Raw genomic sequence first — 134,884 nt, forward strand, 5'->3', positions numbered from 1 at the left:
GCACAAAGTTTTGGTAGATCCTCCCCCCCAAATGTGAGATGCCTCCTATTTCGAAGAAGATGGAAATAATAATAAGAGATCACATCTGGTCTTTCTTGTCCTAGGTGCATATTAGCAGCTTTAGTAAGTCAAGGCAAAGGCTGTTTGGAACAGAGTCAGGGGCAGCGAGAAGAGGGTCGCATCCAGGCGCCCAAGGTAACAAAAGCAGGAGGCAGGGGGATCCCTGGGTGGCGCAGCGGTTTGGCGCCTGCCTTTGGCCCAGGGCGCGATCCTGGAGACCCGGGATGGAGTCCCACGTCAGGCTCCCGGTGCATGAAGCCTGCTTCTCCCTCTGCCTGTGTCTCTGCCTCTCTCTCTCTCTCTCTCTCTCTCTGTGACTATCATAAAAAAAAAAAAAAAAGCAGGAGGCAGAGGCCCTTAGCGAGGTCACGCCCGGAGCCCCAGGGACTTCCTGACACCCCGCACCCCTGGTGGTCTCATCACACCCTAGCAGCCTTTGATTTGTTCTCTCCTCCACCCAGAGCCCCTGAAAGTCCGGGGAAGCTCGGGTAGTGCTTCTAAAGGCTCTTTTATCCCCCACCTTTACCCCTAAAGCCCTTAACGAAACCACCTGAGCGCCACTTCCCGGAGCGCGGGACACCAGCCCCAGCCCGGGAAGCCAGGCCAGGCCACACACCCAACGCCACACCCCGACCGCGGACCTGCTGGAGCCGCCGGGGACGCCTGACACTGGTTTCCGATTGGTCGGCCGCGCACGAGGGCCCGCCTCCCGGAGGTGGCAGGGCGGCCTCCGGGAGAAGCCGGGTCACCGCCTCCGCTGGGGGCCGGGGGCCGGGGGCCGGGCCCGAACCCCGACCCGGGGCTCCGGCAGGTTCTCGGCAGGCGAGGCCCGGCGTGGGAGTACCCTCCGCCAGCGAGACGAGTCCCGGAGACCTGATTAGGAGAGTCGCGAGTCCCTTGGTCGGCCCTCCGCAGCGACGCAAGAGACGGGGTGGGGGCGGGGCGGGAGCGCCGGTTCCCGCCCCGGAAGCGGAAGTGCGGGCGAGGCGGGGTCCTGTCCAGTGCGAGCCCGGCCGGTGCGCCAGCCGTTCCGCCCGCCGGTCCTTTCGCGCCCTCTCCGCTGCCCGTGTCCTCCTTCACCGGCCGCGCCATGCTGTCTCTAGATTTTTTGGACGATGTGCGGCGAATGAACAAGCGGCAGGTGAGGTTGGCCGCGCCCTGCCTCCCGGGGCCCCCGGGCTCCCTTTGACGTCGCGGCGGCGGGGCCCGGCGGACCTGCGGCCGCCTGGGCGAGGGCTTGACGCCCGCGTTGTTCCCCGGCTTTGTGGAGCGTGTGGCCCGAGATCTCTTTGTTCGCCCCCTACGTGCGGCCCCTGGCTGCGTCCGGGCCTGCCAGGGCCGCTGCGGAAAGCCGGCTCTTCACCTTCCAGTCCTCCTCACGAGGCAGGAGGGCAAATGGAAACCGCAGGGCGCTTTCTCAGCGGGACTTGGGGTTGCTTAGCCTTTGAGACTCGGGGTGGCGGCAAACTCGCGTGTTCTGCCATCGCGGCGACTCCAGACTGATTCCGGCGACTCGGTTTAGCAGATCAGTCAGTGCTACCCTGGCTTCTGGGATGCTCGGGAAGGCGAGTGTAGGCCCCATGGAAGCCGCTGTGCCGCTCCCAGCCCACAGCAACCCTTCGAGTGCAGCTGGGCCCCCGCAGGCCGCAGTGCCTTTCCCGGGACCACCTCCGTGTTCAGACTTGGAAGAGTAGTCATACTTACCCCTGAGTCCGCTTAGCGGGAAGGTGGCAGTCCTCGGAGTCTTCGGATTTCCTGCCCAGTGTTAGTGGCACAGGGATCTTGAGATTCCGATCCTGGGATTTGGTCCTTAAACCTTACTCCATCCTGAACTTGTAGACCACATGCCAGATGGTACTGCAACACTGTTGTAATTATTCAGTCATTAGAAAAGGTAGCTCCTCCGCATGAAGTGGGTGTGTGTAGAGCCTAGTTTTGCTTGCCTCCTTGGGCCTGTTTATAGTATTTCACCGTTAATGATTTAACATGTCACTATTGAAGATGTTTCTCTTGGCCTTGTATTTTACAGTATTTACAATTACCATGCAGGGAGGTGGATGTGCACCTTTCCCTAACTCCCCTTCAGACTTGGCCTAGCTCAATGTCACCTCTTAGACGTGTTTTGTAATTCTTCAGTCATAACTGATCATTCTTTTCAAATGGCACGAAACGTTTGTGTCTTTATGGTAACACTTCAGATTCTTGTTGTATGATGTCTTCTTCATATCTGAATTTCTGGGTGCTACAGACATTTCTCTGAAGAAATACTTATTTTGGGCGTACTATTCATTGTAACTTATGTTAGGTACAGTGAGAGAAATGCAGAGATAAATGAGACAGACTCGGCCTCAGCATAAGTGTAGAAAATGACTAAGACAAATAACTACTTTGAGTTCTTGTGTGTGTGAATTGTTTTAAATACCTATGAGGTAGGTAATGTTACTCCCATGATACAGGTGAAGAAAATGAGCAACCTTCCAGAGGTTGCTAGGAACGGACGGGAGGAATTAGGTAGCATGGCCATGGAATGAGGGAAAGTTATGAAATGAGATTTTACCTGTACATGACATCTGGGGAAAGAATTGGCAGTGACTGTAGATACTGAGGGCTGATCAGAGGAAAGAAGGAAACTAGAAGTTTGGTTCTGCTCTTCTAAAACTGCTGTTATGGGGGATCCCTGGGTGGCGCAGCGGTTTGGCGCCTGCCTTTGGCCCAGGGCGTGATCCTGGAGACCCGGGATCGAATCCCACGTCGGGCTCCCGGTGCATGGAGCCTGCTTCTCCCTCTGCCTGTGTCTCTGCCTCTCTCTCTCTCTCTCTCTCTCTCTCTCTGTGTGTGTGTGTGTGTGTGTGTGTGACTATCATAAATGAATAAAAATTAAAAAAAATAAAACTGCTGTTATTTGCATAACTTTGCCATTTATGCTGAAATAACATCAAACGTCTGATTAAGTTGTTTGAGTTGTAATTCTTTTTTCTTATCAAGTTGAAGGGGAATACTTGAGTACAATGAGCTTCATCCATTTAAAGTGTACCATCTAATAAGTTTCCATAGTTCTATCCAACCATCTCAAGATAACAGCACATTTTGGGGCACGTGAGTGGCTCAGTAGGTTAAATGTCTGCCTTTCACTCAGGTCATGATCTCAGGGTCCTGGGATCCAGCCCTGCATCAGGCTCCCTGCTCAGTGGGGAGTCTCCTTCTCCCTCTACCCCTAACCCCCACTCATGTACACATATGGGCATTCTCTCTCTCTCTCTCTCTCTCTCTCTCTCTAATTTTTTTTAAAGGTAACATTTCTATCACCTACAAGAGCCCTTGTGCTCCTTTGTAGCTCATCTCTTCTCTGACACCTGGCAACCACTGATTTACTTTTTGTCAGTATAGACGGACTTGCGTTCTATATACGTGGAATCACAGAGCTTGTATTCTATGGAGCTTTGAGTTTCAGTTGATTTTTTAACACCAAACTCAAGACTTTTGTTGATTATATGTAATGCAATTTCTTTGGTCAGCCTCATGGTTTCGAAAAATAAAGTGTTTAACTACCTTTACTGAATTCTATGCATTGTTGCCATATTAAAGTCCTCTTTCCTGCCTTCAAACCTTCAGTAGCTCCTTATTACGTTAGAGGTAATGGCCCATACCTTTAGAATGGCATTTGTAGTAAGTCCCAGTCATTTTACAGTCTGCCATTTCTCACTATTTCAGTCTTGTCTCAGTTTACTTTACCTGTCTCATGTCACTGTCTCTGTGAGCATTGTTCAATTCAAAGATCATGTGCTTAACTGTCTTTAGAACTCCCCTTGTATTCTTTCTGAGTCTTTGTGGACTATCCTAGGATATTAGGTGATCTCTACAGTCCTTTTAGCCCTTATACTATTTTATTTGTCTTTTCCCCTTTGGAGTATGGCTCCTTTACTGGAATATCCGATTCACTGTTTTCCTGAGGCTTTTTTAACCCCCAAAGCCCTGATTGATCTAGTTTGCCTATTTCTGTGGTACAACTACACCCAACATGGCTGATTTCACACTACTAACATGACATCATGGAATATAGCATTAGGAAGAGAGGTGGTAACGTGCAACTTTAATTTCTACCTTATAGATAAAATAGAAAAAAATCCTTGAGCATAGATGATGATAAATTGTAGTAAAATAGGAACTGATGAGTTTAGGTTATTTATTACCTTTGTTTTAAATGTAATTATACTAATTTTTAATAACATTGTTTAACAACCAGCTTGCAAAACTCCTGAAAATTTAGCAAATTGACTCCAGCACACCACTAGTTATAGGTTAGTTTCTGTTTGTTTTGTTTTTGTTTTTAAAGTTTTATTTTTAAGTAATCTCTACTCTCAATGTGGAGCTCTAACTTACAACCCCAAGATCAAGAGTCAAATGCTCTCCTGACTGAGCCAGCCAGGCACTCCCAGTTATTGGCTAGTTTTTTGATGCCCATTGTGGTGACCTGTGTGTTCAGAAAAGCCTGTATTTAGAGTTATCTTTCATTTTAAAAAATGTTTGGGTGCATAGGTGGCTCAGTCAGTTAAGCATCTGGCTTTGGCTCAGATCATGATCTCAGGGTCCTGCTCTGCAGGGAGCCTGCTTCTCCCTCTGCCTGCTGCTCCCCCTGCTTGTGTGTGTATCTCTGTCAAATAAATAAGTAAAATCTCTTAAAGAATAAGGTTCGATTTGTAAAAGCTAAAATTTTAGAACTGAGTTCTTAAGCTTTTCAGAATCAGTTTACAAATCTTATCCTATGTAAAGGCTAGGAAATTAAAAAAAAATTAATCACTTTTAAGGGCCTTTGAATATTTGGGCTAATTTACAAACAAATGGGTATGTACAGCACAGGGAACAGATATGTCCAGATTTTTGAAAACTAATATTCTTGTTTAGGACCTGGAAAATGTTACAGACAGGATGTCTGCATTCAGTAATTAATTGCCAAGTTTCAGTGTAGAAATACTAACCTCAGTCTCCAATATATAAACAAGGAAATCAAAAGTAAAATTTTATTATAAACTGCACCTTAACCTCCATGAGCATATTCTCAAGCATCCAGAAATCATTCTTTGTTCTGTGTAAGTTTGAGCAAAATCTAGAATACAGCACCATAATAAGGATTAAGGCATTTATTTGCAGTAGTTCCTAAATACTTCATATTTCTTAGTTTTGGGGGGGTTCTTTTTCAAAATATTCTCTCCATGAACATGTATGATTATTCATTCCCATGGCCAAATGGCACAAGCCTACAACGATAAAGATGAGCTCTACTTATACAGAAATTGTGATTATGCCTCTTTAAAGAGTTGTCTTTTCTGACTTCAAGGAACGAGATGAGGTGTGGTATGTAAATATACATTGTGCACAGAGACAGCTTTATCTGAAAAACATAGTTTATCGGTCAGAGTTTAGCAGAACCACTATGAATATTGTAGAATTAAGGATTTATTGTAGGAATTGGATCTTACACAATTGTGGGAGAAGCTGGAGAACAGCCTAAAACTGAGAGATGGAGGATCAGAGAAATGTTATTAACCAGCTCTTCTGAAGCACTGTTATGGGTGAACAGATCCAAGCTTGCCATGGCATCTGGGGCTGGATTCTGTGTCTGGTTGGTGGAGTGGGACCACACCAAAAGAGAGTAGTTGAAGTCTGTGGATGGCTGTTGCTTCTACTAGGTTCTGTTACTCAGCCAGAAGAGCTAGGTATGGGCAGGAGAAAGCAAGGGCACACTGGGTTATAGCCAGGCCCTTCATGGCTATTGCTCACCACCTCTAATCACAGTGACCTTCAACATAGTAGCAGCTGCTTCCCTTTCACCTTCCAGATCTTGGGCACATTTCCTTTTTTGGCCAACTTTAACCCAGAACCCTACAGAGAGGGGGACTTGGGGACACTTAGTTCTAGCTTAGCCAAGTTGGCAAAGTACAAAACTGCTGTAGTCTACCCTTTGTCAACTTGGCAACTATACACGCTTCCTCTAATTTTTCAAACCAAATTAAAGGCAAAATTATGCTTTTGTCTAATATATAGCTATGCTTTGTTTCTGTAATTGGTCATGTGTTAGAGCTGTATTCTTTCTTCCATTAACCATTCCATATTTCTTCTGCTTTCAGCAAGAACCTAAGTTGGTCGTAGTTTCTTGTCTGGTGTAGCGACCCAGACCTTCATTACTAAAGGGTTAATGTCTAGAGTAGTCCTGCCTGAATTGGATTGTTTCATTTTTCACTAACTTCTATCACAGGGTATGAGAGCACTGAGAGGCCTCAGAGAATTCTCTGTAGTCCAGTTATACTCATTTCCCTCATTATGTTAGAAACAACCCTGTTTTTTTCTGAAATCAGTCACCCTTGCCAATAAATAACCCCCTATTCTTTGCATTTTGGTTCACCGGAGCCCATAGTAGTCTTAACTTCAGTTTAATGGAACCATTGTGTCCCCCTGGTGGAAGGATATCTCCTTTGGGAATGAAAACTTCTAAGCCAGCAACATCGATCCAAAGTTGTTAAAATAGAAAGCAGAAGTTTCACTAGCAGATTATTAGGGGTAATAGTGAGAGGGGTGACTGCCATTCTCACCCTTTAATTCCAGACTGGTGAATCCTACCTATACAAGAAATAATCCCATATATTCATTGCTGATTCAGAGCATATACTACATACTGGAAGGCATTATATATTATTATCCCCACCCCCAAAAGTAATTTTTTTTAAAGATTTTATTTATTTATTCATGAGAGACATACATACACACACACACACACACAGAGAGAGAGAGAGAGAGAGAGAGAGAGGCAGAGACATAGGCAGAGAGAGAAGCAGGTTCCATGCAGGGAGCCCAATGTGGAACTCAATCCTGGGACTCAAGGATCATGCCCTGGGTCAAAGGCAGGTGCTCAACCACTGAGCCACCCAAGTGTCCCTCCACCCCCAAAAGTATTACTGGTGCCTAACTGATGCTATAACTATCCTCAAAAGGCCATCCGTATCACTCAGAAGATAGAAGCCATACCAGTAATTGAAGAGGGAAAAGTTTAATATAAATAAATTGTTAACTAGGGGCACGTGGGAGGCTCAGTGGTTGAGCGTCTTCCTTTGGGTCAAGTCCTGATCCCCAGGCCCTGGGATTGAGTCCCATATTGGGCTCCTTGTAGGGAGCCTGCTTCTCCCTCTGCCTATGTTTCTGCTTCTCTCTGTGTCTCTCATGAATAGATAAATAAAATCTTAAAAAAAAAAACCTGTTAACTAGCAAAAGATGCTTAACTACTAAAAATGGGTAAAAGAGCACTCATAAGGGGTTCAGAAATAGCATATGCAGAAAACCGCTACTATCCTCTAGGATGAGAGTGAACAAGCAAAGATAATAGAAAATACCTTTTTCCAACCCCCTTCCCAAGCCTGAAATTCAGACCTCTTTGGAGAGAGTGTGGTTCCAGGAACACGTAATCTGCCATAGCAATGACTTTTGCATGGCAGTATGCTGGAGCTGGAGCTGGTCCATAGCAATGGCCTGTTGGGAGCTGAGAAACTTGCCAGAGATCATGTGGGCAGGAACCAGGCTGTGGTGGTCACTGAAGTGAGCACTACCAGACCCTCACACTGATCCATTTGCTACTGTGTGAAATAAAAACATGGAACTCGGAAGAGAATCCCCTTCATCACTTTGTAGTGGCCCTCCCATGCCTTTTATTAATAAAACTTAATATCATTGAGGTGGTTGGAAAAGGAGAATTTGTTTGGGTAACACAAGGATGGATTTGGAGCTCAGAGACAGTAGATTGGTAACTAGCCTGCTGTTCCACTATTCTTTCCGGCCAGCCGCGTCAAGATAATGGGAGACATGGTAAGACCAGTTGATTCATGATCCAAATACCCATTGCTAAGCTTTAATTATCCATAAAAAAGGTTCCCTGATCACAGCCAATGTTGTATGGAATACCATGATGAGAAAATAAGGCATTCTGTAAGTTCACTGATGGTGGTTTTGACAGAAATATCAAGGACAAGGAAGACAGATCCATATCTGGAACATATTCTAGTAGGGAGAAATTACTGCCCCTCTCACGATGGAAATGAACCAGTATCAGGAATGGTTTCATTGTCGATTTTTTTATAGTTGGAGGCTAGGTACTCATCTTTGGCTAGAACCTAATTGATGAGTAAAAATCTATGTTGCTAACCTTCAGCTTGGCTGCTACAGCTACTGAGATCATGAGTCCATTGGGTAAGACAAGGGTAGCTAGGGAAAGAGTCCAACATCCAAAGAATAGGAAATTTTACCTAAGTATCAAAATACTCCTCTGCTGGGGTAATTCTTTGGCGAACGTTTATATGGAACACAGATATCTTTACGTTCTAAATACCTACTTGGAAAGCTCATTCAGCATACCTCTTCCCCAAGCCTCTGGTCTACAGCTTTCCAATTATGTCCCTTCCAAGTCCTTGGCTGTCCAGCCAAACTGCTAATCATTCTTGAATCAGTGTAAATCCATACCTGTGGCCATCTCGCCTTCCAGGCAAAGTGAATGACTGTTACATCACTCAAAGTTCTGCCCATTTTGGGGGGTTTCCTTATCAAAGTCTCTCAAGATCAACCCTGAATGGGAATGTGGTGCTTTGCTGTCCATTTGCAGTTGGTGCTAGATGGTTCATGTAGAACCACCTAAAAATGGGGATCCCTGGGTGGCTCAGCAGTTTGGCGCGTGCCTTCAGCCCAGGGCATGATCCTGGAGTCCCGGGATCGAGTCCCACGTTGGACTCCTTGCATGAAGTCTGCTTCTCCCTCTGCCTGTGTCTCTGCCTCTCTCTCTCTCTCTCTCTCTCTCTCCTCTCTCCTCTCTCCTCTCTCCTCTCTCCTCTCTCTCTCTTTGTGTCTCTCATGAACAAATGAATAAAATCTTTAAAAAAAAAAAAAAACACCTAAAAACAAGGCCCAAAGTCTTCCTTAATCAGTTGGTCAAAGGGATCTCCCCATGAGGCAATAGGTGTAAGATGAAGGAGATGAAGCAATATGTGAGCAGGAGCCAATAATTTCATGAGTGTCTGAGTCACTTGCTTATACATTTTACTTGTGTCTTAGGACCTGCTCGAGCCCAGTCTTGTATAGACTGTTCCCACTTGAGGGTGGAGTACTATGTGAATGCCCAACTTTATGATTTGGTGTACCTGGTAACATCCATTTCAAGCCAAGGAGTTCAGGTCACATGGTAATTTGGTGACCCATGGTCAAGTGTTTGGTCTCTACTAGAACTCAGTAACAAGCTAGAAACTATTAACTCAAGACAATAGTTCTTCAGAGCATAGCATAGCTTTGCCCCTAATCCAAAGATCTGTGCTGTCTATTCACCTATGGATAATGGCCAGAGGCTCCCTATCTGTCAAAAATGCTTCAGTCACCATGGGATCTTCTGAGTCAGATGGCCCAAGTGCTAGAACAGCTTTCATGGCAGCTTGGACCTGTTGTGGAGCTCTCCTCAAAACTGGCTCAAAATGGGTTTGCTAGATAAAAGGTTGGAGTAGCTCACCCAAATGAGGTATATGTTGCCTCCCAAATCCAAAGAGGCCCACAAGGCTTTAAGTTTCATAGTGGTAGCAGGAACCAGATGCAACAACTTATCTTTCATCTTAGAAGGGTTATATTAGTAGGACTCTTGGACCCCAAGAATTTTCATTGGGAGGGGAGTTTTTGTGGGATTTCTTTCCCCCACACTCTGGCCACATATGTATTTTACCAAGGAGTCTAAGTCATGAGGTTCAACTACCAAGTCCAGTCAGCACGGTATCATCAATATAACAAACAAGTTTACTCTGGAATGGAGGGCCATCAAGGTCCCCATAGACCAGATTATGAAAGAAAGCTCTGGATTTGATATAGCTCTCAAGTAGGCCCTATTACCAGAATCAAACCTGGTGAGACCTGGTGGTCTCATTCCTTTTGCTGCAGGGGTCCTCAGAGATAGGAACTTGTCAGAAAAACATGGAATGAGTCTTTTTAAGTTGGTGTTGCTAGAAGCTGATGATTGCCTCACTAAGACTTATTATTAGTCTTATTTTCATCATTGAGTTATTAAGAATATATACTGGAGTGCCTGGGTGTCTCAGCCATTTGAGCATCCAGACTCTTGATCTCAGCTCAGGTCTTGATCTCAGGGTCATGAATTTGTGCCCCACATTGGCCTCCACGCTGGGCATGGAGCCTACTTAAAAAAAAAAAAATTATGTCCTTTTAGTTCTGATTAAACTACAGGTAGTAGCTTTGTTAGGGAACTGTGATATATTGCATTATATGTTAGATTATGTTTATGGTTACGAACTGGGACTATCACTTGTAGCAAGAAATAAGGTTGGAGAAGGTAGCAGGGGCCAAATCACAGAAGGCCTTGGAGGAGTTCAGACTTTATAAATAGTTGAAAAAAAATTTGGAGCAGACAATACAATAATTTCATTTTCACCTTATAAAAGTAATATATAGGCAGATGAGTTACATGGATGCAAGTATAGAGGTAGAACTGTCAGATTATTTTAATAGTCCTGATGAGAAGAAACGTGACCTGATAAAGCAGTAGCCATAGGATTAAAGCCCATGGGCTAAATGTGAGAAATGTTGGGGAGGTAAAATCCAGAGGCCTTGAGCAGATGATCGTACCAGTTACTGTGCTAGAGAGTGTGGAAAGAAGAAGAGATCCGAAGGAAAGAATTGAGTTCAGCTTTGAACCTGCTGAATTTAAGGTGTGTGTAACATTGGGGTAATTGTCAGTAAGTCACTGAATATATTTACCTAGGGGATATATGTGGTATGATATGAAAGTAGAGATTTGGGTGTCATCAGCATATATGTTGTAACTGAAGCCATGAAGAGAAAAGATTTCATGCAGGATGGGAAGAGAAAAGGACAAAGATGAGTGAGTTACAAGCAAGTTAATCTAGTGCCAAGTGCCTCAGAAAGACAAGGTGTAGTGGAAATAAGTTTGTGGGCTCACCCTTGCCCCCCTCCCTTTGTAATGACTAGTTTAAGTAGATATATTTACAGTGTTCAAAAATTTAAAAAGTGAAAGTGACTTTTTCCTATAGCTTTACCAGCATGGTATATTTTCAGACTTTAAGTTTCTGTCATCCTAGTAAGTGAAGAATGGTACCTCAGGATATTTTTACTTTTACTTACCTCCCCTTATTCGGAGTTTGGTTGAGCGTATTTTCATATGGTTTTAGAGTCATTTTTACTTCATTTTCCATGAACTAGCAGTTCATAATCCATTGCTTGTTTTCCTTAATGGATTATTTTCTTATTGATTTCTCAGTGCTGCTTGTAGGAAGGTTAGACTGTTTCTGCATATGGTAAATATTTTCTCAGAATTTGTCATCTTTTGACTTACAGTATGATTCACCATGGATGGTTGTGGGACTTTTTGGTGGTTGTTTGCTTTTTTATTTTGATAGTCACATTTACCTATATTTTCTTCATGGCTTCTGGATTTCAGGTCAATTTAAAAGACTTCTTTCACTCAGGCCTTTCCTACTCTATTTGCTTCTATTTTGTATGTGTGTGTGCGTCTTAAAAAAAAAAAGCTTTATTGACATATAATTCATAAAATTCACCCATCTTAAGTGTGTAATTCATGTTTTTCAGTAAATTTATAGTAGAGTCGTGCAACCATCACTACAATCCAGTTTTAGAACATTTCCATCATCCCAGAAAGATCTTTTGTGTACTTTTACAGTTGATGCCTGTTCCCATTCCCAGCCCCGGGCATCTGCTAATCTGCTTTCTGTCTCTTAGGATTTGCCTTAGCTATGTAGTTTATATAAATGGAATCATACAAAATGTAGTCTTTTGCAGCTGGCTACTTTCATTTAGCATGATTTTTTAAATTGTGGTAAAATACACATAAAATTTATTGTCTTAACGTTTTTGTTTTTTTTTTTTAAGATTTTATTTATGAGAGACATAGAGAGGCAGAGACAAAGGCAGAGACAAAGGCAGAGGGAGGAGCAGGCTCCATGCAGGAAGCCCGACGCGGGACTCAATCCGGGTCTCCAGGATCACACCCTGGGCTGAAGGCACGCTCCAAACTGCTGAGCCACACAGGGATCCCCTCTTAACCAGTTTTTAAGTGTGGAGTTCAGTAGTGTCAAGTACATTAACATTGTTGTACAACCCATCTCCAGGACTCTTCATCTTGCAAAATTAAAACTCTGCACCCATAAAAAACTCCCCACTCTCCCGTCACCCTGCCCCCTGACAATCACCCTTCTGCTTTCCATGTCTATGAATTTGACTTCTATTGATTTTTTTTCTCTATTTTTCATTGTTTTCTATTTTGCTGATTTATGCTCTAAAGTATATTTCCTTCCCTGGTTGCTTTATTTAGTTTGCTATTTTTCTAGTTTCTTAAAGTGGAATCTTGGGTTATTGATTTAAGATCTTTTCTAATATATGTATTTAAAGCTACACATTTCCCTTCAAGCAGTGCTTTAGCTACATTCCGTAAATTTTAAGATGTTGTGTTTTTGTTTACATTCAGTTCTCAACATATTTTATGATTTCCCTTGTGATTTCTTTTTCACCCACGGATTATCTAGAAAAATGTTTAATTTCCAAATATCTGTGGATTTTCCTAAATTTCTTTTCAATGCTGATTTCTAATATAATTGCATTGTGGACGGAGAACATAGTTTATATGATTAGTCTTAAAATTTGAGGCTCTTTTTTATTTGCCAAGGCCTTGATCTCTGGAGAATGTTTCATGTGTGTTTGAAAAGGATGTATATTCTGTTGTGTTGGGTGGAGTGTTCTCTACATATTTGGTTGGTGGTATTCAAGTTTTCTTTATCCTTGCTGATTTTCTGTGTCATTTTATCAACTTGAGAAAGGGATATTGAAGTCTCTAACTTCTTATCTTGGAATAAATCCTACTTGGTTATGCAGTATATATTGTTGGATCTGATTTGCTAAAATGTTGCACATAATTATTTTATCAATATCCATGATGTGTTCTGTAGTTTTAACATCTTTAGTCTGGTTTGATAATGCTGGCTTCATGGAATGAATTGGGAAGTATTCTGTCTTCTGTGATTTTCTGAAAAAGTTGATGTAAAATTGTTATGATTTTTTAAGTGCTTGGTAGAATTCACCAGTGAATGCCATTTAAGCCTGAAATTTTTCTTTATAGGAAAGTTTTTAAATCATAAATTCAATTTCTTTAATAGATATTAATCCATTCAAGGTATCTGATTCTTCAGTGAGCCTTGATAACTTGTCTTTCAAAGCATTGGAAATATATTAGCATAAAGGTATTCATAATACTTGCTTAATATTCCTATTAATGTTTATATTGTTAACCAAAGGAATATATATTATTCTTGTGATGTTGGTCATCTCTCTCATTCCTTTCTGATACTAATAATTCATATCTTTTCTCTCTCTTTTTTCCCTGATTAGTCTGGCTAGTTGATCTTGAAGAACCAATTTTTGGTTTGTTTTTCCTTACTATTTTCCTGTCTTCTGTTTCATTTATTTCTCCTCTTATTTTTAATATTTACTTTCAGTGAGTTACGTTGGGTTTCATTTGCTTTTTCTAGTGTTTTAAGGTAGAAGTCTCATTTAGGAAATTTACAAATATTTGGAAATTAAACTGTTTCTCTTTTTTTGTAGGGAAATTAAACAATTTCTAAATAACCATGGGTCAAAGGAGAATCACAAGAGAAATTACAAAATATTTTGAATTGAGTGTAAACAAAAATACAACATATGAGACTTTTCTATTTTTCTTAATATAGGCCTTTATTGCTATAAAATTCCTTCTGTTTAGCATTTTAGGTGCATCCCACAGATTTTGATGTATTTTCATTTTTTTTCAGGTCAAAATACTTTCTACTTTTGTGAGTTCTTCTTTTACCATCGATTATTTAGAAGTCTGTTGCTTGATTTCTAAACACTGGGATTTTTCAGATAGCTTTCCGATACTGATTTCTATTTTCATTCCATTGTGATTGGAGAAAACACTTGGCATAATTCAAATCCTTTTTATTTATTTATTTAAAAAGCTTTTGTTATTTATTTGAGGGAGAGAGTGCAAGTGAGAGAAGAGAGTAAGAGTGAAGGGGCAAAAGGAGAGGGAGAAGCCGACTCCCCGCTGAGCAGGGAGCCCTAGGCGCAGGGGTCCATCCCAGGACCCCCGATCAGTGTGAGCCGAAGGCAGACACCAGACTGACTGAGCTACTCAGGTGCCCCTCCTTTTCTATTTATTAAGACTTGGTAAATGTTTTATATATACTTAAAAGGAATGTGTATCTACTGTTGTTGGGTAAATATCAATTAGGTCAAATTGGATGGAAGTGATACTCAAATTTTCTCTATCCTTAATGATTTTCTGTCTTCTTGCTGTATCAATTACTGGTAGAGAGGTTTGGAAATTTCTAACTATTAACTGTGGATTTGTCTGTTTCTCTTTATAGTTCTGTCAGTATTTGTTCCCTGTGGTTTTTTAAAAAAAATTTTAAGATTTAAAAAAAGATTTTATTTATTCATTTATTTGAGAAAGAGAAAGAGCGCGAGTGGAGGGAGGAACAGAGAGAGAGAGGGACAGGCAGACTCCAGGAGCTGAGTGGGGAGCCTGACACGGGACTCAATCCCACGACCCTGACCATGACCTTAGCGGGAGGGAACTTAATGGACTCAGCTATCCAGGCACTCCTTTTTTTAAAGACTTTATTTATTTATCTGAGAGAGAGAGCACGCAAGTGCATGCAAGTAGGGGGAGAGGCAGAGGGAGAAGGAGAAGCAAACTCCCTGCTGAGCCGGGACCCCTATGCTGAACTGAATCCCAGGACCCTGGGATCATGACCTGAGCAGCAGAAGGCAGACTTGTAACCACCTGAGCCACCCAGATACCCTGCTTCCTGTGTTTTGAAGTTATTAGTTGCATAAATTCTAGGGGGATGGGTGGGCAGAGAGAGTCCCAAGCAGGGCCACACAGGGCTCCATCTCACAGCCTGCACCCAAACCAAGAGTCAGATGCTTAATTGACTGTGCCACCCAGGCACCCCATCATGCGTTTTGTTTTGTTTTGTTTTGTTTTAACTTCGTAAGTATGGTATGGGGATTTGTGTGTGCTATTTTGGCTATCTTCAACCTATATGACTTCATGTATACTATGAGAGCATTATAGTTAATTTATTTGTTTCCCCTCCTCTGGCCTTTGTGCTGTTGTATATTTTACTTCTGTACATGTTGCTACAATACCTTATTGTTATTTTGCTTTTTTTAAGATGTATATGTTTATTTGAGAGAGAGTGCATGGGTGAGCTGGGGAGGGACAGAAGGAGAGGGAAAGAGAATCCCAAGAGAGGCTGAACCCTGAGACCACAACTTAAACCAAAACCAAGAGTTGGATGCCCAACCCACTGCACCACCCAGCGCTCCTATTTTTGCTTTAAATAGTCAATTATCGATAAAATTTTTTTTAAAAGATTTTATTTAATCATGAGAGATACAGAGCAGGAGAGAGAGAGTCAGAGACACAGGCAGAGGGAGAAGCAGGCTCCATGCAGGGAGCCCGATGTGGGACTCCATCCGGGATCTCCAGGATCACGCCCTGGGCTGCAGGCGGCGCTAAACCGCTGCGCCACCCGGGCTGCCCTGATAAAAAGAATTTTTAAAGGAAAAAGCATATTATTTACTGACATCTGCTGTTTCCAGTGCCCTTACTCCTTTGTGTAGATCTAGATTTTATTTGGTATTTTCTTTTTGCCTGGAGGACTTTTTAAAAAGTTGTTTTGTAATGTAGGGCTGCTCATGATGAATTACTTTAATTTTTGTGTGTTGAAAAGGTTTTATTTTGCCTTCATTTTTGAAAGAAATTTCTCAGATATAGAATTTTATATTGATAGCTTTTCTTTTAGTACTTTTAAGATGTTGTTTCAGTGTCTTCTGGCAAGTGTTGTTTTCTTTTTTTTTTTTTTTTTTAAGATTTATTTATTTATTCAGAGGGGGGCTCCTGCATGGAGCCTGACATGGGACTTGATCCCAGGTCTCCACGATCACACCCCGGGCTGCAGGCGGTGCTAAACCACTGCGCCACTGGGGCTGCCCAAGTGTTGTTTTCAAAGAGAAATCTGCTGTAATTTTTGTTTCTCTTTACATAATGTCTTTTTTTTAATCTGACTGGTTTTACAGTTTTCTCTGTATCATTGATTTTAAGCAGTTTGATAATTATGTTGAATTTTGTTGTAGTTTTCTTCAAGTTTCTTTTGTTTGGGATTTGCTCTGGTTCTTGGATATATGAGCTTATAGTCTCAATCAAATTTGAAAAAAAAATTAGCCATTATTTCTTAGTTTTTTCCTGTCTTCCCTTCCTCCTGATCAATCCAATTACATATATGTTAGATTACTTGACATTCCTCTTCTGCAATTTTCTGGAAGATTTGGCATAGAATTGTTATGATTCTGATTTATTAAATGCTTGGTAAAATTCACCAGTGAATGCCCTTTTAGATTGGAGTTTTTCCTTGTTGGAAGACTTTTATATTTTTATTTTTTACTTTTAAAAGATTTTACTTATTTGAGAGCAAGAGTGTGTGTGCATGTGCACTTTTTAAAAAGTTTTATTTGGGATCCCTGGGTGGCTCCGCGGTTTAAGCACCTGCCTTTGGCCCAGGGTGCGATCCTGGAATCCTGGGGTCAAGTCCCACATCGGGCTCCTGACATGGAGCCTGCTTCTCCTTCCTCCTGTATCTCTGCCTCTCTCTCTCTCTCTCTCTCTCTCTCTCTCTCTCTCTATCATAAACAAACAAATAAATAAATAAATCTTTAAAAAAATAAAAAGTTTTATTTACTTAAGTAATCTTTATACCCAACATGGAACTTGAACTCAATGACCCCAAAGATCAAGAAGCGCTCACTCTTGCAACTGAGTCAGGCAGGTGCCCATGTGTCAGATTTTTAAAAGATTTAACAGATTTTTTAAAATGAAACTTGTCTTAATATTATTAGACTATTGAGGATTTTTCATTTTGTTATTATCATTTAAGATCACTGGGACTGTCAGTGACTTTATTGGGCCATAATTACAGCAGATATTCTGAACATGCTTCAATTTTTCCAACACTATCTGTTTTATTTCTAGCTGCTGTGAGGGTATCCATCTCTAATACCCCAGCTTCTAATTGCTTCATCTTTTGTGAATTAAGAGCAGGAGAGTTGTGGTCATAGATTGATAAGCCTCCTAGTTTGAGGTCTTAAGATAAGAGGAGTTGAAAATTTAGGCCAAATGCAATTTTTAGCTCTGAGACACATTTTTGCTTCAATGATTATTTGTGTATTTTCTTGAGATTGCTGGAAGTATGATTTCTGTGAAAATACCCTAAGTGTTGAATTTCAAATATCTCTTGCAAGAATGGGAAATATGATGGTGTATTTGATAACTATAATAGATAAATGCATAGTGCATAACTTCCAGATTATGGCTGTTAAATTTATCGGCTTTTATATTGCTGAATTTTATGTCCTTTTTTTTTAAACTCTTGTTATGTATTACTTACAGTGTTATATATTACTTAATTGTCATGTGGATTATTCTAGTCACAGGATTTGTAGGGGAGGGTTCTACTTCCTAAAACTGCAAAAGTAAAATAGCACACACAAATCCCCATACCATACCTATGAAGAGGTTTTGTTTTGTTTTGTTTTTTAAGATTTTATTTGAGAGAGTGCATGAGCAGGGGACGGGCAGAGGCAGAGGGAGAAGCACACTTCCCACTGAGCAGGGAGCCTCACAAGGGGCTCGATCCCAGGACCCAAAGATGATGACCTGAGCCAAAAGCAGACACTCAACTGACTGAGCCACCCAGGCACCCTGCTTTTTATTGGCTTTAATAACATTCTTTTCTAGTTTCACCTTGAGCATTGAAGAGCATATTGTTCTAGTCACTTCTCAGAAAAAATAATAGGGCTATTCACTTCTGTATTTGTTATTCTACATATGTCACAATGTCTTAATAGTATGCTGTTGCCAAATCATATGAGGTTGGGTAGCTGCCACCTTATTTCTGCTAATATCAGAAAGAGCCCTTTTTGTGATCATGTATATTCATAAGTATTCAGATGTAGTGGTAAAGAAAGCAGGAGCTCGGAAGGCAATGTGGGTTTTTTTTTGTTGTTATTGTTGTTGTCTTTTGAGTAAAGACTACTGGTAGGAAAAAGAGCAGAGAAAAGAAAGGGAGAAGAATATGACATTTCTCAGACTTTTGCTCAGAGAGAATATTTGTTTCACCAAATAGTGTCCTTCTGTCTAGGTTTTGGCTCACAGACTGATTTAGGATTATGCAAGTAGGTGCCTTTTAAGGAACATACCAGTTATACACAGTGAGGGACTTTCAACCTCTTTCTCACTAGTAAGAATGATGAGGGCGATTTGGGTGATTAAGATAAATTTTACAATAATGACTTTGTAGTGAAAGGTAGTATTCCAGGTCTGAGGAAAAAGAGAAGGCTAATTATGGGTAGAATAGTGATCTTCTTGCAGGGACCTAACAAGTTGTAATTTTTGTCTTTCATTTTTCTTTTAAAGAGTAGTTATTAGATATCCCACATCTGTTAGACAGTGCTACATCGATGCCCTTCTGAAAATGGAAATATTTTCATCAACAAAACAGAGTTGAACTGATTAACATGGGGCTAGTTTTAGATTTTATTTATTTTGGTGTGAACTTTTAAAGTTTTCCTGCAGAAATATTAACATGGTTGGTTATGGGATATTGCCATAGACCCTGCTAAGGATGTTATATAAATATGTAGAAATAAATAAATAAATAAATAAATAATAATAAATAGGTAGTACATCCAAGGTTACCTTTTCAAAATCTGGCTACTTTTGAAATATGAAACTTATGTGACCCCCAGGTAGGGGATCGTGGAGCTGTATTTTATATTTGGTGGTGTATGTGGAATCTCACAACACTTCCCTCAGAGATTCGGGATTGGGGTGCAGATTCTACTGTTGTAACCAGTACTGTAAGTGATTTTTCAGCATTGAAAGTTTGGAAAGTAGAGCCTGTAGCCGAATTCCTGACTGCTTATCCACTGGTTGACCAGAATTACCTCTTAGAAATTAGTTTTCCTACTTCTGGCCTCTCCCACTCCACTTCCTCAGTTCCTTCTTCTGAGGAAGAGGACCATTTTTTTTTTTTTAATTTTTAAGAAAGCTACCATCTTGAAGAGGTAGAGTTTAGGAGACCTGAGTTCTAGTTAGTAGTTACTGTTCTGCATGCCAGTAGCTGTGCAGCTGTGAGCGCATCACTTAGCCTCTCTGTGCCTCCGTTTCCTCACCTGTAAACGGGAGGAAGGGTCCCCAGATGGAAACGTCAAACTACGTATCAGATTATACCTGTATGCTCATAATACTCCATTACTCAAAGAGTAGCAAATACTTGTGTCTGTTAGAAAATATTCATATTTCCATCCTTTGAGGATGACATTAATTATATTGATAGAGTATGTCATACTTCATTGGAGGCCAAAAAAATAATGTTCTAGCCATTAACATGGACTTAAGAAAATAAACCTAAACAACTTACTTTTGAATAGATGATACTTAGTAAAAACTTAAAAAACGTGAAGTGTATATACTGGAAAGTATTTTCATCCTGCCTAACTTCCACTTCCTCTTCCAGAGGCAACCACTGTCCCCAGTTTCTTGTGTATCCTTCCAGAGCTAAAAGTCTTACCGTAATAGGTAGTTAATAAGTAATGTTCCAAATTTATAAAAATTGGAGGAACAATTAGTTTTTAGAAGCATGAGGGTAAATAGCACAAGAAATAGCTAAAAGAGACAAAAATGATTGAAGTGGCCTACCATGACCAGGATAATTGCTTGTTTTTAAATTATATATATATGTGGGATCCCTGGGTGGCGCAGCGGTTTGCCGCCTGCCTTTGGCCCGGGGCGCGATCCTGGAGACCCGGGGTCGAATCCCACGTCAGGCTCCCTGCATGGAGCCTGCTTCTCCCTCTGCCTGTGTCTCTGCCTCTCTGTCTCTCTCTGTGTGACTATAATGAATAAATAAATAAAATCTTTAAAAATAAATAAATAAATTATATATATATGTATTTTGAAATTTTTGTATATACATTCATGAGAGACAGAGAGAGGCAGAGACATAGGCAGGGAGAAGCAGGCTTCTCTCAGGGAGCCTGATGTGGGACTCAATCCCAGGACCCTGGTATCACAACCTGGGACAAAGGCAGATGCTCAACCACTGAGTCACCTAGGTGCCCCATTACCCAGGTGCCCCATTAAATTATATTTCGATAGAAATGAAAATTAATTTTAAAGGCAGAAAATATAGATAAAAATGACACAAAATTGGCTAGTATTATAGCTCTAGATGTAACCAGTTACATATTTAGTTTATGTATACCTTTGTTTCAAGAAAAATCAAAATACCTTGGGGTGCCTGAGTGACTCATTCAATTAAGCATCTGCCTTCGGCCCGTGTAGTGATCCCAGGGTTCTGGGATCAAGTTCCTCATTAGGCTCCTCATTAGGATCCCTGCTTAGCAGGGAGCCTGCTTCTCCCTCTCCCACTCCCCTTGCTTCCCTGCTTGTACTCCTCTCTCTCCCTCCCCTCCCTCCCTCTCTCTCTCTCTCTCAAATAAATAAATAAATAAATAAATAAATAAATAAATAAATAAATAAAAATTTTTTTTTTTAAATTGAAAGACCTAACCTCCCCCCACCTCAAAAGGAGCAGTTATGTGAGGTGTTGGATGTCTCTCTCTCTCTCTTTTTTTTTTTTTTTTGGTGTTGATGTCTTAATGAATTCTGTGGGGGAACCCTTTTACAGGGTATACATATATTAAATCCTCATGACATACATTTTTTTTTTAAGATCCACTTACTTATTTGAGACAGAGAGAGGGGCTAGGGAAGGGGCAAAGGGAAAGGAAGAGAGGGAATCCCAAGCAGGCTCCAGGCCCAGGGCAGAGGCTGGCTTGGAGCTCAGTCCCACAACCCTGAGATCATGACATGAGCCAAAATCAAGAGGCAGATGCTTAACCAACTGAGCCATCCAGATGCCGCCTCATGTTGTACACTTTAAATATCTTACACTTTGGGGGTACCTGGCTGGTTTAGTTGGTAGAGCATGTGACTCTTGATCAGAGGATTTTGAATTCAGGCTGCACATTGGGCATGGATCCTACTTAAAATATATATTACTTTTTTTTTCTAAAAATTTTATTTATTTATTTGAAAGAGCTAGAGAGTAAGAGAGAACACAAGCCATGGGGAGGGGCAGAGGGAGAGGGAGAAGCAGACTTTACGCTAAGTAGGGAGCCCAACACAGGGCTCGATTCCAGGACCCTGGGACCATGACCTGAGCTGAAGGCAGACGTTTAACCAACTGAGCCACCTAGGTGCCTCAAAAATCTGACATTTTTATTTGTCAGTTATACCTCAGTAAAGCTGAAAAAAAAATTGAAAGAATAGTACATAAACACTTGTAAGCTACCATATAGATGTTAACATTTTGCCATACTCTATGTGTATTTTTGTGTACATAGAATTTTTTTTTCTGAATCATTTGAAATGGGTTGCAGATAAGACAGTTTACCCCTAACTACTATTGGCTAACCACTAGTAGTGTGCAATATCCTGCATAACCATAATACTATTATCACACCTAAGAAAATTAACACTAATTTCCTAGTATCATTTCATATTTGAGTTTCCCCAATTGACCCCAAAACATCTTTTTTTTTTTTTTAAGTAATCTCTACGCCCAGTGTGGGGCTTGAACTCTAAACCCTGAGATCAAGAGTTGCATGCTCTACTGACTAAGCCAGGCAGGTACCCCTTAAAATGTCTTTTGTAATTGGGATTTTTTTTCTTATATGTATTTTGTTCTTTTGAGCCAAGATCCAGTTAATTATGCATTACATTTGTTTATGTCTATCTAGTCCTTTTTGATCTAGAATAGTCTTCCACCTTTATTTTCATGACATTGAAATTTTGAAGACTAGAACAGTTGTCTTGCAGAGTGTCCATATGCATGTATATTTTTTAAAATAACAAAAATGAGTCAGTCAACTTCTTATCCAGCCTTGTCCAGCACAGTTAGTTCACATATTTCCCTCATTTGAAATGCCTTTCTGGTATCGTATCTGCTTATTGAAGTAGAATTCTACAATTTGTTGAGTAGTGGAAATTCAGTAAGATAGAAAAGGCTGGTCTTCAAGTCCTAATTATGTGACTGACAAGCTGTATGACTTTGGCAAAATTATTTCCTCTGAGAGTTAAATGCCATCAAATAGCCCATCATTATTAGATATTGTAGGAAAGTAAGTCTGGGAGGAGTATAGAAGCAGTGATTTGTATCAGGAATGTGATTGAACTTCAGGTGAATTGTGGTGAAGCGTAAATGAAATAACAACTACAAAAAGTTTTGAACATAAGCTATTATGTAAGGGTAACACACTGAGTGACCAAACAGGAGGAAGATGTTTGGGGGATGGGAGGCTATGCTGGAATACTGCTAGTGTAATTATTACAGTTTTAAGGAATGTTTCAGAACTTCAGGTGGCCTAATAGTACTACTTGAAACTCTTTTGGGGGAAATTTTTTTTTAAAGATTTTATTTATTTATTCATTCATGAAAGACACACAGAGAGAGGCAGAGACACAGGCAGAGGGAGAAGCAGGCTCCAGGCTGGGAGCCCTATATGGGACTCGATCCCAGGTCTCCAGGATCTCGCCCTGGGCCAAAGGCAGGCACTAAACCGCTGAGCCACGCAGGGATCCCTTGGGGGAAATTTTTTAAATGATACTACTCTCAGTTGCTTTCTGGAGTGGGGATAATTATGGATCTCGTTTCTTCTCTTGTTCTTACAGCTGTATTATCAAGTCCTAAATTTTGGAATGATTGTCTCCTCGGCACTAATGATCTGGAAGGGGCTGATGGTCATAACTGGAAGTGAAAGTCCAATTGTAGTGGTGCTCAGGTAACAATTTTTCTTTTCAAGGCATAGAATTGCATGGTATTACTTAAGAGAAAAACTGAGAAATTAAATAACTATTGTATTATTCCTCTAGAAACTATGGTTTCCCAGAAAAGGACCTGAAAGAAAATTAGTTACTATTCTTCAACTGTGAGAAAATGTGCAGCCTCATTAGGCACTTAGAATTCAGACCCCCAAGGGCTCATGACTTCTCTATAAAACGTTTACAATGTGAGTTTTATTTTTGGCACATCTCTTAAGAAAAGTGTTTCAATGTGTACTGTATTTTCCTGAAATTCTTATGTCTTCTTCCTTTTCATACATCAGGGCTGCTCTTTAGTTGTCAGTTTGCTGGATTAGGTATCCTCTCCACGAATTAACAGTTTTTCTGCAGCATGTTCTCAGTGTCAGTACAGAAGCATCACTAATTATTTCCATGTTTCCTGCTGACCTTTAAATATCACTTCTAAACAGACTTCAGAAATTTTGAAGATATTAGCTGCCTCTTAAAGTGGCAGTACTGAATCTTTTCCCACTGCTTCCTTCTCTGTCCTTGAATCATACTCTAATGATTTTAAAATCCTAAACTAGTAACTAACTCCATTTTGGAGAATTACCACTTCCTTGTTTAAGTGAATCGTTATAGTTCTGTCTTATTTGGGACTTAATTATGTAAGCTATTTCAAGTCTTTTCAAGAGATAATGGTATATAAATATAAAAGAAATCATTAACATTATCTAGAGTCTATTAAGTACTGTTACTTAAATAGTACATTACTCTTAAGATCAATTTGATTCTGGGATGCCTGGGTGGCTCAGTGGTTGAGCATCTGCCTTCGGCTCAGGGTGTGATCCTGGGATCTGGGATTGAGTCCTGCACCAGGCTCCCTGTGGGGAGCCTGCTTCTCCCTCTATGTCTCTGCCTCTCTCTCACTCTGTCTTGCTCATGAATAAATAAATAAATCTTAAAAAAAATCAATTTGATTCCTTCATTGTCATATTTGGATATACAGGCTTTAGCAACAAGTGGTTCCAAGACCCACTGTTTTGCTCTTACCTCATTCCTACTCTTACTCATACCTTTGTTCTATGTTTATTAATGAACACATCCAGCTGTAATTTTGGAGATCCAAAGGCACGTATGTATTTTATTAGCTGGGAAAGCATTTAATGTACTACTCTGGGAGTACAGAGACAGGGCCCCAAGTTCCCAGACAGTTTTAAATTCAGTGGAGAGCTTCAGTTTCAAACACTGACAGAAGGAGAAGCCACACTAATTGGCCTTGTGGGAATAGGGTATAGTGAGAGAGCCCAGGGAGGCTTCTTTTAGAGATTCTTCTGGGATTATTTCATATTGAGCTTCCTTCAGTGGAGATGCTTAAGGACAATCTAATGACCTTTAAATTGGGGATGTTGGCGTGAAGAGGGGATTCCACTGAGGACCTGCTCAACACAGTGGTGGTCCTGGAAATAGTTCATTTCTGCTACAGCTGGAAATTTGATAGTATCAGTTGGGGCTTAAAAGTGGTGTTTGGACAAGTTATTTCGCAGGAAGGTTTATTTATATACTAGGCTTTTCTGATTACCAATGTGAAATAAAGAAAGGAAATTAAGAGAGACCAGGTCCTATTGGAACAAAATCTGGTCAAGACTAGAAGAAGCAGTCATTAGAGAAAAGTAATGTATGTGGTTCGGTGGCCAAGAAAAACCATGTATTATAATAATTATCTGGCACCAAATATGCCTCAGAGGATTCAAGGTAACTGAGAATCCACTTTTAGGACTGGGTGAGGTCATTGGGGATAAAGACAAATAACTTTTTTAAATAAAAATACTTACTTTAGGGCACCTGGGTGACTTAGTCGATTAAGTGTCTGACTTCAGCTCAGGTCATGATTCTGGAGTCCTGGGATCGAGCCCCAAGTCAGACTCCCTACTCAGCAGAGAGCCTGCTTCTCCCTCTCCCTAGGCGCCTCCACCATGCTCTCTGTATCTCAAATGAATAAATAAAATCTTTTTTAAAAATTATTTTTTAAATTCCAATATTTAACACACAGTGTTATGTTAGTTTCAGGTGAGGATAAATACTTTCTTATTATTTTTTTAATTAGAGTTTCAGGGAACGATCAAAACTTTTTTTTCCCATTTATAGATAGAGCTGAAGTCAGTTTAAAAATATTTAAGTGGTTTATATTTAACTTTTTTTTTAAAGATTTTATTTATTTATTCATGAAAGACAGAGAGAAAGAGAGAGAGAGAGAGAGAGAGAGAGAGAGAGGCGGAGACACAGACAGAAGCAGGCTCCACGCAGGGAGCCTGATGTGGGACTTGATCCCGGGACTCTAGGATCATGCCTTGGGCCGAAGGCAGGCGCTAAATCACTGAGCCACCCAGGGTTCCTCTATATTAAACTTCTTATAAAATTTACAATTGATGTATTAAATTTAAAAGTATACTTTAATCAGGTAATGGTAAGAAGTTTACTAATATATTTAATGTTTAAAAGGTTTCCCCTAGTTTATTTCTTCAATGGTCCTCTCACTGCACACTGTTTTTAAGATTTATTCATTTATTTGAGAGAGAGGTGGGGGCGGGGGGCAGAAGGAAAGAGAATCCTAAGCAGAAAGCTGAGTGTGGAACCCAGTGCAGGGCTGGATCCCATGATTCTGAGATCTGGACCTGAGCTGAAATCAACAATCAGAAACTCAACCGACTAAGCCACTCAGGTGCCCCACTACGCCTGTTTTTAATGCCACCTGTATCTGAATTTTTAAATCTTTTTATTTTTCATCCAACTTTCTTCCCTAAAATCTAGACTCTTGTTTTCATCCTGCACTGGACATCTCCATCTGAACATTGACCAGGCACTTGAAACTTCTTGTAATAAAAGTAAAATTCGTCTCCTTTTTCCACACACTTGTTCTTTTTCCTCTTATTTCTGTGACTATCACTGACATCTGCTCCATTGCCATTGTTAAAAACCCAGGTGTCAGGGCAGCCCCGGTGGGTTAGCGGTTTAGCGCCGCCTTCAGCCCAGGGCGTGATCCTGGGGACCCGGGATCAAGTCCCACATCAGGTTCCCTGCATGGAGCCTGCTTCCCCCTCTGCCTGTGTCTCTACCCCTCACCCCCGTGTCCCTAATAAATAAATAAAATCTTAAAAAAAGAAAAAGAAACCCAGGTGTCATCCTCCTCACCCCATTATATCAGGTTGGCCATCAAATTTGTTATTTTTCCTCCTCTTTCTTAGACTCTTTTATAGTTGTCTTCCCTGCTGCTGTTCTGTTTCAGGCCCTCCTCATTTCCTGCCTGGGCTGTTGTAGTGACCTCTAAAAATACGCTTTTAGAATCAGCAAGAGTTTATATATTTTCATTATATGAAATGTTGAAAACACAAAAAGTCTACCCATAGTTCTGGGATATAATCACTATTAACATTTTAGTTTCTTTTTTCTTTTCTTTTTTTTTTCTTTTTTCATGTATATTCTTTTTTCTTTCTTGAGCCCGACGTGGGACTCGATCCCGGGACTCCAGGATCGCGCCCTGGGCCAAAGGCAGGCGCCAAACCGCTGAACCACCCCAGGGATCCCCTTTTTTCATGTATATTCTTATGTAATTGAAGTAATTCTATATGTGCATCCTTTATGTGTCCCCTTATGATTCTCCTGTGTCCATATTTTTAATAACACTTTTAATGATTGCCAAGAATTCATTTATAAGTATTGGCCTGGACACCTGGTCTGCCAGTCTACCTTTTGGCCTTTTCTAGTTACTCATTAATTCAATAAATATTTAAATGTGCTCTGCATATTCTGTACCTTCTGAAATGATGACTTTTAAATGTAAACGTGATTATGATACTCCCCGCTGAAAATTCTAGAGTGGCTCAGAGGCAGGTTAGCACAGTGAGAGTGGATTCTGTTGGACTCCCTGTTCAAATTTCACCTTTATCATTTTTTTTTAATTTTTTTTTTAATTTTTTTTTTTTTTTTTTATTTATGATAGTCACACAGGGAGAGAGAGAGAGAGGCAGAGACACAGGCAGAGGGAGAAGCAGGCTCCGCGCACCGGGAGCCTGACGTGGGATTCGATCCCGGGTCTCCAGGATCGCGCCCTGGGCCAAAGGCAGGCGCCAAACCGCTGCGCCACCCAGGGATCCCATTTTTTTTTAATTTATAACTATACCTTTCTAAGCCTCAATTTCCTTGTTTGTAAAGTTAGGATAATAAGAGTATCTACATCATAGAGTTGCTCTGAAGATTGCTTAAAAAGAAACAACTTAGAATGGCACTTTGTATACAGTAAGTGCTTAATAAAAATGAGCCATTACACTATAGCAGCTCAACTTTTATCTGTTTTATTTTTTAAAAGATTTTATTTATTTATTAGAGAGACGGAGAACACAAGTGGGATGGGAGGCACAGAGAGAAGCAGACTCCCCACTGAGCAGGGAGCCCAATGGAGTCTCAATCCTGGGACTCTGATCCTACTGTCCCGGGATCAATTCCCACATCCAGTCCCACATCAGGCTCCCTGCATGGAGCCTGCTTCTTTCTCAGCCTCTGTCTCTGTGTCTCTCATGAATAAATAAATAAAATCTTAAAAAAAAAAAAAAAGAAAGAAAGAAAGAAAGGAAACTGGAGCTTGAGTTTTGAAAATTATACTTATGGGCTGCTTTTTTTTTTTTTTAATGTATTCATGAGAGAGACCCACAGAGAGGCAGAGACCTAGGCAGAAGGAGAAGCAGACTCCTTACAGGGAGCCCCATGAGGGACTTGATCCTGGACTCCTGGATCATGCCCTGAGCCAAAGGCAGACACAACTGCTGAACCACCCGGGCATCCCTAGGCTACTTCTAAACAGCAAGAAAAGGTTAAATTGCTGCAGATATCTTAGGACCTTGAAGAACTTGGTATAGTATAGGACAGGGGAGAGGTGAGAAGGCATTCTAGAAGTTTGTCCTCACTAATTACCACAGAATTGAAGCCTTTCCTTGTTTCTGAAATTCTTAAAAAATCTCTGCTATTATTCTTAGTTTTCTTTCTTGTTTCTCTTTTTAAAATAAATAAGTTGATAACAGAAGCATTATCTTGGTAGCTGACTGTTCTTTGACTTGATGGGCTGTTTTCCCTTCTTAATGGGTCAAAACTGTAAGGTCATCTTAGTCTCTATAAATGGCAGAAGATGATCCAGTTCTCATTTGAATATTTGAATGTATTTAGCATTTTCAGATGAGGTGAGGATAAGGGCAGTGATTATAAAGTTCATTCTTTTATATTTTATATTTGTCACTTGAAATTTTAAAAGGTTAAGGAATTAGTAACATTGCCCTTTTCAAGACTGAAGCTCCTTTGAATAGTAATGCTTGAAACAAATCTAGTCAGTAAAGGCTAATAACTATAGTAACTTTTGTGTAACTTGTTAGTTTGTGGAAACCATATTTTGAGAACAACACACATGGATGCTGATATATTTGTTAAAGTATCAAATATACTCCAGGGATGATACTTGTGATTGGTTAACTTTTGAAAGTGAATTGAATCTTACACTTTTTGTTTTCTATATATTCTTCTCTCTCTCCTAGTGGCAGCATGGAGCCAGCATTTCATAGAGGAGATCTTCTCTTTTTAACAAATCGAGTTGAAGATCCCATCCGAGTGGGAGAAATTGTTGTTTTTAGGATAGAGGGAAGAGAGATTCCTATAGTTCACCGAGTCTTGAAGATTCATGAAAAGTATGTGCAAACTGTATCTTCTCTGTTTTAAGATATTTTCATATTTTATGTTTGCAGTATTTAATTTTGATAACCTGAAGGCTAAGAAGAGTGGGAAATGCCTCGGTTCTTCTTCCAATCCATTTTTTATCAATGTCTGAAGGCTTGGTGAACATTTAGAAAATTATTTATTAATTTATTTATTTATTTTCTAGAAGTTTTTCTTGGTTTTCTTTTTACTTCCCAACCAGATCCCCCTTTGTATCACCCCCCCAAAAAAATGACATAAAGGTTGATCCCAAATAGAATCTTCCAATGTAATTGATGAGGTAGCCCTCCCTAATCTTTCCAAAACAAAACAAAACAAAACCTTTATGGCAATCTAACAGCCATGTCAAATAACAATAACTTTTTTAAATTCCAAAGAAAATGTCTTTTTTTTTTTTTTTGAGATTTTATTTTTAAGTAATCTGTATACCCAACATGGGGCTCAAACTCACATCTCCAAGATCAAGGGTCACCAGTTGAGCCAGCCAGGTGCCCCTAAATTCCAAAGAAAATTTCTAAAATTAAGTTCCTCTTTTAAACGTAGACTCTTGCATTTTAGAATTAGAAAGAACATATGCAAAATCTTTAGTATCACCTGGACATGGATGTAGGCCATAACAATGAGCAAAAAATTTCACCTCTCTGGGTCTGTTTCCTTACCTGTAATATTAAGAGGTTTAGGAAGATGAATTACAAGATCTGTGAGTTCTGAGCCTATGCTTCCTTGTCCAGCTCCACATTCCTCACCCCCTCCCTTCCAAATACAGAGTATTCTAGTTATGGAAAGCATTCAGGAAGGAAGGAAAGAAAGAAATGAAGGAAAAGATAGGTATCCCGGAGGACACACAGAGGGGAATAAAAACAATGAGACAGTGATTTAGGTTCTTGAGAATGAGAGAGACTTAAATAAATATTATGTTATTCTTGCCCTACCCTCTAGAGTAATTTATTTTCTCCACTTAACCAAGAGGGGACTGCCAGCTGTTGCTTTTTGAAAATCCACATAACCACTTTAGTTTAAAAGAGTTCTTTCTTCATTGGTGAAATAAAGATCAGACTACTCTTTTTTTTTTTCAAACTTCAGTATATATTTTGAAAGATTATAAATTTTTTTATAGATTTTTGGAATTTTCCTTTCTTACTTGTAGTCCTTGTGGTTTAAAGATTATAATTTTAAAATGGCATTCTAGGGAACCCTGGGTGGCGCAGCGGTTTGGCGCCTGCCTTTGGCCCAGGGCGCGATCCTGGAGACCCGGAATCGAATCCCACATCGGGCTCCCGGTGCATGGAGCCTGCTTCTCCCTCTGCCTGTGTCTCTGCCTCTCTCTCTCTCTCTCTGTGTGTGTCTCTCATGAGTAAATACATAAAAAAATCTTAAAAAAGAAAAAAAAGTTTAAAAATAAAATAAAATAAAATGGCATTCTACCATTGACTAGGAAGGAATAACTAAACTCTTTTTAGAAATTTAGAAGTTTAGAATTGTGTAGGTTTATCCAGTACAGGTTCTCAAAGTGGATTTGCGTTATATTCTTAGCACTGCCTGTTGTTAGCAAAGCAGAGCCAACTTTTCCCTGAACTTATCAGGGAAAATCAAATGACACTCAGACCCTGCTTTGGGTTAGAGCAGAAGCATTTTTATATGCAATCCTTTGGAATTGAATGAATTTTTTTATTTTAAACAGTTTGATCTTGTTCTAGGGCAGGCTCACTGACAGATACTATAAAATAAAAAATAACAGAATTATGAATATTGTAAGATGTACGGTCCTACTAATCCCAGGTTTTTGGTGATTCATTTTAGACTCCTGAGATGTGTTCAACTTGAAGACCTGTTTATTTTATTTTATTTTTTAAGGATTTTATTTATTTATTCATGAGAAACACAGAGAGGCAGAGATGTAGGCAGAGGGAGAAGCAGGCTCCCTGTGGGGAGCCCGATGTGGGACTCGATCCTGGGATCCCGACCTGAGCCAAAGGCAAGTGCTCAACCACAGAGCCACCCAGGTGCCCAAAGACCTGTTTAGATAACAGGTCCAATTAATATTGTGAAGCTTCCAATTTCCTTTTTTCTTTTGGGGAGACTAAAATAACTGATTGTGATAATCATTTGATTTCATAGTGCTAACAATGTTCTTAAATATGGGACTAAATGACAGCCAGAATGGATGAAATGTTTATAATAAATGTGCCCTGAATGTTTTCAGGCTGAATTTTACACTGTTATTCATCTGAATGTTGTTTTAGGAAATAAAATCCTGAACTTTATGGGCAGCCCGGGTGGCTCAGCGTTTAGCGCCGCCTTCAGCCCAGGGTGTGATCCTGGAGACCCAGGATCGAGTCCCACGTCAGGCTCCCTACATCGAGCCTGCTTCTCTCTGCCTGTGTCTCTGCCTCTCTCTCTTTCTGTATCTCTCTCATGAATAAATAAATAAAATCTTAAAAAAAAAATCCTGAACTTTAGGAAGAATAGAAATAGGATTCATTCAGCTGACCTCTCTCTTTGGTCTCATTCCTCCTTTTTCTCTCCACCTACTGCTTACGTACCATGCCTTCTTTTTTCATATATTGACTCTCCATCTTGTGAACATTCTTATTATATAGCATAGAATAAGATACTGTATAAAATTGGGAAATAACAGCAAATAACACCATATGCAACCTTAACACCCAGAGAGAATGTTAAATTTTGGGTAATTCTCTCTGTTTCATAAATAGACATTTTCTTTCCTGTACAACACTGGGATCTACTCAATACAATTTTGGTAACATGTGTATCTCATGAACATATGGTAGAGGGTACCTGGTATTGCCACATATGCAAAGAATCCCTGAACTAAAAGATCAGCTTGCCAGGCACTGCTTAAAAATATATTGATAATAGGCCCATGAATCTGAATCTGCTCTTTCTGCCTAGTATGGTCATGACCTCTTACTACCTGTTCTCTAGAGGACACTAACGCCACACACTGAACTGTCTGACCAGGCAGTGGGAAAGCAGACGTAATCCAGGATGTAGCTCTAGTGCACTGTTGAGCTCAGGCAAAATGCTCTTGTAAGGGACATTAAGAAACTTCCAGTATTTGTAATAGGTCATTTGGAGGAGTATATAGTACATGGGGAAAAAGTGATCGGTAGTGTTTTCAAAAGACTCAACCTTCTCCCACATTTATTGAAGTTACTGTGTTTTTAAGTGAGTAAAAAATGGGGAATTCTTGCTCCTGGCTCATACAATAGGGCTGTGAGACATGTCCGCAGTCAGGGTTACCCATGCTCTGGCAGGTGGCGAAACATCTTCTTTGTGTCCTCTCCCCCCACCTACTCTCATTTTCCATTTTCTTCCAACAAAAATGAGTCAGGAAAGAACTAGCATATAGCGTTGTCTGTGTTTTCATTTGAGAGACATCATTTTGAATATTATCAGTTGACTTGATTCTCTTGGGTAGTTCTGCATATTAGCCTGCTAGTCATCTGCTCTTCATGCTTACGTTTTCCCCCACATATACATTTATTTTATTTTATTTTATTTTATTTTATTTTATTTTATTTTATTTTATTTTATTATTTTATTTTATTTATTTTATTTTATTTTATTTTATTATTTTATTTTATTTATTTTATTTTATTTTATTTTATTTTATTTATGAGAGACACAGAGAGAGGCAGAGACATAGGCTGAGGGAGAAGCAGGCTCCCTGCAGGAAGCCCGATGTGGGACTCAATCCTAGGACCCTGGGATCATGACCTGAGCCAAAGGCAGACTCTCCACCACTGAGCCACTCAGGTCCCCCCCCCCACACACACACACACTCATATAAATTTGTACTTTGTCTTATTTTATAGCCTACTCTGATACACATTTTCCAAGTTGAGCTTAGTATATAAGGTATTATAGTTTGATGCTGATGAATACTGGCACATGGTCAATTGTTTGGAAGGAGAAATTTTGCCATTGGGATGACTTAATCCTTAGCTTTGCTTTTTCTGTGCAGAGAGATAGATTGTTTTGTGCCCACTTGGCTTTTTAGGGTCTTACTTTTTCTTATATAGAAAGTGATTAATTCTTCCCGCCTAATATCACAGTATTATGATGGTTGAATTAAGCTGCAAGCACGTCGAGCTCCTTGGAGATTGATCATATTAAATATTTGGTCCATATGGCATCCAGGGAAGGCCCTGTGTAAGTGTGTCACCAGTTAGCCTTTGGGGCCTCTGGAGTGGGGAGTGCTGGGATGGATCTGGACAGTGGGTTGAGCAGGAGCCACTGCCACCATTGCCTCTGGGTGGATAGAGACCTACCTGCACTTTCTACCACAGCTCTAGCAGTCTCTCCCAGTACCATCCCAGGGCAGGGAACTCGGGTATGCTGGTGTGTTTTGTCTGCAAATGGAGTCTTTGAGGAGAGTCCCAGTCTCCTGTAGTGTCCCTGTCCTGTCCTGGGGAACGTTTCTGTTCCCCCATTTCCCTTTCCTCAAATTTGATGTTACTTTTCTGGGCTTGCTGTTGTTTTCATGGCTGAGTAGACTCTCCGTGCCTGTGCCCCTGACTTGCACTCTTGCAGCTGGCTCCCCTTGGCACCTGCCCTCTTTCACTCCAGAACTTTTTAGACACTTCCTCACTGAGTCGTCAGCTAAGGATTATTTTTCTCTGTATATATTTGCATTTTTTCTAACTGGAATCTCATTTTTAATGTGACTGTTTGCACTTAAGTGTTTTTAGTGTTTGCAACACCTTCCAATTTAGTTTCATCTGCACATTTAGTGTTTGGTGAGCCAGTTTCTGGCTTAGGATCTAAGAAGATATTAGTCAGTAGGAGTCAGAGGCTAATTTTCTTCTGATATGGTAGTTAACCCACACTCAACTTGAATCAGTTTTAAGATAGTCTTTATCAAACTGTAAAAAACTATACTTTGCCTTCAGTTAAATTTTAAAATTCCTAGAAACCTCCTGTTCTTTAGCAGAATTAAACTAATAATTTCCTGATCATGTAAAATGCTTTTCCTATAAACCCTGGCTCATAAAAGCAATGTATATTTTTTGGAGAAAAAAATTAGAAGCTGAAGAAAGCTGTAGATAGCTACTGTTATACCTTGGTCTATCACTTCAGATCTTTTTTACTCTTATTTTTTCTTTCATTTTAGTTTTTAAATATGGAGAATTTCTGAGGCACTTGGCTGGCTTATTAGCTAGTGGAGCCTGCAACTCATAATCTCAGGGTCATGTCAAGCCCCATGTTGGCCTACTTAAAAATAAAATATAAATAAATAAATAAACATGGAGAATTTCTAACATGCTCAGAAGTATACAAAACTGTATGATGAAATCCCATGTACTGTCATCCAGTCCCAATAATTATTAATCTATGGCCAGTTCTGCCCCACTTATATTACCACCTCTTTCCACTCTCCTTCCTGTATTATATGGATCAAATCCTAGATATCATGTCATGTCCTATGTAAAAATTTTAGTAAATATCTGTATAGCATAAGCAATGAGCTTTTAAAAAACATAACTACATTTAGCATGGTTATACCCCCCAAAGAACAACCATACCTTTGTATCATTATGTTTCCAATGTTTCCAATCTTTGTTCAAATTCCCAATTGTATCATAAGCTTTTTTTTTTCTCTTTTTAACAGTTTGTTTGAATCTAGATTCACATAAGGTCCTTGGTTGCAGTTGGTTGATAAGGCTTTTATAGTCTCTTTTATTTAACCTGTAAATTCTTTCTCCAACTTTCTTTGTTCCTCACAACTTGTTGGTTGAAAAAAGTAGGTTATTCTCTAATTTCCCTAGTATTTGTTGCAGATTATATCCTGTGGGGTTAGTTTAATATATTCCTTTCCTTTTTGTATTTATAGAAAATTGGTGGTTTGTGTTTAACTTAATATAAAAATGAGATTATACTGTATATACTATTCTGTAATCTTTTCTTCACTTAATAAAATGTTTATCATCTTCCAGTGTCATTAACTATTCTATTATAACATTGTCTTCAGTGCTTACATATTTAGACTTTCAGCATGTTTCCAGTTTTTCCCTAGTTACAAACACAGCTATGAACATCCTTTTAGCTAAATAGATAATTATTTTGATAGTAGGAATGATGATAAAATATTACAGTTCCACAGCATTTTTGGTTAAGAAAACCAAATTTTGTGCTTGCAGATGGCATGAAGATATTTGATAACTTGACTGTCTCTTACTCTTTTTTTCCCCTTACCCTTTTAAGGCAAAATGGACATATCAAGTTTTTGACCAAAGGAGATAATAATGCCGTTGATGACCGAGGCCTCTATAAACAAGGACAACACTGGCTAGAGAAGAAGGATGTCGTGGGGAGAGCAAGGGGGTAAGCATAAAGGGGAGCATTTACTGAGCTTTCCGTGTCACCTGAAACGTGGCCCTCTGTCATATCATCTGATCACATGCAATTGAATAGAATGTGTTGGTCATGGTTCTACCAAATCACCTTGTGTCCTTTGAAAAAAGTATGCTTCTTAAAAGGCATCTAAAACTTGAGGTCTACTGCTCCAGAGGGGAAGTAATGGGGTGCAGGAAAAGAGTAGCATATTAGTGATGAGATGATGAATTGGAGTGACAATTTTAAAAATTCGTTTATTTAATTCAAGAAATGTCATTGGGCACCTTCTTGTAAACCTTGCTAGTTTCGGGGTGGAGGGTGAGGGTCCAGAGCAGTATTGATCCTGCTTCCTGAAATCATATTTCTTAGGTAGTTACTGAGTCAGCAACTTAAAGTATTCATCTAAATTAATTTTATCATGTTTATTTCATACTGCTTTATTTCTAGTCTTAAAATCATTGAGGTCAAATGAAATTTAAAAGTTATATTAAGCCTATTTATTTCAGATTTTATCAGGAGAACAGATCAGTGGAGGACAGGAATTGTAAGTTACTGATATGAGGATGTATGGAATTGTTACTACCTTTTTGTTATTAATAGTATTAACAATAACTCACATTTATCAGGGCTTACTATGTGCCAGAGACTCATTCTAAATTCTTTACAAGTATTACTTCATTTTAACCACAGAACAACCCTAATATTTCCATTCTACAGATGAGGAAACACAGACAGGTTAGGTTCCTTATCTAAGGCCACGCTGATGATGATAAGTGGCTGGCTGACCCCGGAGCCTACCTCTTAACAGCCATCACACCAGAATTATTGGTGTAACACTTCTGAAAGTGGATAGGTTCTGGTTCTTGCTATTTAGAAGCCACATGGGGCTTTTTACCCTATCAGAACATCTGCTCCTTCTGTAAACACTGGATTCAGAGTGATTCTACTAGAGATCAGGCCACCACACTGAAGCATTCTCTTTCCACAGATAAGTCAGTGTGAGGTACTAAGTGAAAGCTGCCTCAGTTATAGCATAAGAGATGCTGTTTTGGGGTCAGAGAGATTGGAGCAGAGAAAGCCCCAGTGTGTTTTGTCTCTTTTAAAGCTGTTTGTGTGCATGCCTCCAGTTCAGAGGAACTTCATTTCCTGTGTTGGAGGTAAACATACTTTTTTTTTTCCTTAAGATTTTTATTTATTTTTAAGTAATCTCAACACCCAACATGGGGCTTGAACTCAGAACCCTGAGATCAAGAGTCACATGCTCCACCAACTGAGCCAGCCAGGCGCCTGAAACATACTGTTATAATACAAACTAGATCATCAGTGCTTCTGAGAAATCACACTCCCATCTCCCACAGCTCCTAAGATACTGCTAATGTGTTATTCAGACTTGTCAGTCTCCTTGAGTCTTTTTGTTCAAAGTCAGACTATACCCAGACCTTTAGAATAGCTTTTGTGTCTTTACACAATAAAAACAAAATTTTTTTCCAGATAGTTGCACACTAAAAAATTTTGCACTGAAGCCTAAGGCCCTAAATAAAAACAAGTTAAATAATTTTATTGAAATATCATTCATATATGCTAGGAGATACAATTCACCATTTAGAAGTATACAATTCAGTGGGTTTTATTATATCCACAAGGTTACATAGCCGTCAGCACTAATTTCAGAACATGTCCACACCCCAGAAAGAAAACTCCATTCTCATTTGCAGTCACTCCCCATCCCCTTTTCCCTGCAGCTCCTGGCAACCACTCATCTACTTTCTGTCTCTATGGGTTGCCTGTTCTGGACATTTTATATAAACCGAATCTTACAATACGTAGTCTTAATTTATGTCTGGTTTCTTTCACCTAGCATCATGTTTTCATGTTACAGCATATAATAAAAACAATTTTAGAAAATGAAACTAATACTGAACCAACTAAGTATTTAATATGGGAGATTCTTTCTCATTTGAGGAGGTTGAAAACAGAGGAGAAGCTGTTAGTGAAAGAAGAGCAGGAGCAAGAGGAGGAAAGGGTGAGAGACAGGCTGGAGGTCGGGAATGGAGAATATCGACAATGGAAAGAGATGTAAAGGAGAAGGAAGAAGCAGAGTAATTGAGCTCTCTGTCGACTGAAACCAGTTTTAAGGATGAGGCTTTTATTATTTATCCTTTTTTTTTTTTTTTTTTTTAAGATTTTACTTCTTTATTTGACAGAGAAAGCACAAGCCGGGGGAGCAGCAGGGAGAAGCAGGCTCCTCGCTGAGCAGGAAGCCCGACATGGGGGGCTTAATCCCAGGTGCCTGGGATCATGACCTGAGCAAAAGGCAGACACTTACCCCACTGAACCACCCAGGCGCCCCTGGGATGAGGCTTTTGAAATGTACCTTTTACTTAACTTGAAACAGATCATTCTGGAGTAGAAACAATGACCCCTTTTTTCAGTTAGCTGCCATGTTCTAGACTCCCAGATAGAGGCTCCTTTGACATCTGACAAAATTATTTTCTACAAATATCAGCAAGTAGTTTTTCCATCTGAGGGTCCTTCCTCACCAGTGCCTCCCAGGGGCATGTATTTCTCCATATTCTACCTTCTAGATGTTAACTTGGCACAGGCTGCTGTCAGAGATGACTTTGTGGGTGGCATGTTTTACTTCTTTGCAGCCTTCTTCTGCTTATTATCAACTCTGCGCTAGCAAAGTCTCTCCAAGCAGAGCAGGAAAGAGTGCACTGATAAGAATTTAAGATAACTGATGGCAGCAGCATTATGTACTTGCCTAGCAGCCCTTTCCTGCTCTGTCCATGGAGGGAAGCAATGACAAGCAATCAAATCTTTTCTTTGACTTCGGACTGCCTGTCATATTTTTTGCTTACATTACTCCTAAAGACCAAGTTGCTTCCATTTCTCTCATGGTGGGGCGAGGAAAAACCAACCGTAGAGGGAAAAATGTTTCCATGGAGAACTCATAGGCAGGCTGTGTGATCTGGGAGCTAAAGGTTCTCTGAGCATAGAAACTGCGTGGAGGGAACGGCAAAAGTCTCTATGACAATGGCTGCTGGTTGATCATCAGACCAGAATCAGCAGCCTGATACTGTTTTAGTAGAAATCACAGATGCTTTTATAGCTTTTAGTCTGCATGTTACTGTGAGGCATCTGCCTCCACCTTCTTAAATTAGATGAGTTCATTGAAAGCCATTGTTCTGATGAAGATCTTATGAGACAGCAGTTATAACCGTTACTGCATTACAAAGAAAAAAATACATATTAAAAACACAGAAAACCGGGGCAGCCCCGGTGGCCCAGTGGTTTAACGCCGCCTTCGGCCTAGGGCGTGGTCCTGGAGACCCGGGATCGAGTCCATAGTCTGGCTCCCTGCATGGAGCCCGCTTCTCCTTCTGCCTGTGTCTCTGCCTCTCTGTGTGTGTGTGTCTCTCATGAATAAACAAATAAAATCTTAAAAAAAAAAAAACCACATACACAGAAAACCTTTGTCTACCCTCCTAGAGCTTAGCTATGCCATTTTGCAGGGACTGTTACTTTTCAGCTCTTAGAGGTTCCAGGGGTTTAAACTAAAACATGGGCCTTAGGAGGGGATATTATTCGCCACCACATGCCTATTCCAGGCATCTCACTAGCTAGAGCTGAGCTTCTGGTGCTGTAGTGTGCAGAAGCATTATTTGGGCCCCACTTCCACAGATCCTCTGACTCAGTAAATCTGGGGAAGACACAGTAGTCTGCATTTTTAACAGGCTATCCAAGTGTTTCTGACAAAGGAGGCTTGGTTTTAGGAAACATCAACTTACAGAATGGAAGTTTGAAGATGAGGAGAGAGAGGGGTCCAGTAATGCCACCAGAAGGGAGAGGGGCAGGATGGGGTGAGGACAGGAGACAGGAAGTAAGAGAAGTTCTTCAAAGGAAGGAAGTACACCAAAGACAAAATTTCTGTTTTTCAAGCTTGCCTGAGCTTCAATGGTGGGGGTGTTATGTGGGAGGTGATTTCTGTTTGTTCACCTTTGGCACGTTGCACAGGTTGAAGATGCCCTGAATAGAAACATCTGGGCTATTTTAAAGTATGCAAAGTTCAGTCTCCACCTTAGCCCAACCTCCGTTCTCCAGGACAAACTCTAGGTCAGTATCATTGGGCCTGGCCTGCTCTAGAGTCAGCAGTAAAAGAGGAGGAGAAAGAACAAAGTTGTGAGTTTGCTAACTACCATTTCCTCCCACAGTGACGGGACCCGGCTAACCTTTCCTTTCACCCCTGAATTCTTAGGCGGTTGAGGAGTATTTTCTCTTGAGGGAAGAAGCAAAGTCCTGGGGCAAATGAGATCTCCAAGGGAAAGGAAAAGAAAGAGGCCTGGACATTCAGACATTCACTCAGGCAGTGTTTACTAGATGCCTACTGTGTCCAGGAGTTACATTTGGCCTTGACAATACAGTGGAGAACGAGACTGGCATCATCTTTGCCCTTATACATCTTAAGAGTCGAGTAGGAGAGACAGACACATACAGCTGGTTGTGCAACTAATTATGTAAATTTAAAATGTGCCCAAGGCTCCACAGGAAATATATCGGGTCTATGAGAGTATTTAACAGGTGGTTTTAATAGTTTAAGGGGATAAATTTTAGGGCAGCCCTGGTGGCTCAGCGGTTTAGCGCCGACTTCGGCTTGGGGTGTGATCCTGGAGACCTGGGATCACGTCCCACATTGGCGCTCCCTGCATGTATGGAGCCTGCTTCTCCCTCTGCCTGTGTCTCTGCCTCTCTGTCTCTCTGTCTCTCTCTGTCTGTCATGAATAAATAAATAAAATCTTTTAAAAGGGGGAAGGTTTAAATTTTAGGGGCAAGGAGAAAGAAAGAGCTAGTGAAAAAACACAAAGGGATAGCAGCCAAGAGGTGTAGGTGGAGAAATAGATTTGTTGTGTGTTGAAACCAAAGAGGAAGGGATTTCAAGGGAAGCTTGTGGTCCTCAAAGTCAAATTCTGCAGAGATGAAAAGGAAGACGGGAGGTGAGCCTAGTCTACTGCATAAAGCAATTTAAACTGTTCTGGAAGAGTTTTTGGGATTAGGAGCGCAAGCTAGATTACAAGTGGTTAACAAATGAGAGGGTGGTGAAATCTTAAGTACTGTAATGAGCTGTTACACTCACTTTTTGGACACTTAACATGAAGTACCTTGTAATGATGTGGCCTTGTTTGCCTTGTTGCCCCAGCCAGGCTGACCGCTCCGGGAAGGTTATGACAACAAACCCCTCCCCTAGCACTGAGTCCACAATTTAGAGTCCCCCACCTGGAAGCCCGAGACCTTGGGTCCAGTCCTGGTTCTCCTGCAACGCAGCCACACACCTCAGGCAGAGGCCTCTGTTTCCTCATCTGTAAAATGGTGCTTTTCCTAACTTCCCTGTCACATGACTTGTTGAAAGGATCCAATGGGACAGTCTGTACAAATGGACTCTGTGAACTGAACATGAGTTTTTCTGTGGAAGATACCAAGAGCATTCGGTAAATGAGACCGGCTACCGAGGAAGTTCTGTGATGACCAGTTTTCTGTTTGCTCATTTGTTTAGATTTGTTCCTTATATTGGAATTGTGACGATCCTCATGAATGACTATCCGAAATTTAAGGTAAGAGCCTCTACGATACATTTCCTTAAACATGTCTTCTTTGGCTTACGTCTGGAAACTATTAAATGGATTACAGACTAATGGGATGGTTTAGTGATTTGTCATGGTCACAAAGGCCAGCTCATGACCGAACTCTGAAGACGTGGAGACTTCTAAAAGCTTCCCTGACTTGTGTTCTGTGTTTATCTTCTAGTATGCCGTCCTCTTCTTGCTGGGTTTATTCGTGCTGGTCCATCGTGAGTAAGAAGTCTACCTTGCCGTTCCTGGAAGATGCCGTACTTTTCGTTCCTGACTGTTTGGAGTAGATATTGGTCTATGATTGGTGGAGTGCAGAACGTACATGTTGGCGCTTCTTGGTAGCAATGGTTTGCATTAGTTTCTCTTTCCACGCCAGGGTCTGTGTGGGCGGGTGCACCAAGGCGCGCACCCGAGGGGACTCTCAATCACAGGATTTCATATGTTGTCATTGTCACACTTTCACATTTTTGTACATCAGTGAATTTTTTATATTAAAAGGTTGAGCCAAAGCCCCCAGTGTTTGTATTTTGAAGCCAAGCTTCACTTCTAAAGTGCCTACAGAGTTCTGTAAATGAAAATGCAGCTCTGCACGAGTTTGAAACCGTCATTCCTCTTTATAAAATGGGAATGGCATATGCTGAGGTGGTCGTAAGTCTTAACTTTTCAAATTTTAAATAAAAGACTTTGCACATTGAACCCCTTATCCCTGACTTGTGTTTGTCGGGAAAGCTTTGCCTTCCTCCGCTGGCTCTTAGCACCCTTTGGGGAGATAAAGGCTTTAATGTGAGCCATCCTTCAGCTAAGAAGGTTGTCCTAACACTAACAAGTGGTGTTTGTTTATTTGTTTTTGTAGAGCAAAAGTAGCCATTGGCATTCATAGGAAATCTCTTAGCTATAAAATTGATTCTTCATTAGGGTGTGACTCAGATGTGTAGAAACGAGTTAATGTTGCTGAAAGGTTCAGAAAATCTGGCTGTGCTGTAAAGGCTCCATTCTTTTCTGCACCTGAGACACTCTCAGCCCTTTCTACACTGCAGTGTGTTTCAGCATCTGGAGGAAGCAGGAGGAAGGTGCTGGAGGGCTAGGGTGCTACTTGTTTTTTAAAAACCCTTATTTGCCTGAGGCTGTTCTCTTAAGTGCCTGACTTCACTTTTCTCTCATACAGACTTAAAGAAGGCTTAAAGTAGTGAATGCAGAGCCCAGTTGTGTCTCTCTTCCTCTAATTTGAGGCAGTTAGGAAAATGGCCAGTGTAGGGTAAGCCACTGTGTTTTAAGTACAGAATATTCTTAATTCTTTTGTTCTCTTCTTGTATTGTGAAATCTGAAAGTAAGCAAATTTTCTGTGTTGGACTAGATGAGCAGTTTCTATTATTTGTTCAGCTGAGGTAGATCAGCTGAGGTGGAGATCAATCCATGCTTTAATGGTAATAGAATCAGCATTAAACGATGGAGACAATTTACAATTAAGAACAGTTAATCTTCTGAAGCGCTCCCTTATAGAGAATAGTGCCATCCAAAATTCATTAACTAGGCTTTAGCCTTTAAATTTTGGATCGGGCTCTTAATGATCTCAACTGAGTATGAAACTTGGCACATCAGTGCTAACAAGTGCTTCTTTGAACCTGCCCGGGAGGCTTGTATTATACTTATGTTTCCTCATGAGCCATGGAGAGCATGGAAGCAGTCCCCCATTCGTAAAATGGCAGAAAATTGCTACCCTCTCCATGTTTTCCCTCCTTATCACCTGCAGAGGATGGGGTTAACTGCTTGGCCTAACTGTCCTGGCTCTGTTTTGGTAGCAACCTTTCTAGGACTACTCTGGAGAAGTAGTGTGCTTTGCTGCTCAAGGCTGGGATCCTGGGCTTCTTTGTCATCCTCACTTGCCTGAGTTATACTTGTATCCTCAGCCATCCAGATTTCTCCTCTGTATATACTGACACAGTTAAACCATTAAGTATTTTCCTCATTTGCATATTTTCACACCCCGTTTTGTTTTTTCTCCTTTGCTGGATGCTCTCAATTGGAAGAAACAGCTAAATTTTAGAAGTAATCAAATCTTCAAAAGTATTCAAATTATTCTACTAGTCAAATAAAGATTATTTTGGGAGAAAGGTTTTATGTTGTTAGTTTTTCTATTGTCTGGTTTAGTGCTAAAACCAGACTTAAAGCTGGGCAGTTTTTTACCAGTAAATGTGTTTTATTTTATTTTTTTAGTAAATGTGTTTTAAAAGCTCATAGAGAATGCAAGGCATCCCAGAGATGTTCAGTTTAGTGTTTTAATGAAATTGTAAGCTCTTTGAAATTTGGCTGGGCTACTGGGAAGTTGGGATGGCTTGCCCATTGTGAGTGCTGGGGATTGAAGAGTATGAGGATTGATAAAACTTCAAGTAAGAACTTGATCATGGGATTGTCTCTTGACTGTGACTCCACCATTATCACTCCCAACCAGGAAGTCTCTACAGGTTATTGGCAAATGCCCATCCTCACTCCCAGTTCCTGTCTCTCTGTTCCCTCCGGACATTTCCACTTGATTGTCCCCTCTTTAAATTTAAGCTCAGAGCAATTCCTGCAAACTAACCCTCCAGATTTCACCGTTTCTTTGAAGGAGTATTCACCTAGATTCTTTCATATTCCCACCATATGTAGTCAGTCACAAACTCGACATGTACCCCTGTCATTCCATCTCATTGTCATTGTCTGACTCCAGAAACAGTCAGTGGTTCCCTTTGCTTGGGTACTTCTATGTCTCAGCTTCCCTGCAGCTTGCCAGTCTGTGTCTGAGATCATTTCCACTCATTAATCAATTGTAGTACCCCGTTTACTTTAAGAAGCATCTTTTGGGCCATCTTGTATTACCTACATGGGAAGTTTGGACTTTGAATTCAACCAACATTAAGCACCCTGTGGTATACTGCTGTGGTATACCCTGTATCTTCATTTTATATCCCACTTGTCTGGGTCTCATTTTTTGCACAGAGTAACTGTCCATCTTTCAGCGTTTGGAACCTATGCTATTTGTGTAAGTTTGTGGATATGGCCTCAAGTTCCCCCATCAAATGGCAAGCTTCTCCTAGGCAGGGGCCCTGTTTTATAGGCAGTGTACTCTGTTGTCCCAGTAGCATCTAACAGCATGTACTAAATGTTCTGTATGATGATGCTTGGAACCAGAAGCAGTTACTTAGGGTATCATTATTCTTTTTTAAAAGATTTTATTTATTTGAAAGAGAGAGAGGGAGGGAGGGAGGGAGAATGAATTGGGGGGAGGGGCAGAGAGAGAAGGAGAAGCAAACTCCATACTGACCAGGTAGCCCAACACAGGGCTCAATCCCAGGACCCTCAGATCATGACCTGAGCTGAAGTCAAGACACTTAACCAACTGAGCCACCCAGGCGCCCCAGTAACTTCAGTAGAATTATTGTTAAGCTGTTATTCTGAGGCAGAGCATATGAATCATTAAACTCATTTGCCCTTTCCTGGTATTTACTAAGTACATTATCTTGGTCTTGCCAAATTTGAATCTGAAAACTTTTTCTCCCGTGATTTCATTTTAATAGCATGTTCCATTTTTAGAATTTTTTATGTTAATCCTGTTTTCTGGGGTGCCTGGGTGGCTCAGTTGATTAAGCATCTGCCTTTGACTCAAGTCATGATCTCAGGGTCCTGGGATCAAGCCCTGCGTCAGGCTCCATGCTCAACCAGGAGTCTGCTTCTCCCTCTCCCTCTACCCCTCCCTCCCCTCAGGTTTTCTCTCACTCTATCAAATAAATAAATAAAATCTTTTTTTAAAAAACCTGTTTCTGCCTTTTTATGTGTGTCCTCAGGCTTTTCCTGGATTCTCTTAATGGGAAAAGTATTGGTGTTTGTCTCTTTTCTTAGAGTGCCCCAGGCTTCTCAGAGAACCTAGGCTTAAAATAAAGGTACCTGGGTAGCTCAGTCGGGTAAGCATCTGACTCTTGATTTTGGCTCAGGTTGTGATCTCAGGGTCATGAGATAGAGCCCCACATTGGACTCTGCACTCAATAAGGAGTCTGCTGGAGATTCTTTCTCTCTCTCTCTCTCTCTCTCTCTCTCTCTCTCTCTCTCTCTCTCTCATAAATAAATCTTTAAAAGAAGAAAAAGGAATAAAGGCTCTGTGATCCTTAAATGCATTGCTTGGTCATTTGCTTTAGTGTGTTACCAAGTCCATACAGCACCTAAGAACAATGTGTGGGATTATCTCAGCATCTGAGGACACCTTTCTTATAACATTTATCATTTTATTGAGCTTCTAGAATGATCCAGCTGATTGTAGCTGACTCAGTAGATTGTCTACCTTCCTCAAGATGCTCCATCAGTTGGGACAGCCTATTCAGACTGTTTCCTGGCAAGGTATATTTTTGTTACAATTCTCCCTTACTAGAACTAAGTAATATCAGATAGACTTTTAGAAATAAACAACAAATATGACCCTTTGCACGCAAGTATTGGTGAGCCTGGGTGTAGAAGGAATTCTGTGTAACCAAGAAATATTAAAGACTAGAATATGTAGGAGTTAGGGGAAAAAAAAAAAAAGGACAATGCCTTCTAGATGTCGTGTAGCATTCTGGGTCCTTAGAATTTTTTCCAGCCTCAGCTCTCAGCAGAATCCATATTCTTGTACCCTTGACATTGGTCACACTGTACAGACACCTAATCTTCACTTATGCTGGTCACTTTGTCCAGAGTGCCCGCTCACTCCTATACCTGCTGAAAACTTATTCAGCAGACGCTTTTACTGAGCATCTACTCTGTGCCAGATTTTGGGCTAGCCCCTGGGGATACAAAGATACAAGGAACTGCTAGGAACTCAGTGCCTTAACCAGGGCAACATGTAAGTAGTTTTCTTCCGCATAGAACCATAAGTGGAGTGATAGATACACAGAGAGCTAGAAAAAGGACTGTTTCTTAATTCTCAGCTAAACTCTTGAGTGTATAGGGCTTCCCACACAGTGTTGTCTGGACTTTGTGTCCTCTTTAACAGTGCCCTCAGAGTGATCTGTCTTATGTGTGTCCCATACCCTGACCAGCTCCTTGAAGGCGGTAAGACAAAGCCAACCTCTGGTTCATCCTTGTGTATCTTCTAGTCCTTTTACAGGGCTTTGCCCATTTTAGATTTATTTATTAATAAATTGTTCCAAAAGGATTTGTTCCAAAAAGGATTTGGAGCAGCTCACAAAGATAACATCTAGTACTATATGATAATATACAAAATAATTGAAGAATCTAGGGTTGAAGTCAGTGTGGGAAGAAAAAAGGATGAAATCAGAGACGAGGTTAGTGCCCACAAGACACATCAAACAATTCTGCTGTCTGCTGGAGGAGATCCATGGTGTTAATTCTCACCTCCTTAGGCGCTAATGTAAAGAGGGAAACCGTGATTTCTGTGCCATATGGAATGGGCATAAAATGGAATTAACAACAAAAAACCTTATAATGATACCCAAGGACCAAGAAATTTCTCTCCTGGGACCTCACTGCAAGGGCACTGTATGATGTCATGCAATAATCTCTATATTAAGTAGCCTAATGGTCTTCATAGAACTGTTTCAGGGAATGTTCCTTTAGTGTAAGTATGGTTCATCAGCTTCTGCAGAGAGCCACCTCACAAAACACCAGTTACTCATCTAATCAAGAACCTCCAAGCACCTTTCGTGTAGAACAGTTTCCTTGATCTTTCAAAATTCATTACTTCTTTTTAAGAAACCTAATCTCATACCTCTTCTCCATTCTCACAAACTCTCTCTCAGGTCTATTTTATCCAACCTCCATCTTCACCAGCTAAGAATGTTTTATCTTGCTGTTTCTCAAGTTTGTACTATAAAAACAAGTTATTTCTTTCTCATATACAATTATATTATTATATTGAATGTGACTTTCAAACTATAAATCCCTATTCCACCAATCTTGGGAGTTTCTGGACTGGTACCCACTCTTGGTTAAGAATCATTTCTCTGGAACCCTTACTTTAATTGGCCAGTTTATTTAGATTGGTAAGATGTATTCCAGCTTTACATTAAGGAGTCTAGTTAATAGAATTTATACTCAGGATTTATGTCAGGCAACTAAGAAAATCTCTAGCATGAGGCTTGATCAAAGGGGTCAGCCTGACAACCTAAGTGGAAAAAGACTGCTATAGAACTTGTTTCTGGGAATTGGTCAAAAGTTGAGGTAGATATGCTGGCCTTTTAGTTTATCAAACAACTCACAGTGTAATAGGCATTTTGTTTACTGTTGAGTCAACACCCCAGCTTTAGTGACTGTCCAGGGAATCTTTTCTTTCCCCTGTAGTGGGCTTCAGATTTAAAGCAGGCTTCTGCTTTTCCCAGGACCCAGGTAATAATTTTGAGTACTTAGAATTTGTCATGTGATCTGCTAATTGCTTTTGAAATTATGACATATTTTTATTTTCTCTTTAGTCTTCAAAATAAACTCTATTTTCGGGATCCCTGGGTGGCGCAGAGGTTTGGCGCCTGCCTTTGGCCCAGGGCACGATCCTGGAGACCTGGGATCGAATCCCACATCGGGCTCCTGGTGCATGGAGCCTGCTTCTCCCTCTGCCTGTGTCTCTGCCTCTCTCTCTCTCTCTCTCTCTCTCTGTGTGTGTGACTATCATAAATAAATAAGTTGAAAAAAATTAAAAATATAAAATAAAATAAAATAAAATAAACTCTATTTTCAAAAGAGAAACCAGAAGTTAAGAAATTTGTCCAGGGTCTCCTGGCCTGTGAATGGATGGCACAACCACACCTCGAAGTCTGTTGCTCTTCTCATGTCACAATGTTGGGTGTCAAAACCCAGTCCTTGTATCTTTATGATATCTAATGAGACTCTTTCATTTGACATAAATCCCACAACTGCAGGGTCCTTGGGAATTTTTTAGAGACTCTAGATATTTCTGTGGACTTGCTCAGATTAGCAAATCTGTTAGAAATAGTGAAATTCTCAGGCAGATTTCCAAGCATTTAAGCCTCTTTAGAGTTTAAAGAGTATTAATTTCAGTTACTGAATGTCCCCTGAAATACATGACTATCCCACCCAAATAATTGTGAATGCTGGGTCCGGGGCTCATCACTCTCTAAGGTTTTTATAAGTTCCCTGAACATCTGTGCCATTTAGCTGAGGAGCAGCTGCTTAGCTTCCTTACCCACTAGTGGGATTGTCATCACTTTCTTGATAGATGTAGGGATTTTCTCTCTCTCTCTCTCTCTTTTTTTTTTTTCCCAAATATTGCCTTAAAAAATATTTTGTGTTTTGGCAATTTCAGTTTCTGGTACATTTCTTTATTAATGGTGAATGTTCTGGTTTTCTAGCTAACTCTTATGTGTTCCCTCTGACTTTGGGAAATTGCATCCTATATCCCCAACTCTCCTCTTGAAGATTGAGCTATTTCTCTGATTGTCCAGTCCTTTCCCAAACTAAAGAGCAGGAGTGAGATATCTCAGGACGTTTCTCTTCATCTCATCCTCCCAGCCCACACAGATGGAGATCTGGGCTCAAAGGTTTGCCAGGAGAGTAATTTTACACCATTCGTTTTTGAGCAGCTCTGCATTTGTTATTCCTTTTCACCAGACGTATGTCTAATTTAAATTTCTGCTTTTGAATTCCTCTGTTGTCCTCTGCACTTTTCATGTGTGTGAAGTCCACTCTGGTTTTCTCCATTTGTGTGGTTTCTCTGCAACTAACTTGCTTTGTACTTGAGTTAACTCACCTATAAAATGGGCATACTACTAGTCTTTACTACATCAAAATAGTGTTGATGATCAAAGGAGCATGCCCTAAGTACTTTTGGAAAAAACAACAAAGATTCAGTTGTGAAAAGATGTTACTTATAATTGATTTCAATTTAATGAAAATAGAGCGAACAGTAACATGTGTCCTTTATTTCAAGCAATATGTGATTAAAAACCATGGTGCAGCTTAAATGTTTTGTTGCTGTTGGTTATAACAGGATTTGCCATGTATCTTTTGGGGGGGGGCATGTATCTTTCACCTCTTAATCATCTTTAGTATTGACTTGTGAATCTTATGTAGATTTCCTGTGGATATCCTTGAGACACCTGAGAAGGGCCCAGTGTAAGCACTGGAGAACTTCCCTGGGGGCCTCCACATGATTCACTGCCAGTCTTCCCAGTGGGATGGAGGCCCTTAGAATTCCCTCGCCATCACAGTACACTTGGGAAACAGGCAGTGGGCAGCTGAGCTCCTCGCTCTAAACTCAGAGCCTGGCACACTCTCTGGGACGTCCAGCTTGGACATCCAGCTGCTACCCTGCTTCTTCAAGGTCTTCAGAGGCCCCTCACTTGTGCTAGCCTAACAGATAAAATCCCACTGGGGGCTCCTGAGGTCAGTTCTGGAACTGTGGTTGGAGCTGTGAATCCAGCCTGTGACAGAGGAGACTTGGCTGGAGTATAAATGAACTGGTCAGAGCAGAACCCAGAGACCCAGGGTACCCTGCAGAAGTGAGGACAAATTCTAAATTCACTGCCTTCTCCCTTTCTCCCCTGAGAAATCTAAACCAACTTGATGTTAACACTTGAGATGGTTGGTAAATTGGGAGTGGGTATGTTTTAGGGAAATAGCATCTGATTTTGGGGGCCTGACAGAGTAGTCCAAACAGACCCGAAGTCTGATTCTAGTGTCAGTCTGAGCAAGTGACTCAACCTCTGAGCCTGTTCCCAGTTATAAAATGAGGGTTAAACCTACCAAATAACATTTCTTCAAGCATTTAAGTGAAGCAACACTCAATATCAGCTCCTGTGTGTTGCCATTAATTTCTACATCTGTGAGCCAGAGGACAGGGAGACAGGGAGGGGGTCACAAAGGGAACGATTATTATGGGAAGGTGATAAGAGCTATATTTGTACACCATGGCTGAGCAGTGAGAATGCAGAGGTGTAAATGCCGCGGTGGGGGATGAGAAGCTAGGAGACTGGGGAAAAGCCAGGGCCAGAAATGGAGTGTCCCTCTCCTGTGTGTCATGCTCCTAGGAACTCAACATGATAACCAGCCTCTCCTAATTCACTTTCCCTTTTAGAGTGGTGATCCACAGTTAGCAGGCCTTGCTGAGCTAGATACATGAAAGGGTAATAATACCAAGTACCATTATTGAGCCAGACTGGGAAGTAGGTTCAGTCACAGCTACACCATGCAGTGTTGCAAGGAAGAGCCCAAAATCCCAGGGTTGGTCTGCACCCCACTCCTTCATCATTCATTCCTTTGGCACTGTTTCCCCAGCGAGATGGTAAACTCCCTTGAATTATCTTGTTTCCTCTCCTGTGCCTACCATGGTGCTCCTGAAGGTTGGTGTTTAGTGAACATTTAAGCCAAACATTTAGGCAAAAATAAATGTATTATTCTGGAGCACAGCGTTTTACTCATTAAGTGATGGCAGTGACCCAATAGTTCTTTCCAAAACAAGTCTGGACTTGGGAGGAGGAGAATGCTGGGTGTGAGAGGGCAGTCCTATAGGACTGCTCCTTCCTGCCACAAAATAATTGTGCTAAATGTAAAATTATTACAAATAGGGTAACAGTTATTACTATTTTACAGTTGAAACTGAGGTTGAGGGGAATCGCACAATTTGTATATGAACTCCTGGTCTGGTCCCCAGAAAGCTGCCTCCTGCCCAAGTGGTATACAGCGTTCATTCCTGGGGTTGGGGGTACTCACTATCTCACCATCCATCATTCTGGATGGAGCACCTGCTGTGGTTTCTACACCACCTGGGGAGTGCTGGCGGTGAAAGGGCAGAGAGCAGAGGGAACATGGGTCACATTCCCTAAGAGGGAGGGGCTGGCAGGCATTTTTATGGCTCTCCTGGTGCTTGGCACTTTGCGGGGCACTGTAGCGCGAGGGTCCTCACCCCTACTCTTATAGAGGTTCCAAAGCGAAGTAACCACTCGTGGGCCGAAAGCCAGTGGGAGCAGCGAGGCGGCCACCGAGGGAACGGGCTTTGCCCGGGGTCAGGGTCCTCCGCCGGAGGGTAGTGGGCGTGAGCGCCAACGCCCAGCAGTGGAAGCAGTGCCAGAGCGGGCGTGAGAGCGCAAGCGCGCGGCGCGGGGGGGGGGGGGTCCTGCGGGGCGGGGCGTTCTGGGGGCAGGGCTGGGGCTGCTGCGAGCGCGGGGGGGCGGGCTCCTCCGGACAGGCTCCGCCCCACCCCCGGGGCGCGGGTTTAAAAGGAGGAAAGGAGGGCGCCGCGGCTTCGGCGGCTGCGAAGTGCACAGGGGCGGAGGAGCGTCAAGGCTGCAGCCATGACCCTGCGGGCGGGGGGCGCTCGGCTGCTCAGCGGGCTGCTGCTCTTCGCTCTGCTCGCTGCAGCTGCCGGGGCCGCGCCGCTCAGCTGGGGTCCCCCAGAGCATCGCAGCCGGGCCATCAAGATCCGAGTGCACCCGCGGGGCAACCTCTGGGCCACCGGTAAGTCTTCGGGACCCGGGCAAGCGCCCCTCACCCTGCTCTGATTCCATTTTCTTTCTCAGGCCGTTTCTCGGCCGCGGACACTCGTGTCTGCGCTGGTGAGGACCCTGGAACTTGTCTAATAGATGGAAAACTTGACACCCAGACACATCACTCAGCCAGTTAAAGCAGAGCTGGGTCTGGATCCTAGATCTGCCTGCCAGCCAGTGCCCCTTGCCTTAGGCAAGTCTACTGAGTCTTCCAACCTCTGGTGTGTCTTCTTTTTGCACCTCGCCTTCCAGACAATTCTTCACTCTCCACTTTCCTCCTTGCCCTTGCCTTTTCCCTCTTGTAAGCAGGCAGCACAATTGGCAGAGCTTCCCACTGGCCCTTTGCCATCTAACCTCCTTCCAGCTGTACCATCCTCTCCATCATCTCTTCCTGTTCAGGAGAAGCGGCGGTACAGGCTTTGCCACCACCCAGGGGTGTTTGTGTCTCCTTGAGGAGGAGGAGGAAGATTGATCGGGGATCTTCCCAGCATGAGAACTGAAAGTTGGGAGAGGTGGGGAGCTTTCCCACTGGGATAGAATCCTTGCTCCCCAACTTCTTTGTGCGTTGGCACCACCTTTCTAGGTCACTTCATGGGCAAGAAGAGTCTGGAAACCCCCAGCCCATTCCTCTTGGGGACAGCTTCCCACGTGTCCCTGAGGGACCAGAGACTGCAGCTGAGTCATGATCTGCCCAGGATCCTCCGTCTAAAGAAAGTTCTGGGCATGAGCCTCAGCCGGCCAGCACCTCAGCCCCAGGTGAGCCAAGCTCCGACCTCAGACTCAGGAGAGGCCCAGCCAGGGCTGCTCCTGGTTCCAGCATTGGGCATAACGTGTCACAGCCCCCCAGGGTGTGATGGGCCTCAGAAAGCCAGGGATTCCAGGCTCTCTGTGTGATCCAGAGTCAAAGGGAAAAGACTTCAAAGAAAAGAAGCTGACCTTCCCAGCAAACCTCACAGAGCAAGAAGTAGGGAGGAAGTTCCCCCTCACCCAGACCCCAGTCTAAAGTCACAGCCTAGGATTAATTAGCCAGCCTCTTGCAACAGGACCTTCTCCACACCCTCCCCGACTTGCCCGACCCCAGCTTCCACCTTTGCTGTACCTTGTTTGTACTTGTGGCTACAGCTGGGATCCTGAGGCCCAGAAAGGAGAAGAGTCAGCATCAGAGACAGAGTCAGACCTTGTTCACCTTGACCAGCACTCTTCTCAGTCACTCATCTGCCTCAGTGACCCTCACTGCAGGGTTTCTCAACCTCAGGACTCTTGACATTCAGGGCTGGAGAATTCTTTCTTGTGGGGGCTGCCCTGTGCATTGGTGGAAGTTTTATTTTTTATTTTTAAAGACTTTATTCATGAAAAAGAGAGAGAGAGAGGCAGAGACACAGGCAGAGGGAGAAGCAGGCTCCTGGCAGGGAGCCTGATGCAGGACTCTATCCCTGGACCCCAGGATCATGCCCTGAGCCAAAGATAGACACTGAACCACTGAGCCGCCCAGGTGCCCTGGAGGTATAGTGTTATCCCTTGTCTCTACCCACTAGAGCATCCTCCCCACCACCACCCCATTTGTGACAATCACAAAAAACCCCAAAAGAACACCAAAAAAAAAGGCCTCCAGACTTTGCCAGAGCTCTTTTCGTGAGAGGGAAGGGGAGGGAGCCCAAATTACCCCTGGTTGAAACCACTGACCTATGACATTCAAGACCTGAAAGCTAGAGCTAAGCCAGCTTTAGTGTCTAGCCTGGTGGAAGGGCAGTTCCTCCATGCCCTGCTCCTGATGCTGTCCCCATCCCACACCACCTTCCCTCGTACTTTGTTACTGTGCCCAGAAGGCAGGGTAGTGTGGTAGAATGTGGGTTCTGGTGACAGCATGCTAGGCTCATAACCTAGCTGTTTAGTAGTTGTGCGACTTTAAAGGCCTATCTTCCTCATGTATAAAATGGGGATGATAGCACCCATCTTGTATTAAATGAGACCATTTGTGTCATGTCTTCAGCATAATGCCTGGCACGTAGAAACCACTTAGTAAATAGGAGCTGTTGCCGGTCTGGGAGCTCTCTGGGAGCACCTGTCACAGACTCACCTTCATATCCCCCACTGTGCCCAGCATATAGTGCATGTATTTTCAAAGAAGGGAGGGGCATTTCCTAGAGACGGTCCAACGCCAGCCCCAGTCAACCTCCCGGGCCCTCCCTGTGCACAAAACCACCAGCACCTGGGGACCTCAGATATAGGGACCAGGAGCTTCAGCTAGCTGAGTCTGAAGGGAGGTGGGGTTACCCTGGAGCTGTTGGTCATGCAGACCAACTAGTGAACCTCAGAGGAAGCAGTATGTACCTAGCCCTGGGGGGTGGGGCTTCACAAGTGAGATCTGGGGCAGAGCTGGGGGTGAAGGAGTGAAAACGCTGACACTGGGCTAGATCCAGGCACATATGTGGACTTTACTTCCACGATTTCATTGACTGTCATGACCACTCTGAAGTTGGGGCTGTCACTCTGAGAAAATCGGTGCCCTGACCCTTCCCAGGCTCTTCTTCAGAGAGAAAAGTGCTGGGGTAGCCTGCCTAAGCTAAGAGCCTGCCCCTGCCTACCTCCGTGGATGCCTAGCATTCAGGAACAACGGGACACCCCTATCATTTGCCCCCTCTGCCCAGGTCATTTCTTCCATCTGTTCCCCTTCAGGACAGGAGGCTGCTGGTGCAAATGCTGCAGAAGGGAGGCTGGTAATGAGGAAGAGATGCCCACGTGACTTAGACTGTGCCCATCCAGGGAAGGTGCTGAATGGGACCCTGGCGGTGGCCCCATCTGGAAGTAAAACCTGAGCTCAAATGTCTGTTACTATGTTACTCTGATTTCGGTTGTGTCGCCAGGAATATTGCCGATGCAGACACAAATTATGTCCCTGCTGTATTTCTTGCTTCCCTGTTGAAGTTGTGAATAAAACCCTTGCTCTTATGTAGAATGTCTGGTCCTCTCCTTCCTGCCACGTTTGAGAGCATGGGAGGGAAGGGGCACTGAAGGACAGGATGTCCAGTGAGATGGGGCTGGCTCCAGAAAGCCAAGACAACTTCATGACACCAGCCTACCCAGGACTCCTGTTCAGTCGCTCATTCAGCAGGCAGGTACTCAGCACCTGTGCTATGCACCAGGTCCTGTGCCAGGCGCTGCGCTCTTACTCTCACCTCTGCCACGTAATGCGTACTGGCCTGTATGAGGAAGCTGCCTCCACTACATGATGGGGTTTTGCTCACCCCATTCCGTTTCATCCCCACGCCACGCTTTGAGGGGAGTTCCCCAAGCCTACAAGGGAGTGAGCCGAGCTAAGTAAGATTCAGACCTCACTGCTTTCTCTCTTCTCTGGCCCTGGGTAGATTTGCCACATTTAGCAAATAAAAATACAGGACACAGTTAAATTCTCATTTCATAGAACAAATTTTTCATGTGAGATATCCTAAGTATTGCATGGACATATTTGTACGAAAAAATCCATTAGTTTATCTAGAATTCGAATTTAACCCAGCACCAATGGCCTTGACCCCACTGATCTGCAAATATTTGGTCGCGAAACGGGCGCGTATTCGGTTCCTGATGAGGCCCCGCCCAGAACTGAAAGACAGGGAACCCCTGGTTTTACGTCACTGCCCCGCCGGGAGGTTTTGCCAGGAGAATCCCAGACCCGCCCGGCGGGGGCACTGCGCGCTGATGGTGGCTCACAGGCTAGCGCGCCCCCAGCCAGAGTCGGCCGCTCCCACTCCTCGCGAGAGGACCGTGCCTAGCGTCTCGGCGGCGGAAGTGAGGTACCGGAAGCGGCGTTGCCATGGAGGCCGCGGAGGACTGGCTGGTGGAATCCTTGCGCTTGTAAATCCTATGGACCTGCGGCTTGGGCCTGGGGCTGGCCGCGCGGGCAGATGGGCGCGGGGTGGAGCGCTCACGGGGTCCCCGTGTGGGCTGGGCCAGCTTGGCCGTGGGGCGGGGCCGACACCGGGGACTCCGCCCGGAGGTGGGCTCGGGCATCTGGGAAGCGGCACCGCCCCGTGCGCGGTGCTAGTAAGAGCGGCGCTCCTCAAGGATAATAATCACCCTAGTGACCCTTTTTCGCCAGCTTGAGTGAAACCCTGAGCAGATCGTTCCAGTGGTTCCTCACATCAACCTTGGGAAGTCCGGGTCCTCTAGGAGTTCCATTTTACCGATGAGGACCGAGGTCCCGGGATACAGGGACCAGCGTGGTCCCAGTCACACAGGGGCTAACAGGTGCAACAAGACCGGCTCCCCGGTCTGCCTTGCTCCGGAGCCTGGGCCCCCACCCACCGAACCATGCTGCCATTCCAGAGTTTTAACAGCTCTGGAGTGCTGTGCACCGTGTGACATTGTGTCTTTATCATGCAGGTACCAAGATTTCCATGCATTCGACCTTTCGGGAGCCACTCGGGTCCTTGAGTGGATTGGTGACAAAGGTGATCTGCCCTGCCTGGCCCTGAAGGAGATGGAATCTTACTCCTCAGGCTGGACCTCTTACTGCTAGCTCAGCCAGGAGAGACCCAGCCCACACTTCTGGGAGTCTGAGGCCTCCTCCTTGGACTTGGAGCAATCCCCCTGCCCCCCCATCAACGCTTACATTCCTCTTAGTAAGATCTAGATCCTTTCCATTCCTCCATACAAAGATGCATACCAATGGAAGAGAAATTTATCATTGCTTTGGAGGATCTGGTGAAATTTCTAGACCCAGCCATGGTCCAGGATCTTTCTAGCAGTTTGTCACAGCTACTTCTGCCTCTTTTTTCCAGGAGTCTTTGTTGCTGAGTATGAAAGCCTGAAAAAAAATGAGATTCTTCATCTGATATTACCTCTGAGACTTTCTGTAAAAGAAAACCAGGTAACTTGAAATATAGTCACTGAGTGTATATGTCTTTTACTCCTTTATTAAACCTTTAGAGAGTTCCTCTTGTCTACTACGTATTGTCCTGTATACTAGAAGGGGGGACTAGCACTGCTCCTGCCCTGCTTGTCTTACCAGGGAGGCAGAGATGCACAGAGATAAATGCTACAGAATGAGATTTACAGAGGGCTCCTAGAGAAAGAAGTCAATTTTACTTTATCAAAAAATACATTTAGGGAGTTATTAGGGTTTAGAGGGTGGCTGAAGCCCTTAGAATGGTAAAGATCACCTAGAATGACAGTGTCATGTATAAGGAATAAAAGTAAATGTCTAAAGATGAAATCTAGGGACTACATTGAAGAAATGGTTAGCGGAAGGTGAACCCACAACAAATACTAAGAAGGAATCGTCTTTGAAGTAGAAATATCAGAAAAGATCAGTGTTTCAGAAGCCAAGAGAAGAGCATATGTGAAGAAGAAAAGAGCTGGTAGCTGCGTGCTGTTGCTGTAAAATCGCCCAGACTCATCTGAGGACAGCCTGGCCTTTGTTCTGGGGGAAATTTCCCACCCAGTGCTCTTGATATCTGGCTTGCGCCAGGCTTGAGCCAAGAGCTCACTCACCCAGACTGAGCCTTGAGGAGAGACCTTAATTTACCACCTACCTCACCCCTGGCTTTTTCTCTTTTTTCTTATGGCAACCTTCTTTCCCTCTGCTTCCAGTTCCTCATGTGGCAAGAGTGGAGTCCAGTGGCTAAGAGCATATACTTTGGACAGACTGGGGTTCAGATTCACAGCATAATCCCTGTGTGACCTTAGAAATGTCGCTGAAGTTGCCTGTGCTTCCGTTTTGTTAGTTTTGAATAAGGGTAATTCAGTGTGGTAAAGTAGATATAGGGATCCCTGGGTGGCGCAGTGGTTTGGCGCCTGCCTTTGGCCCCAGGGCGCGATCCTGGAGACCCGGGATCGAATCCCACGTCAGGCTCCCGGTGCATGGAGCCTGCTTCTCCCTCTGCCTGTGTCTCTGCCTCTCTCTCTCTCTGTGACTGTCATAAATAAATAAAAAAAAAATTAAAAAAAAATAAAGTAGATATAGTACTAAACATAGTGCCTGATGCAGTGAGCACTGGATAATTGGTGGTTGTTACCTTTTTTTTTTTTTTAGAAGAACCCACCTGACTTCCAGTGGGAGGTGGGGGAGGAATGGCGATGGGTTAGTTGACTGATACATTCCAGCTACCTTGTATGAAACTGTGAAGCTTCTGTAACTCTAACAAGAGTATAACACTCCTGCTCTAATGAAAGGGCCCAGGTACAGGTTAGGAGAAGGGTTTTGGATGTGCAGGAAAGAAGGGAAGCTGTCTGTGTAGGCAGCTGAGACCAGTTTTTCCAAGTAGCAGCACCCTCAGGCATGCAGGGAGAGCAATGCAGCTGGTGGGCTTCCATGGCTTCCATCCAGGTTGAGATCTGGCATCTTACCTAAAGCTCATCTGGAATGTTCCTTTGGAAAGCAGGCTCTCTGATTAGCCCCCTCCTCTGATTAGCCCCCTCCTCTCTGCTTTGTATTTTAGGGCTTATTCCCAGAAAGAGATTTCAAGGTATGCCATGGAGGATTTTCAGACACCTCTGTCTTTGATCTGAAGCATGTGCCAGACACCAGGTATGGTCAACTCTGTGACCCAGACCTTTCATTCAGGATGGAGTGTCTGGAAATTGTCAGGGGTATCCTGCCTCTTTATCACCACCTCTACCCCTGCCCTCCTCAGCACACAGGCATACACACACACCCAGATTTGGAATATTAAAAAAACCATGGTTCAGTAGCTCGATGGTCCCTCAGACCACAGACCTTTGGACTAATGTAACCCACAGATCGTTGGAGTTGTTCCAAGGAATATAGAGTAAAAGGATACCCTGAGTGTCTCAACTGGTGGTAGGTAGTTGGGACTAACAACCCCAGTTTGCAGAGGCTGAGAGTCTCCGGGTTAGGGTTGTGTGTTCAGTGCTCCATGCTGGTGTCCTCTCTAGGATACATCATGCCATGTGGAAGCTCTGGGTCTGTCTCTCAAGTGGAGTGAGCCTGCTCCTCATCTGTTAAATGAGGGTGACTGGTCTTGAGGATCTCTTCTGCAGTAAGCTTCCCGGATATGGGGAATGTAGGGATCCCAAGCTGAGTGGGCTGGGAAGGGAAAAGACTGGAGTGTGTGTGTGTGGGGGGGGGGGGAGACCTGTATGTGGGTGAGCTCCTCACTCTCTGGACTGATATTTCCTATCTGTTGAATAGGTTGCTGGTGACCACTGGTCTTCCGGGTTCTTACCTGCATGTGTGGCAGATCACAGAGGACAGTGGTGAGTGAATTTGACTTGGTAGGGCTGGGTTGTAGGAAAGCCTGATACCCATACACCCCTGCCCCCTAATTTAAGCCAGTTAAGAAGTAGTATTAGAGCCAGGTGGGAATTAAAAGGCAGTATCTACATTAATGTGGGCAAAGATGAATTAGCAACCACAGCATTGCATACAACTCCCGAATGGAGCTTCCTGTAGCTTGCTTCAGGAATTCAGTTTACCTGCCCAGTTGTAGGCAGAGCACCCCCAGACAGGGGTAGAGGCAAGGGCAGAGCTAGGGTCACTCAGGTGAGCTCACCTCTGGGAGGAGGAAGTGGCAGCGGTGGCAAGGAGGTCACCTCTCTTTGTTAGGCATGCTAGTCTCAGGGATGAGAAACAATGAGGGAACATGTCTCCCTCTTCATGAAGTCAGTCCCTAACAGGGGATCAGAAAAGGAGCAGGAAACGTAAATCCTGTTCCTTCCTAGAAGGGAAGAAGTTCGCTCATGAGGAATAGTATTTCCCTCCTGCAGTGGGTTTGTGGGTTCCCCTGTGAGGCAGACACCGAGAGTGGGCAGCCCTGATGCAGCCCCGTCCATCCCTCCTGTTAGAACCTTGTTGGCCAGAATGGAAGTGTGCCTCCGAAGTACAGGCAGCCACTATTGGAACTGCCCTTCTGCCCCTGGGCCCCGCACCACCTCACTTGGATGCTTCCCAGAAACTGGCTGGCAGCTGGTGGCTTCTCCTCCAGCTTCACTGGCACAGAAAGGCAGTTCTTGTGCTCATTCGCTTTTCGAGATCACTGATTTAAAGGGCTTTCCTTTGTTTTTTCTTTGTCAGCTAATACTCTACAGTCTAGTTTGCCTCATTTACTTGGTCATTACAATTGTTTGTTTTTTTATAATGTTACTGAACTTCACACATTTTAAATGTACAATCCAGTGACTTCTAGTACATTTAACAAGTTGTGTGACGAGCACTGTAAGTCAAGTTTTAGAACATTGTCATAACCCCAATAAGACCTGTTGTGCAATTTATTGTTAATCACCACGCCCACACCTTGCCCTAGCCAACCACTACTATCTGTCTCTGTAATAGATTTACCTTTTCCAAACATTTCATATCAATGGAATCCTACAATATGTGGTCTCTTGTATGTGGGTTCTTTCGCTTAGCACAATGCTTTGAGGTCTGCTACATCGTACCATGATACGGCATCTAGTACCCCAGGCATCTAGTACCCCAGGCGCATGGTTAGGACAAAAGGCAGTGGTAGAGTGTGCGTCAGTAGTTCCTTGTTGTGGATGAAAGGTATTCATTCCACTGCATTCGGCTGTCCCTTCACCAGTTGATGGATCTGATTTTTGGCTATTATCATTTACAAGTCTCAGTGTGAACATATGTTTTCATTTCTTTGGATAGACTTAGGAGTGAAATTCCTAGGTCATATGGTAAATTGATGTTGATTTTTTTTTTTTTTTAGGAAACTTCCAAACTGTTTTCCAGAATGGCTTAATTATTTACATTCCCACCACCAATGTATGAGGGTTTCTATTTTCCCGTGTCCTCATCAACATTTGTTAAAGCATCCTAATGAGCATGAAATTGTTTCTCATTCTGCCTTTCACTTACATCTTTTTAACGACTAAGAATATTGAGCATCTTTTCATGTGCTTTATTAGCCATTCCTGTATCTACTTTGGTGAAATGCCTCTGCAGATCTTCGTGAGAGAGTTTTGTTGTTTCCTCCCCACCTCCAGCAGGCTGAGACAGCAAGCATGCCATCAGGGGCCCTTTGATGTTTTGGTTTCACTGTACTTTTAATAGATATTTGTTCAGATTAATCAATAATCTGTATAAGGTAATAGTAATATTAAGAAACATATTACACTCCAGGCACTATACTGAGTATTTTCCATGCCTGATCTCATTAAATTCTCAGGAATCTGAGAACAGGCTGTCCCAGAGATGCTAAGTTGTTGAAAGACACAAAGACAGTAGCATGACCTAGACTTGGGTCTGGTCTGACTTCAGGGTATGCACAGAACCACATCTGGTGGTAACTATATTTAGATAATAATAATTGATCTCACTACAGGTGTAGGGGCTCCAAAAAAAATGTGGTAGGGTATTTACTGAGCAGCAGCATGATCTGTACTTCCATTTTGCTTAGAGCTGGTTTCTGGAAGCAGATCTGTCAGAGAACATTTATGGGCTCCCCAGGTGGCTTAGTTAGTAGAGTGTGTAGCTCTTGATCTTGGGGTTGTGAATTCAAGCCCCATGTTGGGTGTGGAGCCTACTTTAAAAAAAGAAAATGTTTTTGATAATTATTATTACTGTGATTTGTAACGGCAGCTAACATCATTCAGTCACAAATACTGTATACTTCTGATGTGTCAGGCAATGGGCAAGATTCTGGGGATTATAGTAGCCAGCAAAAACCATGGATGCTCCTTTTTTCTCGGTGCTTATATTTGATCACATATTTTGCCCATTTTTTGATTGACTTTTTTTGTCTTTATCCAGTTGTAAGGGTCCTCTGTACCTTCTAGATTTGTTCTATATGTGTTTTTGTTTTAATTTTACTTTATTTAAATTCAATGAATTAACATATATTATTAGTTTCAGAGATAGAGTTCAGTTCAGTGATTCATCGGTTGCATATAACACCCAGCGCTCATTACACTGTGTGCCTTTTTTTTTTTTTTTTAAGATTTTATTTATGGGACGCCTAGGTGGCTCAGGGGTTGAGCATCTGCCTTTGGCTCAGGGTGTGATCCCAGGGTCCTGAGATCGAGTCCCACATGGAGCCTGCTTTTCCCCTTGCTTGTGTCTCTGCCTCTCTCTCTCATGAATAATAAATAAAATCCTAGAAGGAAGGAAGGAAGAGAGGGGGGGGGGGAGGAGGAAGGAAGGAAGGAAGGAGGAGGAAGGAAGGAAGGAAGGAAGGAAGGAAGGAAGGAAGGAAGGAAGGAAGGAGAATTTTATTTATTCATTTGAGAGACAAGAGAGCACAAGTATGGAGAAAGGCAGAGAGAGAGGGAGAAGCAAACTCCCCGCTGAGCAGGGAGTCGGGGGCTCCATCTCAGGACCCTAGGATCATGACCCAAGCTGAAAGCAGATGCTTGATTACCTGACTGAGCCACTCAGGTGCCCCAGTAGTGTCTTTTAAAGCATAAAAAAGTCCTACATTTTGGCGAAGTCCAGTTCTTCAGTGTTTTAAGGACTGTACTTTTGGTGTCATATTTAAGAAATCTTTGTCTACCCCACAGTTTTTCCCTATGCTTTATTTTTCCCCTAAATTTTTATTGTTTTAGTGCCAGCACTTAAGCCTACGATCTCTTTAGAGTTACCTTTATGTACAGTGTGAAATAAGGGTCTAAGTTCACCTTTTTGCATGTAAGCATCCAGTTGTCTCAGCACCATTTGTCAAAAAGCCTAACCTCTCTCCAGTGATTGGCCTTGTGCCTTTGTTGAAAGATGGTTGCTTAACCATAAATATAAGGATTTATTTATGGACTCTGAATTCTGCTCCACTGATCTTTGTGTCTGTCCTTATACCAGTAACTTGTAATTGTTTTTTATCTTTGCCTAAAAATAGGCCGCGTGGCACAGCAGTCGTTTAAAAACAAGAGGGAAAGGAGTCTTGCTAACCATTTGGAGGCACCTGGAGCTGCCTTTTGTCCTGAAGGGGCCTGGGCTACCAGGTGCCATACAGAACCTATAGCCCCAGCCCCAGGGAAGCTGATGGCCCAAAGGGACCAGCTTGTTTTGACACTCCCATGGGAAGAAGAAATCAGAGTTCTCCTAGATACTAGTGCAGAATATTCCAGAGTCTGGGGAAGGTTGCAGCTGTTTTCCTAGAAATCGAAAAGCATAGTGTTATCTAAGGTGAATTTTCCAAGGTCCAGGTTTTGACCACAGCCTTGATGTCTCTAAAACCTGATTTTGTTAGCACATCCTAAATGAATTGTTTCTAGAGACAGATGTACTCACCAGACTCTCAAGACTGCTGCAGAAACCAGAATGCAGTTTCCTTAGTTCATAAATGAAAGAAGAGGTATCCCTGAACGTGGAATATTCCAGGTCCTGATTCTTTCCCTGTAGAAGACCTTACTTAATCAAAGATTAATAAACAAAACTATAGGGCAACCCCGGTGACTCAGCGGTGTAGTGCTGCCTTCCACCCAGGGTATGATCCTGGAGACTAGGGATCGAGTCCCATGTCAGCCTCCCTGCATGGAGGCTGCTTCTCCCTCTGCTTGTGTTTCTGCCTTCTCTCTCTCTCTGTGTGTCTCATGAATTTGAAAAAAAAAAAAATCTTTAACAAAACTATAACAAGAGGAATCAGCTCAAAGTTTTCCAAATTGTGGAAGTGGTGTTTGGCACAAAGTATCCAACTTGTGAAAGCATTGCTGCCTGGGCCCTCATGCCATCCAGGGCCCTGGAGTGGTGTCTCAGGCCTCTTCTCTCATCACTGGGGCCATGGAAACCTTTGAGTTGGATGAATACATATCTAATGGCTTCAGCTGAATGTCACCTGCTTTATCCACTTTGAAGTTCAGTGTTCAGTCTGGTGTGGCTCCCTCTTCCCTGGACAGGCCCCAAGTATTTTCTTTGCCTCTGTGGCTGAACAGCCCCTCTCAGGAACACCACCATCCTCTAGATGTGTTCATAAATTTGCTCACTACTGCAGGTGTGGGTGCCATTCTGACTCCTTAAGTAGTGTGCCTGCCTCTGCTCTGACCTGTTCTGTGTCAGGTGAATCCTCAGACACGACCTTCCATTCTGGCCACATTCATGGAGGTGCCTCATCGTATCTTTTGTTATCCTACTCGTTCCTCTTTTCTCTTTGCGGCTGTTTTTTTGTGGCTTCTCTGGAGGAGGGCATTTTCCACTGACCAGAGAGGGAAGGTAGAGGAAACCTGCATTTCTTTCCTATTTTAATTACAGAGTACCTTTCCAGTCTGAAATTTTCCACTGCAAATAGGTCTTTGAAGGCTTTCTCCTGGCCGCCTTCTTTCTCCCGTCAGAGGACAGATCACATCTGAGGCTCCATTACCCTGGTTCAGGGCACTAGGTCCTAGCTGTTCCAGGTTCCTCAGAGTGTGCGCAAAGGGAAGTGGCCCAGGAGATGCAGGGAAGCTCTGCCAGAGTGAGTTTGAGTCACAGCCTCATCGTCACTCCCTGGAGACAAAGCCTGGTCCTGAGGCTGAACTGTCCTGCCTGTGCCAAACCTCTAGTTCAGCAGGTCTAGATCAGGGGCACTGAAGATCCATGGGTCTTAGGAGCAGCACTCAAGGGCCGTTTGCATTCCCGCCCAGCCATGGCCCCCATGCCTTCTTTGTATGGGAACGATCTCAAGGGGATTCGCTGCCTTATGCTTGCTTGGCAGGCCATGCTAGTATTCCTTCTCGTCCATTCCTTCCTCATTCTGACTTCTGCCTACACTTTGGAATTTAAAAAATAGATGTCCGTTTTCCTCAAAGAACATGGAGACCCAGTAATGAGCCTCTCTTGGAGTGAGAAAATGTAAAATGGAAATAATGTGTCTCCTACAAAGTAGTTTGTACAGCAGACTCCTTGCTCTGAGCTATGTTCAGAGAAGCCTCCAGTGTAGATGCAGAGGCGAGGACCAAGCAGGCTAAGACACACACTGAAACAATCCACCTTGAGGCCTGCATGTCTTTCCTCCATTTGGTGCAACAACGACATGGACCCTCCTGCCCATTCACGTTTGGAGATGAATGGCATGGTGACCTTTACCTGCTAGGCATCTGCAGGTTGCTTGAACATGTTTTTGAAGAAATACTGTTTGTTCATGAACTCTGCCTGTGACTTTCACTTGAGGTGTGACATCCTCAGGGTGCTCTTTGTTTTTTTTCTATCTTCATTTGTTCTTTGTGAAACTATAAAAAAGCCAAAGTGCTTTAGGGGTTTTGAGATGGCTGCTCTGATTCATTATCTCCTGTTTGCAAAACTGTTTGTAAGACAAATGATAAAGGAATTAAACTGCTTCTGACAGTTTCAGAGACATGAATGTAATCCAGAGCATTTATGTCTCACATCCTCTCTTGCCAACTGTCAGGCACCTTTTTTCCTTGACCTTCTGAATGTATAAGGGAAGACTGCTGGCTGGCCTTCACCTTTTACTGTTTTTTTTTTTTCTTTAAAGATCTTATTTATTTATTCATAAGAGACACAGAGAATGAGAGGCAGAGACACAGGCAGAGGGAGAAGCAGGCTCCGTGCAGGGAGCCCGACATGGGACTCGATCCTGGGTCTCCATGATCACACCCTAGGCCAAAGGCGGTGCTAAACCACTGAGCCACCTGGGCTGCCCACTTGTTCTGTTTCAAACCTTCATCAGTATCCTGGGTTTTAGCCTCTTGTGCTTTCCTCCAGATGTCATTCAGGCTGCCAGCACCATTGCTGTGCAGGAGAAGGAGGACAGTCTGTGGCCTAGGGTGGCCATCTTCTCTTTGACAACACCCGGAGTCCTCCATGGGGTGAGGCTCAGCAGTCTCAGGGTCGTGGATTTAGAATCCCAGAAGACCACATACACCTCAGGTACGTTCATCCATTGTGGCTTCTTCTGCTAACTCCCATCTGCCAGTGCTCTGCCGTGTTAAGAACTGAGTTCAGCTGCATGGGCCCAGTGCTAGGGAAACTAGATGGATGCGAGGCAGGCCCTGGGGCCCCGTTCTGGGGCTAGAGGAGGCAGTCCCAGGGACCAGTACCAATCCGGCTGTCTAGAGCATGCCAAAGTGCCTGGGGCTGGAGGGAGACTTCCAGAGGAAGAAATGGGCGACTGGCCAGACTCCTGCGACTCCAGCAGCTTTTGTCTGTCACCATCTGTCTTCCAGGGGTCAGTGACAGCGAGGAGCTGAGTAGCCTGCAGGTCCTGGACACAAACACCTTTGCCTTCTGCTGTGCCTCAGGTCGGCTGGGGCTCGTCGACATCCGCCAGAAGTGGGCGCCGTCAGAGAATGTCAGCAACGGCCGTGGCGGCCCTGGCGCTGCTGGAGGGAGATGGTGTGCTGAAGTTGGGGGCAAGGTCCGGAGCCCTGGGCCCAGCATTGCCATCCTTGGCTCAAACGGGCAGCTCTGTCTTCTTGACCCCCGGGATCTCTGCCATCCTGTGAGCTCGGTCCAGTGCCTGGTGTCTGCACCTAGCCCTGACCCAGAGCTGCTGCGAGTGACATGGGCTCCAGGCCTAGACAACTGCTTGGCCATTTCAGGTACTGCTGAGCGGTATTTTGTGTCTGTTACCTGTAGGACTGTGTGGTGTTCAGGAAGGAACCTCCGCAGCCCCATAATAAATCTGGCCCCAGAAGTGACAGTTGCTCACAGAGAAGCTCCAGATCAGCTTTCCAGGTTCTTCCATGACAGGCCCTTCCCCGTTCTGGCTGCTAAACTTTCACATTAGTAGCAGGGTGTTCCTCCCTGAGCAGGAATTTGGTGCTAAGGTTGGTGAAGAGTCTACAGAGAGGGAGGCGCTAGGACGGTCAGGGGGCTGTGCCAGGAAGAGGTGAGAGGATCACCGAAGTGTTTCTCAGTCTACTTGCTTTCCGAATTATAGCAGGCTGCTGGGTCAGCAAGTCCCTGGGTCTGGCCTGGCAGTTTCTAGCTGAGTAACGGTATCTATCTAATCAGGAGGGTAGCTGAAAGTCAATGGGAAGGACCCAGGTCCAGGATTGGCCTTGGGCCTTGCACATAATAGATGAACGACAGAAATACACCATCACATGCCCTGTGAAGTCATCAACTTCTGATACTGAGGACAGAGGTTACATGGTGTTCAGCTGGCCTTTGGCTTTTTTTTTTTTTTTTTTTTGTAATCTCCATCCAATGTAGGGCTCAAATTTGTGACCCTATGATCAAGAGTCAGATGCTCTACTGACTGAACCAGCCAGGCACCCCTGGCCCTAAGCATTTTGTTATTATTTCATTTTTCATCCTATAACCTGTTTTGATACCAGAGAGCAAACTATAAAAATTATTTCCGGGGCACCTGGCTGGCTCAGTCAGAATGTGGACTCTGGCCCATGTTAGGCAATAGAGGTAACTTAAAAAATGAACAAACAATAAAAACTACTTTACAGATTCAGCAGCAATCCTCTCTTTTCTTGTGTTTCTTAGGTTTTGATGGGACGGTCCAGGTCTATGATACCACATCTTGGGATGGAATGGGGAACCAAGTAGAACCTCTCTTCACTCACAGAGGTCACATTTTCCTGGAAGGCCATCAGACAGACACGACTCCACTGGTCACTACCCACACTTGGCACCCCCACAAGCCAAGGACTTTGTTATCAGCAGCAAGCGATGCCTCTCTGCACGTGTGGGACTGGGTGGACATGCATGCGTCCAGCTGACTCCAGCGTCTTTCTGCCCAGGCCTCTAAGAAGAGGAGGAGCTGCTAAGAGAGGAGTATAGCCAATGTGCTGATTTAGGACTCCAGTGACTGTAGGTCCCTGTTACCAGCCCGGTGGCCTTAGGCAAGTTAGCCAGCTTCTCCTGCCCCCAGTTTCTTCATTTGTAAAATGATAATCGTAGTAGCTTCCTCTCAGGGATGTTGGGAAAGTTAGAAGTGATGTATTAAAAAATAGGATGCGTGACACTATAAATATTTAGTAGCTACCGCTCAATCCAAGAGTAGAATGTAGAGCGATGTTTTATCCCTGCTGTTTACAATATCATAGTGAGAATCAAAAAAAGGCAACAAATGTAAACATGTTTTGTGAGCTTTTTTACAAAACTCAAACTATCTAAGGGCTAACAAACATGAAAAAAAAGTCAACCCCAGTAGCAATGAAGGTAATAGCAATTAAAACAAGATTATGCCTTTTTTACCTACCAACTTGCCAAATTGTAAAGCATTATTGCTTTGGACACCTGATAAAGGTGACAACCCAGTTCAGGAGGCACAAAGCAATAGCACATGGTTCCTGCTCCCAGCTGTACATGGGACCAATGTGCAGTGGAACCATAATTCATATATCCAGTCTCCTGTTATGTGATGGTTAAAGTTTTCTGATCTTTGGCTGTTACAAATAGTATGAATAATGTTTGTACCCAGGAACAAAAGCCTGTAGGATAAATTTATAAAATTAAAATTGCTAAGGTAGAGGATATGTGCATTTTTAGGTCCTTATTATAAGTACTGCCAACGTGCCCTCCATGGAGACTGTGCCATTTACGATGGCAGCAGTGATGGGTCTGTCCCTCTTTCCTCACCAGCCAAGTCTCCCTACTGGCTTTTTACCTTTGCCAGTCTGATAGGTGAAAAATCATTATTTGTAGTTTTAGTCTTCTTATATGCGTGAAATTGAGACTCCAGGGGAACAGGCCCAAGGGATGCTCCTGGCCCATAGCAAATATTAAAGTATACCTGCATCCCTGTTACATACCATCTCTTACTATCACACTTGTTAAGGAATTTTCAGCAGGTTTGCTTTTGAAATTATTTGATTACTAGTCAGTTTGGGCTCTGAGTTTTTAAAAAATAGCTCTATTGAGATATAATTCACACACCATGCAGTTCACCCACCGAAAGTGTACGATTTGGTGGTTGGGGTTTATTGTTAATTTTTTAAAGATTGTGGTAAAATATATGTAAAAATTTGCTAGTCCTTTTCATTTTAAAGTATACAATTAATAGAATTAAGCACATTCACAATGTTGTACAACTGTCACCACTTCTAAAACTTTCTTGTCACCCCAAACAAGCTCATGGCCATCATGTGTCCTGGTTTTCTGTCGGTGAGCATACTTGTATTCTCAGGTCAGCTGCCCTAACAGCACCACAGACACTCACTGCTCACAGTTCTGGAGGCTGGGAGTCCAAGAGCCGGGTGCCAGCACGTTCTCCTGAGGCTCTGCCAGCTGTGGGCCCCATCTCTGTGTGCTCACCAGGCCTCCCTGTGTCCTTGCAGAAAGAGCTCTGGCCTCTGGCCTCTTATAAGGACACCAGTCCTTTCAGATTGGGGCTCCACCCTCACGACCTCACTTAACCTCATTTACCTCTTAAAGACTGTATCTCCAAATACTGTCACCTTGGGAGTTAGTTAGTTGAAACCTAAGAATCTGGGGGGGGGGGCAGTACACAATTCAATTCATAGCACTTAGTAAGTATCTTGAAGTGAGAAAAACCTAAGACATTTTCAAATGAAATGATTTTATTTAACAGTGAAGTTGAGAGAGTGTTAAATATTGGAGAAATTTAACTTAAAATATTCAGTTTCAAGATGTGATCATTTTTACCATCTTCTGAAATCATCTTTCTGTCATGCCCCACCACCACACACACACACACACACACACACACACACACACCACACCACCACCACCACCACCACCCACCACCACCACCACCTGGGAGAGCTGGTCCTGTAGACCTCGGCTCTGTTGGTGACATCACTCTGACAGTTTGAAATTGGCCATGATGGACATACTTACCCCACAGAAACTGGCAAACACTGCAGCACACCACTGGCTAAGCTATATTATTTCACCAAATAAAAGGAGAAATGAGTCATTTAGAAAATGGAATTGATGCACCAATTCAAAATCTACCTTGCTAGAAAATAGTGTAAAAATGCACATCAGTCAGGGTCCAGCCTGAAAAACTGAACCGACACCTAGTAATTCAGTTGCAGGAGTTTAGTTATGAGTCTGAAAGAGAATGCAAGGGAAGATGGGGCCCTGAGGGAGGAGCAGCAGCTGGAAGTTACAGAGAGGGATCCAGGGGTGGGGTGGGGGAGTGACTGGAGCTGAACCCTGGGCCTCCCAGGGGCAAGGGAACACAGTAATGCTGCTGGCCTGGCCTGGGGCTGGGACCTTGGGGCAGGAGCTAGGACTGCAGAGGAGAGAGCCGGAGACTGCAGGAGTCCAAGAGAAGCTCCCTGGCTCCTCTCCCGCCCTCCAGTGTCCTGCGTGTGCTGGGACCAGTGTGTGTGTGTGGGGGGGGGGCTTGCCGGCAGGGGCCCTGAGAGGCAGGTGCAGTGAGCAGGAGGCAGCACCTGCAGTACACAGCAGAGAGGCGGAACCCAAATCCACTATATCTAAGTCCCTATGAATTAAGCAAGAAAAAGAAAAAAAAAAGAGAACAAAGGTTATAAGAGAACAGTGTGTAACAATTATATATTAATTTGAAAATCTCAAGACAGTTTTCTTAAAAACAATGTAAACTATTTTTTAGTAGAAAATCTGAATTATCCAATACTCAAGAAAGTAGCACCAAAGGGACGTTGGGGGTGGGGTAATTTTGTGTGTACATTTTTTCAAACTTTTGAGGCAAATTCCCATGCCAGAGACATTTTCTTTCTTTGTTAAAAAGATTTGAGAAAGAGCAGGGGGAGAGGGAGCAGCCGACTCCCCACTGAGCACAGAGCCCTATGGCCATGACCCTGAGATCAGGACCCGAACTTAACCAACTAATCCACCCAGGTGCCCCAACTAAAGACATTTTCATTTAAAAAATCTGGGAAGGGGCACCTGGGTGGCTCAGCAGTTGAGCATCTGCCTTCAGCTCATGTCCTGATCCCAGGGTCTCTGGATGGAGTCTCACATTGGGCTCCCTGCAGGGAGCCTGCTTCTCCCTCTGCCTATGTCTCTGCCTCTCTCTGTGTGTCTCTCATGAATAAATAAAATCTTAAAAAATATATATCTGGGGAACTACCCAATTCCTATAATCATAATACCAAAATGTGGCCCAGAAACTGTGGGTGCTCCTAGACACACACAGACACACTCACTCAAGCTGTTATTAATACAAGACAGTGGCCCTCGGGATCCCTGGGTGGCACAGCGGTTTAGCACCTGCCTTTGGCCCAGGGCGTGATCCTGGAGACCCAGGATCGAATCCCACATCGGGCTCCCGGTGCATGGAGCCTGCTTCTCCCTCTGCCTATGCCTATGTCTCTGCCTCTCTCTCTCTCTCCCTGTGTGACTATCATAAATAAATAAAAAAAAATTAAAAAAAAAACAAGACAGTGGCCCTCAACACTGTGTACCCCAACATGCCTCCTGTAAACACCCCTTTAGTATCCTGAAGTAAAATTTTACAGGGAAAATTGCTTACTTACAATTTTAAAACCAGTATAAATACAAAATAATGTATTTCAATACATAAATGTTCATACTTCTGCATAGCAATATAATCAGATGCTTGGCTGGCTCAGTCGGAGCATGCACCTCTTGATCTTGGGGTCGTGAGTTCCAGCCCCATGTTGGGGGAGAGTTTACTGAAATAAACTAAAAACAAAACAAAACTCCTTGAAAAGTTCTGAACAAAAGAAAGCACTTTTTTCCTTAGTTTTATATCATACTAGAGTTTCTGGGAAACTCAGGTACATTAAAACTGTGCGAAACTGTCCTTATATAAATATTAAAAAGTTCCCTTCCATTAGTGGTTCTCAAACTTTCACATGTGTCAGAATCGCCTAGAGGACTGGTTGAAACAGATTGCTGGGGGCAGCCTGGATTGCTCAGCAGTTAGCGCCACCTTCAGCCCAGGGCCTGATCCTGGAGACCCAGGTTTGAGTCCCACGTCAGGATCCCTGCACAGAGCCTGCTTCTCCCTCTGCCTGTGTGTGTGTGTGTGTGTGTGTGTGTGTGTGTGTGTGTGTGTGTCATAAATAAATTAATTAAATCTTTAAAAAAAAAATGCCTGCCCCTTCACTACCTCCAAATCTCACCCCAAAACGACTCCTGTGGCTCGCTCTACCTGGAAACAGACAGGGAAATGAATTCTGGGGAATGTGGTCTTGTGCCCAAGATTACGTATCCTAGAAACCACCAAGGAGCCAACACCGATGCAAACACACGAGGGTTTATTTACAAGCTTGAGCTTGGGTCCAAGTATACCCGACACAGCGGAGCAGGGACTTGGTCCCTGAGGTGGGTTCCAGCTTAGTTTTATGGGCTGGTCTAGGGGACCTCCAGAAGGGGTGGAGGAATTCCTCAAGTTCTATTTACATTCTGATATGGGGCTTTCAAGGGCATTGAGCTCTTGTTCTCAAGGGCTTAACTGAAGTAAGGTAAAGTTCAGCTCTTATTCACAGGGGCCTGAGATGGCTGTACTTGTGCTAATGCTGAACTTAAGGTAGAACGGCCTTAATTTTCTCGGCCTCCACAGTGGTTGCACCTGGCCGAGTCACCACATGATAAAGCCACCTCACGTTTGAGGATGCATCTCGAGAATTTGCATTTTGAGTAAGTTCCCAGGTGATGCTCATGCTGCGAGGATGTGAACCACCCCGACAGTCCCTGCCCTCCACACGCCAGCAGCTCGTGGGTTGTGCGGGACAGTCTCAGTCATTATGCCTGTGTGGCCCCTGCCACCATGTGCCAGTTGTGCTTCCAAATTGTGGGACAGCTACAAATCCTCCCCTCCAGTTTCCAGAAGGCTCCTTTGGGAACCTATGCAGTCCCCAGGGAGGAACAGCTGGGGCTCTCTCAGCTACTCTAGGACGAAGCCCCGGAGCATCCATCCCTAGGGGGGCCTGAAGACCATCAGTGGTTCACATTGAAGTCCGCATGGGATCCACTCCAGTTCAGCTTGGGGCACAGACAGTGGAGACTCGGCAGCAAGGGAGGGAGAGAGCCTTCAGGAGCTGTTTTAGCCTCACAGAAATTCAAAATACAAGAGAAAGGCTCAACAGCAATGTGGAGAGGTTAAAAGGAGGAAGCAAGAAACACAACAGACAGCAGAAAAGCGAAGGTGAGCATTCGGTTTGGGGCGGCTGTTGCTCGCGTGTGCTCAGAGGGTGTGTTCTAGAACAGAATGTGTCATGATAAAGAAGGAAATCGCCAGGCGGAGCAGGAGGCATGTCCAGGCACGTCAGAGGAGCAAGGGATGTCTCGAAGGCCGCGTCCTTGGAGGCTCAGCCCCGGCCGGCCGCTCGCTGGGAACTGCCTCCGGCTCCCGGACCCTTCTGGAAGGGAGGTTCGCCAGCCCCACAGCCGGCGGGCTCAGGGACGGACCTGTGCCCCGGGCCAGATCCGCTGCGGTGGCGGTGGCGGGGCACGCTGCGCTTCTCTCGGGGGTGCGAACTACCCAACAGGGCCTGGGGGCGGCCGGGGGCGGCCCCACGGGTGCGAGGTTGGGTTCTGGGGAGCGGGAGCGCGCGTCTGCTGAAGGAGCCCCGCTCGGAGCCTGGAGCCTGGAGCCCGGAGCCCGCGCGGGGAGGGAAGCACAGGCGGCCAGGAGACCCGCAGCCAAGCACTCAGACCCGGCGGCGGCAGGGAGAAGCGCCAACAGCGCCGCCGTGGTGACCGCTGCGGGTCCAGTCGGGGTCCAGTCGGGGTCCAGTCGGAGCCCAGTCGGGGTCCGGTGGGGGTCCAGTCGGGGTCCAGTCGGAGCCCAGTCGGGGTCCAGTGGGGGTCCAGTAAGGGTCCAGTCGGGGTCCGGTGGGGGTCCAGTAAGGGTCCAGTCGGGGTCCGGTGGGGGTCCAGTAAGGGTCCAGTCGGGGTCCGGTGGGGGTCCAGTAAGGGTCCAGTCGGGGTCCAGTCGGGGTCCAGTCGGGGTCCAGTCGGGGTCCAGTCGGAGCCCAGTCGGAGCCCAGTCGGGGTCCAGTCGGGGTCCAGTCGGAGCCCAGTCGGAGTCCAGTCGGGGTCCAGTCGGGGTCCAGTAAGGGTCCAGTCGGGGTCCAGTCGGGGTCCAGTAAGGGTCCAGTCAGGGTCCAGTCGGGGTCCAGTCGGGGTCCAGTCGGGGTCCAGTAAGGGTCCAGTCGGGGTCCAGTCGGAGCCCAGTCGGGGTCCAGTCGGGGTCTAGTGGGGGTCCAGTCGGAGCCCAGTCGGAGTCCAGTCGGGGTCCAGTCGGGGTCCAGTCGGGGTCCAGTAAGGGTCCAGTCGGGGTCCAGTTGGGGTCCAGTCAGGGTCCAGTCAGGGCCGAGGGAGGGAGCGGGCGCCCCCCAGCGGTTGCTGTGTGCGAAGCAGCACGCTGGCCGCCGGGGTGGGCGGCGCGGGGATCCACAAGCCTGGCCCTGCTGGTGGGGCGTCGAAGGACCGCTGAGAGGGAAGGGGTCGTGAGAGCGGGAGCCAGAGACCAGCTGTGATCAGGAAAGGGGGTGTGTGAGTTGCACCCTTCCCTCCAGCTAAGGAGATGGTGGGCTGTTCCAGGCCGAAGGAACAGCATGGGAGAGGACCAAGTGAGAAGAGGCTCAGCCCCAGCCTGGGGAGCGAAGCAAGCTGGAAACACGACTGAGAGAACGGGCTGTGGCCGGTCGGTAACGGCCCTGAGTGCCGTGCCGCGTCCCCGAGGGCTCCAGAGAGAGCAGGTAAGGGACGTGACTGTTGCGCTTATCTGGGCGAGGGCAGGTACGCCTCCTCCAGGCGGGAGGAGCAAGGACATCTGACAGGTGCCCACATCTGTGGCCTCTGGATCTGCTCTCATTTATCGCTTTGGCTACATTCTGTCTAGGGAGTATCACCAGTCAGTGAAGTGGTTTGGATTTTCTCTGCCTGGTGCTACCCCCTTGGGCGCGGGCAGAACCGGTGCCAGGAAGTAGGGCAGGCACAAAGGACAAATCTATGATTCTGCTTACACGAGGGACCTGAACCAGGCCAGTTCACTGAGAAAGTAGAAGAGTGGTTGCCAGGGGCTGGGGTGAGGGGCCATGGGGAATTCACATCAGTTTGGGACAATGAAAAAGCTTTGGTGTTGAATGGTGGGATAATTGCACAGAAATGCAAACGTACTGGGGCACCTAGGTGGTTGATCCTTTGGCTCAGGGCGTGATCCCGGGGTCCTGGGATCAAGTCACACATCCGGTTCCTCAGTGGAAGCCTGCTTCTCCCTCTGCCTATGTCTCCGCCTCTCTCTCTCTGGTGTCTCTCATGAATAGATGAATAAATCTTAAAAAAAAAAAAATTTAAACAAGGGCTGCGCTGTGTTCTCTGGCCAGGGCCTCACAACACTAGGGACAGGCCCGGGGACTGCAGCAAGAGTGATGGGTCTGGATGATGGCAATGTGTTTGGGGTATCAGACTTCGGAACCAGGAGTGACAGTTCAACTACCTCTCTGTTTTGCAGATGAGAACGCGGAGCACAGAGAGGTGCTGTGGCCTGGATGCAGGGGCACCCACGACCCAGGGCAAAGGGGACCAGCTGTCCAGAGCAGCTGCGAGAGGTAGGCTTCTGCTGCACATTAGCATCTCACAGGCCTGAGAAAGACACTGTCCTTGCCTACTGGGCTGTGGCAGGGACTCTCAGGAGTCATTCTGAGCACAATCATTCCCTTGTGTGCAGACTTCACAGCCCAGCCCCCACAGCCGCCGTGGCTCCCAAGAGTGCACAGCTCAGGGCTGAGAATAGGGTGATCAAGGTCCCCCACCCCGTGGTGGAATCAGAAAGATTGGGGGGCCCCAGGCGCAGCTCTGCACATGACCCACACGTGCCCCACACCTGCAGCAGCTGTGATGGCTATAGGACACCCGCAGTGAAGGGCTCCGCAAGGGCCTGCCTCCCTCAGTAGGCAATGAGCGGAACTGCTCTCCTTTCACCCTGCCTTCCTGACTGGAGGGCTAACAGAACTGCAAAGACTCTGGAAGATGGAGTCTGGAGAGACCTGAAGGGAGGGTCGTGTTCTCTGCTGGGGGAGCAGAGCTAGCAAAGCCAGTGTGTATGGGAGGGGGCTTCTGGGCTGAGGGGGGGCCTGGATCACGTGCAGGTCAGCAGGTGTGCCCCACCCATGTGGCTGGCACAGCCTTGGGGGACCTCAGGCTCACAAAGCCTCTGGCCTGGGGCTGATTCTATGACAACTTGACAAAAGCAGCTCACCCTTCGACCATTCCACAAATAGGATGCAGTTGGAATTCATTTATCTAATGGGTGAATATACTTGCATCAGCTTCGGCTAGCAGGATTGGCTTCTGAAACCCAACTCCCGTTTCTTGCTATCTGTAAATGAGAATAAGAGCCAGTGGTTTTGCTATGAGCTGCTTCTGTTAAAATTTTGCAACACATAATTGGATTGACTGTGTCATCTCCTGCAACTGTTATGATAGAGATGAATTTCATGCATTCCCACTTAGAACTTTCATTATTATTTTCATCTTGAGGGACTTCCAAGGAAACAGCTTCCAAAAGCCACTTTGTTTGCCTGGTTCAAAAACTCTGAAGCCATGATTGTGAGTCTGAGTTGAGCTAAAAATAAAAGCCCCCAGAGCTTTGCTCATGCCAAGGGCCATGGTGGACAAATGGGTAAATCAAAACACTCCTGAGCAATGTAACAGATGACTAGCTTCAAATCAAAATCCAGACCATGTAAGAAGTACATACTGCATTTGGTTCCCTGGGAAGCCTCTCCATGTGATAGTCGCCTAGCGTTAACGCCCTGCTCTAGTCTTCCACGGAGAACTGAAAGTAGTGCCCTCACATGTCCTATTGCATCAAGGATTGTACAATCCGTATGAAAGATCTACAATCTCCAGCTCAGTCTTCCCACTGCTTTGCTAAGGGGAAAATACATGTGAGATGAAATTGTGTGGATATTATATTTGAATCTCCTTGTTCCATTCCAAAGAAGTATGATGGCAAAGGTTTCCAAAAAGGAATCTGGTTACTTCCAAAGTCTTTTTATAAGGCACAGCCATATTGGTTTTAGTATGATGAATTTCCACCCAAGAAAAAACTTTCTCATTCAAAAGAGTAAATGATTTAAAATAACACATGTCAGATTTATTTCCTGGCCTTACAAAAACATTCTGAACTCAAATTTCTGGGATCTTTTTGAAAACCATCTCCAAAAATAGGGTCTTTGAAGTCTCCTCGATGGTAACAAATTGACATCCTTTGAAGGGAATTTATTTTCAGAAAGCAGATACTGGGCAGAGCCAAGTCTCGTGGATAAGAGAGGCAGTTGGGCTAGGTAACAAACTGTTGGTTCTAAGTGTTTACTAAGCCCTTCTTATGTGCGGGGCACTACTCTATGCTGGAAAAACATAGAGAGGGGGCCTTCTTTTTTATTTATTTATGATAGTCACAGAGAGAGAGAGAGAGAGGCAGAGACACAGGCAGAGGGAGAAGCAGGCTCCATGCACTGGGAGCCTGATGTGGGATTCGATCCCGGGTCTCCAGGATCGCGCCCTGGGCCAAAGGCAGGCGCCAAACCACTGCGCCACCCAGGGATCCCGAGAGGGGGCCTTCTGAAGTGGTTTGAAGACAAATCTCAAAGGAAAACTCAATGTCTTCAATATGGCAACAACAAATACAGTCCACAGCCCATCAGAATGACTGTCTGACAGGTAACACTTATTGGAGTAAGTTCTTTTATGTTCATTTAAAAAGACTCATTACTTGATCACATTTTATAAATCTAATTATATGAAATTGTCATAAGAATAGATAGTGCTCTGTTTTATAATTGGTGGGATTCTGGAAAGTTGTGGGAAAATACTTTCAAGTTAAATGCACAAAGGAAACTTTTTTATTTTTTAAGCAGGCTCCATATCTAGCATGAGACACAACATGGAGTTTGAACTCCCAGGCACAAGATAGAGAGAGATCTCAGGAGTCAGATGCTTAACCGACTGAGCCACCCAAAGATGACTATTTTAAGAGGGAGAAACTGTTTTCAACTTATTTCCGAGCACCATTTGCTCTGTGTGTCAGAGTGTGCCCCCAGGAATTGTGCTCTGGTCTCACAGAGATACCCCAATCTCCAGGAACCTGTGGACCAGGACATGGCCTTCCCTGAAGGAGCTATGTGGTAGAGGCCAGTGGTAGAGAGGCAGATCCTCCAGCTGGGAGTCCTCTTAATGCCATGGTTCCTAGTTATTGCTCTGGATATATTTACAAACAGAAAAGGCTTTCTCCACTACACCATCCTGTTTGTGATCTCCTCAACCCAGTGTTGTATCTTAGGACACAGCAGGACCTGTAAGGCTCTGCAGCAGCCCTGCTGGCAGTCTGAAGTAATTCTACCCTGCAAAAAGTCTGTTTAGGTTGAATCATGAAATTGCTGGTTTTGGAGATCAAAACGGCAATCTCCTATGATTTGACCTAATATGTTGATAGGAAGGGTAAGTCATGGTGTAGAAAGCCAACCTCCAGCGATGATCTTTTCTCCTTTGCCCTCCTCCAATGTGATAAGAGTGCTTTCCTTTCCAGTCACTCCATATAAATCCTAAGAAAACGAATGCGGAGAATGGAGGCAGTTCCCAGGCCCCCATCTTCCTATAGGGAGGATCGTAGAAGATCTTTAAAAGTGTAGAGAGTTAAGTAATCCCAGTTCAGCTGCCCAGTGCTGAGAAGAGACAGCTCAGCACCTGCTGCTCTGTGCCCGAGCCAGCTGTCCACAGTGCCAGCCACACAGCAGGGCGGAGGCTCCCATCCTTGGAGGAGGGTCTCGGGGACAGGACTCCCACCCCCAGCTTACCAAGCCTGGAAGTTAAGGCATAGGGTCATAGTGGACACATACTGTAATGGTGACCTGGTCAAATTCAGAACCAGTCTCTGAATTCTCTGCAAATGAGCTTCCATTACGACAGTGTGTAGAAGAAAGCCCTGAGTAGTATTTCATAAGCCAAGTGAGTTTTTAGAGAGAGAAACAAAATAACATCTACTGGGCTGGGATCTAAATTCTTTCTCTCCATTTCGAGTGGGTGTCATGATAGAGAATCAGGACAGTACAAACCATTTTTGGAATGGATTCTGCAGTGTCCTTAGACTTGCTGTTTTAAAGATGATCCTACTACATTTTGAGTCTCTGCCATGTGGGTCCTCCGATGTGCACTGAAATGTGAGCTGTTGTTGAATCGCCTCCCACATTCAGTACACTCATAGGGTTTCTCTCCGGTGTGGATTCTCTGGTGGATGATGAGACTGGAGCTCTGATTGAAGCTTTTCCCACACTCCCCGCATCTATAGGGTCTCTCTCCAGTGTGAATTCGCCGGTGGGTAATGAGGTTTGAGCGGTCGCTGAAACTTTTCCTGCACTCGAGACATTCGTAGGGTTTCTCTCCTGTGTGGATCCTCTGATGGCTGGTGAGCGTGGAACTCTTGCTAAATCTTTTCCCGCACTCAGGGCACTGGTAGGGTTTTTCGGCAGTATGTGTTCGCTGGTGCGCACTGAAGTGTGAGATACTGGTGAAACTTTTTCCACACTCAGTGCACTTATAGGGCTTCTCCCCTGTGTGGACTCTCTGGTGCAGAGTAAGGCTTGAGCTCTGGTTGAAGCTCTTCCAGCACTCTCCACATTTGTAGGGCTTCTCTCCAGTGTGGACTCTCTGGTGTGCTGGGAGGTTGGAAGGATCACTGAAGCCTTCTCCACATTCAGGGCATTTGTAGGGCTTCTCCCTAATGTGGATTCTCTGGTGGCAAACCAGATGTGAGTTTCGGCCACAGCTTTTCCCACAATGGCCACACTTGGAAGGTTTCTTTTCCCCAGTGTGGGCTAATCTGTGGACAGCGAAGTGTGAGCTCTGGCTGACATGCCTTCCATATGCGCAGCACAGACAGGACTTCCTTCCTATGTAGGTTCCCTGAGGATCTAGGAGTTTACCTACGTCTCTTTCTGGAGGGAAGAGTGCTTTTTGTCTGTCTTCTGAGGGTGTTTCCCACTGCATTTCCACTCCACATTCGCCTGCCCAGTTTTTCCTCCAATCAGGGGCCTGGGAAGCATCTATTTGGGGTCTCTCTAACTGTGCTCCCTGTAGCTCTGCTTCCACTGAGATGTCCTGGCTTGAATTCTCCTTGTCCTCTGTCCTCATGTCACGATCTGAAAGAATGAGATGAAACCGTAAATGTGACCTGCTTTCTGAGCTCAGAAGAATGCAAACAATGTGCAGGAGGCCCCTTCTGGACACTGAGAATTTCTCGATGGTGACAGAAAACCGTCAGCTTTCCATTAAGGAACACAGAAACAGGAATCTGGCTGAACCACGGGTCAGACAGCCAACTTGCAGGCCTTCCTCCCTCCCCCAGCTTCAAACAAGAAGGCTGTGTGGAGAAAGGCTGAAGGAAGGGAGGTGGGCATGGTCCAGACCCATTTCTTCCTCTCCCTACTCCTAAGAGCCTCTGCCCCCGAGCGTGGCTCCTCACTTCTCCTCCCACCCACCTTGGCTGGCAATCAGTACTAAAAAGGTACCTTTCTCTTCTTGATGCTGCCTTCCGGGTGGAGGGACAAGCCTGAGAATAACTCTGGCCCCTCCCCACCCCCTTCCTTCTCAAGCAGGAAGAAGGATTCCTTCCATTAACAAGGAGCTGGGCACACATGGCTCAGAAGCCCAGCAGTGAAGGCTCCATGCCGGCGGGCAACGCTGTGGGCAATGCTGTGGTTGTCTGGGGTTCAGTGTGAGGAAGCCCACTGTGGCCACCCATCAAGCCACATTGTCCTGTGGCTCTACCCGTTAGAAAGCTGCCATTCTGATCTCAACAGGTTACTCTTATGTTTCTTGGTGGGTCCAGAATCTAAGTGGGGTAAGAACAGTACTATATTGGATCCTCTCACATTACAGGGCAAGGTGTTCATGTATTTAACAATAATTACAAGGCTCATGATAATGACAACATCATCTGAGTGCTAGCCCTGTGTCAGGGTCCTAGTAATGGCCCAGTGAGGTAGAAACTGTCACTATGTTCATTTTACAGATGAGAAGATGGAGGCTTAGGGTATGTAACCAGTTTATCCAAGAACAGACAAGTCTTAAGCTGGCAGGCTATTGTCTATAATATGCACAGATTTCACATGGATAGGGTACTTTGGATGGAAATGAACAACTGGAACGTTAAGTCACCCGCACCTCTCTTTCCTCCTATAACTGTTACTAAATATTGTTTCTATAATGCTGTTTCTCAAAGAAGACAGGGAGACCCATTTGCTATAGAGCAGAGCAAGACCCTCAAAGTTGTCTTGTGAGTCACCTCGTACCATGGCTTCAGCAGAGGGCTGATTCTAGCAATATCTGAGGACAAGCAGTTAACAATGTTTCTTAAGGAAATAACAGTTCTCCTGACAAGCCCATTCCAGAGGCATAGACAGTGACCATCTCTCCTGCTTCCGGTCCCAAGTGATTCCCTTTCTCACTGCTCTGAGGGGCACTGTGGGAAGGAGTGCTTACCACTGGGACTTCCCTTCCAGGCCTGGGGGCCAAGGCTCCTGGGCTCCTCCTGGGGTTCCTCGGCCAGTTCACTACCATCCCATGTCACATCCTCCAGTGTGGCCTTCTGGCTCTCTTCAGAGTACCCCCTGTTCCACAACAGGCCTCCTGCCACCTCTAGGGCATCAACAGTGCCAGCGAGGGTCCAGGGGCTCATCAGGGCATCCATCTCCGGATAGAAGGGGCAGGTGCCTGGAGCACGGCTGCTCCTGGCTTTTCGGTAGTGGGTCTGGAGGTTTTTGAACCGGTAGCGACACTGTTCCAGGGTCCGCAGGAAGCCGTGCTCCCGCAGCCGCGCAGCCACCAGCCGGTACACCTGGCGGTTCCGATGGCAGGTACGCAGCTTCTCATGGATGTAGGGCTCCCCAAGAATCCCCAGGAAGGTTTTCGTTTCCTCATAGCCCCAGTGCACCCCTAGAGGAAAGGAAGAGAGGAAAGCTAAGATGCCGCAGCTGCTTGTGTCCTGAGGCCAGCAGAAACACCTGCCGCCTGCCTCAGCCTCAGTGACTTCCTTGTCCTCTGTGACAGGACCTGATCCAACAATATGCACACATTTATTTTTATGCTTATAAATATTATTCTTACATAAGGGTTTTTCCTTTTTCTCAATGGCACACAGGAACAAAGGGCTGTCCCACTTGTTTGTAAAAATAGCCTTCCCTGCCCTTTCCAGATGGTTGCAGAACCCCCTGACTCCATGGCACCTCTGAAATAACTGGTTGGTGGGGTTCTTTCCATACCCTGCTGACAGCCAGGGCCCTCCCATCTTGCTCACGACGAGGGCTTACCAGTAGGACCATGAAGCAGGGCGGGGATTCCAGGGCTTCCAGACACTTCTTCAACACTTAGCTCATCCCCCCAGAATCCTCTGTGATGGCTCCTGAATGCCCTTCTAAAGATGCTGCTGTGTGGCCCGTGTTCTGCCCCGGCTCCTCCGACTCGCGTTCCAGCACAGCCTCAGCTAGCACCGCCTCCTCCTCATCTCCCCAGTAACCCTCCTGCAGCTCTTCCTGCTCCACATCAGGGTTGCTCTGGCTAAGCAGAGCCCCTGCCACATCTGGAATGGGGATGGCAGCCTGTGGGCACATCAGGGCATCCATCTCCTGATAGAAGGGGCAAGTGCCTGGAGTGCGGCTGCTCCTGGCTTTGCGATAGTGGGTCTGGAGGTTTTTGAACCGGTAGCGACACTGTTCCAGGGTCCGTAGGAAGCCGCGCTCCCGCAGCCGCGCAGCCACCAGCCGGTACACCTGGCGGTTCCGATGGCAGGTGCGCAGCTTCTCATGGATCCAGGACTCACTGAGAATTTCCAAAAAGATCTTGTTCTCCTCATAGCCCCAGTGCACCCCTGCCACCTTCTCATCCTCCAGGCCCTGCCACTCCAGCTCCTCCCAGGTCTTGGGTTTTCTCAGGATGGGCAAGTAGCTGGGCTTGACTCTTCCACTTGCTGGAGAGTCTCTGGCGCCTTCCTCTCCGAGGCCCTGATGATCTGGGCTCTGTGGGTTTTCCTCCTCCCTGTAGCAGTTGACCCTAGGTCGTGGGTTGGCAAATCTATTTGCAGGGAGACAAAGAGAAGACACAATGGTTTGCTAAATCTAATCCCAACCACTTTATATGCCAGGGAAGGGAGATACTATTAATTTTTTTTTTTTTTTGAAGTCTCAGGGGATTCTTGGGAAGCCTTGGTGAAAGTAATACTAAGGACTGTGAGGGAAGAAAAGAAAAAATCCAGGCCCAGATCTAGAACTATTCACACATGATCATCTGTCCTGTAACAAAATTTAGGCTCCCACCAGAGGCTTTACTGACCGTCTTCCTAAGATGAGCTTCGGTACAATATCCTCTCTGGGCTCTAGAAACTCATCCTCGATAGCACTGACTTGGTATTAGATTACAGGTCTCTTTTTAAGCAGGATTGAGGGACTTGAAAATTTTGACCCAAAAAGGTATGGAATAGTTACTATGAGAACTCACCAGCTAAATTCTGTACAGGAACACAACACCCTTACCCAGTGCAGCCCCATATGCAGATCTCTCCCAACTTCTTTCCAGGTGGTTCCTCCATCCAGGTTCTGGCTGCTTCCATGCCTCCTGAAAGACATACACAGCCACATCACCGAGTGTCAGCAACTCCTGAGAAAACACAACACCCTACTCAAAATATGCTGCCTTGGGACAAAACACCTCTTACACTGCCTTCATCAGAGGGTAGGTGACAAAAAAGATTGAGAAGAAACTAAAACATGAGTTTTCTTTGGCTTTTACATTGCATAAGGCATGGGGAGCCTGGGTGGCTGAGTCAGTTAAATGTCCGACTCTTGATTTTGGCTCAGGTCATGATCTCGGGGTCTGGGGATCAAGCCCCACGTTTGGTTCTGGGTTCAGCCAGGGGTCTGCTTGGGATTCTCTCTCTCCCTCTCTTCCTGCCTCTCTCCCTACTCATTCACTCTCCCTCTAAAAATAAATAAATAAATAAATAAATAAATAAATAAATAAATAAATAAATAAATAAAATCTTTTTTAAAAAGGCAATAAGGGGCAGGGGAAGGGAACAGAGGGAGAGGAATAAAGCAAGAAAGCAGCTAACATTTAGTGAACACTTATGCACTGTGCTGGAAATTTTTCACACTTGCTCAAAATTCTACGGTCAGTATGCAGTGGAGCTGGGACTTGAACTCAGGGCTGTCTGACTCTGAAGCTGTCGTCCCTGGTCCCTGGCTACACCTACACCCGTAGTCCTGCATACCATACAGGCAAGATTCCGATAGGGAAATAACTATTCCCCTTAAGGCAAACAAGCAAATCAGCATAATCTTACATTCTCAGGGACAAGGAAAAGAATGACTTTAATACAATTCCTCACTACCTCAGCTGTGGTGCTGCCTTACATAAAGAGGCACAGAATTTTAGGCAACATTCGTTTGGGTAACATTTTTCTGGCAGATGAAATCTATACTGTTACTGGGCCTCCTTGATGGCTAAATTTGCCTTGGCATTTCTGATAAGCAAGAGAGTTGGTTGCCAAAGCCCCCCTGCATGAGTAGTAAAATGTGTCCTGAGTAAGAGAAAAAATCTAGCTCACCTGGGAGGTGCTCAGGATCCCCTGGTCACCACCACTCTCCTCCAGAGAAAGACCCAGAGCCCGAGGATCTGTTTGGAGACAACGTTTCTTGACTCCTTCTGGGGACTAGCCTGACTTAGCTCTGAAATAGAAGAGTCTTCCCCTGTCTCTTTGTATCGCTTTGTCCCAGAAAGAAGGTTGGTAAAAAAACCAAAATGGACTTTTCCCTTCCATCCAGGTTACTGACTGTCCTAGTTTTATGATTTTCTTCTTCAGTTTTGATAACACATTTAAATTGTCTGAATTGGGGCAGCCTAGGTGGCTCAGCGGTTTAGCGCCGCCTTCAGCCCAGGGCCTGATCCTGGAGACCCGGGATCAAGTCCCACGTCAGGTTCCCTGCATGGAGCCTGTTTCTCCCTCTGCCTGGGTCTCTGCCTCTCTCTCTCTCTCTCTCTCTCTTGTGAATAAATAAATAAAATCTTAAAAAAAATTTTTTTTAAATGAATTGTCTAAATTGGTCTAGGGACACATGTACCTGTTCTGAGAATTACTGTGCTGTAGTTTAACCCTACCTTGTGCTTTTCCCAGCAATCAGGCCTAAAATCTGTGCCCACACCTAACCTACTGGGACCAGTAGCCTGCCACTCACATAAGGAAAAGTGCCACAGACTCCCCTATGTAAGTTTACAAAACATGCCAACCAAGGCTCATCTTCCCTTTGAAGGTGTCTATTGAGAATCCCCCAGATTCATATGGCCAGCCTCATTTCACATGCCCCATCTTCCAAGTGGAAAGAAATCCCACTCCCTCCATTCAGAAGGGACTGAAGGGACTTTCACACCCTCTCCACAGAAGGGTCCTTCCTCCTCCCCAATCTGCTGCCTCTTGGGGATCCCTGGGTAGCGCAGCGGTTTGGAGCCTGCCTTTGGCCCAGGGTGCGATCCTGGAGACCCGGGATCGAATCCCACGTTGGGCTCCCGGTGCATGGAGCCTGCTTCTCCCTCTGCCTATGTCTCTGCCTCTCTCTCTCTCTCTCTCTCTCTCTCTCTCTGTCTGTGTGACTATCATAAATAAATAAAAATTAAAAAAAAAAAAACAACTGCTGCCTCTTACCGTTCTTGTGGAAGGATCGGAGTTCTACTTTTGGGCTGTGATTCAACTGTTCTTCTGGTTCTGGCTGTGAGTTTCTCACCATCACCTGTAACAGACACATGGATCCTGTCTGCACTTGCTTCAGATGGATGCTTAGGGAACCTGGCGCTGATCCCAAGGGTCCCAACTCCTCTGAGTGTACCTTCTGCCCCTGTTCAAGGACCAGAAGTGGTCAAAATTCTGTAGGTACTAAAGCTTAATCATCCCAAGACACAAAGAAACAAAGAAGAAATCAGTCTTATGCAAATCACTGCAGGGCAGTAAGAAGTGTGAATGTGTGGAAGACTAACAGAGAAGGTCTGGGACCCAGGCTCTCTCCTGGAGCCACACCTGTCAATCCCCAGCAAAATGCAGCCAACCAAAAATACAGCTGTTTTTCAGTAGGACTCAAAGGTCCAGTGTTATCAGGGAAGACCAGTGAAGCCTCTTGCTTCCAGCTGGCTGCTGATGAATGATAGCTATTCTATAAAACAACAACAATCAGCTTTTTGGACCATCTGTGTGTTCCTCCTCGACCAGAGTGGTGTTCAAGGCACCTTAAGCACCACTCATACTTAATGGCAGGGACCAACACTCAGAACAACCTATGTAATGGATTCTCTGGAGTCAGTCTGAGCTTGGAAGGAAAGCTGTGGCTCCCAGACTTAGGGAATAAGCAAACAGCAGAGCTCTATGCGTCACCCATACCGCTGGCACAACAGCAGAGCTCTATGCGTCACAAACAGCAGAGCTCTATGCGTCACCCATACCGCTGGCAAACCAAGGGAGTGCAGTCTCTCACATTCCCCTATTTTAACCACTCAGAACAAGTTTCCTGTTTCTCACCTGGAGCCCATATCGTCCAGGTCCTTTCTGCAAGTCTTCCACCAGGGCCACGGCTGCCTCTCCACTCTCTGGATGCTTCTGTCTAACCCAGATCTGGATCTCCTGAGGAAGGACAGTCAGAAACTGTTCCAGCACCAGCAACTCCAGGATCTGGTCTTTTGTACACTCCTCTGGTCTCAGCCACTGACGACAGAGCTTCCGGAGTTGGATAAGGGCCTCCCGGGGTCCTGATGCTTCCTGATAGCAGAAATGCCAGAAACGCTGGCAGGAGGTCTCTGGTCCATGGTCACTCTCCTGAAGGGAAATCTCCTGCTCCCAATGGGAATCATCTTCCAGCTTCACTATTCGAAGGTCTTCTTGCACTTGAGGAGTTTGGATTTGTCGGCCCACAGACACAGCCATAGTTCAGCTCAGAGAAGAACCTTGCAACTGGGTTCTGATGCTCAAACTTCTTCCTTTAGCACACTGGGACGCTACGTTGAGATAGGAGTCACCGAGTTAACTTGAAATTCTAGAGCCAGAGATACATTATGGAGTGAAGGCAAGTGACCATCACAAGTTAGCCCAGAAAGACAGAGGTGAAGGAAAGAGCCCTCCTGTTCTCCCCTTCCCAAGTTCTGGTGCCTGTGGAGTCTGGCCCTCTGTCGCTGGGGTGGGAGTGGAGATGTGTGGGGCAGCAGCTCCCAAAGTCTGAGAGGAGGGTCAAGGGCTGGCGATCTGGTTGGAAAGTAGGGGAGCCTGACACTGTTTGCATAGCAATTTACTTGAGGCCAAGAAAGATGTCAATTATCCATACTTATGAATGAGGAAGGGCCAGAGGAGATATCCTGGGGACAATAGCTGCCCACCCTCCCAGGCCACTGGTCTTCAGGAGTGAACAGGACAAGGACGAGCAGGTGCACAAGGTAGCAGCACCTTGGAGAGCAGTGCCCGGGTGGAGCGGGCTCTAGGCTTCAGGCGCACAGGATCCAACCTCTAAACTAACCACATCTCTGGAGGGGCGCTCGGCACCGGGCCCCCCACTCAGGCCTCCCCAGTCCTGCAAGAACTCTCTCCCAAACAGGGACATCTACCCTGGCTCAACTTCAAAAGCACGGATAATAAAGACACAGACGCATATTCAGAGCTGGCAGGAAAGTTAAGAGATACTTCGGCTGGTCAGTCACAGCCCAGGGACTGCATTCCTTGGAGACCCCCAGGGACTCGCCCAAGGTCACAGAGCTGATGTTTGGCAGGGAAGACGCGGGGCTCCCTGACCGTGGGCTGAGGGGCTGGCCCGCAGAGGGCGACTTACACTGGAAGGTGGCTCCGCGGGCGACCTTCCCTGGAAGACTTACGGGGTCCACGCGGGCCCTGCGGACTGGGTGGCCTCGGCGCCTACGGGGCCAGGGTCCTCCCCGCGGGGTCCGGTGGGCGGCGCGAAGGACGGCGGTGCCAGCACGAGGGGCGCATCCTGCCCGGGACCCTCACGGGGCCTGAGCCCGAGGCGGCGGGACCCAGGGTATTGGTCCGGCCACTCCGCCCCCCACCCCCGCCGGCGAGGGCGGCCAGCGTCCCCGCTGAGACCTGCGCGCGCCCCCGGAGGCTCCGCGTGTACGAGCGGCCGGGGCCCGCCGCACCAGCTCCGCGGCTACGCAACGTCCCCACACGACCCGGACCCCCAAGCCCAGACCCGGATTCCGAGTATTCGGACGTCCACTAAACACCGGAAGCGGAAACTCAAGCCCCAGAAGGACTCGGTTTTGTCGGACTCCATTTCCCATAGGCCTCCGCCAGTGCCTGCAGATTGACAGCGGCGTTAGCCAATAAGCTGCGGGGGTGGCCTAGGCGTCTATGTGTTTCAGACGAATCGTTAATGATGGGTGGGACCTCATGGCACGCGGGTTTGGGAGTTCAGAGCCACCGGTAGGACCGTCCTAGGTGGAGGACGTGTGATCCTCCTCCTTTCCCGCACTCTCGGGGGCGCTGAGACAGAGAAGGACCCTTGCAGGCAGGAAGTCTGCGAGTGTGAAGCCAGAACTCCAATTCAGATTTTTTTTTTTTTTTTGCTACTTAAGAAAGTACTTCTCTGGCATGTCCCCTATGTAATGCTTTACGTATACATACACCACACACCACCCCCAGTTCCTGAGTGCACAGTCCTGGGAGATTCAGGATGAATCCTACTGACGCTTACTCATTCAAGAATCAGTCATGGAACATCAACTTTGGCCCAAAGGAAACACTCCCGCCTCTCAGGAATGCAGTCCAGCAGAGGATGCATTTTTATTTTAAGTTTATTTATTTGTTTTTAGTAATCTCTGTGCCCAACGTGGAGCTGGAACTTAACCACGATGAGATCAAGGGTCGCGTATTCCAGCGACTGAGCCAGACAGGCGCCCCTAGGGGATGCATTTTTTTAAATGCTGCCCACAACCACTCATATATCTCCAATGCAGTGTGGTAAGTGCTAAAAGGTGACTTCAAACTTAGTGGCTGGAAAGAAATACCAGAGAGCAACTGGGTGAGCCCAAGAGGTAAGAAGGTGCAGCTACAGGGGAAGGGGACAGGAAACTGTACTTTATTAAGCATCTACATTGCATATTTTATCTGGTTTGGATCTGACAAGGAATCCTGCGTAGATCTCCCTATATAACAGATGAAAGATCCAAAATTCAACTGGAGGTGGGTGAAGCTATGATTCTGCCCACACAATTGGCAACCTGAGGTGGGGGAGGAGATGCACAAGGGAAGGGCCAGGTGACAAGAGGGGCTTTCCAGAAAGTCCTAAGTTGTGAGTTCCCACCAAATCACCAGAGCAGCTTTGCTTTTACGTATTTTCTGCTATTAAAAAAAAAAAGAAAATTGAAAATCACTGATCCAAGCCCATGCCCTATTACCTTAACTAATTTCCTGAGCAAGTGGAACTTTCACTGGAAGCAAAATCAAGCATGGAGGGGGTGGTCCCAACCTCAGGTCATATCACCTTCACCATCAACACCACATTAGTATTTCAAGGGAAAAATGCATACATGTCCTCAAGCTGTGAGCCACACCCCTCAAAGAACAGGACTAAAGGACCCCTTCCCCCAAGGTCTATTTAGATAAGACACTTTCCTTCTCGCAGCCTTCAGGTCCATTTGTTGGTGAAAGCAGGCTCCATCTACATCAGAGTTGTCAGTATTACCAGAGAGAATAGGATTTCAATGTTCATGGCCTTACAGAGTGACTTACCTCTTCCCAGCAGCCTTCTAGAATGAGAAAGGCAAGTATCACCAGCGGTTTGGCAGATGTGGAAAATGAGGCCTCCAGAAGTGATTTGCCCTCCTCATGCTGCTAGTCAGCCAGACACATGTGTCTGGAACCAGGTCTGCCAGGCTCCCAACACTCCACCCACTGCACGGCAAGTGTCAGGACAGGAGCCAGTGGGAGACGCCCAGGGCCTAAGAACTCTGAAGGGCGTCACAGTGTGGGACAGCTGGAAGAGGCAAGCAGAGGTCACTAGTCAGTTTAAGCAAGTTTGGTTTTTAGATCTTTGGAATGTATTTAGAAAAACATTGCACGGAGGTGTTGATAAGCAGTGCCTCAGCAGACAAGGATCTCCAGATGAAGGAGATAAGCTTATCCTCCAGAAATTTGATGGATCACAGCCACATATAATGAGTAGAGGGTACTGTTCCTTGGGCACACTGGATCATCCATTTAACTCCAGTTTAACCAGTGATACTAACATATCTGCACAAGGGGACATGTTCATAGGGGAACCTGGAAGGAGGAGTTATCAAGGGGATCTTGGGTACTGAGTAGACGGCGCTGGGGGTGAGGGGGGCATGAAGATAAGCTGGATTTGAAGTACTGCATCTGCCTCCTGAGGGTGGCTGGTGTCTGCTTGTCCCTCACATGATCCCTTCCTTTCCTTCCATGCTGCTCAAGCACTGTCTGATCATAAAGCCACTCATTTCAGTCACTCAAGACCAGGAACAAGGGGTGCTCTGAAGGTGGCTTGCGATAGGAGATCCCCTACTATGAATTCATAATTGGGGATCATTAACACGAGCCTACCACCCAGGATTCCATCATCTCTGGGTGTACTCTTCAGGCTCCAGGTGTACATCTCCGGGCTCTGCACCAGAAAGGCTGGGGACCAGAAATCTGTGGTGATTTTGCCAGAATGTACCACCCCTGAGGCCTCCTGGCAGGTACCCCTGCCTCTGGTACCAACAGTGTAAACAGGCAACAGAGATGTCATGCCTGCCGCGGCCTGGGAGTGGTCAGGGGCCTGGGCAAGGTTTCCTGGGACCCAGACTCCACATCCCGCAGCAGTTCTACAGCTGCCTGGGGCCTGTGAAGGGTGGAAAGTTCTCAGGGTTAGGACACTGAGAAGAACCAGCAGGAGTGGGAACCCCAGGGGCCAGAGGGCCCTAGAGCCACAGCCTCTGCCGATGCCAGAGGCTTGAGCCCAGTTGCAAAAGCAAATGGAATTCACCATCCACCCTTACTCTACCCCAGGCTAGGAAACCCTCCAGCTCAAAACCTGACCATCCTTCATGCAGTTCTATGTCTATTCCCTCTGGGATTGGGGCTATTTTATCAAGTCAAGAGGATGGGAAAAGGAAAGACTCTACTCCTATGTCCAGAAATTTGGAATAGCTTCATAGGGCCCTGCATCAGGGAGGTTTGAAAGACTCCAGTGCTGCCTGTGAGGGCCCCCACAGAGCTCCCTGTTGGGAGACAGGACCCCAAGGTAGGGGGTAAAGGGCTGGGAAGAGCACCACTGGCCACGTGGTCACGTGCAAGGAAAGGCCAATTACATCTGTGGATCTTCTTGATGCCAGCTCCAGAGAAGACTCGTAGGCAGCATATCAGTTATCTTTCAGTGTTTTGTTGTTCTCTCCATTCTTCCCATAGATATTTCTCAGGGCTGTAGTAGCAGAACAGGCATTGGGCAACGTACCTATTGGGCCTCTCTGCCCTAAAGTGGGGATAGTGACCTACCTCACTTACCTCCCTGCCTCGTTGTCCAGATTAAGTGGGGCATACAATGGAGAGCTTAGCACAGAGCCTGTGCATGGTAACCGCTCAGTAAATCGTTACTATAAACTATTATGGCTTTTTTGTAAACTATGAACACAACCCAAAGGGAAAGAAAATTCCATGAAAAAGAAAAAGAAGCCTCATTATGACCTGCCTCCAACTGTAAAATCTCTAATAAAAATGAGGGTGTGTGGTTAATGGCACAAGTGTCTAGAGCCAGGTCTGTCCAGTGCACACACTCCCTCCACTACACCAAGCTTGAGAATGGGGGCAGGGGACAGGGGGCCAAAGTACTGCCTGGGAGGGGACCTGAAGGGGACTTCTGAGATGTGGCAAAGTTGTTTCTTTCTTTCTTTTCTTTCTTTCTTTTTTTGGGGGCAAAGTTGTTTCTTGATCTGAGTGCTAGTCACACAGGTGTGTTCAGTTTGTAAAAGTGCAAGGAGCTTACACTTCCATGGGCTTATCTGTGTGTTGTATTTTTTAAAAAAGATCAAAACAAGGGGAGCTGTCTCAGGATATAGTCATATGACTACACTGGGACCAAAGAGTGAGTAAGATACAGTCTCCAAGTTGCATTGCCTGTCCAGACAGAGGAGAAACAGACTGTGTATTAGACTTGGCTACAATAAGAAGATGCCTAGTTTTCCACTGCGTTTTGATATCTGTGATATTTCAAATATGAGTTGTTTCATTAGGATACTGGTTAGTTGGGTTTTTTTTTTTAGATTTTATTTTTTTAAGTTTTGAACTTAAAACCCCAAGATCAAGAGCCACATGCTCTAGCTACTGAACCAGCCAGGCGCACTGGATAGTTGGTTTTTATAAATGTCTTCAGCTGTGATTTCATGTACCAATTCCAATAAATCATAATTTAGGTGAGAGACACTGAGGTTTAAATTAATTTACATTTGGGGCACTTGGGTGGCTAGTCAAGCATCTGCCTTCAACTCAGGTCATGATCCTGGGGTCCTGGGATCGAGCCCCAAGTTGGGCTCCCTGCTTAGCAGGGAGTCTGCTTCTCCCACTCCCTCTGCTGCACTGTTCATGCTCTGTCTCTCCCTCTCTTGCTCTATCTCAAATAAATAAATACAATCTTAAAAAAAAACCTAATTTATATTTATCTTCTTACCAAAGGAAAGTGTGGGAAACTGAGTCTATTTTCCAACTCAGAGTTTTGGGCTCCACCTGCCTCTTCATTTCTGTATATCCCCATGAAGAGAACTCAGCTGGCAAAAATGAACTGAGTTCCTGTCACATACCAGGCCCTGAGCCGGGTGCTGGAGACAGAGTTTAGGACCTCTGTCTAGAAGGCAGAGGAGGGGCAGAATCATCTCACAGACTCTAAAGTCAGGGAGCGAGCCAGTGCAGGAGGCAGGGTCAGGTCTGCAAAAGAAGAGCAGGGAAGGCCTCCTGGAGGAGGGGGTACCCAGGCTGGGTGTTCTGAGATGTACAGATATGCCCTAGGCAGACCAAGCATTTCAGAAAAGGGGGGACAGCATGAGGACAAGGTGAGGCCCCCTGGAACACATTCACGGGGAGCAGCCAAGAGGACAAGGATAGTCTGTGGATTGGGGTGCAGTGAAGAGGTTGCATGGGGGCCATCCAAGGAACGTAGGGATGAGGAGCCCCAGGGGGTTTAAGCTGGCTAGTGCCAGGCTCAGTTGTGTTGGAGAACGCTCATGCAGGCGACGACCTGAAGGGTGAAGTGGAGACAGCTTGGGTGCTATTGCAGGTGCAATGGTCTGACTGTGCTCCGTGTGGGGGTGGTGGTAAGGTGGGAGCTGGCAGGTAGAATTGGAAGGGCCGGATTCCTGAATGGCCCTCAGGGTGCCGAGGGAGGAAGGAGTCGTGGGGGACTCCCAGGTGTGGGGTTGATGAGGCCAGGCCTGGCAGTGCTGTTGACAGAGGAGACACCAGGGAGGCCAAAGGGAGGGGGCTCCTGAACAGAGTCTGAGGCTGTAGGACCCACTGCAGTTTTTGTACCATTTATTATAAAATTTTTAAAAGATTTATTATTTAGAGAGAGTGCACGAGGAGGGGGGAGCAGATCCTGACCTGAGCCAAAACCCAGAGTTGATGTATAACCGGCTAAGCCACCCAGGTGTTCATTATAAATTTTCAACTGTCCCAAGGCTGTTCCCATGAACTTAGAACCAACCGGCGACAGAACATCAGTCCCTAAATGCATGTACATGTAGGGGAAATGTCTTGTTGCAGACACAGGTGTAACTGAATTGAGAGCAAAGGCTGGCAGGAGATCTGCCAAGGGGACTGGGGCTTCCTGAGGTCTTTTCAGGAAGGCCATGCCCTTCCATTCCAGGCCAAGCCACACGAAGGCCTGTGTATGCCGAGCCCTCCCTGCCCCCACATACCTGTTCCAGGGGCAAGCAGAACAGGAAGCAGAGGACTCTTGGCCTTTCTATGACCACGGTTGGTCATTTCCCAACCTGGGTCTAGCCTGATCTTGTGTCCCTTTTTTTCCAAGATGTTTTGTGTGCCTATCAGCTAGAGAGGAGTAAAAAAAATAGAAAGTTTTGCTAAGCTTAATGTCAGCTCTTTTCGTAAGTGGAGACTTAGGGGAAGAGAGAGCCAGTATCTTCTACAACCGAAACACCAGAACCTAGTATCAGCTAGGAAACCACCCTATCCATTCTCCCTTGGGACAGCTCTCGTAGCTTCCCAGACAGATGGGATTACTTCTGTGAAAACTTCCTGAAGCCAGGTAATGGAATTTCTCATTCATCACCCTTCCCTAGTACCTAACACAGTGATGGTACCTAAGTCCTTAATGTTTGCAAGGAAATGAGGGAATGGGATTGATGATGGGGATTTCACAGCCTACGTGGTTTGGTTTAACAACCGTCACTCCTGGGATGCCTGGGTGACTCAGTGGTTGGGCATCTGCCTTTGGCTCAGGTCGTGATCCTGGGGTCCTGGGATTGAGTCCCACATCAGTTCCCCATCGGGAGCCTGCTTCTCCCTCTGCCCATGTCTCTGCCTTTCTCTGTGTCTCTCATGAATAAATAAATTGGAAAAAAAAAACCGTCACTGCCAAGTTTAGAAATGTCCTCCTTATGTCTAATCTAGCTGATTGATTCTGGAAAGAGAGGATTCCCAAAGACCTCCTTAGAAGGCCGCCTGGCTCCTTGACCAAAGCTGCCACTCCAAGTCCTGCCTGACAGACTGAATGAACTGTTGGCAAAAGGCAGTGGGCAGGTGTGTGCACTAGTCAAGCACACAAGTCTCGGTTCACCCAAAGATGTGTTTTTTGAAACCACTGATTTTTACTCCCTGAAGGTCTTGAACCACTTTCGGCCTAGGGCAGAAGGTGAGTGGGTAGGAAGTGAAGTGTGGGTTTGCTAATAGTCAAGTTCACATTAAAAGACAGACACAGGAAAAGAATGGGACTCTATTTTATTAGGAAACATTGAGCATTCTATAAGAACCAAGGCCCATTGTGAGCATAGGCTCCATGCACTGGAGATGGTTTCATATTTCCCAGAAACACCTGATCTGCTCTCCTCTTCCTTATAACAAACCCCTTGCCCTGCTATCACCCCCTGGTCTTTATGGTTTCAAGAACCCAAGAACAAAGCCCTGGTAGCATCCCAAGATCGACACCTTCAGGACAACTGATTCAAGCCCAGATCTCTCCAGAGGACAGATGATGTGTCCTCAAAATCAACACTTCCTTAAAAATATGTACGTATATAAAACCTATCAGACAAATTCCAGCTTTGCACATACAAAAAACAAAAACAAAAAAACAGAAGAACAGAGGAATGACAAGTGCATAGAGATGATTCAGGGGCTATGTATCCATGAGGGTGAAGACACAAGCCCACCCTGAAGACAGCAAGACTGTTTCACCCTCGAAGAGACAGAAACCACTGTCCGCCAGGGGTAGGTGGCTGGGGGCTCCCAATTTCACACTCAAAAAACAGAACCCCACCAAAACTAGTGCATTCCCCTGGCAGCCGACTTACCACAGGATGGTAAGCAGAGACACAAGCAAATGTGTCAGCCTCCTCAGTTTATACCCTCACTGGCGGGTCCTGCTCCACTCTTACCAATGGAAAAGCTCCTGGGACATTGGTTCCAGGCCACACTCCCTTGTGCCTACATGTTCCTGACACTTTCTATGGATAGAAAAAGGCTTTATCTTCATATGGATGGCTCAGAATTGGAAAAGCCCATCACCGTACCTGAAATTGAAGCCCAGGACAACTCCAGGAAGAGGTTCTTCTGACCCAACCCTCTGGCATGCCAGCAACTTGGGGTGAAGGCACCTTAACCTAACCAAGTGGCAGCAGGGTAACCAGACCACACCTACCGATTTCCAGTATTTCTGAGCCTGTGGCCCGTGTGTGCGGGCCACACACTCACCCTCCTCTACCAAAGAGGAAACAGACACAGAGGATCAGGAGAGAGGAAGCCCATCATGGGTCGTACAATGAAACAGGAAAAAGACACAACTTTCTGACCATCCCTTCCTGTGCTCTGTTCTGGGGGTTTGACTCTGAACACCAAGATGGCAACATGGTAGAGATGAGGATGAGCAAGGGTGAAATTCTGGCAGAAGTCCCCAAAGACCACTTAGGAGGAATGGCTCTCCCAAAGGGATGCCAGTATTGGGGGGCAGCCCTCATTATGCCTCTCTGCCAGCTCAGTACCCTTTCTCTTTCATGTGAGTCCTCTGGTGGGTAATGAAGTTGGAGCTATTGCTGAAGCCCTTGCCACACTCGGGGCACTTGTAGGGCTTTTCCCCCGTGTGGATACGCTGGTGGATGATGAGAACAGAATTCCAGCTGAAGCCCTTCCCGCACTCGGGGCATCGGTATGGCTTGTCCCCCAAGTGGGCACGCTGGTGCATGACCAAGATGGAGCCCCGGCTAAAGCTCTTGCCGCACATGAGACACTCATAGGGCTTCTCGCCCGTGTGGGTGCGCTGGTGCACCACAAGCTGGGAGCGCTGGCTGAAGCTCTTGCCACACTCCCCGCACTGGTAGGGCTTCTCGCCCGTGTGCACTCGCTGGTGCTTGACGAGGTTGGAGCTCCAGCTGAAGCTCTCCCCGCAAGTCAGGCACTCATAGGGCTTTTCGCCAGTGTGCGCCCCCTGGTGGGCGATCAAGCTGGAGCTCTGGCTGAAGCTCTTGCCGCACTCGCCGCACTTGTAGGGCTTCTCCACCAGATGCGTCCTCCTGTGCGTGGCCAGGTTGGAGCTGCGGCTGAAGCTCTTGCCGCACTCCGCACACTGGTAGGGCTTCTCCCCGGTGTGTGTCCTCCGGTGCGTGATGAGTGCTGAGCTCTGGCTGAACCTCTGCCTGCAGTCAGGGCACTCATATGGCTTCTCCCCCGTGTGGATCCTCTGGTGCCGGATCAGATTGGAGTTGTAGCTGAAGCTCTCACCACACTCCTTACACTCATACGGCTTCTCGCCCGTGTGGATGCCCTGGTGTGTGTTAAGGCTGGACCGGTTGCCAAAACTCTTCCCACACTCAGGGCATGAGTAGGGCTTCTCCCCTGTGTGGGTTCGCTGGTGAGCAATGAGGTTGGGGCTCCTGCTGAAACTCTTGCCACACTCGGCGCACTGAAAAGGCTTTTCTCCTGTGTGGATCCGCTGGTGGGTGATGAGGTTTGCACTCCGGCTAAAGCTTTTCCCACAGTCCCTGCATTTGTAGGGTTTCTCTCCTGTGTGGGTGGTTTGGTGTCTACTGAAGTTGGAGCCGTCACTGAAGCTTTTCCCACATTCGTTGCATTTGTAGTATTTCTCTCCTGTGTGGGTCCGCTCGTGTGTGATCAGGTGGGACTTCCGGCTGAAGGTTTTCCCACACTGGGGGCACTCATAGGGCTTCTCACCCAGGTAGGTGCCCTGAAGGCCGATGAGCTGCCCGACCTCCCTGCCCTGGGTGGGGACCTCCCGGCCATCCTCACATGGGACCTTTGCCTGGGGCCCCCTGGAGCCACAGTCTCTCTCACGGTCACTTTCCCAGTCGCACTGCGGAATGCCTTCCCCTTCGGGCATTTCTGAGAACATCTCCCGTGACTCTGCATCCTCAAATAGATCTTGATTAGAATTCTCCCCATTGTCACTCTGGATCTCGAAATCTGAAACAGTAAAGACGGACGTACAATTTATATGGAATTTCCTATAATGATGAGAAAAAGAAAGGAAACCAAGGAAATATTTAAAACATTAAACTTCTAATGAAAAAAAAGAGGCGGGACACCTGGGTGGCTCAGTGGTTAAGTGTCTGCCTTCAGCTCAGGGTGTGATTCTGGAGTCCTGGAATCGAGTCCCAGGATTGAGTCCCTGCAGGGAGCCTGCTTCTCCCTCTGCCTCTCTCTCTGTGTGTGTTTCTCATGAATAAATAAATAAAATCTTAAAAAAAAAAGGCTAAAGAATCCTCCAACTTTTTAAACCAGGTTGATTTCCTTCTACATGATTATCTACTTGTCAGACCTCCTACCCATGTGGCGATCACCCAGAATTTCTAAGTCTTAAAGATTTGGGTTCTAGGTCTGTATCTGTTTCTTGGTTGGGAAATCAAGTCAGGTGGGAATGGGAACATCCTAATTAATAGAAGGCAACAGGGTACACAATGACCCCTAATTCTCACTGTTGTGCCTGATGTGTAACAGGTGCGCAATTACATTTGGTGAATGAATGAATGGGTTTTTCACTGGACCACAGAAATTTCCCTAAAGCTCAGTCTCCTTTCAAAAAGAGCTTATATAGTAACCTCATGCATTATGATATGTCTGATATTTATAATCTTATTAGATTATAATAGGTAAGACACAGACAAGATGACAGGGCCCCTGCAACAAGGACTCTGGGGTCTATACAGATGACAGGAAACAAGTACACAGTTAAAAGAGCCCTAAAATGTATCTGCAGTAGGAGCTTACGGATGGACCTCCCATTGGTAGTACAAAAATATATATCATCCAGAAATTTGTCAAACATTCAGGTGAAAGGAATCATGAGGACGGACTGCTGACAACAAATGCATCCTCTTCCTTCACTGAGAAACTCTGAAGTCTATCCCAGGATTGAGCCAGAGCAGTGGAGAGCCATGAACCTGGACCTCACTGCAGAACTGAGTGGTATGTTGATTTAATGGCTCTGGCCAACAGTCAGGAACAGTCTGATAAGTGTCATTAGAAATTAATGACTGTCAGGAACGTTAATGCTGCCAGGAAGTTGTTGGTGACCCTATTTATGCCACACAATGTCCTCTTATGAACGAGAAGGAAATTTCCCTCTAACCGAAATTCCCAAGAGAACTGCTCTTCTGAGCAACTGATGTGTGTTTGCCTTTTGCCTCTGGTCATGGCTGCCTCTCTGCCTTGCCTGCCTGGAAGCTTGGAGCCAAATGCTCAGAGAGAGAATACTGCATGTTTGTGCAGCCCACAACCTGTGCTTTCTTTTCCACTATTTCCTTTTTTGATATAATTTCCTTCCTTCCCTCCCTCCCTCCCCTCCCTTTTTTTGGCTAATCTTCCCTTATTGTTACAATTTTAGTATATGTGTTGCCGAAGTGAGAACCCTTGTGCTCTGTTTCTATAAGTTGTCTTCAATTCTTTTTTGGAATTCTGGAGGGTGTACAGAAATAAATCAATGATTTATTGATAAGGAGGATAGCCTGATTATTTCTAACACCTAACATCAGACCTCCAGAGAAAGCAGATCCATCCAAAACAGGGAAGACAATTAGTAAAATAATGACATGAGGTCCTAGTGATATTCCCATTATTGAAGCTAAGAAATAGTTTCTTTTTTTTTTTTCTTTTTAAAAGATTTTATTCATCCATTTGACACAGAGAGGGAGAGAGCCCAAGCAGGGCAGGTAGAAGCAGAGGGAGAGGGAGAAGCAGGTTCCGCAGGAGCAGGGAGCCTGACGTGGAGCTCGATTCCAGGACTGAATCAAAGGCAGACACTTAACCAACTGAGCACTTCAAGCACCTCCAAAATAGTTTATTTAAAGTTAGATGCTCGGGCAGCCCCAGTGGATCAGTGGTTTAGCACCACCTTCTGCCCAGGGTGTGATCCCAGAAACCCGGGATCGAGTCCCACATCGGGATCCCTGCATGGAGACTGCTTCTCCCTCTGCCTGTGTCTCTGCGTCTCTCTCTCTCTCTCTCTATGTCTCTCATGCATAAATAAATTTTTAAAAATCTTCAAAGTTAGATGCTCAATTCGGTGATTATTAATTTCTGTAGGTTAAGGCAAATTTCCATATGTGCACATGATAAAATGTGACAGGCCCTCAGGCAGAACCTGGGTCCTAGTTATACTGCTAGTCAATATAAAATTGTATTTAAACTTACAAGTAAGCACATGATTACATTTCACGCTCACTAGCACATACGCTGCTGGTCACGTGTGGGCTTGTAGAACTGCCCTTCTGGCTCAGGTCACAAAGCACAAAGCAGGCTCCCATATGGCTAGGACCAGCAGCTCTATGCTTCCTCAACTTCCTGCAACAGGGTTTGGAAGTTTCTAGCACAGAGGTCTGCTATCAACCATTCTTCTACAAGGTCCTCCAGGCAGAGGCCCTGACTGATTTTCTACAAGCTAATACTACCAAAAACATTTTTAAAAATGACTTTAGTAAGGGCGACTGGGTGGCTCAGTCAATTGAGCACCTGACTACTGATTTGGGCTCAGGCCATGATCTCAGCATCATGAGATCGAGCCCCACATCTGCACTCAGCAGGGAGTCTGCTTGAATTTCTCTCTCCCTCTGCCTCTCCCCCAGCTTGCTTTTCTCTCTCTCAAATAAATAAATAAACCATTTTTAAAAAATAACTTTAGTAATTGTTCTCTTCTGAACAGAGACATTAGCTCATAAGGTTTTCCACTGCCTTAAACTCAGAAGAACTGGTTGATATGCTCTGGAATGAGCTCAGAAGCAACAGGGAAAACAAACAAAAACTCAAATTCCATTTGCAGTGAGATTGGAGGAAGATTAACTTGCAGACATCAAAACACATGTAAGGCCTTCCAAAACCAGCAGAGACATGGTTGAGGCCAATGAGGCAGGAAGTGAACAGAACAAATGTGGAAGGCAACACGTGGGGGGCAGCAGGGAACTGAGGGGCAACTAAAAAGTTCAGGCAGAGGGGCACCTGGGTGGCCCAGTCTGCTGAGCAGTTGACTCTTGACCTCAGGGTCGTAAGTTCAAGCTTCCCCATTGGGCTCCACACTGGGTGTGGCACTTACTTTTTTTTAAAAAAGGTCGGGGGGGGGGGGGGGACACCTGGGTGGCTCAGTGGTTTGGCGTCTGCTTTTGGCTCAGGGCGTGTCAGAGCATGATCCTATAGTCCTGGGATGGAGTCCCACATCAGGCTCCCTGCATGGAGCCTGCTTCTCCCTCTGTCTGTGTCTCTGCCTCTCTCTCTCTCTGTCTCTCATGAATAAATAAATAAAATCTTTAAAAAAAAAAAAAGGACATAAAAAAGCTCAGGCAGAAAATCACTTCCTGGAGGTAAGGGACTCACCATTAAGAGCAACAGTGCACCTGGGAACTAGGGCAAGCAGGGCTGGCTTCTTTGGTTCAGAGAAGCACAGGAGGTGAAGCTACAACCAGAATCACCCAGATGACCTATATATTGCAGGAAGCTTTCTGCTTCTGTAAAGCAGAGAAGGAGAGAGCCTTTCACCCTCACATATTAATCATGGCAATTATGACTAAGAAAGTGACATTTTTCATGCATTAAAAAAAAAATTAAACAAAGGGTGCCTGCAAGGCTCAGTCACTTAAGCATCCAACTCTTGGTTTTGAGCTCAGGTCATGATTTCAGGGTAGTGAGATTGAGCCCCACCTTGGGCTCCACACTCAGCCAGGCGTCTGCTTGAGATTCTCTCTCTCGCTCTCCCTCTGCCCCACCCCCCCGCCCCATGCACACGCACATTCTCTGTTAAGAAAAAAAACGAAAAGAAAAAGAAGAAAAAACTTAAATGAAGCAACTGCCTCTAGGAAGGAAGACCACTCAGTAAAAGTCAAGGAAGAGACAGTGAGACAGCAGGAAGAGATGGAGTGGAGCTGGCAGGACTCGGGACAGCAGAGGAAATCTGTAGACAGAGGACAGGCTGAGAGGAAGTGCAAAAGGAGAACAGGCATGCTGGCAAGCCCAGCAAGGGGAAAGGAGGGCTGAGATGAGCAGAGCAGTTAAAGGAAGGGAACAAAGAGGACAAAGGGATTAACAAGAAGGACAGAGAGGTCAGATGAAAGGAGAGGCCATGCACACATAACTGGGAGTTCTCAAACGGGGGAACAAAACCAAAGAACAGAACAAACACTGAAAGCAAAAAGCTGCCAGGACCCTGGACAGGTGCACTATGTCAGGAAAACTGACACTGAGTGGCTAACGACGGGCACGGGGATGGCAAGGCAAAAGGCTCAGATCACTCCCATGGGGGAAGAGAACCAGCTGGGCTCAGACTGCTCTACAGGGACAATGCCTGCAGACACAAGGCAGACAGGGAAAGAAAGGGGATGCCCAGGATTCTGTGCTCATGAAACTGTCCTTCAAGTATCATGTTTGCAGGCAAACAGCTTTGAATATGCACAAATTCGCAGAATATGGTTCCTCTGAGTCCTTCTTAGAGAAAATTAACTAGGAGGTGAGCTTTGGTCAACCAAAATGAGGGGAACTCAGGGCAAACAGGCTGAGGACAAACATCTGACACGTGGGACTCCAGAATGAAGTCTCAAATTACTGTGGCCATTACAATGAGAAGAGAATGTAGAGGCCACAGAGCAACATAGAAATGTCTCTAGCCAAAATTGGGGTTGAGAGAAGGTGGGAAAGAGGACATATTCATTGACTTACTGCCTCATCTGGATTGCCTCCCTAACCTGGGAGTTCAAGGCATACTATTTAAAATTGGCAAATCATGCACCTGAAGTGTGTCCTTACCAGTGCAAAAATAAACATTAAAGAGCGCCTGCCTGGCTTAATGGGTAGAGCATGCAACTCTTGATCCTGGAGTCATGAATTTGAGCCCCACATTGGGTACAGAGACAATTAAAAACAAAAACAAAACTTTAGGGATGCCTCAGGGCTCAGTTGGTTAAGTGTCTGCCTTCAGCTCAGATCATGATCCTAGAGTTCTGGGATTGAGCAGTGTTGGGCTCCCTGCTCAGTGTGGAGTCTGCTTGAGATTCCTTCTCTCTCTCTAAAATAATTAAATCTTGGGATCCCTGGGTGGTGCAGCAGTTTAGCGCCTGCCTTTGGCCTGGGGCGTGATCCTGGAGACCCGGGATCGAGTCCCATGTCAGGCTCCCAGTGCATGAAGCCTACTTCTCCCTCTGCCTGTGTCTCTGCCTCTCTCTCTCTCTCTGTGTGTGACTATCATAAAGAAATAAAAATTTAAAAATTTAAATAAAATAATTAAATCTTTAAAAAAAAATAAGTCCCTGAGACAGACTGAACAGAATATATGATTCTTAGGGTGCCTTGGTGGCTCAGTCAGTTGGTCTTCTGACTTTTGGTTTTGATTAGGGTCATGATCTCAGAGTCTTAGGATCGAGCCCTGTTCAGGCTCCACGCTCAGTAAAGAGTCTGCTTGAGATTCTGTCTCTCACTCTCCTCTGCCCCTCCCCACCTTGCACATGCTCTTGCTCTAAAAGCAAATGAATAAATCTTTAAAAAATGAATATATGATTCTCCTCTTGTGCACTGCTGGAATGTAAAATGGTGCAGCCAATGTGGAAAACAGTGTGTTGGCTCCTCAAAAAATTAAACATAGAATTACCATATGATCTAATAATTCCTCATCTGGGTATACATCCAAAAGAACTGAAAGCAGGGACTGAAACAGGTGTTTGTATACCCACGTTCTTGCATTGCTCGTAATAACCAAGTGCTGAAAACCCAAAGGTCTATCAAGGAATGAATGGAGTATTATTCAGCCTTGAAAAGAAATGAAATTCTGACCCATGCTTCTACATGGATGAATCTTGAGGACATTATGTGAAGTTAAATAATAAACCAGACACAAAAGGATAAATATCGTATGATTACTCTCTATGAGGTACCAAAAGCAGGCAAATTTATCATAGTGATAGAAATTAGAATGTTGGGTGCCAGGTGCTGCTGGGGAGGGAGGGAGGAATGGAGAGTTGTTTATTGGGCATAGAATTTCAGTTTGAGAAAAGGAAAAAGTTCTGAAGATGGATGATGGTGATGGTTGTATAGCAATATGAATATATTTAATGTCTGTGAAATACAACAAAAATGGTTAAAATGAAAAAAATGGTTAAAATGGCAAATTTTGTTATGTAAATTTTATCACACCATAAAGAGAATATGATTCATAATTTTATGTATTCTATCAAATTTAAAATAGGTGGCATTACCTACTAATTCTGAATTAGTTTAGAAGATTAAATAAATGCTCAGCAAGGCAGAGAATTCTCAGAAACGTTATTAAACTTTTGACGGTACAGTAGGGAAAAGAATAGTATCTTGTTGTAATGAGGACTTCCCCAATCAAAGCTGAACATATGGTTTCATAAAGTTATAATTTACTTTTCTTCATTTCTAAATTGCCTACTCATATCTCTGACCTTTCATTCCACTGCATTGACTTTTTTTTTTTTAATTTATGATAGTCACACACACACAGAGAGAGAGAGAGAGGCAGAGACATAGGCAGAGGGAGAAGCAGGCTCCATGCACCAGGAGTCCGATGTGGGATTCGATCCCAGGTCTCCAGGATGGCGCCCTGGGCCAAAGGCAGGCGCTAAACCGCTGCGCCACCCAGGGATCCCTGCATTGACTTTTCTTATGGATTACAGCAGCTCTTACAGATCAAGAGATTTTTGTTCTTTTTGTTGTTTTTTTAAGATTTACTTATTTTAGAGAGAGAGAGAATGTGTGTGCACATGCACGAGCAGGAGCAGGAAGCAGAGGGAGGGGCAGAAGCAGACTCCCCACTGAGCAGGGAGCCCGACACAGGGCTCAATCCCAGGACCCTGAGATCATGACCCGAGCCAAAGTCAAGAGCTGGATGCTCAAGTAGTTGAGCCACTCAGGCACCCCTAGATCAAGAGTCTTTGACTCTTATCTGCTGTACTGCAGACTTCGTTGCAAAAATTGCCTTCTAGTTGGCGTATTGTCTTTTAACTCTGTTCATGGTACCGTTTTTATATAAATGTCTTTTTGTTTTCCTGAGTCCCGTCCAGCTTTGAAGATGGCTGTCTTGTATAAGAGGTCGCTCACCAAAAGATGATAAAAATATTCTCCTATGTTATTCCAGTCTTTTATAGTAGAGATCTATCCTCCATCTAAAATTTATTTTTGTGTCACCTGTGAGACAGATATCTATTACTGTGTAAGTTATGAACTAAGGATCCAGTGTTAGTTTTTTCAGAACGGTGAGACCACTGTCCAAATACTATCCACTGAATGGTTGCTGCATGGCCATGGGCCCTCTTTCTGCCTTTTCTGGTTAGTAAACAAAAGCCGCAGTCAAGGCTCAGACTAAAGCAATAGTTCTTGGATTCTCCGGCCCTAGACAGAGGCTCTACACTCAGATGTGCAGCACCTCCCCATTGCTGCTCCTGGGGCTGTGCATGTCCCCCTTCCTGGACAAGACACTTCTGCTTTCTCTCACACTGGAAAGCAGATCACGATCAGGGTGAGGAAGATTGGTATCAACAGGGAGATAAACCTGATTTTACTGTAATTTATTTAGAAAAATGAACTAGTCATAGACTTTAATGCTCTAGTCTGGGTTAGGCTCCAAAAATTTTGGCAAAGCCCTTCCCACCTGATTAGGACCTCAACACCATGGTCAGAGCCACTGCCCTAAAAGCAGGGATGTTTCTAACACAGCTTCTCGCCGAGTTGGGCTCTCCCCGTCAGAGTGCTGCCCTGGCAAGCCTGGCAGGAGCCTGCTAGTGCCTGAGTGACTGGGAGCACTGGTCCACCTCCACTCTGGCTGCCTGAAAGATTAACCATTGATAAAACCGGCAATGAGCTCGTTATCTGCTTAAATGAATGACTGCCAAACATTTTAGAGTTATATGTTACATCTAAAGAGCTCTGAATGGCATGTGTTTCAAATATTTAAGTGAATTAAAAGCGATTTTTGTTTTGAAGCTGAGAATCCTAACTTTAAAAAAGACAAACAGCTTTACAACCCACCAACACTCTCCATTCCTGGTCCTGTTAAGAAAAATCTATGTATTTGCTCTTTGTTGTTATGAAGGGAGCATTTGGCTGGGGCACCAAACTCAGAATAGGCGACCTGTTGCCTGTGTTCACCAAAAGCCAGGAAATGCTAAAGATGCCTGGAGAGGTAAGCCGTGGTTCTTGGGCTTGACTGTTGAACAACAGTAGGTTTGAAGTGCATAACCTCCATTCCTCTCTAGGCTAGAGGAGAGCTTCTCAAACTTCAAAGTGCAGACGAATCACCTGGAGAGCTTATTAAATGCAGATTCTACTTCACTTGGATTAGGTAAGACTGAGCATGCCTTTCTAATAAGCCCCATGTGACACCAGTATTGTTGGTCCATGGACCACACTGAGAGTAAGGCTCTAAGCAGTGGTTTTGAAACTGCTGCAGCTTAGGACAATGCGGGAGCTTTCAAAACCTCCCTGCCTGGGCTGCACCCCAAGCCAATGAAATCAGAAAATCAGAATCCCTGGAAGTGGGGCCCCAAGTGATTCCAGCATGTGGCTGAGTTGGAGAACCAGAGGTCTAGCACAGTGGCTTGCTAACTGGAGCTTAAATCAGGATCACTTGGACGGCTTGTTAAACCATGAGGTGCTGGGCGCCACCCTCAGTTTCTGGTTCAGTAGGTCTGGGATGGGAGAGCCCAGGAAGTTCATTTCAAATACATTTGCAGATGATGCTAATGCTGCTGGTTTGGAGACCACATGCTGTACTGATGGTCAGAGGATTGATATACCAGGATTCATCCATTTTGAGCCCCCAAATTTCCCCTTTGCTCCCCTGTGACATCAACAGTTTCTTTTTCGGGTGATGGAGCTTCTGTGAGATAAAATCTGTGTGTCAGGAGAGGAACATTTCCTCTGCATGTTGCACCAACTCTGGTGTGTGGCATCTGGGGAAGGCCACCGTGGCATGAGTCCCTAATTTGCAGGCTGTAGGTCACCTTTCTGCTTACTTCTTACAGGTGGATGAGCCCTGGGTAGAGCACTTAGACAACAGGCCTGGGTCAAGCTATCTCACTTCTACAGAGATTGTAGTTTCTGAACCAAAAACTGGGCCATGCAAATTGAGAAATGATTTCCGGCCCCAGACTCCAGGCTGCTTACAGATAGGAATCTGAGAGGCATGGTTTGTCCACCCACTATTGAACTTTGAGACATTCTGATGACTTACAAGGACAAATATTTCATCTTCAGGAGTACCCCGGACAAATCTAGGTTGTCGTTCACCAAATCACCCGAAAAAAAAGAAAAAAGGGAGGTGTTCTGGGTTTTATGCTGGGACTTTATAACAAGTGAGAGAGATACTCTGTGATTTTCACAAATGGTCTTTCATTGGGTCTGTAAAACACAGGCTGAAAACACAGCCGCCAGAGGCCAATCTTACTTCAACCGAAAACACTTCTCTTTTTTTTTTTTTTTTGAAAACACTTCTCGTTGGAGAGATGAGCTCCACAGGACCACGGACATCCTACTGAGGCTTGCAATTCTGGCCCTTTGCCAGTTCATTTTCTCTGTCATCTATTCACTGATGTGCACATCCATGGCCAGCTCCCTGGCACAAAAGACTGTCAGGCAAATGTCCTCCCTGGGGGTGTGGATTCACCATCCCCAAGGTTTCCAAAGTCAAAGCTTGTCCCATGCAAGTAAATGCTATTGGTCTCCCACATGATTCCTGCAGTTTGGATGGATAATATCAGGTGAAAAAGGCCACCTTCTAGTTTATAGTTGGGCCAGGCAGGAAGGATGCCTTTGAGCCTTTGTTGTTTGAGAAATGGAATAGCACAAAACTTGGTCCTCAAAAATATGTTCTCTCTGTTTAAAAATATCTTTGGAGCGCCTGGCTAGCTCAGTCGGAAAAGCATGTGACTGATTCTCCATCTCAGGGTTGTGAGTTCGAGCCCCATGGTGTGGGTAGAGATTACTAAAAAGAATTTTTAAACTTAAAAATATCTTTATTAGTAGCATAAACACGATAGTATTCACTGTGTTTGCTGAACAAAGGATTCATATGGTATTTCCAAGGATGAAAATGCCAGAGGCTAAGAGTAAGTGCTCTTTTGCTGGACTAAGCTGTTTGGGCTGCCCACTGGCCTGAGCATCCCCCAGGTCTGCAGCCTTGCCTCTCCCCTCTGTCCAGATTTGGAGTGTCCCAGCTGCCTTCTGCCAAGTGTGGGCTTGACCCCATTTTGTTTTAAAATCAAAGCTTAGCATGGCTTTTTTAAGGAAAGGCAGAGAAGCCTGGAATGAGGAAGCTATCTATCTGCCTCCTTCATGGATGGAGCAGGGGAGCCTCTCCACACCTGCTGGTGGGCGGGAAAATTCATTCATTTGTGCCAGACACACTTACTGAGTTCCCACTGTGTGCAGTGCTGCAAGAGAAGAAAAAGAAAAGAAAAGAGAAAAGAAAAAAAGAAGAAAAGAGAAGAGAAGAAAAAAAAGAAAAGAAAAGAAAAGAAAAGAAAAGAAAAGAAAGAAAAGAAAAGGGATCCTTGGGTGGCACAGCGGTTTGGCGCCTGCCTTTGGCCCAGGGTGCGATCCTGGAGACCCGGGATCGAATCCCACGTCGGGCTCCCGGTGCGTGGAGCCTGCTTCTCCCTCTGCCTGTGTCTCTGCCTCTCTCTCTAGCTCTCTCTCTGTGTGACTATCGTAAATAAAAAAAAAAAAAAAAGAAAAGAAAAAAGAAAAAAAAGAAAAGAAAAAAGAAAAGAAAGAAAACAGGTTCCATGCCTTCTGAGATTTTAAAGGTTCCTAGAAGAAATAAGACAACTATTCATATAAATAGAAAACAAGGTGGTACATAACTAAAAGCTAAAGGACATGGAGAATCCAAAGCACTGGGGGAAATTGCTTCTGGAAAAGGTGATCAGATTGCCAACTCAAAATTCAGGCACACAGATGGATGCTAGAAAGCATAGGCTACATTTAAGGAGCAGCAAGGTCTAGTCTAAATGGAGCCAGGGCAATGGTAGGAGGATGAAGGGCCACTGTGGGGCAAGTCTGGGCCAGACCACACAAGGCCCCGGTTTTGAGCAGAATAAGGAGTACACACTTGATCTGGAGACATTGGGGAACTCATGCAGACTTTTATGCGGGAGCGTGCCCGACCGTTCAGGTAGGAGTAGAACAGGGTCACCAGGTAAGGGAGAGGCCAGACTGCTTTAAGAGTTCAGAGCAGAAACAACAAGATTCTGAATGAGGACTGCACGTGGGGATGGAAACGTCCTTGGGAAATAGTCACAAGGAGAGATGAGTTTTACCACTTAAACTAGTAGCACAGATCCCATCTTCACTGGAATCATAAGAACCTTTCAATGTATCTAGAGGTGCCCATTAGTCAAATATTAAATAACCACTGTCCAAACAGGGATTAAAATGTCCACTGCTGAATAAAAGTGTGTCCAAAGGTCCCAAGGTGGATGAACAGAATAGAGGTCAAGTTGTCTTATGTTGAACAAATGTTTGAGGGGATGAAGACAAGCACACGAGTTCCTCTGAGTCATCACGGGGAAGGTCAGGAGGCTTTGCTAAATGAATGGAGACCAACAAAGCTGATCTCAAGGGCTGAAGTCAAAGGACTGACGAGCCCATCTTGGACATTCTGGGAGTGATAAAAGGCACAAAGCCCCCACAGCAAAGCCAGATGGGGAAGGCTGTCACAGTGGGTACCTGTCACCACATCAGCGGCACCTGCTCAGACCTGACCCTCCACTTCACTACTTCCCCAACTAATCCACAACCCTAGTGGTGCCTGGGCAGCTCAGTTGGTTAAGCACATGACTCTTGGTTTCAGCTCAGGTCATGATCTCACAGATTGTGAGACTGAGCTTCACGGGCTCCACGCTCAGTTGGGAGTCTGCTTGAGCAGACTCTCTCTCCCTCTCCTTATGCTCCTCCCCAGATTCATGCTTACTCTCATGCTCTCTCTCTAAAATAAACTAATCTTAAAAAATAAATAAATAAAGATACAACCACTTCAGAGATCACTCCTCAGCCCTCAACCCCTCTGGCCTCTCCACAGTATCTGACTAAAGATCCTAAAGATCATTACAAGCTTCTCACATCCATCAGGAGGCAAATGAACTAAGTTTTTAGGACAGGATAAGGGTTTTGGGGGTTTTAATAGGAAGAGTAAAGTCAAAAGTTATTTTTCAGGGCCAAAGAAAACCAGGTATTTTTTTTCAAATAAAACCTGCCAAACACACGTTGAAGCAAACAGACTGGAGTTTGAATCCCGACTCCACCTCTTACTATCTAGTGTGTGACCTTGAATAAGGGCTTGACCTTGCTGAATTTCCATTTCCTCATCTGTAGAGTGACAGCCCCACTCCCCTCCCGGGACTGCTAGTGAGAGGGACATGTGAGGAGTCCAGGGCAGGGCTGGGCTCACAAGGTCAGTCCCTTTTCCAAAAGCCAGGCTTCCTCCTACCTCTCAAGTCCCTGGGCTTGCTCACAACCTCTGCTCCCAAACCACCTCTTTTCCGCTCTTTTCTTCTGAATCTTCCACACTGGACATCTTTGAATAAGCCACCTTCATCTTACTCCTCGTCTGCATCTCCTCTTTCCAACACCCCACTAGGGACTATACTTTGCACTACAGATGTGATAAAATGCTTGAGAACATGGGTCAGGTTCTCAGACCCATGGATTCAAATCCTGGTTGGGCCTCCTATTAGCTGCATGATCTGCAGGGAGTCACTTAACTTCTCTGGTGATGATAACGTCACTCACCTCCCAAGATGGTAAAGTGTCCGTCACTTTTGCATAGTGGATGCTAGGCACAAGGCCAGGACCAGAAAGGGATCTGTAAATGCTAGCTAGTGTTACTACTGGTTCTCCTTACATGTGTCCAATGTCCTCTCCTTCTGCTATCCCCGCCACGGCCTGACCCCTATGCCTGCACGCCTAATGTCTGGGCGGCTTCCTGGCTGTTCTCCTGCCGCTGGCCTCTCCCTACTCAAATCAAACCTATATCCTGTTGTCAAATTCCACTTCCTCCCATTCCCCTTGGGCTCTAGTTCAAGAACCTGCTGAGGCCAATGACATTCAGTCCAAGCCCCCACCCACCCTTCCCCCAAACTCTACATCCTACCCCTTCCTAAAAACACACTTTCTACTCCAAGCAGCCAGGCTCCTTTAGTGTCACCTGAACCAATGAGCTTCATGCCACCCCTCACTTTCTTCCCAGCTGCCACACCCTCCCTGCTGCCCTGCACTTTTCCAAATCCCACTCCAGCCTACAACCTCCTGCTCAAGCTCCACATTCTCTCTGACCTCTCCTACCCTCTCCTCTCCTTTCTCTGAGCTTCTATGGTTCTCATCAGTGCCAAGGCAGCCATCATCCATGGGTCCTGAAGCAGCCCTAGGGACCCAGGCAGATGTGAAGGAAACATCTGGTAATCGAAGGAGTGCAGTCTCCAGCTGAAGACCATAATGGACACAGCGTAGCTAAATGGCATGCCTGGATCCCAGAATGTATTAGTAACACGGTGACAAGCTTGCAAAGAGCTCAAGTTTGAAATTATTCTTTTATTTATTTATTTAAAGATTTTATTTATTTATTCATGAGAGACAGAGAGAGAGAGAGAGAGAGAGAGAGGCAGAGACACAGGCAGAGGGAGAAGCAGGCTCCATGCAGGGAGCCTGATGTGGGACTTGATCCCGGGACTCCAGGATCATGCCCTGAGGTGAAGGCAGGCACTTAACCGCTGAGCCACCCAGGCGTCCCTGAAATTATTCTTTTAAGAGCCTAGGAGGGCAGCCCAGGTGGCTCAGCAGTTTAGCACCGCCATCAGTCCAGGGCGTGATCCTGGAGACCTGGGATACAGTCCCATGTCAGGCTCCCTGCGTGAAGCCTGCTTCTCCCTCTGCCTGTGTCTCTGTCTCTCTGTCTCTCTGTCTCTCTGTCTCTCTCTCTCATGTGTGTGTGTCTCTCATGGGTAAATAAAATCTTAAAAAAAAAAAAAAAAAGAGCCCAGGATGAGGGATGCCTGGGTGGCTTAGCGGTTGAGCATCTGCCTTGGCTCAGGGCATGATCCCAGGGGCCTGGGATTGAGTCCGACATTGGGCTCCCTGCAGGGAGCCTGCTTCTCCCTCTACCTGTGTATCTGCCTCTCTCTGTGGGTCTCTCATGAATATATGAAATCTAAAAAAAAACAGAAACAAAAAACAAAAAAGGGTCTAGGATGACTTTATACCATAGCTAGTTCCTAGTTACTAGCCAGTTTACTCATCATTGATTTGTTTCATAAGAATAATCACTCTTTAAAAATAGGATTATCTGGTTCTTGTAATTGCTGGAACTTCAAATATTTAGATGTTGGTTGCACAAAAGAAGGTGCCAAGGGGTGGTTTATACAGTCTTCAGTCCCCCTCCCTATAACCTCCATCGGTTTCCCAACCACTCCAAATAAACACAGAAGTAATCACTATGTTTATTACACAAATATAGCTCCAAGAATAGTCCTGTAAGCCTTTCCTATACCGAAATTCTGGAACTACCACTGCACACAAGGACATTAACAAGTGACAGTGTTGGGATACCTGGGTGGCTCAGCAGTTGAGAGTCCACCTTCAGCTCAAGGTGTGATCCTAGGGTCCTGGGATTGAGTCCCCATCGGGCTCCCTGCAGGGAGCCTGCTTCTCCCTCTGCCTGTCTCTCTGCCTCTCTCTGCGTCTCTCATGAATAAATAAAATTTTAAAATAAAATAAAAACTAAATAAAAAAACTTAAAGTGACAATGTCCTCATTGCCAGCAGCAGGAGGATGGGCTGTCCTCAGCTCCGTCCTGGATACCACCTTCTCCTCTTCCATACACACCACACTACTCCACTTTGGAGGGATGCTCCCACCCACTCCCCATGAGGTCCAGCATCTTACCACTGTCCCGAAGGGTCTGGGTCAAGTCTTCCACCAGGGCTACAGCCTCCTCACTGCTTTCGGGACGATGCTCCTGCAGCCAGGCCTGAATTTCCCTTGGTAGCACAGTCAGCATCTGTTCCTTAGTGTGCACTTCGGGCCTCAGCCAGCGCCGACAGAGCTCTCGAAGGCGGCCAAGGGCACCCTGCGGCCCTCCAGCTGCCTCCCCATGGGGGCTACCCTTGCCAGCACTCTGGGGAAAGGGGTCCGACTCAGGGCCATCCTCCTGCAGTACAGCTTCCTGCACCCAAGAATCATCCTCCAGGATCATGGTGGTGACCTCCTCCTGTTCGACTTCCTCCTGAGGCACTTGGACCATGGGGCTCAGGGGTGTGGTTACTCTAGGCCCCTCTGCAGCCATCATTCACCTTCCTGGGGCAACCACCCAGGCTTCTAGCCTTGAACTTCAGTCTTCTAGGCCAGACTCACTGAGAAGACACCTCTCTCCTCTCTCCTCAAATGTCAACAAGTAACGTGACTGGGAAATAAGAAAGAGAACCACATCAATAAGCAGACTGCGGGGGGGGGGGGGGGGGTGGGGGGTGGTGGAACAGACTGCCCCACAATGATCTAACTCACAGCAGGCCAGGTCAGGCCACTAAGTGATTCTTACATCTGCAAATCAACAGAAGTTTCCTGTCCCTCTTAAAGGAAAAATGGCTTATTCCTGAAAACCTCTTTCTATTAAAAGAAGTTAAGAAGAATTACAAGCACAAAAAATACAGCACTTTTCTTCCCAAAAGAATGGTATCAGAAATTCAAAGCCCTCCTAAGAACCCAAGACTGAGTTATTCTGTCCTAAATCAGTTCAGACTTGCTGTAGAATGAGTGACCTTGATCTGACACACAACTCAGTCCCTTAGACTCAGTGACCATCTAATAGGTACAGATAATAACACCTATCCTTCTTATCTTATGGGGATATCTTCAGGATTAGCAAGGATCAGATGTCAAGATACTTTGAGCCTCACTGGAAGGAAGGCAGTATCTAAACTGCATACTTACCACATGAATATGAAGTTTTAAAATATTCACATTCTTCAATGCAGCCTTGGCCCCTTCAGGAATTTATCTTTAAAAATAACCATCTTTGTGGCACCTGGGTGGCTCAGTGGTTGAGTGTCTGCCTTTGGCTCAGGTCATGATCTCAGGGTCCTGGGATCGAGTCCCACATCAGGCTCCCTGCCTCAGGCTCTTTGCACGGAGCCTGCTGCTTCTCCCTCTGCCAATGTCTCTGCCTCTCTATGTCTTTCATGAATAAACAAAATCTTAAAAAAAAAAATAACCATCTTTGTAAAGGAAAACTTATTTGCAAAGAAACGAAACCATAGCATTGTTTCCAATTGCAAAAAAAAAAAAATAAAAAAATAAAAAAATTGGCATTTAAAAAATCCAGCAGCAGAGGAATGAATGGTTAATGAATGATGGCACATCCATACAGTAAAATGTATTTAAAACCATGCTGATTTTTGGGACACCTGGGTGGCTCAGTGATTGTCTGCCTTTGGCTCAGGGTGCGATCCTGAGTCTAGGGATCAAATCCCATATCGGGCTCCCTATGAGAACCCTGCTTCTCCCTCTATGTCTCTGCCTCTCTCTTTGTCTCTCATGAATAAATAAATAAAAATCTTTAAGAAAAAAACTATGCTGATTTAATAATGGCTACTTCTGGGTGCCGGATACTGACTGAGTAGGGCTCAAAGAAGCCTTTGGGGTGCTAGAAATGTTCTATATCTTGATTTGATGATGGCTGAACAAAGCATACCTATGAAATTTAACATCTATGCATTCTGCCACATGTAGTTTCAAATATTTTTTAAAATTATCCTGACAAGCATTGTTAACCATTAATAATCTGAGATAATCTTTATAACCACGGAAATTATGGAGAAAAACAAAGGCCAAACAGAAACACCAGGCACAGTATGATCCCAAATCCGTTTAAAAATTTACACACAAGGAAAAACAAAACTTGGATGTGAATTCTACAAAATGTTGGCAGCCTTTAATCTACTATTTAAAATCAAGACTATAGGGACGCTTTGGTGGCTCAATAGTTGAGCGTCTGCCTTTGGCTCAGATTGTGATCTCAGGGTACTGGGATCGAGTCCCACTTCACGCTCCCCACAAGGAGCCTGCTTCTCCCTCTGCCTATGTCTCTGCCTCTCATGAATAAATAAATAAAATCTTTTTCAAAAAATAAAATCAAGACTATAAAAGCAATGAAAATTTATTTTTAAAAAATCACTACCATATCCTAAAGACTCAGATAACCCCCCCCCTTTAATAAATGGGGGGTGAGGGGGAGAGGCAGGAAAGGGAAAATAAAAAGAAGCAAAGCTAGTGGGAACACGGAAGCTCTCCTGTCTATTTACCAAAGGGCCAGAAGATGCCCAGGTAGGGGAGGCCCTGAGGCGAGCCCCGGAAATTTGCTCGCGCTCCGCTCATTCGCTGACCTGGGGCAAGACACGCCCCCTCGGGAGCTCAGTTTCCCCATCTGTAAAACGAAGAGCTGCGCGGGACGCCTTCCAGCGAGCTACCAGTCCCCACCCCGCAGCCCCGGCTGGGGGCGCAGGGAGCTCACCGCCCGAAAGCAGCGTCTGAGCGCGTTCCCCGAGCGGACCCGGCGCGTCAAGCAGGGGGCCCCGGCCGGCGGGCGCGGACAGCTCCCCTGACGCCCCTCCCCCAGCAGGGCTGCCCGCACTGGCTCCAGGCCCGTTAGTCTCTGGCCGCGGGCTACTCCCAACCCCCGGCCCGCGCCGCTCCAGGCCCGAGTCTCCAGGCTCACCTTTCGGGACACCCGGTCGGGCTTCCACTGCCACTCCGCGCGCAAAAGCGCCCCTGGGCACGGCCCGGCCCCTCCGGATCACCGCGGCTCAAGCCCGAGGGGCACCGAGAACAATGGACGGGAGAAGCCCGCCCCCCGCCGCGCTCATTGGCCGCAGAGAACGCCCCCTGGAAATCCTGCTCTCCTATTGGTGAATCCGGCCCCCAGCCCGGCGCGGGGCGGGGGAGGCCGGACCGAGGGGATCCTGGGAGTTGTAGTCCAAAGCGGTGGCCCGGCCCGCGGGCTGGAAGCCGGGCTGGGAGCTGAGAGCCCCTGCGGTGCGGCAGCGCGGGCAGCGGGGAAATCCATTGACTGACCCTTAGGACCCCAGCGATGGCTGCAGCTATGACCTGGTACGGGTCATTTCACTTCCCTGAGGCCTCCGTGTATTTGCCTACGGAAAGTGAAAGTTGAGTGGAGGGGCTCCCACCCCGCTACACGAGCCCGGCAAGCCCCTCCATACCCCCCCCCGCCCCCAGCCTGCAGGTCCTCGCTTGCCCCTGTCCCTGGCACACCCCTTTGTTTCCTCACGTGGTGTTCCTGCTGCTGGAGGCGGTCCTGCTGCTGGAGACGAGCCCAGTCTCGCCTCTTCTGTCTCGAAAGAACTCCCATTCTTTCGTCCCCCTGGTCTTCTCGGAGCCTGCCCCATGCGCGCCTCCCTGGGCGCGGACGCCGCTCCCAGCACACCTGTTCCACGTCTCCGGGTGAGTCCTGGTTCCCAGTACCGGGAGGCGAGAGTGGGAGACCCGCCTCTGTCCTTCCTGAGGCTGAAGCAGCTGCCCCAACCCTGTCTGACAACAGGTGAGAACCCCTCTGGAAACCTAAGGGAAAGATCTGAGGATGAAGAGAAACATGCTCTTGGTGGTCTGAGATAGAAAAACTGTGAATGTTCAATGCACAGCAATCATCGGAGGCGCGCAAACGACTGTATTTGTTGTTTTAATTTTTAATTTATATTACATTTCATATTCATGAAAATTTTATGAGTATCTGAGAAATGGGTGATTTTAATCTCCTTTTCTGTGAACTGATTGTTCGTATCTTCCTATGTCTTTGTTGGTTGGTTGGTTTTCTTTTGGTCCAGTATGGTTTACATACGGTGTTACGTTTGAGGTGTACAATATAGTGATTAACACTTCCATACCACACCCAGTGCTCATCAGCGACTTCGCCCACTTCCTACTCACCTCCCCCCTGATAACCGCAGTTGGTTCTCTCTAGCTAAGAGTCTGCTTTTGATTTGTCTTTTCTTCTTTGTTTTGTTTCTTAAACTCCACGTTTAAGTAAGATCATATGGTATTTGCTTTTCTCTGATGGACTTACTTCGATTAGCATAATACCCCCTGGCTCCATCCATGTTGTTGCAGATGACAAGATTTCATTCTTATACTTCTTTTCATGTTTTTTTTTTAAGAATTTATTTATTTGTTCATGAGATACAGAGAAAGAGGCAGAGACACAGGCAGAGGGAGAAGCAGGCTCCATGTAGGGAGCCCGATACAGGACTCGATCCCAGGACCCCAGGATCACGCCCTGAGCCAAAGGCAGATGCTCAACCGCTGAGCCACCCATGCGTTCCTCTTTTCATGGTTTTTTTTTTTTAAGATTTTATTTATTTATTCATGAGAGACAGAGAAAGAGAGAGGCAGAGACACAGGCAGAGGAAGAAGCAGGCTCCATGCAGAGACCCCTATGTGGGACTTGATCCCGGGACTCCAGGATCACGCCCTAGGCTGAAGGCAGGCACTAAACTGCTGAACCACCCAGGCGTCCCTCCTTTCATGTTTTTTTTTTAAATAATAAATTTATTTTTTATTGGTGTTCAATTTGCCAACATACAGAATAACACCCAGTGCTCAACCCGTCAAGTGCCCCCCTCAGTGCTCGTCACCCGTTCACCCCCACCCCCCACCCTCCTCCCCTTCCACCACCCCCGTTCGTTTCCCAGAGTTAGGAGTCTTCATGTTCTGTCTCCCTTTCTGATATTTCCTACCCATTTCTTCTCCCTTCCCTTCTATTCCCTTTCACTATTATTTATATTCCCCAAATGAATGAGACCATATAATGTTTGTCCTTCTCCTATTGACTTATTTCACTCAGCATAATACCCTCCTCTTTTCATGTTTTAATCAAAGTTATTTGCAAGAGTTCTTAGTGTATTAAGAAAATGGGGGGGAGTGGTGCCTGGGTGGCTCAGCGATTGAGTGCCTGCCTTCTGCTCAGGTCCTGGTCTCGAGATCCCAGGATTGTGTCCCGCATCCAGCTCCCTGCATGGAGCCTGCTTCTCCCTCTGCCTGTGTCTCTGCCTCTCTCTCTCTCTGTGTCTCTCATGAATAAATAAATAAATAATTTTTTTTAAGAAAGAAAATGGTTTCTTTGTCACGGAAGTTGCTATTTCTCAGTTTGCTGGGTTTTCTTTTTCTGTTTTTTTTTTTTTTTTAGCACAAATGTTTATGTTGTCTGTCTTGTCTTTTTATAGCTTCTGAGTTTTGTGTCATTCTTAGAAACTTCTCTGCACCACTCCAAAGATTATTTGAGTTTCACTTGTTTTTCACTAATGAATCCCTTTAATCAGTCCAAGTGTAAAGATGCAAGGTGAGCTTCAGCTGTGGAGTATTACCTCCTCAGCAGCATACTAATTTATTAGCCTAAAGTGACCACATGCAAATAGCACCACCTCCAGGCCAGCTTGAGAAGTTGGCACTACCTGCCTGGATGCAGAACTCCTAGTGGCCACTCCCCTGGACAGCGGTCCTAGAGAGCCAGATACGCAAAACATTGAGGATGATAATTCTCAGGGATGATCTCATATTACAAAGATTGGTCTTTCCACATTTCCATCCTCACTAGAAATGGGAATGTACACAAATGGGAAAAGGTTTGTTTGGGAGTGGGGGGCTGAGGGGTTCACTGCTGAAACTGTCTAGCAGCCAAAGAATGCATTTACCTCTGCTCCTATCACAAGCCAACCCTTGACCACAAGAAACTGGCACAGTCTTGTCACAAGAGAATCCTGGAATCCGCCATCTCTTCTCTGTGCCTGAGTTGATCCTAGCCAAGGTCAACTGTCCCAGGTTTTTTTTTTTTTTTTAATTTTTTTTATTTTTTAAATTTTTTTATTTATTTATGATACAGAGAGAGAGAGAGGCAGAGACATAGGCAGAGGGAGAAGCAGGCTCCATTCACCGGGAGCCCGATGTGGGATTCGATCCTGGGTCTCCAGGATCGCGCCCTGGACCAAAGGCAGGCGCCAAACCGCTGCGCCACCCAGGGATCCCTGTCCCAGGTTTAGATAGAAAGCAATTCACATTTGGGGCCCCTGGATGGCTCAGTTGGTTAAGCATCTGCCTTCAGCTCAGGTCATGTTCTCAGGTTCCTGGGATCAAGTCCCATGTTAGGCTCACTGTTCCTCGGGAAGTCTGCTTCTCCCTGTCGCTCTGCCTACTTGTATAAGCACATGCTCTCTCTCTCTCTTTCTCTGTCTCTCTGTCAGATAAATAAATAAATAAAATCTTAAAAAAAGAAAACAAAACAGGCAGCCTGGGTGGCTCAGCAGTTTAGCACCGGGCATGATCCTGGAGTACCAAGATCAAGTCCCTCATTGGGCTTCCTGCATGGAGCCTGCTTCTCCCTCTGCCTATGTCCCTGCCTCTCTCTCTTTTTGTGTCTCTCATGAGTAAACAAATAAAATCTTTAAAAAAAAACAACTTCTGAGAACTAGTCTGGCTAAGTAAAAGGGATTTATTGAAAGAATGTTAGGGAACTCACAGTGTAAATGGGAAAGAATCAGGCTTAATGAAGAACAGTTGAGAACCAAGAAACCGGATAAGTTAGGCCCCAAGAATCACAACAATCTCTTAGCAGAAACAGGCTAGTGTGACCACTCTGTGTCCCCTTGTGACCCTACAGCCACCTCTGTTAGCCTGCCTTCCTTTCAATGTTCTAAGACCAGGGAAAGCACATGTGGTTGGCTGAGTCTGTCCCATGCCCACTCCCTGAGCCCACCAGGGTGAGAGGGAATTGGATCTGGCTCTGAGTTTTCCTTATGAATACCCTACACAAAGGCAGGTTCTCCTCTTCAGAGACTGAAGGGTTACTAGGAGAAACTGAACAGCAAAAGGTACCGGTGTCACTACTTATTTTTAGATGCTGAGCAAGAAGAGACCTTGCCCCAGGGAATGCTCAGTCTAAGGCTTTTGGGGAGCTCCCAGGTCAACTAGAATTGATGAGATGATAAGGCTGGAGATGGGCAGAATGTGCTTTTCATAATAATACTTGGTCAGGATCGGGGCCAGTGACCTCTGAGCAGGCTCAGGCATAGAGGCAGAGGGGACTTCAGGCCCTGATGATGCAGAAAGACCCTCACCACTGCTTAATCTACCCTATGTCATGGATGTCGAGGAATGTGAGTGTCTTTGTATGAAGCATGGGCATTGCATTTTTGCTAATTATGCCACAGAAGCAGGACCACTAAATGGGATTGGGAAAAGATTATTAAATGAACAGTGTTGTAGGATGCTATAAGACCGACCTAAAAGGAAGAAAAAAAAATACCAAAAATTCTTCATAGTAGGAATGCCAAGGGGGGAAGAGAAACCAGGGAATGAGATCAGGGAAGCATTTATTTTCAAGTGGGAGGGGTAAAATTCAGTCCAAGAAGTATCACTGAACAATTGTCAAGTATCACATGACACGTGCCCATGTAAAAAGAAGAGCTAGAGCAGGATTTTTTTTCCCTTTTAGAATGGACATTATCACCCCTCCCAAGGCCTACCTGTATTTTTCCTTTTTTTTTTTTTTTTTTTTTTTTTTTTTTTTTTACGAATAGTTTGTAGTTAGGGTGTGTGTGGTAGTGGCAGTAGGGTTTGGTCCTTGTCTTTCTCTTCCTGGGATGCTGATTTTTTTTCTTTCTGAGTTGTTCTGTGCTGGCCTGGGTTTCTCTAGCTCTTGTGCTAAGAATGAAGAGAATGGCTTTAGAGTCTCCAGCCAGTTCCCATGCCCTGTTCTGAACTGTTCTAGTCAAGAACATTTCTCAGAAGACACAAGGGTGCTCTCGGCTGAACAGAATAACTTAGGAAGTGGCCTAGTATAGACTGATGCTTGTCAAACACAGAAGCATGAGTGGTACCAGGAATGGCTTGAGACAGAGTGTTTTTTTTTTTTAAGATTCTATTTATTTATTCATGAGAGACACAGAGAGAGAGAGGCAGAGACACAGGCAGAGAGAGAAACAGGCTCCACTCAGGGAGCCCGATGCAGGACTCGATCCTGGGACCCCAGGACCATGCCCTGGGCCAAACGAAGGCAGACACTCAACTGTTGAGCCACCCAAGGCAGAATGGGTTTTAAAGGGGATTTAAACACTGAATCATTAGTGTTCCCCCAAGTTATTACGAGTAAAGACTAATTTTAAAAATAGGAAGGGGTGCCTGGGTGGCTCAGTCAGTAAAGCATCTGCCTTTGGCTTTGGTCATGGTCTCAAGGTCCTGGGATCTAGCCCCGAGTGGGGCTCCCTGCTCAGCAAGGTGTCTGCTTCTCTCTCTGCCCCTCCCCCTTCTTGCTCTCTCTCTCTCTCTCTCTCTCTCTCTCAAATAAATAAAATCTTTTAAAAAGTTTAAAGATAGTAATGAAAAAATGTAAATACACACATGCATACAAACACACTGTTTATACACATACTGTATGTATACAGTTGACATTTGAGCAATATGGGGCTTAGATACACCGACCTTGCACCCCCGACCTCCATCCCAGTAGTTGAAAATCTGAGAACGTCAGACTCCCCAAAAACTTAACTACAAATAGCCTACTATTGACCAGAAGTCTTACTAATAATAGAAACAGATGATTAACACATTTGATATGCTATACGTGTTATATTCTATATTCTTACAGTAAACTAAGAGAAAAAACATTATTTAAAAAATCATAAGAGAAAGTACATTTACAGTAATGTATGGTATTTATTTTTAAAAATCTGCATATGGAGCACCTGGCTGGCTCCGTTGGTAGAGCATACAACTCTTGATCTCTGGGTCATGAGTTCAAGTCCCCCATTGAGCACAGAGCTTAACTTAAAAAAAAAATCACCATATAAGTGGACCTGCACAGTTCAAACCTATATTGTTCAAGGGTCAGGTATATATATAATCTCTAAGCTGCTTAGTTCATAGGAAGAAAAATTATCACTAGAATAGGTGACCATTGGAAAGAGAAAAAAAAATCTGATGACTTCCAGTAGAAGCTTGCAAGGCACTTGGCATGCATAAGAGGCTTCAAGACAAGTTCCCTGACTCACTTGTCAAACCAGACTGCTGCTCCGAAGTAACTCCCTTACAAACATTGAAGTCACCGACTGAGTTGACTGGGCCACCTGACCTGGGACCTAGAAACATCCCCAGGGAACGGTTTGGCCATAGGCTTTCCCCTAATGGCAGTTTACCATTGTGTGTTTGATGGCTTCTCTCTCTCTCTCACACACACACACAAACGCACATACACAACTTGAATTCTTTTTTTTTAAGTTATAAAATTAAGACACAAAAAGAAAAATAAATAAATTTGAACACACAAAATTAAAAATGTATAGCATGAAAGACTAAAACTGAAGTCACATGACAAAGTGGGGGAAATATTTGTAACACATGTGACAAACAAAGGACTAATTTCTAATTTACTATGAGTTTATACATCTGAGCCTGAGAAAGACCAACAACTCAATAGAGAAATTGGCAAAGGATTAAGAATAAGCAGATCACAGAGCAAAAAAAAAAAAAAAAAAAAAAACTTGAGTTCACTAATAATTTTTTAAATGCAAATCAAAACAAATATACTGTTTTTCTTCTGTGATGTTGGTAAAAATTTTAAAGCATGATAATACACAGTAGTGTTGACAGTGAGGAAAATAATTCCCTCTCCTGTTGATGGCAATAGAAATTGGGGCAGTCATTTTGGGAGGCAAGTCAGCAACTCTCTTGCTAGAAATACTATAGATATATAAATATGCCAAGATGTGTACAATAACATTGCAGCAATACTTATAACTGAAAAATATTAATAATTTAAATGTTTATAAACAGAGGCCTAGATAAATAATGTTTGGAATATCTATACCTTAGAATTCTATTTGGCCTTTGAAAAAATAAACCTCTCTGGAGCAGGCTGTGACAGTAGAGCAAGCAACTCTTGATCTTGGGGTCGTGAGTTCAAGCCCCGTGTTGGGGTAGAGTTTTTAAAAATGAATATCTCTATTGCTAATATAAAAAGGTATTAGGGTGGGTGAAAAAAGCAAGGTACAAAATGGTGTGCAATTAGTATGATACATTTTGTGGAAAATGGAAAGACATATTTAATCTATATCCTGAGACATATCTGATACATTTCCCTTGTAGAATATATGAGAAAGTGTGAGTGGAAATTAGTTGTCATAGAGAAGACCTGGAAACCAGAAGAGAGACTATTTTACCTTGAATTTTATAATTTTCTAACATGCTTGACCTTTAATCATGTGTGGGATTTCTTTTGGTTTTATAAAAGTAATAATGGAATTGAGGAGTTTTGTGTTATTTTCCTCTAAAATTTTATCTATTAAAAGAAAAAAAAAGCACAGGATCTCTTATTCTTTGCTGGTGGGGATGCAAAATGGTGCACCACTCTTGGTGGTTTCTTATAAAACTAACATACAATCCAGCATCACATTCTTTGGTATTTACCCAAAAGAGCTGAAAATGTATGTCCACACGAAAACCTGCACATGGATGTTAATGGCAACTTTATCTGTAATTGCCAAATCTTGGAAGCAATCAAAGTGTCCTTCAGCAGGTGAATGGGTAAAATGTGGTTTATTCAGACAATGGAATATTACTCAGTGCTAAAAATAAAGGCTTTGTTAGGTGGTCAAAAGGCATGAAAGAACCTTAAATACATACTACTAAATGAAATAATCCAATCTAGAAAAGCTGCATACTGTATGATTCCAACTCTGTGACATTCTCAAAAAGCCAAAACTATGGAGACAGAAAAAAATTAAATCTGTGGTTGCCAGAGGCTTGGTGGGAGAAAGGCCAGCAGGAAGAATGAATAGGTGCAACATGGAGGATTTTTTTTTTTTTTACTTTCTTTACTTTTTTTGAGAGAGAATGGGAAAAGGAAGAAAGACAGAGAGAGAGGGAGAGAACCGCAAGCAGGTTCCACGCCCAGCACAGAGCCTGATGCAGGGCTTGATCTCAGGACCCTGAGGTCATCATGACCTGAGCTGAAATCAAGAGTCGGACACGTAATGGACGGAGCCACCCAGATTCCCCAGTACAGAGGATTTTTAAGGCAGTGAAACTACTCTGTGTGATACTATAATGATGGATATATGGCATGCATTTTCCCAAACCAAAAGTAAGTACAACATTACAAGTAATCCCTAAGGTAAACTATGGATGCTGGGTGATTGCATATGTGAGTGTAGGTTCGTCAATTGTAATAAATGTGTCACTTTGGTGAGAGATGTTGATAATGGGAGGGAGGCTGTCCATGTGGGGGGGTAAGGGAGGGGTCTATAGGAAATCTCTGTACCTTGCTCTTAATCTTGCTGTGAACCTAAAATTGCTCTAAAAAGATAATGTTAAAAAATAAAAAGAACTGGGTCCCTGAGGGCTCAGTCAGTTAAGTGTCTGCCTTTGGCTCAGGTCATGATCCCAGGATCCTGGAATCGAGTCCTGCCCTGCGCTCCCTGCTCCACAGGGAGCCTGCTTCTCCCTCTACCTCTGCCCCTCCTTCCCGCTGGTGCTCTCTCTCTCTCTCAAATAAATAAATAAAATCTTTAAAAACAAATAAATAAATAAAAAGAATTACAGGGGCACCTGCATAGCTCAGTTGGTTGAGTGTCCAGCTCTTGATTTTAGCTCACATGATGCTCTCGGGGTCATGAGATAGAGCTCTGTGTGGGGCTCTGTGCTCAGTGGGGAATCTGCTAGAGATCCTCTCTCTTCCCCTCACTTGCAAGTACTTTATCTCTCTCTCAAATGAATAAATCTTTTAAAAAGTAAAAATAATTACAGTAATATACCACTGTATACCCTTTATAACAAAAACTAGTATTTCTGTCAAAGCAGCAAAAGTGATATATCCTGATTGTTGAAATTTTTAAAAATACATAAGCCTTTACAAAGATAATAAAAATACTGTATAATCTCAACACTTAATATAACCTCTGTTACTGTTATGGTGAGTTTCCTTTCATTCCTTTTTTCCATGCGTATGAACATGGCCAATGTGAACTGTACCACCGCAATCAGGATACCTGTAAAAAGATTTCCAGAACAAATGAAACTACAACCTAACTCTAGACTTTGACCACTAAACTAGCCAATCACCTCCTTCTTGGAGCTCCCCCTTCTCCTGGATTTCCCAGGACCCTAGAGTTTATGTAACACATAAAGTCCTATGGATGCTCTCACCTATAGAAGAAAACCTCACATGTCCTAAACTCTGGACGGTGGCTGTTTCTGCAATTGCTCCTTCCCACCACAAGGTGTCACTCTCCTGCTTGTTCCCACCAAGGGGACTGCTGGCCAGGCTCTCAGACACAGGTCAGCTAGATCCTTGGGAAGAGGAGTTCCACTCTCCTAGCATCACCTAAGCTGGAGTTCTTTACTAGTTACCAAGGCCTCATTCTTGGTGTCCAGCTCTTTCAGGCCTCCAGCCTCTGCAGTGTCTCAGGACTGGCTCCGATGAACACCTGTTCCATTCTATCAACCCTTAAAACAGATTGGGCTTGTTCTACTTCCCTCTGGGACCATAGAACTGCAAATTCCACCCTACCTCCAAGAGTGACTTTCAGTAGGTTTTCTTCTTTGTGTGCCTTTAGACATAAAAGGTTGGTTTCTGGTTCCCACCTTCCCTGACAATAGGGCCAATTGATTGCCTCTGGTGGGCCAGCCCTTCAAAACAGCTGAATTCTAGCTACCTCGATTGGAGGAAGAAGACCTCATCGAGTGTCTCCTTCCCAGGAGAAGACTTTCTGGCATTCTTTTCGTAGAGCAGTGAAAAAACTAACCTTGAGTTACATTTCCAGCATAGTATCTCCTGCATATGAATATATGGTGCATATATTTTTATATGGTTGTAAACATGACATATATACATCCATGTCCTGATTTTCTTTTTTTTTTTTTTTAATTTTTATTCATTTATGATAGTCACAGAGAGAGAGAGGGAGAGAGGCAGAGACACAGGCAGAGGGAGAAGCTGGCTCCATGCACCAGGAGCCCGACGTGGGATTCAATCCTGGGTCTCCAGGATCACGCCCTGGGCCAAAGGCAGGCACCAAACCACTGCGCCACCGAGGGATCCCTTTTTTTTTTTTTTTTTAATTTTTATTCATTTATGATCATGTCCTGATTTTCATGTAATGTATCTTGAGCATCACCCCACGTCTCATATGGTTCTGTTGTAATTTTTGTAGTGATTAACCTGTTACTAGACACTGGTTATTTCCAATTTTTCACTATATTGTATTTTTGTACTTGCATCTTGGTATGTATTTCTAATTATTTGCTTGTAAGAGAATTACTGAGCCAAAAACATTTCTAAGTCTTTTTATTTGTGCTGTAAAATTTGCTCCTTGAAAAATATGCATCAGTGTATATACTACCAGCAGCAAGCAGGATGTAGAATGCTTACCTTTACCTTACTACACTCTTGTCAAAATTAAGTTTCTTTTAAAGATTTTATTTATTCATTCATGAGAGACACACAGAGAGAGGTGAGACGTAGGCAGAGAGAGAAGCAGGCTCCCTCTGAGAAGCCCAATATGGGACTTGATCCCAGGACCCCAGGATCATGACCTGAACTGAAGGCAGATGCTCAACCACTGATCCAGTCAGGTGCTCTGGAGTTTTAATTTTTTTTAATTGATTCATGTGAACTGCTATTTACTGAAGATACCAATCTTCTTACTGTTATATGTGTTATGAATGTTTTCTCATGATAATGCTTAATTGAAAATTTTATTAATAACATTTTTAGCATCTACAAGGTTTTTCTATTTGTTTTTTAAGAAATTATTTTATCTTATTTTATTTTTTATTTAAGTAATCTCTATACTCAGCATGGGGCTCAAACTCATGACCTAGAGGTTAAAAGTCACATACTCTTTCAACTGAGCCAGCCAGGCACCCCTAACATGATTATTTTAATTGAGGTAAATTTATATACAATGAAATGCACAGATCTTAGGTGTATATACCAGAGTCGGGTTTTTTTCTAAAGATTCTATTTATTAGAGAGATTGAGAGCACAAGCAAGGGGAGCAGTAAAGGGAAAGAGAGAAACAGACTCATTGCTGAGCAGGGAGCCCAATGTGGGACTTGATCCCAGGACTCCAGGATCATGACCTAAGCCAAAGACGGACGCTTAACCAACTGAACCACCCAGGTGCCCCTATACCAAAGAATTGAACTCTATATACACTGTGATGTATATGTGTTTTTAATTTTTATATATTCATGTTTCTTGGTCTTCTCTTCCAGTGTTTACTATTAGGAAAAAGCAAAAGATCAAAATGGACCCCAAAAAAGTTATTGGATATCTTATCTGGAGAACCCATCCATGTTATCTTTCCTTGTCTTTGATCTATTTACACCTCTGTAAGTTGTAGAAAACCAACTTTTTTTTTAAAGATTTTATTTAAAAAATAAATAAAATAAAGATTTTATTTTATTAACTCATGAGAGACACAGAGCGAGCAAGAGAGAGGCAGAGGGAGAAGCAGGCTCCACACAGGGAGCACAACGTGGGAACCGCTGCGCTACCGGGGCTGCCCCTAGAAAACCAATATTAATGCAAAGTATTCTTGTCCATAGAAATGCAGATTAGTCATGTCTGGTGGAATGGAATTGATTATTGCCTGATAGATATATTTGCATTGATTTATAAATTCCTTTTAGCACTTCTTTATTTTTAAGATTTTATTTATTTATTAGAGGGAGAGAGAGAGCACAAGCAGGGGGAGTAATAGAAGGAGAGGGAGAAGCAGGCTCCCCACAGAGCAGGGAGCCTGACCCAGGGCTCAATCCGGGGACTCCTGAATCATGACCTGAGCAGAAGGCAGACACCCAACCACTGAGCAAAGCCTGCACCCCTTATAGCATTTCTTATCTGCCTACATATGTGTGTATGTGTAGTTCTTTGAATTCTCTTGACATCTTACTGGGTCCTTGATTAATTCATGAGTTCAGTAAAATCTTTGACATGTGTTCATTTTATATTCGCATGAGAATTGTGACCATATCCTCTTTAAAATATAACCTTTAAACATAGCCAATATTTGAGGCAGGGGTTAATAGGTCATGGCCTGGACCTATTTCATTCTGGAAATAGGTTATTTTCAAGATCAAACTGGCTTGGGATACCTGGGTGGCTCAGTGGTTGAGTGTCTGCCTTTGGCTCAGGTCGTGATCCTGGGGTCCCTCTCGGGAACCTGCTCCTCCCTCTGCCTATGTCTCTGCCTCTCTCTCTTGGTGTCTCGAATGAATGAATGAATGAATGAATGAATGAATATATATATCTTTTAAAAAAAGATCAAACTGGGTTTATTTAAAAGGGTTAGGACAAAAAAAAATAAGGGTTAGGACAAGACCAACAGTTTAATTATGAATCATCATGAAAAGGTGAAATTACTTCTTGTGCTTAGAAAACATATATTCATACATGTTTCCAAATTTCTGGTAGAAGGTGAAGTCCATTCACTGTTGTCTTTCTGGACGTTTGTTTGTTTTTCATTTGCTATCTCAGCTTTGTCTCAAAGCCTTGAAACTTGGGGAGCCAGTGAACTGCTGGCAAGTTCCTGCAGGACAAGCACCATTTTCATTCATTTCTAGTACAGAGTTCCCAGTAGACCCAAGCCATCTGTGAAATTAAGTGGTTTCCCTGGTGGTGGGAAAGTTTTTTGCATGCATAGGGAATGGGGCTAGCCTCAAGGAGGAACAGGAGAGGAAATCTCCCCCAGGCTGGACAGCCCAGGGCACTGAGGCCCCATATTTCTGACCCTCCTTTGTCTTACCATTTCCTTCCCACTCTGCAGGCCAATGGGATGGCAGGACCCCAAACAGCTCCAGGAAAGAGTGGCTGGTGGTTCTGGGGTGGTGGTCATGCTCCCTGGACAGGTCCCTCCAGCTAGGTTGGGTTTGGGGCCACTTCCACCAGCCCAATGGTTGCATAAGTAGCAGCAGGGACTAGGGGGTCCCCTGCTTGGGGACTGACACAGTGGGTAGACTGGGCAGTTGGAGGACAGGAACTCTAGGGCAGTAGAGCTGCCTGTGTGTCCACACTGAGTGGGCAGTAAACGGAACAGTAAGCAAGGAAGCAAAAGAGGCGGTGGTGAGGATACAGAGCAGTCCCATTACCGTAAGGGACAAGAAAAGAGGGAATTAGGAGAACAAAGTTGAGGTCTTAGAAGCGGCTGTGGGTTCCTGAAGTGGCTGTGCCTCGGAGGTTGAGCAGGTGGAGGGACCATGAGCACAGGTGGGGCAAATGTAAACAGCATGTATGCAGAAGTCACTGAGGAGGGAGACGCAGGACACTGGACCCCAAGCCTTCACGTAACTGCACAGTGGCCTGGAGCGTAGCCAGAACAGAGGTTCTTGGCTAAGGTATGACACAGAGGGGGTGGTTGTGATCGTTTGTGGAATGTTGGGGCATTACAGCCAGCACCCGAGTCTGTGCCTCACCTCAAATGTGCCTCTAATCAGGTGATGGCTGCAACCCCAAATCTAGATGGGAATGCTGTACGTGGATCGACTGGTGGGTGACCATGGGGGACCATGTAGATGTCCTATTGATATGCAGTTGTTGGGGTGTGGGGTGGGGGGAGTTGGTAAATAGTTCCCTTCTTTTCCTCACCTGGGTTTAGAATTTATTGAGAGATGGATTCAGATGGAATTCATTCAAATGGATCATTCACTCATTTGACAAATATTTATTGAGTATTATTTATATGGCCAGAATGTGCTAGTGATTTAACAATGAATAGAATAGTGCAGCACGGGTGGCTCAGCAGTTTGGCACTGCCTTCAGCCCAGGGCCTGATCCTGGGGACCCAGGATCGAGTCCCACTTTGGGCTCCCTGCATGGAGCCTGCTTCTCCCTCTGCCTGTGTCTCTGCCTCTCTCTCTCTCTCTCTCTCTCTCTGTGTGTGTCTTTCATTAATAAATAAATAAGATTGGGATCCCTGGGTGGCGCAGAGGTTTGGCGCCTCCCTTTGGCCCAGGGCGCGATCCTGGAGACCCGGGATCGAATCCCACATCGGGCTCCTGGTGCATGGAGCCTGCTTCTCCCTCTGCCTCTGTCTCTGCCTCTCTCTCTCTGTGACTATCATAAAATAAATAAATAAATAAATAAATAAATAAATAAATAAATAAATAAATAAATAAATAAGATTAAAAAAAAAAAACAATAGAATAGCAAAATCCCTACACTCATTGAGCTCACATTCTGGTTGAAAGAGGTGGGCAGGGCAGCCCCGATAGCTCAGCAGTTTAGCACCACCTTCAGCCCAGGGCCTGATCCTGGAGACCCAGGATAGAGTCCCACGAAATCTTTGAAAAAAAAAAAAAGAAATAAAGAGGTGGGCAATACGTTTTTAAAAATTAGTAAGCATATGCTATGTTAGGATAAACTAGTGGCATCTGGCTGGCTCAGCTGGTAGACCATGTGACTCTCAATCTCAGGGTCATCAGTTAAAGGCCCACATTGGCTACTTAAAAAAATTAAGTAAATAAGTGAATTTAAAGCAGGGAAGAAAAAAATAATAATAAAGCAGGGAAGAGAAATGGAGAATGCTGGAGATGTCATTGTGAACAAAATGGTCCAGAAAGGCCTGGTTGATAAGGTGAAAGGTGAGAAAAGACTAGAAAAAGATGAGCCAGCATGCTTTGTTGAGGCAGGACCATCTAGCCTATCTGGGGACTTTAAGCAGAGTCCCCAGATAGCAGTTCTATTTTCCTTACCAGGGATTGGTTTAAGAGGTGAACAGTGTCCCAATTCTGACTTAGGAGATGAGAAAGATGTTGCGCCAGGTGGCTTCCAGGAAGACTTTCTATATGCTAAGGAGATGGTCTCGTTCTCTCTATGGATTTTTCAGTAGCCCATGTGATATCTGAAACTGTTACAGCCATGTAGTGGCAAGGTGGGTGACAGAGCAAAAAGTGAGAAAGGAGTTGGGTCTTTGACATTGGTAAGCGACTGATGGTGCCAAACCTGGAGCTTCTCTAGGTCCAACACAAAATCATATCAGATCTGGGTAACTCGGTGTGCGTGGTCCAATGAATATGTAGGGTTTTTAAAATTATTACTCGGGACGCCTGGGTGGCTCAGCAGTTGGGCATCTACCTTTGACTCAGGGTGTGATCCCAGGGACCCAAGGATTGAGTCACAAGTTGGGCTCCATGCATGGAGCCTGCTTTTCCCTCTGCCTGTGTCTCTGCCGCTCTCTGTGTCTCTCATGGATAAATAAATAAAATCTTAAAAAATAAAATAAAATAATTATTCAATGTATTTACATTTTTAAAAAAGATTTTTATTTATTCATGAGAGACATAGAGAGAGAGGCAGAGACACAGGCAGAGGGAGAAGCAGGTTCCCCATGGGGAGATTCAATCCCAGGACCCTGGGATCACAACCCAAGTCAAAACCAGATCCTCGGGACGCCTGGGTGGCTCAGTGGTTTAGTGCCTGCCTTCGGCCCAGGGCGTGATCCTGGAGACCCGGGATCGAGTCCCACGTCGGGCTCCCTGCATGGAGCCTGCTTCTCCCTCTGCCTGTGTCTATGCCTCTCCCTCTCTCTGTCTCTCATGAATAAATAAATAAAATCTTAAAAAGAAACAAACCAGATGCTCAAACACTAAGCCACCCAGGCGCCCCTACTCAATGTGTTTAAACTAAAATAAGTTTTTCTTCCCCACCTCCAACCCCTTACCTTTGCAACCATCAAGAGTTATCTATGAGGTTTCTATCTATGAGTTTGGTTTTTCATTTAAAAAAATTTTTTAGATTCCACATTAAGAGATCACAGTATTTTCTTTCTGTGTCTGACTTATTTTAGTTATCATAACGCTCTCGAGTTTCATCCATGTTGCAAATGGCAAGATTTCGTTCTTTCTTATTGCTGAATAACACTCCATGCATACATGCGTACACACACGTGTGTGTGTATACAATTTCTTTTTCCACTAATCCACCAGTGGACATTTAGGTTGTTTCCATATCTTGGCTACTATAAATAATGCTGTAAGGAACATGAGGGTACCATATATCTTTTCAAATTAGTGTTTTTGTTTTATTTGGATAAATGTCCAGAAGTGGAATTTGGAATTGCTGGATCATATGTTAGTTCTTTTTTTTTTTTTAGGAACCACAAACTGTTTTCCATAGTAGTTGCACCAATTTGCAGTCCCACCCACAGTGTACCAGGGTTCCCTTTTCTCCATATCCTTGCCAATACTTGTTATCTCTTTTCTTTTGGGTAACAGCCTTCTGACAGGTGTAAGGTGATTTGTTTTCCTTGAAATCCAGTAATGTTAGTAGAATATATCTCAGTGTTGGTTTTGATTTGCATTTCCCTGATGATTAATGATGTTGAACCTCTTTTCATGTACCTACCTATTGGCCATCTGTATGTTTTCTTTGGAAAAATGTCTATTCAGCTCTTCTGCCCATTTGTAAATAAAATTTTTATTTTTTGCTACTGAGTCTGAGTTCTAATATTTTGGATATTAGCACCTTATCAGATATATAATTTGCTATTATTTTCTCCTGTTCAGTAGATTGTCTTTTCATTTTGTTGGTGGTTTCCTTTGCTATGCAGGAGCTTTTTATTTTTTTAAGATTTATTTATTTATTCATTCAGAGAGAGAGAGAGAGAGAGAGAGAGACAGGCAGAGACACAGGCAGAGGGAGAAGCGGGCTCCATGCAGGAAGCCCGACGTGGGACTCGATTCCCGGTCTCCAGGATCACGCCCTGGGCTGCAGGCGGTGCTAAACCCGGGCTGCCCTATGCAGAAGCTTTGTAGTTTGATGGAGTCCCACTTCTTTATTTTTGTTTGTGTTGCTTTTACTTTGGTGTCAAATACAAAAAATTATCAGCAAGACCTATGTCAAGGAGCTTACTGACTATATTTTCTTCTAGGATCTTTATGGTTTTAAGTCTTACATTCAAATCTTTAATCCTGGGATCCCTGGGTGGCTCAGTGGTTTGGCACCTGCCTTTGGCCCAGCACTTGATCCTGGAGTCCTGGGATCGGGCTCCCTGCATGGAGCCTGCTTCTCCTGCCTGTGTCTCTGCCTCTCTCTCTCTCCTTGTCTGTCATGAATGAACAGATAAAATCTTAAAAAACAAAAACAAAAACAAATCTTTAATCCTTTTTGAGTTAATTTATGTGTATGATGTAAGAAGGGGTCTAGTTTCGTTTTCTTGCTTGTGTCTGTCCAATTTCCCCAACACCACTTATTGATGAAACTGTCCTTTCTCCATTGCATATTCTTGCCTCCTTAATCATAAATTAGTTGACTATATATGTGTGGGTTTATTTCTGGGTTCTCTATTCTGTTTCATTGATCTATGTGTTTGTTTTTGTGCCAGTACTATACTGTTTTCATTACTGTTGCTTCGTAATAGTATTTGAAATCAGAAAATGTGGTATCTCCAGATTTGTTCTTTCTTCTCAAGATTGTTTTGGCTATTCAGGGTCTTTTGTGGTTCCATTCAAATTTTAGGATTGTCTGTTCTATTTCTGTGAAAAATACCATTGGAATTTTGATAGGGATTGCATTGAATCTATAGATTGCTTTGGGTAGTATGGATATTTTAACAATTTTTAATTCTTACAGCATATGAGCACGGAATATCTTTCCATTTGTTTATATCTTCTTCAACTTCTTTCATATCAATGTCTTATAATTTTCAGAGTACAGTTCTCTCACCACCATGGTCAAATTTATTCTTAGATATTTTATTATTTTTGACGCAATTATAAATAGAATTATTTTTTTAAAGGTTTATTTTTTTAATTTTTATTTATTTATGATAGTCACAGAGAGAGAGAGAGAGAGAGAGAGAGAGAGAGAGAGAGAAGCAGGCTCTATGCACCGGGAGCCCGATGTGGGATTCGATCCCGGGTCTCCAGGATCGCGCCCTGGGCCAAAGGCAGGCGCCAAACCGCTGCGCCACCCAGGGATCCCTATAAATAGAATTATTATCTTAATTTCATTATTAGTGTAAAAAAACATGACAGATATTTGTGTTTCTGCCACTTTACTCAATTTATTAGTTCTAACAGTTTTTTGATGGAGTCTGTAGTGCTTTCTATATATGAGATCATGTCATCTTCATAGTGACAGTTTTGCTTCTTCCTTTCCAATTTGGATGCCTTTTCTTTTTCTTGCCTAATTGCTGTGGCTAGCACTTCCAACACTATGTTGAATAAAAATGATGAGAGTGGACATCCTTATCTTCTTCCAGACCTTAAAGGAAAACCTCTCAGTTTTTCACCATTGAGTATGATGTTGGCTATGGGCTTGTCATATGTGGCTTTTATTACGTTGAGGTACATTTCCTCTATATCCACATTGTTGAGTTTTTATCATAAATGGATGTTGAGTTTTGCCAAATGCTTTTCTGCATTTGTTGAGATTATCATATTTTTAGCCTCATCCTGTTAAGTGGTGTATCCTATTGACTGATTTGTGGGTGTTGAAATATCTTTGGATCCCTGGAATAAATCCCACTTGATCAAGGTGTATGATCCTTGTAATGGATTGTTAAATTCAATTTGCTAATATTTTGCTGAGGATTTTGCATCTATGTTCATCAGGGATATTGGCCTGTCATTTCCTTTTTTTGTAGCATTCTTGTCTGCTTTTCCTGTCAGGGTAATACTGACCTTGTAAAATGTGTTTGAAAGAGTTTTCTCCTCTTCTGTTTTTTGGAAGAGTTTGAGAAAGATTCGTATTAATTTTTTTTTTTGACTGTTTGGTGGAATTCACCTGTGAAGCTGTCTGGTCCTGGACTTTTATTTGTTGGAAGGTTTTTGATTACTGATTCAGTCTCCTTGCTAGTAATTGGCGTGTTCAGGTTTTCTATTTCATCATGCAGGTTTTTTTTAAAAATATTTTATTTATTTATTCATGAGTGACAGAGAGAGGCAAAGGGAAAGCAGGCCCCATGCAGGGAGCCTGATGTGGGACTCAATTCCAGGTCTCCAGGATCACGCCCTGAGCTGAAGGCGGCGCTAAACCGCTGAGCCACCCAGGCTGCCCTCATCATGCAGGTTTATAAAAATGTCTATAATAGCAGGAAACTATATGAGAATCTGGCTATTATATTTTTCTATGAAAACCTTACAAACTGGTCACTAAACATATGAAAAGAGATATAATTTCACTAATAATACAAAAATACACATTAAAACAATGTATCAGGGGATCCCTGGGTGGCTCAGCGGTTTACCGTCTGCCTTTGGCCCAGGGCGCGATCCTGGAGTCCCGGGATCGAGTCCCACATCAGGCTCCCGACATGGGCCTGCTTCTCCCTCCTCCTGTGTCTCTGCCTCTCTCTCTCTCTCTCTCTCTCTCTCTCTCTGTCTATCATAAATGAATAAATCTTTAAAAAAATAAAAAATAAAAAAAATAAAAAAATGTATCATTATATGATGGTCATATTGGCAAAGATAAAAATTGGTAATGCCCCGTTTCATAAAGATACAGAAAAAAAGCACTATCATAAACTGTTGTTGAAGGAGTCTTTTGGAATATGATTTAGCAGAATTTGTCAATATTTTATTTTTTTATTTAAAAAAAAGATTTTTTTTGAGAGGGGAAGAGACAGCGTGCATGAGTGGGAGAGGAATAGAGGGAGAGAATCTTTAAACAGACTCCCTACTGAGCACAGAGCCTGCCACAAGGTTTGATCTCACAATCCGTGAGGTCATAACCTGAGCTGAAGCCAATAGTCAGATGCTTAATTGACTGAGCCACTTATGCACTCCTTTAAATTTTTTATTTTAAGTATGTTCCAAAAAAAAATAAGTATGTTCCATGCATAATGTGGGACTCGAACTCATGACCCTGAGATCTAGAGTCACTTGCTCTACCTACAGAGACAGCGAGGTGCCCCAGAATTTATCAGTATTTTAAGTGGGCATGCCTTTTTTTTTAAGATTTATTTATTTATTTGAGAGATAGAAAAAGAGAGCAAGCAATAGTGGGTGGAGAGTCAGAGGGAGAAGGAGAGAATTCTCAAGCAGACTGGACATGGGGCTGGACACACAGGTCTTGTCCCAGGA

General features: G+C 44.8%; 5 protein-coding genes across 9 annotated transcripts; 3 read left to right on the forward strand and 2 right to left on the reverse strand.

Annotated features, from left to right (window-relative positions):
- The first annotated feature begins 1,019 nt into the window (after positions 1–1,019).
- On the forward strand, positions 1,020–41,505 carry SEC11A (SEC11 homolog A, signal peptidase complex subunit). 2 transcript variants are annotated; one of them, XM_055326745.1, is made up of 6 exons: positions 1,029–1,201; positions 22,955–23,064; positions 28,645–28,794; positions 35,051–35,170; positions 40,734–40,791; positions 40,985–41,505. In XM_055326745.1, exons 1-6 carry the CDS (start codon positions 1,151–1,153, stop codon positions 41,033–41,035), a joined length of 540 nt encoding a protein of 179 aa, XP_055182720.1. In that variant the 5' UTR covers positions 1,029–1,150; the 3' UTR covers positions 41,036–41,505. The 2 variants fall into 2 exon arrangements, with proteins under 2 accessions (XP_055182722.1, XP_055182720.1); XM_055326747.1 differs by lacking the exon at positions 28,645–28,794 and having other exon boundaries at positions 1,020–1,201.
- A 9,486-nt stretch (positions 41,506–50,991) lies between these two features.
- NMB (neuromedin B) lies at positions 50,992–54,218 on the forward strand. 2 transcript variants are annotated; one of them, XM_055326544.1, is made up of 3 exons: positions 50,992–51,240; positions 51,853–52,025; positions 53,951–54,218. In XM_055326544.1, exons 1-3 carry the CDS (start codon positions 51,078–51,080, stop codon positions 54,083–54,085), a joined length of 471 nt encoding a protein of 156 aa, XP_055182519.1. In that variant the 5' UTR covers positions 50,992–51,077; the 3' UTR covers positions 54,086–54,218. The 2 variants fall into 2 exon arrangements, with proteins under 2 accessions (XP_055182519.1, XP_055182520.1); XM_055326545.1 differs by having other exon boundaries at positions 50,996–51,240; positions 53,946–54,218.
- An 857-nt stretch (positions 54,219–55,075) lies between these two features.
- WDR73 (WD repeat domain 73) lies at positions 55,076–68,093 on the forward strand. Of its 3 annotated transcripts, XM_055326716.1 has the most exons (8): positions 55,076–55,121; positions 55,650–55,717; positions 56,048–56,136; positions 57,707–57,795; positions 58,420–58,484; positions 64,867–65,031; positions 65,328–65,702; positions 66,604–68,093. In XM_055326716.1, exons 1-8 carry the CDS (start codon positions 55,081–55,083, stop codon positions 66,837–66,839), a joined length of 1,128 nt encoding a protein of 375 aa, XP_055182691.1. In that variant the 5' UTR covers positions 55,076–55,080; the 3' UTR covers positions 66,840–68,093. The 3 variants fall into 3 exon arrangements, with proteins under 3 accessions (XP_055182691.1, XP_055182688.1, XP_055182690.1); XM_055326713.1 differs by lacking the exon at positions 55,076–55,121 and having other exon boundaries at positions 55,128–55,717; XM_055326715.1 differs by lacking the exon at positions 55,076–55,121 and having other exon boundaries at positions 55,128–55,717; positions 65,403–65,702.
- Positions 68,094–76,872: 8,779 nt separating this feature from the next.
- On the reverse strand, positions 76,873–86,887 carry LOC129510506 (zinc finger and SCAN domain-containing protein 20-like). The gene is given in 7 exon segments (XM_055326730.1): positions 76,873–79,187; positions 80,530–80,982; positions 81,357–81,510; positions 81,513–82,116; positions 82,575–82,656; positions 84,740–84,824; positions 85,604–86,887. Coding segments are annotated over 7 exon segments (2,835 nt in total). The 5' UTR covers positions 86,006–86,887; the 3' UTR covers positions 76,873–78,132.
- Positions 86,888–94,013: 7,126 nt separating this feature from the next.
- ZSCAN2 (zinc finger and SCAN domain containing 2) lies at positions 94,014–114,618 on the reverse strand. The gene is made up of 3 exons (XM_055325946.1): positions 114,516–114,618; positions 111,689–112,205; positions 94,014–96,724 (listed from the first exon to the last, which is right to left on the reverse strand). Exons 2-3 carry the CDS (start codon positions 112,089–112,091, stop codon positions 95,283–95,285), a joined length of 1,845 nt encoding a protein of 614 aa, XP_055181921.1. The 5' UTR covers positions 112,092–112,205; positions 114,516–114,618; the 3' UTR covers positions 94,014–95,282.
- Between the last annotated feature and the right edge of the window lie 20,266 nt (positions 114,619–134,884).

This window comes from Nyctereutes procyonoides, unplaced genomic scaffold (assembly GCF_905146905.1).
Source record: "Nyctereutes procyonoides isolate TBG_1078 unplaced genomic scaffold, NYPRO_anot_genome, whole genome shotgun sequence".
NCBI classification, from domain to species: domain Eukaryota; kingdom Metazoa; phylum Chordata; class Mammalia; order Carnivora; family Canidae; genus Nyctereutes; species Nyctereutes procyonoides.

Excerpts from the sequence above, each read along its gene's own strand:
- NMB (XM_055326544.1), top strand. The coding sequence starts at position 51,078 with ATGACCCTGCGGGCGGGGGGCGCTCGGCTGCTCAGCGGGCTGCTGCTC. Across the intron at positions 51,241-51,852 it reads GGGCAACCTCTGGGCCACCG|GTCACTTCATGGGCAAGAAG; the intron begins GTAAGTCTTCGG and ends CCACCTTTCTAG. Across the intron at positions 52,026-53,950 it reads GGCCAGCACCTCAGCCCCAG|GAGGCTGCTGGTGCAAATGC; the intron begins GTGAGCCAAGCT and ends CCTTCAGGACAG.
- SEC11A (XM_055326745.1), top strand. The coding sequence starts at position 1,151 with ATGCTGTCTCTAGATTTTTTGGACGATGTGCGGCGAATGAACAAGCGG. Across the intron at positions 1,202-22,954 it reads GGCGAATGAACAAGCGGCAG|CTGTATTATCAAGTCCTAAA; the intron begins GTGAGGTTGGCC and ends TTGTTCTTACAG. Across the intron at positions 28,795-35,050 it reads GTCTTGAAGATTCATGAAAA|GCAAAATGGACATATCAAGT; the intron begins GTATGTGCAAAC and ends TACCCTTTTAAG.
- ZSCAN2 (XM_055325946.1), bottom strand. The coding sequence starts at position 112,091 with ATGATGGCTGCAGAGGGGCCTAGAGTAACCACACCCCTGAGCCCCATG. Across the intron at positions 96,725-111,688 it reads CCAGACCCTTCGGGACAGTG|ATTTCGAGATCCAGAGTGAC; the intron begins GTAAGATGCTGG and ends TTACTGTTTCAG.
- WDR73 (XM_055326713.1), top strand. The coding sequence starts at position 55,453 with ATGAGGACCGAGGTCCCGGGATACAGGGACCAGCGTGGTCCCAGTCAC. Across the intron at positions 56,137-57,706 it reads TTTCTGTAAAAGAAAACCAG|GGCTTATTCCCAGAAAGAGA; the intron begins GTAACTTGAAAT and ends TTTGTATTTTAG. Across the intron at positions 65,703-66,603 it reads CAACTGCTTGGCCATTTCAG|GTTTTGATGGGACGGTCCAG; the intron begins GTACTGCTGAGC and ends TGTGTTTCTTAG.